Here is a 144,179-nt window from a genome sequence, read left to right on the forward strand (position 1 = left end):
CAGCAATGCATGCTGACTGTGGTGGTACCTGCTACGACTACAGCATTGCATGCTGACTGTGGTGGTAACCTGCTATGACAACAGCAATGCATGCTGACTGTGGTGGTACCTGCTATGACTACAGCAGTGCATTCTGACTGTTGGGGTACTGGCTATGATTACAGCAGTGCATACTGACTGTGGTGGTACCTGCTATGATTACAGCAGTGCATACTGACTGTGCTGGTTCCTGCTTTCACTACAGCAGGGCATACTGACTGTGATGGTTCCTGCTTTCACTACAGCAGTGCATACTGACTTTGGTGGTACCTGCTATGACTACAGCAGTGCATACTTACTGTGGTGGTACCTGCTATGACTACAGCAGTGCATGCTGACTGGTAGTATCCTGCTATGACTACAGCAATGCATGCTGACTGTGGTGGAACCTGCTATGATTACAGCAGTGCATACTCACTGTGGTGATACCTGCTATGATTACATCAGTGCCTAATGACTGTGGTGATACCTGACATGAGAATAGCTGTGACTACTGACTGCGGTGGTACCTGCAATGGTTACAGCAGTGCATACTGACCGTGGTGGTACCTTATTTCACTACAGAAGTGCATACTGACTGGTGGTACTTGGTATGATTACAGAAGTGCATACTGACTGTGGTGGTTCCTGCTATGATTACAGCAGTGCATGCTGACTGTGGTGGTATCCTGCTTTGACTACAGTAGTGCATACGGACTGGTGGTATCCTGCTATGACTACAGCATTGCATGTAAACTGTGGTGGTATCCTGCTATGACTACAGCATTGCATGTGAACTGTCGTGGTATCCTGCTATGACTACAGCATTGCATGCTGACAGTGGTGATTTCCTGCTTTCTCTACAGCATTGCATGCTGACTGGTGGTATCCTGCTATGACTACAGCATTGCATGCTGACGGGTGGTACCTGCTATGACTACGACATTGCATGCTGACTGTGGTCGTATCCTGCTATGACAACAGCATTGCATGCTGCCTGTGGTGGTATCCTGCTTTCACTAAAGCATTGTAAGCTGACTGTGGTGGTATCCTGCTATGACTACAGCAGTGTATGCTGATTGGTGGTATCATGCTATGACTACAGCAATGCATGCTGACTGTGGTGTTATCTGCTACGACTACAGCATTGCATGCTGACTGTGGTGGTATCCTGCTATGACGACAGCATTGCATGCTGACCATGGTTGTGTCCTGCATTCACTACAGCATTTCATGCCGACTAGTGGTATCCTGCTATGATGACAGCAGTGGATACTGACTGTGGTGGTTCCTGCTTTCAGTACAGCATTGCATGCTGACTGTGGTGGTAACTGCTATGACTACAGCATTGCATGCTGACTGTGGTGGTATCCTGCTATGACGACAGCATTGCATGCTGACCATGGTTCCATCCTGCTTTCACTACAGCATTGCATGCCGACTGGTGGTATCCTGCTATGACTACAGCATTGCATGCTGACTGTGGTGGTACCTGCTATGACTACAACATTGCATGCTGACTGTGGTCGTATCCTGCTATGACTACAACATTGCATGCTGCCTGTGGTCGTATCCTGCTATGACTACAGCAGTGCATGCTGACTGGTGGTATCCTGCTATGACTACAACATTGCATGCTGACTGTGGTCGTATCCTGCTATGACTACAGCATTGCATGCTGACCGTGGTTGTATCCTGCTTTCACAACAGCATTGCATGCCTAATGGTGGTATCCTGCTATGACTACAGCATTGCATGCTGACTGTGGTGGTGTCCTGCTTTCACTAAAGCATTGTAAGCTGACTGTGGTGGTATCCTGCTATGACTACAGCAGTGTATGCTGATTGGTGGTATCATGCTATGACTACAGCAGTGCATGCTGACTGTGGTGGTATCTGCTACGACTACAGCATTGCATGCAGACTGTGGTGGTATCCTGCTATGACGACAGCATTGCATGCTGACCATGGTTGTGTCCTGCATTCACTACAGCATTTCATGCCGACTAGTGGTATCCTGCTATGATGACAGCAGTGGATACTGACTGTGGTGGTTCCTGCTTTCAGTACAGCATTGCATGCTGACTGTGGTGGTACCTGCTATGACTACAGCATTGCATGCTGACTGTGGTGGTATCCTGCTATGACGACAGCATTGCATGCTGACCATGGTTGTATCCTGCTTTCACTACAGCATTGCATGCCGACTGGTGGTATCCTGCTATGACTACAGCATTGCATGCTGACTGTGGTGGTACCTGCTATGACTACAACATTGCATGCTGACTGTGGTCGTATCCTGCTATGACTACAACATTGCATGTTGACTGTGGTCGTATCCTGCTATGACTAGAGCATTGCATGCTGACTGTGGTGGTATCCTGCTTTCACTTCAGCATTGCAAGCTGACTGTGGTGGTATCCTGCTATGACTACAGCAGTGCATGCTGACTGGTGGTATCCTGCTATGACAACAGCAATGCATGCTGACTGTGGTGGTACCTGCTACGACTACAGCATTGCATGCTGACTGTGGTGGTATCCTGCTATGACGACAGCATTGCAAGCTGACCGTGGTTGTAACCTGCTTTTACTACAGCATGCAAGCCGACTGGTGGTGTCCTGCTATGACTACAGCATTTCATGCTGACTGTGGTGGTACCTACAATCACTACAGCAGTGCATACTGACTGTGGTGGTGCATGCTATGATTACAGCAGTGCATTCGGACTATGGTGGTACCTGCTATGATTACAGCAGTGCATACTGACTGTGGTGGTTTATGCTTTCACTACAGCAGGGCATACTGATTATGATGGTTTCTGCTTTCACTACAGAGTGCATACTGACTGTGGTGGTACCTGCTATGATTACAGCAGTGCATTCTGACTGTGGTGGTACCTGATATGATAATAGCAGTGCATACTGACTGCGGTGGTACCTGCTGTGATTACAGCAGTGCATACTGACTGTGGTGGTTCCTCCTTTCCCTACAATAGTGCATACTGACTTTGGTGGTACCTGCTATGACTACAGCAGTGCATACTGACTGTGGTGGTACCTGCTATGATAACAACAGTGCATACTGACTGTGGTGGTACCTGCTATGATTACAGCATTGCATACTGACTGTGGTGGTACCTGATATGAGAATAGCTGTGCATACTGACTGCGGTGGTACCTGCAATGATTACAGCAGTGCATACTGACCGTGGTGGTACCTGCTTTCACTACAGCAGTGCATAATGACAGTGGTGGTTCCTACTATGATTACAGCAGTGCATACTGACTGGTGCTACCTGGTATGATTACAGAAGTGCATACTAACTGTGGTGGTTCCGGCTATGATTACAGCAGTGCATGCTGACTGGTATCCTGCTATGACTACAGCATTGCATGCTGACAGTGGTGGTATCCTGCTTTCACTACAGCATTGCCTGCTGACTGGTGGTATCCTGCTATGACTACAGCATTGCATGCTGACTGTGGTGGTACCCGCTATGACTATGACATAGCATGCTGACTGTGGTCGTATCCTGCTATGACAACAGCATTGCATGCTGCCTGTGATGGTAACCTGCTTTCACTAAAGCATTGCAAGCTGACTGTGGTGTTATCCTGCTATGACTACAGCAGTGCATGCTGATTGGTGGTATCATGCTATGACTACAGCAATGCATGCTGCCTGTGGTGGTATCTGCTACGACTACAGTATTGCATGCTGACTGTGGTGGTATCCTGCTATGACGACAGCATTGCATGCTGACCATGGTTGTATCCTGCTTTCACTACATCATTTCATGCTGACTGGTGGCATCCTGCTATGATTACAGCAGTGGATACTGACTTTGGTGGTTCCTGCTTTCAGTACAGCATTGCAAGCTGACTGTGGTGGTATCCTGCTATGACTACAGCAGTGCATGCTGACTGGTGTTATCCTGCTATGACTACAGCAATGCATGCTGACTGTGGTGGTACCTGCTTTGACTACAGCATTGCATGCTGACTGTGGTAGTATCCTGCTATGACAAAGCATTGCATGCTGACCGTGGTTGTATCCTGCTTTCACTACAGCATTGCATGCCGACTGGTTGTATCCTGCTATGACTACAGCATTGCATGCTGACTGTGGTGGTATCCTGCTTTCACGTCAGCATTGCAAGCTGACTGTGGTGGTAACCTGCTATGACTACAGCAGTTCATGCTGACTGGTGGTATGTTGCTATGACAACAGCAATGCATGATGACTGTGGTGGTACCTGCTACGACTACAGCATTGCATGCTGACTGTGGTGGTATCCTGCTATGACGACAGCATTGCAAGCTGTCCGTGGTTGTATCCTGCTTTCACTACAGCATGCATGCCGACTGGTGGTATCCTGCTATGACTACAGCATTTCATGCTGACTGTTGTGGTTCCTGCTTTCACTACAGCAGGGCATACTGACTTTGGTGGTACCTGCTATGACTGCAGCAGTGCATACTGACTGTGGTAGTACCGGCTATGATTACAGCAGTGCATACTGACTGTGGTGGTACCTGCTATGATTACAGCATTGCATACTGACTGTGGTGGTTCCTGCTTTCACTACAGCAGGGCATACTGACTTTGGTGGTACCTGCTATGACTACAGCAGTGCATACTTACTGTGGTGGTACCTGATATGATAATATCAGTGCATACTGACTGCGGTGGTACCTGCTATGACTACAGCAGTGCATGCTGACTGGTGGTATCCTGCTATGACTACAGAAATGCATGCTGACTGTGGTGGTACCTGCTATGATTACAGCCGTGCATACTGACTGTGGTGGTACCTGCTATGATTACAGCAGTGCCTAATGACTGTGGTGGTACCTGCTATGATTACAGCATTGGATACTGACTGTGGTGAAACCTGACATGAGAATAGCTGTGCATACTGACTGCGATGGTACCTGCAATGGTTACAGCAGTGCATACTGACCGTGGTGGTACCTGCTTTCACTACAGCAGTGCATACTGACTGGTGGTACCTGGTATGATTACAGAAGTGCATACTGACTGTGGTGGTTCCTGCTATGATTACAGCAGTGCATGCTGACTGTGGTGGTATCCTGCTTTGACTACAGTAGTGCATACTGACTGCTGGTATCCTGCTATGACTACAGCATTGCATGTAAACTGTGGTGGTATCCTGCTATGACTACAGCATTGCATGCTGTCAGAGGTGGTATGCTGCTTTCACTACAGCATTGCATGCTGACTGTTGGTATCCTGCTATGATTACAGCATTGCATGCTGACTGTGGTGGTACCTGCTATGACTACGACATTGCATGCTGACTGTGGTCGTATCCTGCTATGACAACAGCATTGCATGCTGCCTGTGGTGGTATCCTGCTTTCACTAAAGCATTGCAAGCTGACTGTGGTGGTATCTTCTACGACTACAGCATTGCATGCTGACTGTGGTGGTATCCTGCTATGATGACAGCATTGCATGCTGACCACGGTTGTATCCTGCTTTCACTGCAGCATTTCATGCCGACTGGTGGTATCCTGCTATGATGATAGCAGTGGATACTGGCTGTGGTGGTTCCTGCTTTCAGTACAGCATTGCAAGCTGACTGTGGTGGTATCCTGCTATGACTAAAGCAGTGCATGCTGACTGGTGGTATCCTGCTATGACTACAGCAATGCATGCTGACTGTGGTGGTACCTGCTATGACTACAGCATTGCATGCTGACTGTGGTGGTATCCTGCTATGACGACAGCATTGCATGCTGACTGTGGTGTTACCTGCTATGACTACAACATTGCATGCTGTCTGTGGTCGTATCCTGCTATGACTACAGCATTGCATGCTGACTGTGGTGGTATCCTGCTTTCACTTCAGCATTGCAAGCTGACTGTGGTGGTAACCTGCTATGACTACAGCAGTGCATGCTGACTGGTGGTATCCTGCTATGACAACAGCAATGCATGCTGACTGTGGTGGTACCTGCTACGACTACAGCATTGCATGCTGACTGTGGTGGTATCCTGCTATGACGACAGCATTGCAAGCTGACCGTGGTTGTATCCTGCTTTCACTACAGCATGCATGCCGACTTGTGGTATCCTGCTATGACTACAGCATTTCATGCCGACTGTGGTGGTACCTACAATCACTACAGCAGTGCATACTGACTGTGTTGGTACATGCTATGATTACAGCAGTGCATTCGGACGATGGTGGTACCTGCTATGATTACAGCAGTGCATACTGACTGTGGTTCCTGCTTTCACTACAGCAGGGCATACTGACTGTGATGGTTCCTGCTTTCACTACAGCAGTGCATACTGACTTTGGTGGTACCTGCTATGACTACAGCAGTGCATACTTAATGTGGTGGTACCTGCTATGATTACAGCAGTGCATATTGACTGTGGTGGTACCTGCTATGATTACAGCAGTGCATTCTGACTGTGGTGGTACCTGATGAAAATAGCAGTGCATACTGACTGTGGTGGTACCTGCTATGATTACAGCAGTGCATACTGACTGTGGTGGTTCCTGCTTTCACTACAGCAGTGCATACTGACTTTGGTGGTACCTGCTATGACTACAGCATTGCATGCTGACTGTGGTGGTATCCTGCTATGACGACAGCATTGCATGCTGACTGTGGTGTTACCTGCTATGACTACAACATTGCATGCTGTCTGTGGTCGTATCCTGCTATGACTACAGCATTGCATGCTGACTGTGGTGGTATCCTGCTTTCACTTCAGCATTGCAAGCTGACTGTGGTGGTAACCTGCTATGACTACAGCAGTGCATGCTGACTGGTGGTATCCTGCTATGACAACAGCAATGCATGCTGACTGTGGTGGTACCTGCTACGACTACAGCATTGCATGCTGACTGTGGTGGTATCCTGCTATGACGACAGCATTGCAAGCTGACCGTGGTTGTATCCTGCTTTCACTACAGCATGCATGCCGACTTGTGGTATCCTGCTATGACTACAGCATTTCATGCCGACTGTGGTGGTACCTACAATCACTACAGCAGTGCATACTGACTGTGTTGGTACATGCTATGATTACAGCAGTGCATTCGGACGATGGTGGTACCTGCTATGATTACAGCAGTGCATACTGACTGTGGTTCCTGCTTTCACTACAGCAGGGCATACTGACTGTGATGGTTCCTGCTTTCACTACAGCAGTGCATACTGACTTTGGTGGTACCTGCTATGACTACAGCAGTGCATACTTAATGTGGTGGTACCTGCTATGATTACAGCAGTGCATATTGACTGTGGTGGTACCTGCTATGATTACAGCAGTGCATTCTGACTGTGGTGGTACCTGATGAAAATAGCAGTGCATACTGACTGTGGTGGTACCTGCTATGATTACAGCAGTGCATACTGACTGTGGTGGTTCCTGCTTTCACTACAGCAGTGCATACTGACTTTGGTGGTACCTGCTATGACTACAGTAGTGCATACTTACTGTGGTGGTACCTGCTATGATTACAACAGTGCATACTCACCGTGGTGGTACCTGCTTTCACTACAGCAGTGCATAATGACAGTGTTGGTTCCTACTATGATTACAGCAGTGCATACTGACTGGTGCTACATGGTATGATTACAGCAGTGCATGCTGACTGTGGTGGTATCCTGCTTTGACTACAGTATTGCATACTGACTGGTGGTATCCTGCTATGACTACAGCATTGCATGTGAACTGTGGTGGTATCCTGCTATGACTACAGCATTGCATGCATGACAGTGGTGGTATCCTGCTTTCACTACAGCATTGCATGCTGAATGGTGGTATCCTGCTTTCACTACAGCATTGCAAGCTGACTGTGGTGGTAACATGCTATGACTACAGCAGTGCATGCTGACTGGAGGTATCCTGCTATGACAACAGCAATGCATGCTGACTGTGGTGGTACCTGCTACAACTACAGCATTGCATGCTGACTGTGGTGGTATCCTGCTATGACGACAGCATTGCAAGCTGACCGTGGTTGTATCCTGCTTTCACTACAGCATGCATACCGACTGGTGGTATCCTGCTATGACTACAGCATTGCATGCTGTGGTGGTACCTACAATCACTACAGCAGTGCATACTGACTGTGGTGGTACATGCTATGATTACAGCAGTGCATTCGGACTATGGTGGTACCTGCTATGATTACAGCAGTGCATACTGACTGTGGTGGTTCCTGCTTTCACTACAGCAGGGCATACTGACTGTGATGGTTCCTGCTTTCACTACAGCAGTGCATACTGACTTTGGTGGTACCTGCTATGATTACAGCAGTGCATACTGACTGTGGTGGTACCTGCTATGATTACAGCAGTACATTCTGACTGCGGTGGTACCTGCTACGATTACAGCAGTGCATACTGACTGTGGTGGTTCCTGCTTTCACTACAGCAGGGCATACTGACTGTGATGGTTCCTTTCACTACAGCAGTGCATACTGACTTTGGTGGTACCTGCTATGACTACAGCAGTACATACTGACTGTGGTGGTTCCTGCTTTCACTACAGCAGTGCATACTGACTTTGGTGGTACCTGCTATGACTACAGCAGTGCATACTGACTGTGGTGGTACCTGCTATGATTACAACAGTACATACTGACTTTGGTGGTACCTGCTATGATTACAGCATTAAATACTGACTGTGCTGGTACCTGATATGAGAATAGCTGTGCATACTGACTGCGGTGGTACCTGCAATGATTACAGCAGTGCATACTGACCGTGGTGGTACCTGCTTTCACTACAGCAGTGCATAATGACAGTGGTGGTACCTACTATGATTACAGCAGTGCATACTGACTGTGGTGGTTCCTGCTTTCACTACATCAGGGCATACTGACTGTGATGGTTCCTTTCACTACAGCAGTGCATACTGACTTTGGTGGTACCTGCTATGACTACAGCAGTGCATACTGACCGTGGTGGTTCTTGCTTTCACTACAGCAGTGCATACTGACTTTGGTGGTACCTATGACTACAGCAGTGCATACTGACTGTGGTGGTACCTGCTATGATTACAACAGTGCATACTGACTTTGGTGGTACCTGCTATGATTACAGCATTAAATACTGACTGTGCTGGTACCTGATATGAGAATAGCTGTGCATACTGACTGCGGTGGTACCTGCAATGATTACAGCAGTGCATACTGACCGTGGTGGTACCTGCTTTCACTACAGCAGTGCATAATGACAGTGGTGGTACCTACTATGATTACAGCAGTGCATACTGACTGGTGGTACCTGGTTGAATTACAGAAGTGCATACTGACTGTGGTGGTTCCTGCTATGATTACAGCAGTGCATGCTGACTGTGGTGGTATCCTGCTTTGACTACAGTAGTGCATATTGACTGGTGGTATCCTGCTATGACTACAGCATTGCATGTGAACTGTGGTGGTATCCTATGACTACAGCATTGCATGCTGACAGTGGTGGTATCCTTCTTTCACTACAGCATTGCATGCTGACTGGTGGTATCCTGCTATGACTACGACATTGCATGCTGACTGTGGTCGTATCCTGCTATGACAACAGCAATGCATGCTGCCTGTGGTGGTATCCTGCTTTCACTAAAGCATTGCAAGCTGTGGTTGTATCCGCCATGGACTTCAAGGGGCCCCCAAGCGAGTTGCGGTGCACCAGATACTCGGCCCTCGGTTCCACCTCACCTATCTCATGTTCGTCTAGTTTCATCAGGCGACAGCAAGATTTGTGGCTGTTGCCAGATTTGTGGCTGTCGCCTGATGAAGCTAGTTGTAATTACTGGTGAAACGATGTACTCAGATTGTGAATGTTGTGGCTTGGCTGTCCAACACACCGGTGTGCTGTATTAGTGACGAATTGACATGTTCTGTTTACATGACAACCCTTACTAGTTGGCTGTGTCGGGTGGTGGTGGGTTTTAACGAACATTTATATATTTACGCGATTTAACCCAAAAAAACCCTCTATTATGGATACATACATTTTTACATTTTCTGCACCAGTAGAGATGAAAATCAAACTGTCATTACACAGGCCTAACAAGAGGTCTACTGCAATTTTTTTTATATATTGGCACACGTGACCTGTATCTCAATGGGACCATCACGGTACGGGTTATTTTCCCACTGACTGCCACGCCAAGTCGAAACGCGTTTCTTTCAGTGTTGTTTCCTCGTACTGCTCAAACGGACTTCCCTTCCCACTGTATATTTTTTCCGAAGCTCCAATAATCATCCCACTCATTGAAGTTGTGGATGAATATGCCAACCTCTACAGTGCTGAATGAGCCAATGAGGCGAGTAACGCATTTCTTAATTACAGCACAGAGCTGGAAAGGGACGCCACGGGACAGAGGACACAGGCGCGCTTTTGTGCAGTTGCTTTCACCACGGCATCACCGTTTTTTTACGTTCTATTTGTATATTCCATTTACTTTCCTAGTTCAGTTATCTTGTATGTGTAGGTTTTTATTTATTTAAATATACCACCAGCCTCCCTCCTGTGTATTTGGTTGCCATCTGTGTCTTAGGTTGAGTTCGCATTAGTGTTAGAGGTTAGGCGAGTGGTCACGACAGTTAGGGTTGTTAGGATTGAGTTAGGGTTGGACTAAAGGTCAGGGTTAGGATTGGGGATTAGGTTATGGATTAGGGTTACGTTAGGGGATAGCATTATGGTAGTGGTTAGGTATTGATTAAAACTACCAAGTCTGGTGCATGTACAGCCCTTTCTGTCAATCCACTGCTGGATGAAGGCTTCCCCATAGATGTGCAGGTTGTGGTTTGACCATACTTCCCCACGCTGGTGTGGGTTGGGTAAAGAAAAAGGAGAGCATGGATGTGGGTGGAATCATATGGTATGACAAAATGATGTTTCTATGCTGCCTTCAGCAGCCTATAGCACCAGCTTTATTCACGGTTGGTTGCCCATACAACTCATCCAACAGCCACGGACCCAGGCTCCAGCCTGATGAGCTTCAGAGAAAGAAACGTAATTAAATAATAGAATACGACATTTCAATTGCAACACAAGCAACCATCATCAGGTACAAATGAATGAGAAAACAAACATAGTAAACTTGGAAATATAATGCAATACAACAGAGAGTCGGCCAACAAAACAGTCAACACCCCACCTGGTTGATCACATTCTTCCAAAGATTGCTAAATTTGAGAGACAAAACATCGACACGGAGACACACAGACACAAGCAGAGAGATACTCACACAGAGACAAACAGAGAGAGACACACATAGGCACACAGAAAGACGTCTGTGTCGAGGCCTTAAATAGAGGGGGGGGGCAGAGGGGAAGTTGTGTGGAATTCCTGCCCATAGGGGACGGACGAGCTGGACACTGGACTTCTACAAAAACAAGCACGGAGCGTTGTGTGGACTTACTGCCCATAGCGGCCAGGAGAGAATGGACTTATAAACAAGCACGGTAGAATGTTTTGTCTCGCTCTCAAATTTAGCAATCTTTGTAAGAACGTAATCAACCAGGTGGGGTGTTGACTGTTGTGTTGGCCGACTGTGTTGTATTGCATTATATTTCCAAGTTTACTATGTTTGTTTTCTCATTCATTTGTACCTGATGGTTGCTTGTTTTGCAATCGAAATGTCATATTCCATTATTATTTAATTTCTTTCTACGTGACTTAACCGAAAGAACCAAAGAGTAATTCCTGCAGTCACGAAGCTTCAAATGTAGTTTGAGCTTCAGAGACCTGACTAGGTCGATCGGGCACAAATGGCCTGCGATCCAGCGCTGTGAAAACAGCCGAGGGTTGGTGGAACACGCACATTGTAAAACTCCCTTCCCAGTCGGCGTCGGGGGAGGAGCCCGTACCCTGGATCCCAAGAAGAAGGTGGCACAACAAAGTGTGGCTTAATCTCTATCTGTCCCAACTCCCATTCCCATGGGTGTCGATGAGCTGTCTTAGCACGTCGAAAAGCAGCATAGGTAAGCGTGGACTCTACCACCTGTTCCCTATGTATGGGACAACGTTTTGCCACCTCACACACACGAGTCATTTTTTCTTCGGATGTTCCGGTTTCCTCCCACAAGCAGATATTGGGGGGGGGTAGCAATTGTTGGTAGCACCGGATAATCACCGCGTGGCTGCTGCTGCTGCCTTGCCGCTCATCTGTGGTTCCTCTCCTCCTGGTGCATCTCAATGAACACTGGGGTGGTGATGCAGCGTTATAAGCTGACATCATTATTTCCAAACAAGACCTGCACGGCATGTTAAGGACACTGCACATGCTATAGCCAGACTCCAGGTATATACGTTTTATTGGTTGTGCCAAGGACAATAACAAATCACAGGGGTAAAGATGCTGATACAGTCTCTCCACCCCCTAAGAGGGAGAGAGAGAAAGCTTTAACACAAACAGCACTCGAGAGTAATTAACACGGGTTAGAAGATCCCTACTCCTACACTAATGAAAAGCCACCACCACCTTAATGAGTATCACCGTCATCATTATTATCAGTTATTCATGGCATTCACAAGGTGAATTATATAATGGTGTGCATTGTCGATCTCGTTTGTATTGTTCTGCGTAAACCCATGTGCATGTGTGCCAGTGTGTGTGCCTGTATGTATGTGGAGAGCGGTGGCGTCGTGGTTAGAGCGCTGTACTATAAACCCGACGACCCGAATTCGATTCCCGCTCATGGCCAACACCAATGATAATTATCTTAACTGGTCCTGGGCCTCCCCTAGGTCGACTCAGCCTCAAATAAGTATCTGGTGGTACAGGGTGTAAATATTGTCGCTGGGAGACACGAACAGCACTTGCCTTAACAGTCTGTTCAGGATATTTTGTCTTTTGCGTGTATGCCTGTGTGTGTGCCTGTGTGTGTGCCTGTGTGTGCGCCTGTGTGTGTGCCTGTGTGTGTGTGCCTGTGTGTGTGCCTGTGTGTGTGCCTGTGTGTGTGCCTGTGTGTGTGTGCGCCTGTGTGTGTGTGCGCCTGTGTGTGTGCGCCTGTGTGGTGCATTCTTGGATGCATGCATGTGAACCAATGTGCCCGATGTGTTAGCGGAACTGCAGGGGGCTGATCCTCAGCCCAATCACGTCTTTCCCAATCTCTGTCACCTATAAAACACACACACACACACAATGATCCCCCATGCAGTCTTTCACAGACTGTTGGAGGCAAGTGCTGTTACGAGCAAGCACCTATGAAGGCCGGCATAGCACGCCAATGAGGGGGGTTGGGTGGCCAGCACTGCGCTTGGCCACCTTTGCTCAAATGGAAAGTGACCCAAAGAAAACAAGAGGGACCACAATGCAGTTTTCCAAGAACTGCACAATGCACATGCTTCTTGTCATGTGTCTGTCATGTGAATCTGTGCTTACGCCAATGCCTATTCCATCCGTAATAGGATAAAGTGGATTTGAGGAACCAATGTTCACGCCAATGCCCATTTGTCAGTCGGGCAATGGATAGGAGGACCCTGTGTATTGCTGTGAATAGGAATGGTGCTCACCTTGGTTATGCGGCAGGTTTCACCCTTAAACTCCGGGCTGTAGCAGGCGCCACTCAGGGGACACTTCTCCACTGGCTTCCCTCTGTGTGGGGGGGGGGGGCATAGGGAACGAGATGGATGCAAGAAAAAAGACATGGGAGCAATGGGAGGAGACATGGGAGACACGGGGGGGGGGGAATTATAAACATTGAGAGTTGCAGAGAGACGCAGTCACAGGGAGAGACATGGGACACAGGGAAGAGGGGGTAAGGAGGAGGGGGTGGGAGGCACAGGCAGCGGTGGGCACAGAAGACATGTCACACGGTGGCAATCGGCAGTGGGAGAGAATCAAAGACAAAGGTCCCCCGTGTAGCCTTTAACAGGCTGTCGGGACAAGTGCTGTTCGTGAGTGGCACCTATAAAGCCACACGACGGCATGGGCGTGGCCAGGACCACGCCCGGCCACCTTTGTCTCACCAGTGGTGATGAATTTCGATTTAAAGCTTTCGTGATTGCAAGGATTCATCTTCTTTGGTTCTTTCGGTAAAGTCACATAGAATGAGAATAAAATAATAAATTTATAAAATAAAATAACACAATAATATTCTCACGACGTTTCGGCCACAATACAAGCGGCCTTCATCAGGTGAAGGGACGAGACTGTCTGGTAGGACAGCGCTGGAGTGAAAAAGCCACGCTCAGATCACGACCTTTAAGCTGTGTGAGAAGCTGTGTGAGAAGAGCAGACTTGAAACACGGTAGAACGAACTCCTCTGCCATGGCAGATCACTGTTATAATTCAGTGGGCTCACATTACATTGACTTCTCCAAGACGGAGGTTCTTTGCAAACCAACCGGCTACCATGAGAGATTCGTTCATGAGGCCATTCACATATATAAGCACGGAGACAATTTCAACCGAGAAGATGGATTCTGGCTTAGTAGCCATTGGAAAGATGTTTTAAACCATTTCCGTTCTTAATTAATTGTATTTTACGATGACCTTCAGACCGCAGCTCTTTCGCCAGCATTGACTCGTAATACCTCTCACACCACGGTTAATGGTATGGTTTACAACATGGAGTATAATAGCGCCTCGCAGCTGTCTCTCTCCCCCTCCTCTGTTCCGACCATGGATGAACTCGTCCGTCTGAACGGGGCCCGTAGCTATCCGTGTTGCTAAAGTTGAGGGTAAGAATCCACCCATTTTTTCACCATATAGCATTGTGATATATAACGACTTATTGTTGGTAGCTTAGCTGATTGGAGAATATAGAGTTTATTGATAACATTAAGGTAATTTATATTTTAGTTTTTTATTGGTTCACTATATAGTATTCATTATATATTGTATACCCAGTTACTGTGAATAGCTCAGATGTGTAGGCCTTGACTTCAACATAGCCATTTCTGTGACCAGTCACTAGCTAATCACTCAGTTATTTCAATGCTAAATTCGCCTAGTTATTTCAATGCTAAATTCTCCTGTTTGATTTGTACTAGGTGCCTCGGTGAATGTGTATGCTCTGACTTTAACATAGCTATTTCTGTGACCAGTTACAAGCTAATCACTCAGCTATTTCAATGCTAAATTCTATGCTAATTCCTTTGTCAAGGGGTGCCTCTGCGGATGTGTATGCTTTAACTTAGCTATTTCAATGCTAAATTCTATGCTAATTCCTTTGTCAAGGGGTGCCTCTGCAGATGTGTATGCTTTAACTTTAACATAGCCATTTCTGTGACCAGTCACAAGCTAATCACTCAGCCATTTCAATGCTAAATTATATGCTAATTCCTTTGTCAAGGCGCTTTGTTTCTTCTCACACAGCTTAAAGGTCGTGATCTGAGCGTGGCTTTTTCACTCCAGCGCTGTCCTACCAGACAGTCTCGTCCCTTCACCTGATGAAGGCCGCCTGTGTTGTGGCCGAAACGTCGTGAGAATATTATTGTGTTATTTTATTTTATCAATTTATTATTGTATTCTCATTCTACGTGACTTTACCGAAAGAACCAAAGAACAGTGGTGATGAATTACTACACACTGCACCAGGTGCTCATTAGAGGCTGAGTCCACCTAGGGGAGACCCAGGACCGGTTCACATAATTAATGGTCGCCGGTGTTGGCGATGCGCGGGAATCGAACTCGCGTCGCCGGATTCGGAGCGCAGAGCGTTAACCGCTAAACTAACGCTCCCCACATCCACACATACATGCCTACACCCGCACAAAAACATGCACATATGGCAAGTAACATCGAACACTCCAGCTCATTGACCCAACCTCCTTTCTCCCCTGCGGCCCCGCACCCACCGTCCAAAGCCCCCCCCAGCTCTGGCTAACCCTCTCCTCATCCAATCGAGCCATCGATCTCTGCACAGATCAGAGCGGACGTGGAGAGTACATCTCTCCCCCTCTTCTCTCTCCAATAACCTCTCTCTACTTCGGCCATTCCTATCTTCGCTGGAAGTAGCCAATCAATTACTTCCACACTCGAATTTCCTCCCTTTCCACTCATCCCCGCCTACTCTTTTCTACCCTTAATAACCATCTCCACCAACCACACCAACTACTCCCCGCCATTTCCAATGGCCTCTCTAATTACTTTGTCCTCTTCTTCACTTACAAACGAATGCCATTCGCTCCTCTTTCTAAGCTTCCCCGTACCCCACCCTACACCTTCCATCTTCAGCCCCTCACCAACTCCCTACTCCGCCTGCCCTCACTGATGTCCTCCTGTGACTCTGGAGGAACTCTCCTTTACCATCTCCAAAGTCCATCTCACCCCTTGACCCTATCCCTGCTTTCCTTCTTCTCTCCGTCCTTCCCTCTATCCTTCCTACTTACTCTCCCTTTTTAATTCTTCTATATCCTCCAGTGCCTTTTCTGCTAATTACAAATCGGCCATCATCACCCCAACTCATTCAAAAACCCTCCCTTTGATGCCAACTGCATCTCCAACTACTGTCCCATTTCCCTGCTTCCCTTCCTCTCTAAAGTTCGAGCGTCTCGTCCTCTCTCACCCAAAAACTTCACCTGCACCCACTCCACCAGTCTGGTTTTCGCCCGCTCCACTTCACAGAAACCACCCTTATTACCATTCAGAACCATTGACCAACTCGGCTCACGCATGTCTCTCCTCAGTCCTCATTTTCTTCGACCTCTCCTCGGCATTTGACAATGTCCATCATCCTACTCTTCTCTGTACTCTCTGTAATATGGGCATTTCCGGCACTGCTTTATCCTAGCTTCAATCATAAATCTATCTTCACGCTCATCCTCAGTCTCCTTCACTCACTCCTGCACCCCTCTTTCACCCGTTACAGCAAGTGTTCCCCGCAAGGCTCTATCCTGGGACCCCTTCTCTTCTCTCTCTACATCTCCCCTCTCAAAACACTTTTTTATTTTATTTTATTGTTTCCATTCTACGTGACTTTCCCGAAAGAACCAAGAATATACTTATCTCCTCCTTTAACTTCTCCCACCACTTCTTCGCCGACGACATCCAAGTATTCTTCTCTTTCTCCACTTTCACTCCGGACCGCTATTCTCGAATTTCAGGCTGCCCAACTGCCTTTCAGTCTTGGATGTCGCTTCACTTCCTTGCCATCAACTCCTCTAAAACCCAGGTTCTTTTTCCCCGCTGCTCTTTCCCCTTACACCCACCCCCACCATCACCTTCCCATCCTTCTCACTCACCCCTGTCCCCTCTTCCCACAACCTTGGTATCCTCTTCGACTCCTTTCTTTCCGTCGCCTCTCACATCTCTGCCATCACCTGCAGCTGTCGTTTCCACTTTGTAAGCATTCGCAAAATACGCCCTCTCATCACCCAGTCGGCCGCCAAACTACTAACACTCTCACTCATCTTCCCTCGGTTAGACTACTATAATTCTCTCTGACTCGGTCTCCCAGCCTATGCATTCATTCCACTACAACAGATGCAAAATAAGTCTGCACGTTTCATTTACAACCTACCACACTGCTCCCACACCTCCGCCCTTCTTATAGAAATGCACTGGCTCCCCATTTACTACCAGTGTATGTTCAAGCTCCTTACGCTAGCATATTAATCTCGTCATGGCCTTGCCCTACCGTACCTCGCTTGCCTTGTCTCGTTTTACGTTCTCTCCCACCCTTTCCGCTCTCAATCTCTCCTCCTAACTGCTCCCCCCTCTCCTGGTGCACAATCCAATTTCCGCTACTTTTCCCTATTTGCCTCCTTGCACTGGAACAAACATCCCCTCCACATTAAGCAAGCACCCTCCCTGTCTCGTTTCCGCTCCTTCCTCAAGATCCACCTCTTCTCCTTGGCCCATCCTACCCTACATCCCTAAGTTCCCCCATAATTCCTGTACCTACTAGCCTCCCTCCCCACACCCCATCCCTATACCTACTATAATCACCCAGGAATGTCTGTTCTTAACGCTTGTGACATCACTCCACATCGACCAGCCCCCCTCATTAATAATCATGAGCGGGTGACGCCACTCAATATGAGGTACTCTCCCCCCCCTCACTAATAATCATGCACAACTGACGTCAGTCCACATCGAACAACGCCCCTCATTAATAATCTTCTCCTCCCTCCTCTGCGTCAACTCATTACCCTCACTACAAAGGCAGAACCCTCACGTCACGCGATCTCCGTAACGCTATTGATACATCAAAGTAAAAAGGCAGTCATGATGAACAAGGAATTATAACCTTAAAATGAAATGTTTGTGTCACCGTGCCCTTACAAATTGCACACGCATTAGTGCAATAAATATCACACCGCAGTCTGTTTTTCGCTTGCAAGTTTCAGATTTACTGCAATACACCCGTCCTTGGACGGGCAAAAGGCTAGTTCACTATATCACTTTTAGAATCCCTCATTGTACCACTCATAACCCTTGTAAAGCACCTTGGATAATGGCTCTATATAAATATAAGATAAGAAGGGGGGGGGGGGGGGGTCACCTGTAGATGGGCTTGTAGGTGGCAGCGCAGATATCAAAGGGGTTGTGCATGTCATAGTTGAGCTGGTGGGAGTCTGTGGGCGTCTTCTCACATGCAGAGAGGATCTTGCGTGTCTGGATGGGGGCAGGATCGATATTCATCGCCATCGTCAATTACCATCATCACTGCCATCGCCACCATCATCATTGTTGCAATGATCATCACTGCTATTGGTCATCAACACCATCACCACCATGATCATCACCACCGTGACCATCATCATCATTATAAATATCATCATCATTATAAATATCATCATCACCGCCACCAAAACACCCATAATCATCAATACTATCACTCCCACAACCATCATCATTATAAACATCACCAACATCACCAACGCTCCTCCCATGACCATCAATATCACCATCATCACCATGATCATTACCAACAACATCAAAGACCGATTATACTGGTAGGAACCTCCTGGTTACACCATCCCACAGTGGATTATTGTGTCTGTCCGTCGTGCATCCAAAAATGGGAGGGGTGGGGCTCCTCCCATGACCATCAATATCACCATCATCACCATGATCATTACCAACAACAACATCAAAGACCGATTATACTGGTAGGAACCTCCTGGTTACACCAGCCCACAGGGGATTATTGTGTCTGTCCGTCGTGCATCCAAAAATGGGAGGGGTGGGGCTGGGTGGAGAGGGGAGGGTGGGGAGGGGCTGGGTGGGGAGGGAGGGGCTGGGTGGGGAGGGGCTGGGTGGGGAAGGTGGGGCTGGGTGGGGAGGGGCTGGTCACCTCGTGGTGCCCTTATAAAACTCAACGTTTAACCTACTCACGCCGGCTTGTGCCCGCCCTCACAGTCGGGCATATTTGCGGAATACACCATGCTGCCGTTGACCCTGGCCATTGACCGAGCAACCCAACGTTCCTACCAGCTCCCTCCGCAGGAACGTGTTTATAAACATCACCAACATCACCAATGCTCCCATGACCATCAATATCACCACAATCATCACCATAATCATCACCATAATCATCACCAACACCACCAAAAAAGGCAACCATACCTCATATAGCCTTAATAGACTGTTGGGGCAAATGCTGTTAGCGGGTACCTATGAAGGCCGTCACGGCACAAGGGGGGGTTGGGTGGCCAGCACCATACCCGGCCGCCTTTGTCTCTCAAATAGTGATGTTTACACACCATACCAGGTACTTATTTCAGGCTGAGTCGATGAAGGAGAGGCCCAGGACCAGTTCAGATAACAGTCACTGGTGTTGGCCCTGAGCGGGAATTTAACTTGGATCGCCAGGTTCGTAAGCAGCGTGCCGACCGCTCCCCACAAAATAGACTCACACATACACACACAAATGCACTTGCGCATACTCTCTATCAAACGTGCATACACATTCGCCAAACCCCTGGCGCTCGCACCTGCTGGCCCACGTCAGGTTTCGGTCCAAGCTCTATGAGGCGGCGGGCGAAGGTGGCGGCCGTCTTGAAGTTCTTAAGCTTGAAGAAGAGGTTGAGTGCCGTGCGCAGCACCAGCATCATATGCACAGGCTGCAGGCTGCAGTGCGTGAAGTACGCAGCCATCTGCACACACACACACAGCATGTGTATACACGCTTACGCATGCATACGTGTACACAACATCAACACAAGCGCCATTCGCCACTCAATGGCAGTAACGTCACCACGACGCTTGTGCCAGGCTATGCGCACGTTGAGGCCACGTGAAGTGTCGAACGCCCGCTGGAAGGTCAATGGGCAGACTCAGGTGCCACGGGTCGACTGACTAAGATGACTGGCTGATGCACCACCTGTGCCCCCTACTGTGCCAATTGGCTCTGCTTTAGCCACCCGGCGCTCCGCTCTTTGTTGTGAGCGTCGCTCCTCCCAACTGCCCAGTAGCGTCCTTCACGAGCCTCCTCCACAGAGGCCGATCTTAACACCGCTGGTACCAGTAATTGGCAAGTCAACTCAGCTCCACATCCTCCTGTACCACACCACTCCATCTCTTCTCTAGCCCGTGCTACGCCCGTTTAGCTCCCTCGATCCAGCCGAACAAAAGCTGTTTAGGCATGCGGTGGCTGGACATGCGGGCTACATGACCCAGCCAATGCCGCCTTTCCTGCCGGAGGAGCTCACCGATGGGACTTTGTCCAGATCTTTCAAGGATGTGAGCTCATTACACAATCCAGCCTGGTTAAACCCAGGATGGATCGTAGACAGGCCAGCCTAAATGTTTCTAACCGGTGAAGACGTTCCATTAGGGGGGGTCCACGTTTCGCACGCGTAGAGAAGGGAGGGAATGACTCTGGCCGAGAAGACCTGAAGCTCCGTGCCGAGCGACAGACCAGGTAGCTTCCACACAGCATTATGCAACCGATGAAAAGATAATGTCGCTCGACTGATTCGGAGTGACACCTCTGCTGTCAAACCGGAGCTAGTCATGAGTACACTGCCCAGGTATGGGAAACTCTCCACTCTCTCCACAACTGCCCTTACACCAATTGGGAGTTGTGGGGGTGGAGTATCCGATGGTACAAAATACCCAGGCAGGTGCTTAGTTTTTGTGGGGCTGATGGTAAGGCCCCACTTCTTACTGGCAAGCTCCAGGTTCAGCAGCAGTGCCTCCAACTCCTCCTCTGAGTGAGCGGTAATTACCAGATCGGCATACATAACATGGTTGAGAAAGAGGGAGCCATCCCTTGACCGCACCCGGGCATCGATAGCCTCCCATTGTATCTGTACCAGATGGAAATTCCTCCGGTACAGCTATTGAAGGCTTCACAAACTAGGTGGTCGAAATAGATGTTAATGTGGGAGCCAGAGGACATCCCTGTCGCGCATCAAGCTGAACAGGGAATGGCTACGACTCAAGGCCACGTAGTTTTACCCGGGCCCGCTCACCATCATGAAGGTCATTGATTATCATGAGCAGAGTCAGGGACTTCGAAAGCATGAAGAACAACCCAGAGCCCAGGCCTACTGATGGTATCATAGGCCTTGACCAGGTCAATAAAGCAGAGATGTAGGTCTTGTTGGAATTTCCCACACCTCTGCTGTAGCAGACGGACAGAAAATGGCATCTGTGCAGGACTGCCCTTTCCTGAAACCGCATTGGGGCTCCACAAGCCTCTCATCAGTGTGCCTGGGAAGGCGATGTTGAATAATCCTTGCCAAGACCTTTCCCAGCACACTGAGGAGCGAGATGCCCCTGTAGTTGTTACAGTCTGTGCGGTCCCCCTTTCAATCCTGCGGAACCCGTCCAGTGGTCCAGACTGTTGTTATGATGTCATATAGGGCAGTCTGTACACAAATGCTACCCTCCCTCAGCCTTTCGCTTGGGAGATCATCTCTGCCCGGTGCCTTTCCTGGTCTCAAACACTCTCGATAGCCTTCAGTACTTCCTCAATAGATTGCACCTCAGCCAGCCACTGACAGGGGGCAACATCTTCCATATTTCGATTTAAAGCTTTCGTGACTGCAAGGATTCATCTTCTTTGGTTCTTTCGGTAAAGTCACGTAGAATGAGAATAAAATAATAAAATAAAACAATAAAATTCTCACGACGTTTCGGCCACAACACAAGTGGCCTTCTTCAGGTGAAAGGAACAAACCTGTCGGGATGACAGAGCTACAATGAACGCTGCTAAGATTCGCAGCGTCTTTTAAGCTGGTTGAGAGAAGTGAGGCACCTTGACAAAGGGGTTTACATATCAAACAGAAGAATTTAGCATTGAAACAGTTGAGGGATTAGCTTGTGACTGGTCACAGAAATAGCTATGTTAAAGTCAAAGCCTACACATCCACAGAGGCACCTCGTACATGGACGCCAAAGGGGCTGCAACAACTCAACTATCATACAGTAAACCGATGTGAAAAAAACCTAAGTAAAAATTACATCAATATAATAAATGAACTCAATATATTCTTCAATAAGCAGAGCTATTAACAGCAACCGGGTATACACTACACTATATAATGAATACCATATAGTAAACAGGTCTAAAACTAAAATATAAACTACCTCAATGTTATCAATAAACTCTATATATTCTCCAATCAGCTGAGCTACCAACAGTAAGTCGTTATATATCACAATGCTATATGGCGAAAAAATGGGTGGATTCTTACCCTCCCACATCAGCACCACGGACCGCTACGAGCCCCGTTCAGATGGACGAGTCCATCATGGTCGGAACAGAGGAGAGAAACAGCTGCGAGGCGCTGTTATAATCATGTTATAAACCATACCATTAATCGTGGTGTGAGAAGTATTAAGAGTCAATGTCAGCGAAAGAGCTGCGGTCTGAAGGTCACCATTAAATAATTAAGAACACGAACTCCTCTGCCGTGGCAGATCACTGTTATAATTCAGTGGGCTCACATGACATTGACTTCTCCAAGACGAAGGTTTTTTGCAAGCCAACCAGCTACCATGAGAGATTCGATCATGAGGCTATCCACATATACAAGCACAGAGACAATTTCAACCGAGAAGATGGATTCTGGCTTAGTAACCATTGGAAAGATGTTTTAAACCATTTCGGTTCTTAATTATTTTATGGTGACCTTCAGACCGCAGCTCTTTCACTGACATTGACTCTTAAATACTTCTCACACCACAGTTAATGGTATGGTTTATAACATGATTATAACAGCGGCTCGCAGCTGTTTCTCTCCTCTGTTCCGACCATGATGGACTCGTCCGTCTGAACGGGGCTCGTAGCGGTCAGTGGTGCTGATGTGGAGGGTAAGAATCCACCCATTTTTTCGCCATATAGCATCGTGATATATAACGACTTATTGTTGGTAGCTCAGCTGATTGGAGAATATATAGTTTATTGATAACAATGAGGTAGTTTATATTTTAGTTTTTTATCTGTTTACTACATGGTATTCATTATATAGTGTAGTGTATTCGCAGTTGCTGTTAAGAGCTCTGCTAAATTGAAGAATATATTGAGTACATTTATTATATTGATGTAATTTAGACTTAGGTTTTTTCACATCGGTTTACTGTATGATAGTTGAGTTGTTGCAGCCCCTTTGGCGTCCATGTACGAGGTGCCTCTGTGGATGTGTAGGCTTCGACTTTAACATAGCTATTTCTGTGACCAGTCACAAGCTAATCCCTCAACTGTTTCAATGCTAAATTCTCCTGTTTGATATGTAAACCCCTTTGTCAAGGTGCCTCACTTCTCTCAACCAGCTTAAAAGACGCTGCGAAGATTAGCAGTGTTCATTGTAGCTCTGTCGTCCCGACAGGTTTGTTCCTTTCACCTGAAGGTCGCTTGTGTTGTGGCCGAAACGTCGTGAGAATTGTATTGTTTTATTTTATTATTTTATTCTCATTCTACGTGACTTTACCGAAAGAACCAAAGAAGATCTTCCAATATTTGAGGCACCACAGCCACAGCAGGGTCATCCCCACTTTGTTCCACGATGTTTTCCATGCTGAGGGATTTCCCCTCCCCCAGGACCTCACAGAAATGCTCAGCAAATCTGCAAACCTGTTCCTGGGGGTTGGAGATTGAATCACCGTTCTTTCCCCTAATGATGGCAATAGGTGTGGTGCTGCAGGTAACTTTGTTGATGGAGTTAAAGAGCGATCTGTGATCGCGGGCCATTGAGGCAGACTCCATCTCCTCAACAATCAGCAACCACCACCCATCCTTGCAGTGCCTCACGGCTCTCCGAACCTCTGAACGAAGGCTGCGGTCAGCCTCCTCATTCTCTGATGTAGGATGCTGTAGACGATGAGAGTGGGCCTTTCGCTTTTTCTTAGCCGCCTGAACACCTCCTGTGTCAGCCAGGGTCTCTGGGGAGGTCTTGACCATGTACCCAAAGCAGCCATTGCAGCTACATGAGCCACAGTCCTAAACCTCGCCCATTTCCCCTCGATATCAGGGAGAGTGGGGGATGATGCCAAAACCAGCCACAAGCGATGATTAAATTCTCGCTTGCAACTTTCATCAGCTAGCTGAGACCATACCACTATGGGTTTGAATGGGGTCCTGGGTGTATACCCACCACCGGAGTGGAAGAAAGGCAGGTGCATCTTACAGAAGACAAGTAGATGGTCACTGGGCAAAGCAGCTCAATGGTAGGTCCTGGTGTCAAGGACATGGGCCCGCATCCGCTGTTCCGCCACTATGTATTCCAGCAGATGTTCTTGCTTGGACCCGGCATGCATCCATGATGTTGTGTGGATGCGCCGATGCCGGAACAGCGTTTGGGAATTACAAGCCCATGGGCTGCACAAAAATCTAGCAGCCTCCTACCGTTGTTATTGAGCTGATCTGGCCCATGCCTTCCAATCACTCCAGAGCAGGTGCCAGCATCATGACCAACTCGGGCATTGAAATCACCCAACAAGATGACAATCTAGATTCAAAGCTTTCGTGACTAGAATAATTATTCTTTGGTTCTTTCGGTAAAGTCACGTAGAAAGAAATTTTATTAAATAATAGAATACGACGTTTCGATTGCAACACAAGCAACCGTCATCAGGTAGAACTAAATTTGTGCCTTGTTCAGTCTGCCATTTTAGCTGCTTCCTTGATACCCGCGGCAGTCAGTTGCGGTTTGAGCTAGTCCTTGACGCGTCTTCGAGGTCCACTCCTGCCTAGCTTCCCATTACACAGCTCGCTGAACAGGACTCTTTTGGGCATCCTATTGTCCTCCATGCGCGAGACGTGACCACAAAAATCTAGCAGCCTCCTACCGTTGTTATTGAGCTGATCTGGCCCATGCCTTCCAATCACTCCAGAGCAGGTGCCAGCATCATGACCAACTCGGGCATTGAAATCACCCAACAAGATGACAATCTAGATTCAAAGCTTTCGTGACTAGAATAATTATTCTTTGATTCTTTCGGTAAAGTCACGTAGAAAGAAATTTTATTAAATAATAGAATACGACGTTTCGATTGCAACACAAGCAACCGTCATCAGGTAGAACTAAATTTGTGCCTTGTTCAGTCTGCCATTTTAGCTGCTTCCTTGATACCCGCGGCAGTCAGTTGCGGTTTGAGCTAGTCCTTGACGCGTCTTCGAGGTCCACTCCTGCCTAGCTTCCCATTACACAGCTCGCTGAACAGGACTCTTTTGGGCATCCTATTGTCCTCCATGCGCGAGACGTGACCAGCCCAGCGTAGCTGACGAAGCAGCAGGATGGATTCAATGCTGGGTGTCTGAGCTCTCTCCAGGACTATGTTGTTTGTGACCAAGTCCTGCCATCTGATGTTCATGATAGAATGCAGGCAGCGCTGGTGAAAACGGTCCAGAAGTCTAAGCTGTTTCCTGTACAGCCAGGATTCTGAGCCGTATAGAAGGGTGGTTACTACAACTGCCTGTATACCTGTATTTTTGTGGTGAGGCGAAGTGAGTAGCTCTGCCAGATGTGCTTGTGGATCCTGCCAAAGGAGCTTTTTGCCTTGGCAAGTCTGTTGTCAATGTCCTTGGTAACGGATGAGTTGTTGGATATTATGCTGCTCAGGTAATGTGAACTCGTCCACTGTGTTGAGATGGGTGTTGTCGATGGTGATTTATGGTGCAGTGTACACTCCACGAGGTGGGGGCTGGTATAACACCTCTGTTTTATCCTCCTCAGCGAAATAGTTCACAACGAGCTGTAGGGCCTTTTCCGTGTGTGCAAGAAGTGCGCAGTCATCTGCAAAGAGCAGTTCCAGAACATGTTGCTCTGTGGTCTTGGTCTTGGCAAAGAGAAGTCGAAGATTGAAAAGACTGCCATCGGTCCGCAATCGGATGTAGAGGCCTTCTGCCAGCTCCTCCTTTGCCTCCTGGAACATCAGGCTGAAGAATATGGAAAAAAGTGTAGGTGCCAGCACGCAACCTGTCCGAGAGGCTTCCATTGTGTTTTACCCAGCCTTTCTGTCCGACGTGGAATTGCTGCACGATGATACGGAACTTGGGACGGCAGCCCAGTTGGGACAGTATTCTCCAGAGACCATCACGACTGACTGTGTCAAAAGCCTTATTCAGGCAATGAATGCAGCATAGAGGCCCATGTTCTGTTCCCTGCACTTTTCTTGTAACTGCCTCAGGAGAAAAAACATGTCTACTGTTCCCCTCCCTGACCTGAAGCCGCACTGGCTTTCAGGGAGGACTTCTTCAGCAATGGTGGGCACTAATCTGTCTAGTAGGACCCTGGCCAGAATTTTGCCTGCGATAGAGATACGCAGTCATATTTCACCCCATTGTTCTTGTATAGGGAGACAATCACTATATCCCGGAGATCTTGGGGTAATGCTCCCTTCTCCCAGCAAGATGAAAAAAGGTCTGTGAGGCTGTCCAGAAGTGCATCTCCTCCCTCCGTGTACACCTAGGCTGGGGATCCCATCGATACCAGGTGCCTTGTGCGATTTAAGTTTCTTGATGACAGATGCAATCTCAGCCTGTGTTGGTGGTGTGTCCAGTTTAGTCCTCACTTCACGCTGTTGGATCTTGGCTTTGGATGCTTCTTGGACTGTCCGCTTTTCTGCGAAGAGACTGCTAAAGTGTTATGCCATCTGATGATCTTAAAGGGGCCTGTGTCCCCCATGTCTGCATACAGCTGTGTCCTTTCTGCAAGGTCTGTCCACCAGTTGTTTTTGAGGATTCTCAGATTTGTTTTGCAAGGTTTTGCACGCAGCGGTGTTATGCAGCTTTTGTGACTTGGTCATTGGGACAGGCAAGTAGTCTGGAATGACAGGGCAGTATAGTCTGGAGGAGTGATTCGATTTCCGGGTCATTCTCATCGAACAAATCGTTGTTTCCCTGTTGAGAAGCCAACCACCTCCGCAGCTGTGTCCTGAACAGCTGTTTTTAGACGTTTCCACTGCTCTTCAGGGTCTGCATCCGTGCCCGAGTCTTGATATTCACGGAGTCTGGTCTTGAGCTTCTTCTGGAATTCCTCCCTTAACAGGGGGAGCTTCTCTACTTGGAACTTTTGGGGTGAAGACCTTTCTTTTTGGGTGGTGGTTTGATCCTGAGAGTGATCAATCTGTGGTCTGTATAGCAGTCACCGCTGGGCATGATTGCGTCTTTTTCACGTGCAGGGATGTAATCCAGTAGTTGCCAATGCTTGGAGCGCGGATGTCTCCACGTAATCTTATATCTGGCTTTTTGTTTGAACAATGTATATGTTATGCAGAGGTTGTGTTCTGTGCATAGCTCTAGTACCATACGATCATTGTTGTTGCAGTTTCCAATTCCATGCTTTCCAAGGGCTCCCCTCCAGAGGTCATGGTTCTGACCGACTCTTGCGTTGAAGTCTCCCATCACAAGAAGCTTATCTTTGCGGTCAACCCCCCCAGAGAAGAGTTCCGAGGACATGATAAAATTACTTCCTTGCGTCTTGATCAGCCTGTAAGGTTGGTGAATATACACTGATTATGTTGGCAAATTGGTTACCCTGGATGGGTAGTCGTAGAGACATCAGGCGGTCTCTGAATGGCCAATTGGAAGGCTCAGGGGATTGCCAGCGATGATGTTCATGAGGCCAATGCCTGATAGGCGTCTCTCCTCTTTGGCTTTCCCTGAACAGAAACAGTTGTAGCCCGCCCCGTGTTCAGTAAAGGATCCCTGCTCTGCAAAGTGAACTTCGCCGAGTGCTGCGATGTCAATGTCGAGTTTGGCAAGCTCCCTTGCCACGAGAGCCGAGCGTCTTTGTGGTCGGTTCTATTCATCCGAGTCCTTCATTGTGCAAATGTTTGGTTTCTATATTTCATTCTGAACCTTGTAAAGAGATGCCCGTTGACCGCGGTAAGCCAACCGGGTGAGTTGAGGCAAGCTTCGTTTAGGCCACTTTTTTAGGCCTCTCTCCACCAGCAGCAACCAGTGCTGTCCCTAGAAAAGGCTGGATGATGTTGTTGCCTCTAGTCAACAAATGACCAAAACGGCCGAGCCGCCTACAGGCAGGTTTAAAGCTGCGGCTGCCAGTGTCATCTTGAACCTACCGTTTTTGCCTCTCCCATCGCTGTAGGACTTTCCTTGTCCTCCCGCCTGCGCTAGAGTTTGTTTCAAGTGCAGATCAGCTCGCGCACACCAATTCCAATCTTTAGGCTCGTGGTTACTCCACAGTGGCTCAGCGAGCTAAGATGACGATGGAAACCACAGAGCTGTAGGTTTACATTTGGAGTGGCCATCTCCTAGGTGAGTTGCCGCATCAAGCTATAAAGGCCCCACTTGCCCAGGGGGGTACTAGGAATTATTCGATTGTACTTAGGCTGGGACCTCCCCCTCGACCTTACCACCATAGGTGACCCAACCAGGAGCATAACTCCCGACGGCTTCACTCTCAGAATCATTGGAACACTCATGCCTTTCAAGGTGACAATCCTTGGAAACGCATGTATGTACACACAGCATGTGTATACAACATTAGAATCGTGTGCAGAGGTTGTGATGTGTGAAGTGTGCAGCCTCCTGAATACAAAAACAAAGATCCCCGTGAAGCCGTGAACAGACTGTTGGGGCAAGTAATGTTCACGAGCACCTGTGAAGGCCCGGCACGGCACACGAGGGTGGGGGTGGGCAGCACCACATTCGAGCACCTTTGTCTACCTTGTAGCAACGTTTACGCATCTCACTAGGTACTCATTTGAGGCAGATTTGACCTAGGGAGGCCCAGGACTGGTTAAAATATTTGCCACTTACTGTATGTGCCCAGATGTGTTTGCGTGTGTCTGTGTACCAAGGTGTATGCAGGTGGGTGCGTGTTTAGGTGTTTACATGTGTAGCGCCATGGATGGGCTGCACGTGCAGGCAATGACAGGCAGCCCTGAAGCAGTTGGGGGGCTGTGAGGGATTCTACGATCCCTCGCAAACACTCCCAAAGGCTGGGGGGCTGCGGCTGCACTGACCTGCAACGGCAGACATGCGGACCTCAGTGGGGGACACTGGGGTCACCCACATCCCTCACTGAGGTCCGCACATCCGCTGAGAAACGGATATAAGGCGAACCTCTGGAGAGGTCCAGGCAGTTTAAAAACCGAAGCAATTGGAGATGGAAGCAGTTGGAAACCGGAGCAGTTGAAGATAACCAGTTGAAGAAAGAAGACCTGCTAGAGTAGGACTCTGAACCCACTTCGCCGTCCTTTTAAGGACCGAAGCTCTGTGAGGTCAGTGTTGGACCTGTACCTTGGCTGGGTCAGGTCAGGTAGTCTCACATAGTATATTATAGCCAGAGGACCTGGAGCGTAGTCGGGTTAGGCACGCTACACAGGAGGCGTATAATATACCAAGTGGAAGAGCTCCTCAAGATAAACTGTATGAAGAATTGATGTATAGTAGTTAGGGTATGTGTGGATAATAAAGACGTGCCCCCCCCCACGAAGTGTCTCCGGAGCAACACTACACATGCGTATAGGTGTATGCCCAGGTTTGTGTATGTGTGTCTATCTGTGTGTAACTAGGTGCATCTCTGTTTTGTGTGCGTCACCTCGCAAGTGCGTTTCTGCTGCTCAAGGGTGTCCTTGGGTAGCCGCTTGCGTTCCACCTCCATGGAGAGCCCTACCATGTACTCACGGCAGATTCCCACCAGCTGCTGGGCCTGAGTAGCACAACAGTGACACCCACAAACGTGAATTTACATACACAAGCAACTCACACAGAGACAAAGATCCCTCGTGTAGCCTTTAACAGGGTGTTTGGGGCAAGTGTCCTCCTTTACCGGAGCACATAGTATTCCCGTCTTTGCTCTACTAACTGTTGGTCACCTAATATACAAACCTATAGCCCATATTTTCAACCTGTCCATCAAAGAAGCATCAGTTCCTCTAGAGTGGAAACATTCCTATGTCCATCCACTTCACAAAGGGGGCCCTAAAGATGATCCAAATAACTACCGACCTATCTCAATTTTGTCCCCGTTAATGAAAATTTTTGAAAAATCATTGAACTACCAAATTAGCAGTTTCCTGTCCACCAACAATTTACTACATCTAAAACAATCTGGGTTCCGAAAAAAATAGAGCACATCTGCTGCATTAGACTCTATGAATCACATTTACAGTAGCCTTGATAATAAGCAGTACTGTGCCTGTCTTTTTCTAGACCTGTCCAAAGCTTTTGATACAGTAGACCACGACACCCTGGTTAGTAAACTAAGTTGCCTCGGTTTTTCCGAAAACGCAGTAAAATGGTTACAAAATTACCTCTTTTCTCGCACCCAAACTGTATTCACAGATGGTTGGAGGTCAAACAGTGTAAAGATAACAAAAGGGGTTCCACAGGGTTCCATCCTCGGCCCCCTTTTGTTCTCTCTTCATGTCAATGACTTGGGCACTGACCTGGATCATTCCAGGGTAAATCTTTTTGCAGACGACACGATGCTGATTACTGCTGGCCGCTCTCCGGATGACGTGATTGCTAAGCTACAGGGTGATTTAAACAAACTACAACATCAGCTAGTTGCTCCTAAACTAGTCCTGAATACCTCCAAAACCAAGGTGCTATGCTTCTCACCAGGACTAAAGCAGGAAGTAATTTTTCCCCAATTACATTCCTTAAATAATTATCAAATAGAGCAAGTCAAGATCTATAAGTATCTTGGGGTCATCCTGGATTAAAAACTGAATTTTGAAGATCACATTGATTATATTGGTAAAAAGACAAAAATAGAAATTGGTTTTCTGTATCGACACAAGCACTGCTTCCCCCCAATGTTCCGTTTGGAATTGATATAAGCTACCATACTGCCTTTACTTGACTACTGTGACATCGTGTATAAATCAGCCCCAAGTACTGTACTGAAGAAGCTTGATTCTATCTATCACTCGGCCTTAAGATTTACATTGAACTGCCCATATAGGACTCACCACTGTGATCTCTACATTGGGTCAAACTTAACATCTCTTAATGTTCGACGGCTTGTGCACCAGCTTATTTATTCACGATGTACTTGCAAATTCCCTATTGCCGTACAAAAACTGGAGGAAGGGCCTTTGCTATGGATGCCCCCAGAGTCTGGAATGCTATTGCAAATAAACTGCAACTTGAATCACTACCAATGAAATCTTCTCTCAAAACTGCTCTAGAGGAGTTGTACACCCCTAGCTGCCACTGCTATTCATTGGCGTAAAATACAATAAAATGTTTCGCTCCGGATGACGCTGCAAAGTATGATCTGTATTTTGATTTAGCATGCTGATCTTAAAGGTGCTACTCCGACTGATGCTTCTGTTGTTGTGGAATAACTCATGCAGCCAGCAATGGCTCTAGGATTTGGTGTTACATGTTATTTATGTAGTTTATTGTAAAAATTCGGTCACAGTCCCTGTGATCACTGTTACGTTGCAATTATGGCTTTATTTTTTGGTGATTTGGAAAAGTTTTTTGGTTTGGACATGTTTGTTTTGTTGTAGTATGGTGTTAGACTGATGGCCTTAATCTAAGTTTTCTTGTGGTTGTTGTTGTTTGACTTGCATCCCACTGCGATTTTTTGGACACAGCATTGGTGTACGGTGCTTTTTTCAGGAATACTTTGCTGTTGTTTTTCAATGATTTTCTGTTTGCAGTCACATAGTCACTTTCAGATGTTTTTTCTTGTCCGTGTTTTTGTTTTTTTGTTTGTTGTGGTTGCACCCGATTCAAGAGCCGAATGGCTCACAGGGCTATACCAAAATAAATAAACTGAAAACTAAAAACAATATTTTAATTTACCAAGTAAGGCCCACTGAGCTATGTAGCTTTTTTTCAGAAGTGACCTGGCGACAAATGATAGCTTAAAGAAGTGGCTTTTCAAGTGGACATTTATAGCAGCCAAAAAATCTAAACGCATGTTTCTTAATGTGGAGGGAAAAACCGGAAGACCCAGAAAAAATTCAACATTAGGATTTGTTCAATCCGACAACCTGCTGCATACCAGGTGAGGTAGTTATCTCGCCAACGTGGCGAGATGTTAACTAGGTGCTACTATAAGAGAGTAGCATCTATGAAGGGCATTACGGTACACCTATGAGGGGGAGGTGTGGGCAGTACCGCCACATAATGTTTTTACACGGTGCAAAAGGTACCCAATTAAGGCTGAATCGACCTCAGGGAGGCCCAGGACCAGATCAGATATTCACCACCGATGTTGTCAGTGAGCAGGAATCGAACTCAGGTTGCCGAGTTCGAAAAGACAAAGATCCCCCATGTATCCTCAACAGACTGTTTAGGACAAGTGCTGTTAGCAAGCACCTCCAGAGGGGGTGGGTGGCCAGCACCATGCCTGATATCCATTGTCTCCCCAGTGGCGATGTTTACACACTGCACCAGTTACTCATTTGAGGCTGAGTCGACTGAGAGGAGGCCCAGGACCGATTAAAATAATCATCACTGGTGTTGGCCGTGAGCGGGAATTGGACTCGGGTCACCGGGTCCATAGCGCAGCATGCTAACCGTTAACCTCGCACACTCACAGTCACACACACTCTCATGCAAAAGTCTCACGCTAGGTAACAAACACTCACAGCCTACCCCACCCGCATGGCCTCTCCATCTCTCCGCACACGCAAACGCACCTCGGCGATCTCCTGCTTATTGTCCACCACGAGGAGTGGCACGGACAGCAGCACTGAGCGGAATCGCTCCAGGGCTTCCTCGAACTTGCCGGCCGTGGTGAGCTGGTAGCAGGCCTGCAGGCGTGCAATCAGCTCTGCCAGGCGCACCCCCACTGCCGGCAGGCCCCCACGTGCACCCGCGTCCTTCCTGCAGCAGCGGCGGTAGTGGCATCATCATCATCACCACCGCCACCACTGCGATTAGTGGTAGAGGCAGCAGCATTATCACCATCACCATTGCGATCAGCGGCAGCGGCATAGGCAGCAGCAGCATTAGCAACGGCATAGTCGTCATAAATATCAGTAGCGGCATCATCACCACCAGTGCAATCAACAGCAGCAGCACCAGTTGCAGCAGCAGTATCATTATCAGTACAAATGGCAGCAGCATCAATGTCATCAGCAGCATCATCATTAATACTAAGTGTCGTCAGCACTAACAGCAGCATAAACATCAATACCAGTAGTAATAACATCGTCATCATCTTCTTAGCTCTTTCGGTAAAGTCACGTTGAAGGGAAACAATAAAATAATAAAATATATATAAAACAATAAAAATTCTCACGACGTTTCGACCATAACACAAACGGTCGTCATCAGGTGTGTCGGTTTGCATTACTTTATTTTTAAATGGCGTATTTATTTATAAAAACGTCAGCACCACGCGCAGCGATTTGGCAGTTTATTTAGAAGGACGAGTCCATCTATGTTCTGAAAAAAGGAGGGGGGAGACGAAAAATTTATGTATGCTGTCTGAAAGCCACTGTAAGCGTGAACAATCAATTAAGACCTGAAATTGTTTATCAAATCTTTCCAATGATTGCTAAGCCAGAATCCATCTTCTCGGTTGAAATTGTCTCTGTGCTTGTATATGTGGATAGCCTCATGAACGAATCTCTCATGGTAGCCAGATGGCTTACAAAGAACCTCTGTCTTGGAAAAGTCAATGTCATGTGAGCCTACTGAATTATAACAATGATCTGCCACGGCCGAGGTGTTGGTCCTACCGTGTTTAAGGTCTGCTTTGTGTTCACGAATGCGGTCCGAGACATGGGTTTGGTTTCTCTAATGTAACTCCTACCACAGAGGCAACTTAGTTTGTAGTTTGTCCGGAAACACATCTTTTACAGACGGAACCAGATCACGGATTTTGTGTAATGTGTTGAAACGGACCTGGATCTTGTGTTTATTCAAGATTTTGGAGATCTTCATTGTGATCCCCGCAATGTAGGGTAAAGTGATGGTTTTGAAAGGCTCCTCAAGAGGGTCCTTCTTCATGGTTTGAGTGATAGCTTTGCGGATTGTATAGTCGGAGTAACCATTTGACTTAAGAGCTTGGTGTACGTGCTTGAGTTCACTGCCTATGTGTTCCTGGTCGGATATGCATTGGGCTCTATGATACAGAGTCTTGATGAGAAAATTCTTCTGTGATGGATGGTGGTGGGAATCTGGTTTCAGATAAGCATCCGTATGGGTAGCTTTCCTGTAGACAGAGTGGCTCATTGAACCATCAGGTCTCTCTTTAATTAAGACATCCAAAAAAGGTAGCTTGCCATCTTTTTTGACTTCCATGGTAAATCTGATGGCTGGGTATATGGAATTGATGTGGTCGAAGAATTGGTCTAGAGCAGGCCGGCCATGTGGCCAGATGACAAAAGTGTCATCCACGTACCTCTTCCATAAGGTTGGGCGCAGAGTGGCAGTCTGGATGGCGTCAGTCTCAAATTTCTCCATGAAAATGTTGGCTACAACCGGAGATAGGGGGGAGCCCATTGGGGTGCCCTCAGTTTGTTTGTAGAAAGTTCCATTCCAAGTGAAGTATGTAATGGTTAAACAGTGTCTCACCAGGGGGGGGGGTACCTCAGTGTTTAGTCCTTGATGAACCAAGTCTTCAATGATTGCGATGGTGTCAGGTACAGGAACCTTGGTGAATAAGGAAACTACATCAAAACTGAGAAGCAGGTCGTCTGGGGACAGGGAAATACCCTTGATTGTCGATACCAGGTGAGTAGAATTTTGTACCGCAGAGGTGGTTTTTCCAGTGAAAGGATGCAGGATTTCAGACAAAAAACGAACCAGTTTGTAGGTGGGGGAGTTGATAGTAGAGACGATGGGACGAAGGGGTGTATCTACTTTACGTATTTTTGGTAAGCCGTATAATCTTGGTGGCCTGGCAGCAGAAGGTTTCAACAAAAACTGTTTAGATTGATCAATTAATGCGGTTGAATCAGAAATTATTTTGTTGGTTTGTGTGACGAGGCTGTTGGTGGGATCTCTTTTTATTTTTGTATAACTACCATCGTCGAGTAATTCTTTAATTTTGTTGTATTGTATTTTATCCATGATGACAGTAGCATCATACTTCACTTGGAATGGAACTTTCTACAAACAAACTGAGGGCACCCCAATGGGCTCCCTCCTATCTCCGGTTATAGCTAACATTTTCATGGAGAAATTTGAGACTGACGTCATCTAGACTGCCACTCTGCACCCAACCTTGTGGAAGAGGTACGTGGATGACACTTTTGTCATCTGGCCACATGGCCGGCCTGCTCTAGACCAATTATTCGACCACATCAATTCCATACACCCAGCCATCAGATTTACCATGGAAGTCGAAAAAGATGGCAAGCTACCTTTTTTGGATGTCTTAATTAAAAAGAGACCTGATGGTTCAATGAGCCACTCTGTCTACAGGAAAGCTACCCATACGGATGCTTATCTGAAACCAGATTCCCACCACCATCCATCACAGAAGAATTCTCTCATCAAGACTCTGTATCATAGAGCCTAATGCATATCCGACCAGGAACACATAGGCAGTGAACTCAAGCACGTACACCAAGCTCTTAAGGCTAATGGTTACTCCGACTATACAATCCGCAAAGCTATCACTCAAACCATGAAGAAGGACCCTCTTGAGGAGCCTTTCAAAACCATCACTTTACCCTACATTGCGGGGATCACAAAAAAGATCTCCAAAATCTTGAATAAACACAAGATCCAGGTCCGTTTCAACACATTACATAAAATCCGTGATCTGGTTCCGTCTGTAAAAGATGTGATTCCGGACAAACTACAAACTAAGTTGCCTCTGTGGTAGGAGTTACATTGGAGAAACCAAACGCCATGTCTCGGACCGCATTCGTGAACACAAAGCAGACCTTAAACACGGTAGGACTAACACCTCGGCCGTGGCAGATCATTGTTATAATTCAGTAGGCTCACATGACATTGACTTTTCCAAGACAGAGGTTCTTTGTAAGCCATCTGGCTGCCATGAGAGATTCGTTCATGAGGCTATCCACATATACAAGCACAGAGACAATTTCAACCGAGAAGATGGATTCTGGCTTAGCAATCATTGGAAAGATTTGATAAACCATTTCAGGTCTTAATTGATTGTTCACGCTTACAGTGGCTTTCAGACAGCATACATAAATTTTTCGTCTCCCCCCTCCTCTTTTCAGAACATAGATGGACTCGTCCTTCTAAATAAACTGGAAAATTGCTGCGCGTTGCGCTGACGTTTTTATAAATACGCCGTTTAAAAATAAATAAAGTAATGCAAACCGACACACCTGATGACGACCGTTTGTGTTATGGTCGAAACGTCGTGAGAATTTTTATTGTTTTATATATATTTTATTATTTTATTGTTTCCCTTCAACGTGACTTTACCGAAAGAGCTAAGAATATGAATTACTGCAGTCACGAAAGCTTTAAATCAAAATCGTCATCATCATCGTGAACAGCAGCAGCAAAAGCAGCAGCAGGAGCAGCTTCTGCATTGCTTTGGCGTCGCGTTCCCACCATGTTGGCAGCTCCCCCCTCACCCGCCGTACCAGTTGCGGTGCGGATGGCCCTGCAGGGGCGGCAGCGAGGGTAAGCCCTGGTGCGCAGTGCGCGCACGTGACAGCGTCTGCATGAACAGAGGCTTGTACGGCCCGAAAGCCACCACCCCAACCTGGTCGTGCAATAGCTGCGGCACGCGAGAGAGCACAAACAGAGAGGCAGACAAGGATCCTCCATATAGCCTCAACAGACTGTTGGGGGCAAGTTCTGTTAGCAAGCAGTGCATATGAACGAGGGGGCGGGTTGCCAGCACCATGCCCGGCCGCCTTCGTCTCCCCAGTGACAACGTATTTACACCTAAAAGCAAACGTACTCATTTAAGGCTGAATCAACCTAGGGGAGGCCCAGGACCAGTTCAGATAATTGTTGTCACCGGTGTTGGCCGTGAGCGGGAATCTAACTCGGGTCCGCCAGGTCCATAGCGCAGCACGCGAACTGCTACGCCACCGTTCCCCACGCGTGGTCACAAACGCGGCACACACAGTCCATGCCGCTTGCACTTGCTATCAAGAAGGGCTATTGCCTAAAACTTCACCTATTTTATATATCTACTAGCAGGAAGTACCCGGCTTTGCCCGCGGGGAAAATATATTTAAAAACTAGCCTTCTCTTAAAAAAACATAACATGTACATACACAAATACTAAGCTATTATGAGAGCCCGGCGTTCCATTTGTCCGTCAACAAAATTACGAGAGCCTTTCAGAAGTCCTGAATAAAAAAGTTATAGAAAGTGGGGGTAAAAAGCTGACTTAAAAGGTTCCAAATGTTTTCGACCCCCATCCCACCCAATTTATTTTTATTTTATAGGCATATATACCTACACAGCCAACATACAATAGAATAAGTTGTATCTAGTGACCCTACAGTAGTATCTAGTGACTCCACAGCAGTATCTACTGACTCTAGTAGTATCTACTGAATCTACAGGAGTATTTACTGACTCAATAGTAGTATTTACTGACCCTATAGTAGTATCTACTGACTCTAGTAGTATCTACTGAATCTACAGGAGTATTTACCGACTCAATAGTAGTATTTACTGACTCTACAGTAGTATCTACTGACTCTACAGTAGTATCTACTGACTCTACAGTAGTATCTACTGACTCTACAGTAGTAACTACTGGCTCTACAATAGTATTTACTACTCTACAGTAGTGTCTACTGACAATATAGTAGTAACTGCACACATTGAGGTGGGGGGGGAGGACATCACACTGTTCAGGATTTTCCTCAGCCTGTGCTTCTGCTGCAGTAACTGTGCAGTCTCTGGCTTGTTTTGTTTGACGCACGCTGTTCTGTGGTCCTCAGCCCATGCTGCTGCGGTGCCTTGGTCGTTTGTTTGCTGTTGAGACAGCCGCTGCACCTCCACTGTTTGTTTTGCACACCACAGTGCCGCCATTCTCTTTGTTTTGGAGAGGCATTTCATCTTGTAAACAAAATGACCAACAAGTTTTTAATGCGAAAGAACATCCCTCCCGTCCCTGCTCAGCAATCTTTTTCATGTTGCTAGGGGCAACCGCGAGTCACATTCCATGCATGTGCAGATGCACGCTTTAGCGTGCCCTCACAGTTATCATTACGAACAGAGTACATTGTTAGAAAGTGTGATTTTCCTCGTTTAGGCTTAGTTTTTTGTATCTGTGTACGTTGAAACGCAAACAAAAAGTCTGTCAGTTAAAAGCTTTACAAGGAAGGCACATATAGAGAGACAGATAGTCAGAAATGACTTTTATAGGTAACTAGCGGTAAGTACCCGGCATTGCCCGGGTAAAAAATATATTTCAAAACTTCTCCTAAAAACCTTACATATACATACACAGATACTGGGCCGTTTGTCCATTTCTCCACCAACAAAATTATAAGATGCTTGCACAAGTCCAAACAAATAGAAAGTGGGGGGTAAACAGTTGATCTCAAAGATTTCCGAAAATTGTCGACACCCCCCCCCCTCTCAAAAAATATATTGACCCTCACATAGGTATATATAGCTACACACCCTACATACAACAGAGTAAGTAGTATCTATTGACTCTGTAGTTGCATATACTGACTGTACAGTAGTATCTAATGAGCCAGTAGTAGCTACTGACTGTTTAGTAGTATTTACTGACTGCAGTAACTACTGGCCGTAGTAGTATCTCCTGGCCCTACTGTAGTATCTAGCGACTCTATAATAGTAACAACTAACTTTATCAAAGTATATGCTGACTCTATAGTAGTATCCACTGACTATAGTAGTATCTACTAACTCTATAGCAGTATCTACTCTATAGTAGTATCTACTGACTCTAGTAGCTAATGACCGTAGTAGTATCTACTGACTGTATAGTAGTATCTACTTACTGTAGCAGTATTTACTGACTGTAGTGGTATATGATTGTTTTAGTATCTACTAACTCTATAAAACAGTATCTACTATTACTACAGCAGTGCATACCGACTGTGGTGGTAACTGCTATCACTACAGCAGTGCATACCGACTGTGGTAGTACCTGCTATGATTACAGCAGTGGATACTGACTGTGGTGGTACCTGATATGATAACAGCAGTGCATAATGACTGTGGTGGTACCTACTATGATTACAGCAGTGCATACTGACTGTGGTGGTACCTGCTATGATTACAGCAGTGCATACTGACTGTGGTCGGACCTGCTATGATTACAGCAGTGCATACTGACTGTGGTGGTACCTGCTCTTCACTACAGTAGTGGAAACTGCTGTGGTGGCACGTGCCATCATTACAGCAGTGCATACTGACTGGTGATACCTGCTATGATTACAGCAGTGGATACTGTGGTGGAACCTGCTATCATTACAGCAGTGCATACTGACTGGTGATACCTGCTATGATTACAGCAGTGCATATTGCTGTGGTGGTACCTGCTTTCACTACAGCAGTGCAAACCGACTGTGGTGGAACCTGCTATTACAGCAGCGCATACTGACTGGTGGTACCTGCTATGATTACAGCCATACATATTGTGGTGGTACCTGCTTTCACTACAGCATTGCATACTGCTGTGGTGGTACCTGCTATGACTACAGCATTGCATGCTGACTGTGGTGGTATCCTGCTGTGACTACAGCAGTGCATGCTGACTGTGGTGGTATCCTGCTATGACTACCGCAATTGCATGCTGACTTTGGTGGTATGCTGCTTTCACTACAGTATTGCATGCTGACTGTGGTGTTATCCTGCTATCACTACAGCAGTGCATACCTACTTTTGGTGGGACATGTTTTTCCTAGACCAGTGCATACTCACTGTGGTGGTACCTGCTATCACTACAGCAGTGCATACTAATTGTGGTGGTACCTGCTATGATTACAGCAGTGCATATTGACTGTGGTGGTACCTGCTATCGCTAAAGCAGTGCATACTAATTGTGGTGGTACCTGCTATGATTACAGCAGTGCATATTGACTGTGATGGTACCTGCTATCGCTAAAGCAGTGCATACTGATTGTAGCGGTACCTGCTATGATTACAGCAGTGCATACTGACTGTGGTGGTACCTGCTTTCACGACAGCAGTGGAAACTGCTGTGGTGGTACGTGATATCATTACAGCAGTGCATACTGACTGGTGCTACCTGCTATGATTACAGCAGAGGATACTGACTTTGGTGGTATCCTATGACTACAGCTGTGCATACTGTGTTGGTACCTGCTATTACAGCAGTGCATACTGACTGTGGTGGTACCTGCTATCGCTAAAGCAGTGCATACTGATTGTGGTGATACCTGCTATTATTACAGCAGTGCATACTGACTGTGTTGGTACCTGCTTTCACTACAGCAGTGGAAACTGCTGTGGTGGTACGTGCTATCATTACAGCAGTGCATACTGACTGATGCTACCTGCTATGATTACAGCAGTGGATACTGACTTTGGTGGTATCCTATGACTACAGCTGTGCATACTGTGTTGGCACCTGCGATTACAGCAGTGCATACTGACTGTGGTGGTACCTGCTATGATTACAGCAGTGCATACTGCTGTGGTGGTACCTGCTTCCACTACAGCAGTGCAAACCGACTGTGGTGGAACCTGCTATTACAGCAGTGCATACTGACTGTGGTGGTACCTGCTATGATTACAGCAGTACATATTGTGGTGGTACCTGCTTTCACTACAGCATTGTATACTGCTGTGTTGGTACCTGCTTTGATAACAGCAGTGCATATTGTGGTGGTACCTGTTATCACAGCATTGCATGCTGTGGTGGTACCTGCTTTGACTACAGCATTGCATGCTGACTGTGGTGGTATCCTGCTATGACTACAACTGTGCATACTGTGTTGGTACCTGCTATTACAGCAGTGCATACTGACTGTGGTGGTACCTGCTATGATCACAGCAGTGCATACTGCTGTGGTGGTACCTGCTTCCACTACAGCAGTGCAAACCGACTGTGATGGAACCTGCTATTACAGCAGTGCATACAGTGGTGGTACCTGCTATGATTACAGCAGTACATATTGTGGTGGTACTTGCTTTCACTACAGCATTGTATACTGCTGTGGCGGTACCTGCTTTGATAACAGCAGTGCATATTGTGGTGGTACCTGTTATCACGACAGCATTGCATGCTGTGGTGGTACCTGCTTTGACTACAGCATTGCATGCTGACTGTGGTGGTATCCCGCTATGACTGCAGCATTGCATGCTGACTGTGGTGGTATCCTGCAATGACTACAGCAGTGCATACCGACATGGTGGTTCCTGCTATGATTACAGCTTTCACTACAGTAGTACATGCTGACTCTATCTATGTTATATATGAAAGGAAAATTTGTGAATGTGTTCAAAATGTTTAGCATACTTGCCGACATGCAACGAACTTATATTATCATACACTCACACAACCACCGACCCATTCACTCATCATGCACTCACTCATCATACACTGACTCACTCATCATACGCTGACTCACTCAAACATCATACACTGAGAGTGTCATGCTGCCAGCAATGGCTGCTAGTTTGGTCTTACATGTTATTTATATCGTTTGTTAAATGAGACTCACAGTTCCTATGATAACCGTTGTTACATTGTTTTTTAAGCTTTTCTTTGGTGATTTAGAAAACATATGGTTATTCTATCTTATAGTTGGTATTGTTTGACTTGCATCACACTGGGATTTGAGCACACAGCGTTGTAAAGTAATCTACAACCTTCGATTCCTTTGCGCGATTGAAAGAATCGATTCTTGGCTCGCTTGGGTTTTATTTTAAATTAATGAGTTATCTTTTCATTTGTATGTTATGTTTTTAAGTTTTCAGACATTTTAAAATATTTATTTCCCCGCTAGTAGCAGTATATATATGGACTCTATAGCACAAAGTACTCACCTGACAGATTGCGTGACGAGGCCGAGTCCCGTGCAAAGCCTCCGGCCTCGCTTAGATTGCCCGGCCGGCCGAGGCTGTGGGCTGGGCCGCTACCCACCCCCCCCCCCCGCGCTACAATAATCCTATTTAATCGCTATAATTTTAGTATCTACCGACCCTATAATAGTAAGTGCACACATTGGGGTGGAGGGGGAGAGAAGAGGACGTGATGCTTTGATGAATTTACCTCAGCGTTGCGTGTAAATTTGTTGAATTTTGAAGAAAAAATGGCGTCCCCCCTGCAGCGACGGCGTCTGTGCGTTGCCAGGGGCAACTCGCGTCGGCGTTTCGCGCATGCGCAGCAGCGGGCCGGTCGGTAAAAGTAAATAAATAAAGATAAATCGCACTAAAACGTTAACTTAACTACTGTAAAGGTGACGGATGGCAAAACGGAATAGCCTATGCCAAGCAGGGGGCTTGGGGCGTGCCGCCCGGCAATTTTTTTTCTACGCGAACCCCGCGGTCCGAGAGCCAAATCTCTCGCAAGCGAGCGTACACAGACGGACAGACAGACGGACAGACAGACGGACAGACAGACAGACAAAAAATGAGTTTTATATGTTAGATATATTCCTTCTAAGGCCACACTCCCGTGATCACACATGGTGTTGTTGTAGTTTGTTGTTGTTACTGATGCGGAAGGTGTTGGGGTTCATTTTGTAGTTGATGATTGTGAGGGGTGGGTACAGGTGGGCTGTATTCACCCGCATGGCCGTCTCAAAGGAACCGGCGAGGATGTGGTCCACGGGCAGCTGTGAGTTTGTGCACCAGACCTGGAAGGCAACACAAGATATACACACACACATACACAGAACAGAGACACACAGATGGACGCAGATAGACACCACAGATGCACATACATGCACACAGACGCATGCACACACAAGACAAAGACACACACAACAGGGAGAGGGTCAGTGTACATGACCCCACAAAGATCCCCCGTGTAGCCTTTAACAAACTGTCGAGGCAAATGTATGTAAATCTGAACTTCTTTTACACGGTACGTAGCAAATGTGCTAATCAAAAGTACTATTAGTGAGTAGCACCTACAGTGAGGGAAAAAAGTATTTGATCCCCTGCTGATTTTGTATGTTTGCCCACTGACAAAGAAATGATCAGTCTATAATTTTAATGGTGGGTTTATTTGAACAGTGAGAGGGAATAACAACAACAAAAATCAAGAAAAACGCATGTCAAAAATGTTATAAATTGATTTGCATTTTAATGAGGGAAATACGTATTTGACCCCTCTGCAAAACATGACTTAGTACTTGGTGGCGAAACCCTTGTTGGCAATCACAGAGGTCAGACGTTTCTTGTAGTTGGCCACCAGGTTTGCACACATCTCAGGAGGGATTTTGTCCCACTCCTCTTTGCAGATCTTCTCCAAGTCATTAAGGTTTCGAGGCTGACGTTTGGCAACTCGAACCTTCAGCTCCCTCCACAGATTTTCTATGGGATTAAGGTCTGGAGACTGGCTCAGCCACTCCAGGACCTTAATGTGCTTCTTCTTGAGCCACTCCTTTGTTGCCTTGGTCATGTGTTTTGGGTCATTGTCATGTTGGAATACCCATCCACGACCCATTTTCAATGCCCTGGCTGAGGGAAGGAGGTTCTCACCCAAGATTTGACGGTACATGGCCCCATCCATCGTCCCTTTGATGCGGTGAAGTTGTCCTGTCACCTTAGCAGAAAAACACCCCAAAAGCATAATGTTTCCACCTCCATGTTTGACGGTGGGGATGGTGTTCTTGGGGTCATAGGCAGCATTCCTCCTCCTCCAAACACGGCGAGTTGAGTTGATGCCAAAGAGCTCAATTTTGGTCTCATCTGACCACAACACTTTCACCCAGTTGTCCTCTGAATCATTCAGATGTTCATTGGCAAACTTCAGATGGGCATGTATATATGCTTTCTTGAGCAGGGGGACCTTGCGGGTGCTGCAGGATTTCAGTCATTCACGGTGTAGTGTATTACCAACTGTTTTCTTGGTGACTATGGTCCCAGTTGCCTTGAGATCATTGACAAGATCCTCCCGTGTAGTTCTCGGCTGATTCCTCACCGTTCTCATGACCATTGCAACTCCACGAGGTGAGATCTTGCATGGAGCCCCAGGCCGAGGGAGATTGACAAATCTTGTGTTTCTTCCATTTGCGAATAATCGCACCAAATGTTGTCACCTTCTCACCAAGCTACTTGTCAATGGTCTTGTAGCCCATTCCAGCCTTGTGTAGGTCTACAAATTTGTCCCTGACATCCTTGGACAGCTCTTTGGTCTTGGCCATGGTGGAGAGTTTGGAATCTGATTGATTGCTTCTGTGGACAGGTGTCTTTTATACAGGTAACAAGCTGAGATTAGGAGCACTACCTTTAAGAGTGTGCTCCTAATCTCAGCTCGTTACCTGTATAAAAGACACCTGGGAGCCAGAAATCTTTCTGATTGAGAGGGGTCAAATACTTATTTCCCTCATTCAAATGCAAATCAATTCATAATATTTTTGACATGCGTTTTTCTGGATTTTTTTGTTGATATTCTGTCTCTCACTGTTCAAATAAACCTACCATTAAAATTATAGACTGATCATTTCTTTGTCAGTGGACAAACGTACAAAATGAACAGGGGATCAAATACTTTTTCCCCTCACTGTATAGAGGCCAGCACAGAACATGTGAGGGTGGGTGGCCAGCACCACGCCCAGCTGCCTGGTGCCCGTGGACCACACCTGGTGCTCATTTGAGGAAGCCCAGGACGGTTCAGAAATTCGTCACCGATGTTGGCTGCGAGCGGGAATCAAACTCTGGTTGCCAGGTTCAGAGTGCAGTACAGGGCTAACCACTGCGCCACCGCTTCCCCACACAGACACATACACAACGTTGCCTGTATAGCCACATATACTGCTGGAACCAGCAATGTCAGGCTGTGCATGTAGCATTGTGTTGGATTGCGCTGCTGGGATCTGTATTTAGTTATTTGTGTGTGTGTAGATATGTGTGTGGGCCACACCTGGCTCTGGCTGGTTCCTTTAGTCGGAGGAACGAAGAATCCCTCTTCTCCGCCGGTGAGAGGTCCAGACGGCACATCCTGTACACAACATCAAGGGGTTATCTGAACTATATAACTCTTTTTTCAGAAGCCATTTCTGGCCAGGTCGATTTTTCAGAAGCGACATGGCCACGAATGAAATTCAAAATGAGCGGCTGATGATGTGAAAATTGAAAGTAGCCAAATGCTCTAAACGCCTGTTCATTCTAAACATGGAGGGAAAATCTGGAGGACCCAGAGAAAATCCACGCGGCCATGGGGAGAACATGCAAACTCCAAATATAGACGCGTCAGGTTTGAACACACCTCCTGCATACCAGGCGAGATAGTTAACATCTTGCCACCGCGGCACCCTATAATCTCCCTTCCTTCTGGCAGACCCTGGCAGACCCTGGCAGCTGTTGCACATTTAATACTACTTAACCCCCAAGGTCTGCTTTCACAGTCCGATCAATGCTAACCGTCTGGCTTTAGGTCTTCCACTTGTTACACAGGTGACACGTCCTTTCAAGGACATCTCGGAATCTCATCATGACCATCACCACCAATCTGGCTTTAGGTTATTTTCCTCCTTCAGGGACCAGTTTCAGAGCCGTATTCTTAAGTCAGGACTCCGCTCAGGCTTGGGCCACCACCGCTCCTCAGCTGATTCCAAAGACGTGCGAGTGAGCGTCTCAGGCTCAGCCGTGGCTCGGGGCTCAGGCTCAGCCTCATGCAAATCCTGAGCATGGCTGGGACCCACCACAGCTCAGAGCTGGCTCGGAAAGTTAAGCGTGTGATGGCTTTGAGCCAACAGCTCAGTTGAGACAGAGTCAAGCCGGAGCCGAGCTGTGATGAAAAATGTGGGCCTAAAGAGTCTCAAAATCAACACCACCACCACTACCACCATGTGGCTTTAGGGTTTTTCTTCCCATTGGTTACCAACCTCTGGGTGGCACTTCAATGCCAGTCTCAGTGACCTGCCCTTATCCTCCACCTTACACGCTGTGTCCCACCCATCTCAACCTCCTTTTCCACCCAACATACCTTGTTCCACTCATCACTACCTCCTCATCCACTCTACACACAGTGTCCCACCCATCGCTACCTCCTCCTCCACTCTACACAACATGCCTCACCCATCTCAACCTCCTCCTCCTGTTCCCAACCTCCAAGTTGCCTACCCCATCCTCCTCCACTCCTACCCACCGTGTCCCACCCATCACTACCTCCTCCTCCTGTTCCCAACCTCCAAGTTGCTTATCCCATCCGCGAATATTACATCAATTTGATCTCTGCCTCTCTGATCCTGCATCACCCACCAGGTCGGGGGGCAGCTCCAGGTCCTCGTCCACGTCCCAGCCGCCGCCCTCCTCAGCCGCCTTTACTGCCGCGTCATCTCCGGTGCCCTCCACTGCGTCCGCAAAGCCCTCTGTGGGAAACAGAGTTGCCCGCTCGCTCTCTTACTTGCTCCCTTGCTCGGCGGTGGTGGTGGCTGTGATTGTGGTGGCAGGTGATGGTTGGTGGTGGTCGTGGTGATGATGTTGGCAGGGGTGGTAGCGAGTGATGATGATGGCGATACTGCTGGTGGTGGCGGTAGAAGTGGTGGTGGTGGTGGTAGTAGTAGTGGTTGGGCAGATGCGCAGAGTAACTGGCAAGTATCCTATGAGCCACAGGGGTTGCACCGTGGGAAGTGTCAATACCGTACCTTCGTCCAGCACGAGCTCCGCGTCATCACCCCAGCCCTCGCCGCCGCCCACCTCCATGTCCAGGTCAGCAGCCATCTGTCCTGCCTTGCCTACTCACAAAGATTCCCCGAAAGCAAGTGCTGTTAGCGAGCATTATGCAGGCCGGCACGGCGCATGAAGGTGTTGGTTTACCAGCACCATGCCCGGCAGCCTTTGTCTCTACAGTGCTGATTGTTTTACACACACTGCACTGGGTATTTATTTAAGGTGAAGTCGACCTAGGAGAGATTCCAGAATTGGTTCAAATATTCGCTGCCATGGATGTTGGCCGTGAGCGGGAATCGAGTTCGCCGCATAGTGCAACACGAACCACTGCACAACCACTCCCTACAGGTACATGCATTTAAAAGACAAAGATCTCCCGTATAGCTTTAACAGACTGTTGGGGCAAGTGTTGTTAGCGAGCACCTAAAGCACATGCAAAGACAAAGATTCCCCGTATAGCCTTAACAGACTGTTGGGGCAAGTGCTGTAAGCGAGCACCTATGAAGGCCGGAACTGTACACGAGGGGGTGGGTGGCTAGCACCACGCCCAACCGCCTGTGTCTCCCTAGTGACTATTTTTACACACCACATCAGGTACTCATTTGAGGCTGAATCGACCTAGGAGAGGCCCATAAACGGTTAAAACAATCGGGACTGGTGTTGGCCGTCAGCGGGAATCGAACTCGGGTCGCCGGGTTCAGTTAAACACCTAAAGCACATGCATACACACACACTCGTGTTTATTTACACCCGTGGACATTCACACATGTATCTCCGTATCCTATGTATTATTGTATCTCAGTGTCTGCCTCAGCGTGTCAAAATCCTGTGTCCCGTTTCTGTCTTAGTATCCTGTATTTCAGTGCCCCTGTTGCAGTGTCTGGTATGTCAGCGTCCCCTTGTCTCAGTATCTCGCATTTCCGTGTCACATCGCGTCCCAGTGTCCTGCGTGTCGGTGTCTCCATCGTGTCTCGGTGTTCCTGTACATATAGGTGCCTCATCGTGTCTCTGTGTCATCTCCGTGCGTCTCTGCATCATACCCTTGGCAGCCATGGCGCCCTCGAAGAATCCCTTGGAAACGGTGAGGAGCGGCCAGTTCGTGTCCAGTGGCATTACGGGGGGCGGCGGCTGCAGCAGCACAGCATCTGCATTCACCTCCGGCAGCTGCACACGGCGCAGGCGGCGTCATTACACACGGCATCACACATATGTAACAAAGATCCCCCGTGTAGCTTTAATAGACTATTGTGGCAAGTGCTGTTAGTGAACACTATGAAGGCCAGCACAGCACACCAGGGAGTGGGTGTCAAGCACCACGCCCAGCCGCCTTTCTCCCCCAGTGGTGCTGTTTTTACACACACCAGGTACTCATTTGAGGCTGAGTCGACCAAAGGGAGGCCCACGACCGGTTCAGATAATCGTCACTGGTATTGGCCGTGAGCGGGAATCGAACTTGGGCTGCCAGGTGAGTCGTACAGCGTGCTAACCGCTACACTACCGCTCCTCATTCGTCACACACATCACACACGGCATCACACATCACATACGGTGTGTGATGTGAACAAAGTTTTCAACTCGGTGAGGTTTCCTGGGTAAACGAATGGAATAATTATAAGAATTTTAATGTATTTATTATATTCCTGGTAATGATGGTAATATGTTCAGAAGCTAAATTCCAATTCTGAGCTCTGCTGCTAGCCACGAGAGCGCTTCAGAGGAGAAAGTTGGTGTAGTTTTGTTGTTACTCCTCCATTACAAAAGTCCAGACAACAGTAGTTACTACGTGGTCCACAGTTTGGGACTTTGTGATGCAAGGCCACAGCCGCACCACTGTGGCTCCGATGATGCATTCGATTGTTACGCCATCAGTGTCTTCTTGGAGGTGGAATGTCAAAGGCAGGAGGGTGTACGATTATGTTTGGGTGTCTGATGATGAGGTGTTTTTATTTTGGGATGTCCACATTGTGTTACTCTGTTTGCAGAGCAACAGCATTCTTCCGGATACGGGTGGTGTGATTCTCGGATGGTGACGGCGTGAATCACAAAAGTGGGCGGCAGAGGTGAGGGGGGATGAATTGGGACTGGAGTCTGTGGTGAGGCACACTCAATGGACACTCTCGCTCTCAAGAGCACTCTCCTGATAAATCCTCACCGTCTCCTTCTCCAGGTCGAACTGGGCCTTCAGGCCATCCGCCTCCTCGTCCAGGCCATGCGTGGCGGCTGTTAGGTACGCCAGGGACTCTGCGTGTGGCACACACAAACAGCAGAGCAAGATCCCCCACATATCCTTCAACAGACTGTTGGGGCAAGTTCTGTTTGGCCGGGTGGTGACTTCGCATGCCCTGTAATCCAGCGCTGAGGTGGTTCGCCACACTGATGCTGTGAAACTCCCTTCCCGTCGGGGTCAAGGAGGAGCCGTACACTGGCCTGCCAGAATGAGGCAGTACAGCAATCATGCGGACTCCACCTGTGCCGTCTGTACGATTTCCTCCCATGTGCAAAACAATCATTAAGTGGCTGATAACACCTTAATACAGGGTCTCCATAAAGTCCCTATCTATTTTTCTGAAATCAAAGCAATTCATGGTAAATTTTGCAATAATAATTAATCAGAGGTATATGTATTAATTACAATTAAGCATTGGATTCTACATGAGCACCACAAATATTTCTGCACAGCTCAAATCTATCAGCTGCACTGCGGAACAGTTTTGGCAGCATCTATGGTGTTATTTTTTGTAACTGCCGCTCCTACACATAATCTCGTAAACCTTGCAGATCTGTAACTCTTGCTCGATACACCTCTAACTTGATAAAGCCCCATGCAAAGACATCTGGAAGATGTTCAATCCAGAGATGGGGCCGTCCAGGGCCTCTTGCCACTGTGTCACACCCAACGATTTGGAAAACATTTGTTAAGGTTGTCCCGACGCGATATTTGCAAAATCACAAGAGACCCCATCTTAATGAAACTTTTACTACCATCGCACGTTCTTGGACCATTTATATTCATAGAGTCCTGCAAATATATATAAATACCATTAGTTCAATAAAATATATAGGGACTTTATGGACACCCTGTATATGAACGTATTGGCGGTACAACGGTGGTGGACGTTATATATAACAAAAAGCACTTTTTTGCAATAATTATTTATTTTCCGAGGATTCGCAACCCCGGTAAAAAAATATTGCGGGGTGTGCATCAAAATCAGTTCTTATGATGTGAAAGCGGTCGGAAGATTAATGTTAAAAGCAGCTGAACACAAAGCTTCAGTATGTTGCCGTATATAGCGGCACCCAGCCTTATGACGATTGGCTGCTCCATGTTCAAAAGGCAGATTTTACTCGTGCCGTAGACTTGGTCAGACAGTTCCTCGATTCAACGGACCCAAATCATGTCAAACTTGGTGACAGGGCTAATTAAAGGCTGATAAACAATTTTAGATTGTAGATTGTTTTATGAGGACCGGTATCTTATGCTGCACCAGTGTACTGCCAATACGTCCATATATAGAACCAGAGCTTGGGCAATTGTTGGTAGCACCGGCTCTTCGCCGCCTGACTGCTGCTGCCTTCCTGCTCATCTGTGGTTCCTCGTCACACCTTCGATAGTGAAGCTAATACTGTGCGGCAGTGGCGCCACGTTACAAGTTGACATTATCATCACGTTAGCCAGCATCTATGAAGGCTGGTATGGCACACGGGGGGTTGTGTGGCCAGCACAATGCCCGGTCGGACCCCCTTCATCTTCCCACTGTTGATGTTTTATACTTGCAGCATCAGGTACTCATTTGATGCTAAGTCGACTTGGGGGTGTCCCTAATCCGGTTCAAATATTCGTCAGTGACGGCGAGCAGAAAATCGTACTCAGGTCGCCAGGTTCGTAGAGCGGTGCCGCTAACCACTGCGCCACTACTCCGTGTGTTACGACAGCCGCCATTTGCCACTAAGTGGCGGCAACGTCAGCACGGTGCTTGGCGCTGGGCTAGGTGCACTTTGAGGGCACGTTAAACTGTTGAAGAGACAGATCCAGGTGACATGGGTGGCACTGACTGATATGACTGACATCTGCACCCCCTGCGCCAACTCGCTGCGTTTTAGCCGCACCGTCGCCTCCGCTCGTTGTTGTGATGCGGAGTGGAGTGGATGTGCCAGAGATCGGTTACCAGGAGGTGTCAAGATCGGCCTCTATGGAGGAGGCTCGTTAAGGATGCTACTGGGCAGTTGGGGAGGCAGTTGCTCTTCAACAATAGTGGAGGACCGAGGTGCTCACAATGACAAAAGCGCATAGGCGCTTCCACACGCACCATTCACTCAAGCCCAGTTTGATTGTGGGTGTAGGGACACTCACTCTGGCCGCAGTTCTTGAGGACCCGCACTCGCTCCGCCACGTCTCCCAAGTAGAGCGCGTTCTGGTAGTGGCCGCTCACGTCCTTGCGGATCTCGGCTGGGGAAGACACAAAGACAAAGATCCCGCCCCCCGTATCGCCGTTAACAAACTGTTGAGGCAAAAGATGTTGTAGCGAGTAGCACCTATGGTAGCTGGCAAGGCACAAGGGGATGGTGTGGCCGACACCATACCCCAGGCTGCCTTTGTCTCCCCGGTGCTGATGTTGAATATGCACTGCGCCAGTTGCTCATTTCTCCCAACCAGCTTAAAAGTCGCTACGAATCTTAACAGCGTTCATTGAAGCTCTGTGGATGTGTAGGCCTTCAGTTTAACATCTATTTCTGTGACCATTCACAAGCTAATCCCTTAGCTATTTCAATGCTAAATTACTAGTTGCCTCTGTGGATGTGTAGGATTTGACTTTAACATAGCCATTTCCGTGACAAGTCACAAGCTAATCCCTCAGCTATTTGCACAAGCTAATCCCTGAGCTATTTCAATGCTAAATTACTAGTTGCCTCTGTGGATGTGTAGGTTTTGACTTTAACATAGCCATTCCTGTGACCAGTCACAAGCTAATCCCTCAGCTATTTGATATGTAAACCCCTTTGTCAAGGTGCCTCCCTTCTCCCAACCAGCTTAAAAGTCGCTACAAATCTTAACATCGTTCATTGAAGCTCTGTCGTCCCGACAGGTCTGTACCTTTCACCTGAAGACGGCCGCTTGCGTTGTGGCCGAAACGTCGTGATAATTTAATTGTGTTATTTTATTATTTTATTCTCATTCTACGTGACCTTACCGAAAGAACCAAAGAAGATGAATCCCTCATACCCTTAACAGACTGTTGGGGCAAGTGCTGTTAGTGAGCACCTTTGAAGGCTGGAACGGCATACGAGTGGGTGGGTGCCAGCACTACACCCGACCACCTTTGTCTCCCCAGGAGCGATGTTTTTTATACTCCACACCAGGTACTCATTTGTGGCTGAGTCGACCTAGGGGAGGCCTAGGACCTGATCAGATAACCATCAATGGTGTTCACTGTAAGCGGGAATCTAACTCGGGTCGCCGGGTTCGTAGCGCAACACGCTAACCCCTACACTACCGCTCCCCTAATACACACATGCTTACAGAGAGATGCACGTACACCCATGTACGTTGACACACACGAAGAAACATACAGACACAAAACAAAGAAAAAGATCTCCCTTATAGACTATAACAGACTTTTGGGGCAAGTGCTGCTAGCGAGCACCTATGAAGGCCAGCACGGCACACGACGGGGTGGGTGGCCAACACCACTCCCGGCCGCCTTTGTCTCCCCAGTGGCGATGTTTGCACACTGCACTCGGTATTAATTTGAGGCCAAGTCTAACCGCTACACAAACAGACACATGGGCGTAGATACACGCACAAGGCCGTACCGATCTTCATCATCTTGCGCAGCTTGTCAAGGTTGCCGGTGATGAGGTAGAGGAAGGAGAGGCGGTCGAAGTTCTTGGTGCGCTGGTAACACATCTCCACCATCTGGTGGTTGCCCTGCAGCAGCGCAACCTCGCCCAGCTTCTCCCAGCATCCCTTGTCGTCCAACGCCTTGGCGGCCTCAAGCGCAATCTGATGTGGGGCACGGGAACGCAGATGAAGGGAAACAGCAGAGGCGCATTGCAAACGATTGGGATGAGGGCGCACGACGTAGACACACTCATGATGTAGATGCAGGCCACACAATGCAGCCGTACGTTCGATGCAGATGCACAATGCAGACACACGATGCAGATGCACGATGCAGACGCATGCACAACGCTGACGCACGATGCAGGCGTGCGATGCGTGGCCCAGAGGTAGCGTGTTCGCCACTTGTTGCAATGGTTCGCAGCAGATGCTTAAGATCCCCGCGACGTTATTCATTGCGTGCCTCCGTCACGAACCCAAACTTTGAAAATGTATTCCTAAAATTACTCAATTGGGTATTAAATGCATAGCAACTAATCGTCGCCCCCCGTAAAGTGAAACTACTGCAGATTGATAATGATTAATAATGACGTTAACTTGTAACACGGTGCCACATACAGGATTTGCTCGCACTTCTAAAAAGAGATAATTATTCAGAAAAATGAGGAACCACAGAGAAGCGGGGAAGGCAGCAGGCACCCGTATGAGCCCGAGCCAACAACTGCCACAAGCTCTGCTAGTCCTATATATATTAAGGTGTTATTGGTCAAATAACGAATGTTTACATGTGGGAGGAAACCTGTACTACCTTCACCTGGCTCTTCCTCGTTGCCCACCCATTGGGAGGGAGTTTCGCAACATCTGTGTGTGATCCACTAACCCCCACTGCTGCCTCCAGTGCATCCTACCAGGTAAGGCCCACTGAGCTATATAGCTATTTTGTCAGAAGTGACCTGGCCACAAATGAAAGCTCAACAAAGCGGCTTATTATCACGTGTAAATTTACAGCAGTAGCCAAATACTCTAAAAGCGCATTTCTAAATAGGAAACGACAGCGCAAAAAAATGCATCTGATCATGATGAAGACAACGACGGTGATTAATCGAGTTATTCTGCTTACCTCGATGTTGCCGCACTCTAGCGCGAGGGCAAAGCGCGTCTTCTCGTCCTTAACGAAATGCAGCGCCACCTCGGGGTAGCCCTTCTTCTGCAGGTACGCGATGATCGATTGCCCCACCAGCTTTGCGTTGCGTACCATGTGCAGCACCTGCAGCAGCGGCCAACCAAAACGAAAGGAAATTGAGTGACGTGTGCAGCGCACGCGCTTGGTGCGCCTGTGCAGTGCATGCGTACACACACAGCACATGTGCAGCACACTCACAGCTGTCACAGCACACATCACGTAGCACACAAACACATGCAGCACACACCCACTGTACCACCGACTTCCCCCCACACTCTCTACTCTGTTTCCCCTTCCTCTCTCTCTCTCTGCTCCTCCCCTTTTCGATCTCTCCGCTCTCTCTCTACCCCCCTGCTCCCCTGTTCTGGGGCGCCGAGGTGACGAGATATTAACTACTTCACCTGGTATAAAGGAGGTCGTGGGTTCAATTTCGACTGACGCCTTATATATTTGGAGTTTGCATGGTCTCCCCGTGGTCGCATGGATTTTTCTCTGGGTCCTCCGGTTTTCATGTCCACATTTAGAAACATGCGTTAATGAGTGTTTGGCTGCTATAAATTTCCACGTTATAAGCCACTTAATTCGGCTATCAATTGCAATAGCCATGTCGCTTCTCAAAAAGAGCTAGGAATGCTCAGTGGGCCTTATCTGAGAATTGTATTGTTTCATATTTTTATTATTTTATTGTTTCCCTTCTACGTGACTTTACCAAAAGAACCAAGAATATATAAATATTTTAAAGTTTAAAGTATCTCTCCCCCCTCCCCCGTTCTCCTTCGTCTGGTCCATCCCACCTCGCTCTGCTCTCTCCTCCACACTCCTCCTCGACACCGGATTCCGGCTCTGCCTCTGCCTCCAATGCTCGGGACTCGGCTTAGGCTTGGGCCACCAATGCTCCTCAACTGCTTCCGCAGATGCGTGAGTGAGCGGCGAAGGCTCAGTTTTAGCTCGTGGCTCGAGCTCAGGCTTGTGGAAATCCTGAGTGTGGGCGGGACCACGGCTCAGAGCTGGCTCAGCAAGTAAAGCGTGCAGTGGCTTTGAGCCCATGGTCTTGCTTGAGACGAAGCCTAAGCCCGAGCCTCTCCACCCTCCCGAGTGCCCCCCCGCACCTCATCGTATTTGCGATTGACGAGGGCGAGTTTGAAGCGGAACTCAGTGGGGTCGATGGTCAGCACGCGGGGGCGGCTGTCGCGGTCGAGGCAGTAGACGCTCGTCCCGCGCACGCGCGTCACGTAGATCGGCAGATCCAGCGTGCGGATTATTCCGTGGTCCCTGCGGAGAGACGTAGGAGACGCGGATGAGATCCGGGAGACACACAGGGAACACAGGGGAGATACGGGGAAGACACAGTGAGGCATTGGTGAGCCAGTGAGACATGGAGAGAGACAGAGACACGGAGACACGCAGTGTAGTGTACTGGCCAGTGCAGGGTTATTGAGGGACTGTGTGTTGTCTTGGTGTGGTCTGGGACTGGTTTTCCTGTCGTTTTACTGCTTTTATGAAGCTTGGGAATTGATAATGCAATTATAACTTACTTTTATGTATTTATTAAAGGGGCACCAAAGTGGTGAGATGTTATTTTCCTCGCCTGGTATGCAGGTCAGGGGTTTGATCCTGACCGTGACTCCTGCATGTTTAGAGTTTGCATGTTCTTCCTGTGGGCACGTGGATTTTTTTCTACAGGTCCTCTGTTTTTTCCCTCCACATTTAGAAACATGCATTGAGATTATTTCTCCTGCTGTATCTGTTCCACCTGATGACGGTCGGTTGTGTTGCGATCGAAACGTCGTGATCTATTATTTTTCTACCTACGTGACTTTACCGAAAGAACCAAAGAGTATTATTTTGATTATTTTGGTGCTATGTCCAAATGATGGCTCACTTTGTTGAGCTATCGTTTGTGGCCAGGTTGCTTCTGAAAAATAAGTGAAAACCTCAGTGGGCTTTGCCTGGCAGGATGGGGATGGTTGTTTTATTTGTATGTGTTGGGGTGATGTTTACCTTTCTTGTACTTGGCACGACTATCATGGTTTTGTACTGATGTTATAATGTTCTTACCAGCCCCTACTGGACATCTGTGAAAAAGAGCTTTATAGCTCATCGGATTCCTCCAGGTTAAATATTCTGATTCTGATAGTAGAGTGGGCAGCATAGTGAGCAGCGTAGTGGGCAACGTACCCGTTGGTGAGCGTGTATTTGATATGGTTGGATGTGGTGTAGATGAAGACTCCGCTTTCGTCCCAGGCTCCGCTCTTCACGCGGATGTTCTCGTGGACACTGCACAGCGACTCCAGCTTACGGTTGCAGATCATGATCACTGCACCATGGGGGCACATGTGGCGTTACACGGAGTCACGCAATATAACCATGCACCCCCCCTCCCCCTCTACACGCCTTTTCTCCCCACTGAACCCCTGCGCCTCCTGTTGCCTCTCTTAAACCACACGGATCTCCCCACGCACCCCCTATCTCTACACATTGCCTCGCCTGTCCCGGCATCTAATTCGCCCCGTGTCTCCCTGCGCATCACCGCGTCTCCCCATTGGTGTCCGATTCTCTGCGTCATCCCGCAAGTCTCTCCCCCCATGTTTCACCCCCCGTGCGTCTCTCCACCACGTCCCCCCACTCCATGCATCTCTACCCCCCGCGTGCCACCCAGGGTGTCTCTCCTTCATGTCCCCTCAGCATGTTTCCCCCCACCGTGTCTCATTCACCCCCCACCGTGTCTCATCCCCCCCCCCCGTGTCTCTCTCCAAGCATCTCCCCAACGTCTCTCTTCATACGTCTATGCACCCCACCATGTCTCCTTCCCCACCTACGTGTCTCTCCATGCATCTCCACACCCCCTCTCCCCACCGCGCATCTCACTGTGCTTGGCGAGCAGGGCCATGTCGCACCCCCCATCTCTACACATCGCCTCGCCTGTCCCTGCATCTCTATCTCCCAGTGTCTCCCTGTGCATCACCACGTCTACCCAATGGTTCCAGATTCTCTGCGTCATCCCGCGAGTCTCTCCCCCATTTCACCCCCCTCGCACGTCTCTCCGCCGCGTCCCCCCCCTCCGTGCATCTCTACCCCACGCGTGCCACCCAAGGTGTCTTTCCCCATATCTCTCCTCCATGTCCCATCAGCATGTTTCCCCCCCCCCCACCATGTCTCCTCCCCCCCTGCGTGTCTCTCTCCATGGGTCTCCCTTGCGTGTCTCTCTCCAAGCATCTCCCCCACGTCTCTCTTCATGCGTCTACGCACCCCACCATGTCTCCTTCCCCATCTATGCGTCTCTCCATGCGTCTCCACACCCCCTCTCCCCCCCGCGAGTCTCACTGTGCTTGGCGAGCAGGGCCACGTGGGACATGTCGGCGCTCCACACCACGTACTTCACCTTGGAGATCTTTACCGACGCTAGAGACCTGAGGGAGAAGCCACAGACAAACCACCACCACCCCCACCCCACGCGGGCATTAACAAGACTGTCAGGGTCAAGTGTTTCAGTTTCAGTTTTCAGTTTAATTTATTTGGTATAGCCCTGTGAGCCATTCGGCTCTTGAATCGGGTGCAACCGCAACAAACAAAAAACAAAAACATGAAAAAGAAAACATCTTAAAGTGACTATGTGCAAACAGAAAATCCAGGAAAAAACAGCAAAAATCTTCCAGAAAAAGCACCGTACACCAACGCTGTGTGCAAATCCCAGTGGGATGCAAGTCAAACAACAACAACCACAAGATAATTTTGATTAAAGCCATCATTCTTACTCCGTACTACAACAAACATGGCCAAACCAAAAAAGTTTTCGACATCACCAAAACAAAGCCATAAAAGCAATACAACAGTGTTCATAGGAACTGTGACCGAAATTTCACAATAAACGACATAAACAACATGTACCATCAAAACCCTGTAGCCATAGCTGGCTGCATGAGTCATTCCACAACAGCAGGAGCATCAGTAGAAGTATCAAACATATTCAATAAACCTTTAAGATCGGCACACTAAATCAAAACACAGATCATACTTTGCAGCAGTCATCCGGAGCGAAACATTTTATTTTAGGCCACTGAACAGCAGTGGCAGCTAGGGGTGTACAACTCCTCTAGAGCAGTTTTGAATGAAGATCTCATAGGTAGTGATTCAAGTTGCAGTTTATTGAGCGACACCTATGGAGGCGCACGGAGGAGGCTGGCCAACACCGCCACGACGACGTGTACAAATTGCACCGGGTACTCATTTCAGACCAAGTTGACGTAGGTGAAGGTGCAGAACCGACATTGCCTGTTGTGAGCAGGAATCAAACTCGAATCAAACTCTGCTTGCCGGGTTCGTAGCATAGTGCAATGTTAGCCCAACACGCCACCGCTCCCACGTGTGGCTCATTGGCACATGCGGAGAGAGGGTGCACTCTACAACACAGATGGCAGTCGCACAGCATCTACACGATTATAACACTACTAATAATAATCCAGTATATGTGGTTTTGGTGCTGTTTTTCTCATGGAGCAGCATGATCATTGCTGAAGGAGGGCACTGCCATTTCACATGGTCTGTGGCAGTTTCACAGTAGGGGGCGACATTACTGCTGCTGTGTGATACCAAATAGGTAATTGGCAGGTACATTTCTCACTTGGCAAATTTGTATTCGCGACGCCGACCGCACCCAATGGCCTCCACCCCCACGGGATCTTCAAGAGGCGAACTGGGTGTGCTAGGGTTTGACCAGCAAGTACGCACCACCGCAGTAATGACCAAGGCGGCCAGCCGGATTAGAACTACAACGAGCGGCAAAACGAACTACTGCTGGGCTGCGTCTCAGCGTCTACACGTATGTATGTTACATGTGTTGAACTTCTTTTGCACCGTACGTAGCCAAATGTGCTAATCGGAAGTGCGGAGGACAACAAACTAAACACAAAAACAAGCAGTTGACCACATCTTGCACATCTCGGTCTCACGGTGTCTACAATAGGGGTTTTTTTTGGGTTAGACCGTGTCAATATAAACGTGTCGTTGAACCCACCACCACCCGACATAGCCAATTAGTAAGGTTTATCACATATACAAAACATGCCAATTGGTTTCTAGTTCAGCACTATCCAGTGTATTGGGAGAGTAAATCCACAACATTTACAATTCGAGTACGATGTTTCGCCGGTGATTACAAGCCTCATCAGGCGACAGCCAGAATTATCTACAAACGACACACAAACTGGGGGTGTCTACACACAACACACAAACTGGGGTGTCTACACACAACACCACACAAACTGGGGTGTCTACACACAACACCACACAAACTGGGGTGTCTACACACAACACCACACAAACTGGGGTGTCTACACACAACACACAAACTGGGGGTGTCTACACACAACACACAAACCAGGGTGTCTACACATAACACAAACTGGGGTGTCTACACACAACACCACACAAACTGGGGTGTCTACACACAACACACAAACTGGGGGTGTCTACACAACACACAAACCAGGGTGTCTACACATAACACACAAACCGGGGTGTCTACACACAACACCACAAACTGGGGTGTCTAAACACGACACACAAACTGAGGTGTTTACAAACGACACACACACTGGGGGTGTCTACACACTACACACAAACTGAGGTGTCTACACAACACACAAACCAGGGTGTCTACACATAACACACAAACCGGGGTGTCTACACACAACACCACACAAACTGGGGTGTCTAAACACGACACACAAACTGAGGTGTTTACAAACGACACACACACTGGGGGTGTCTACACACTACACACAAACTGAGGTGTCTAAACATGACACACAAACTGGGGGTGTCTACACACAACACACAAACTGGGGTGTCTGCACATAACACACAAACTGGGGTGTCTGCATACGACACACAAACTGGGGGTGTCTACACAACACACAAACTGGGGTGTCTACACCTGGTGCAATGTGTGGATTGTGAAAAGAGGTTAATCGTATTGATTCCCGCTCAGTCGATCCAGCACCCAGCTCAAATTTTATCGGGCAGCCTTTTGAAAACGTCAATTAATTGCGATTCATTCGTGGCCATTCCTTGGCAATCGATTACCTGGCAAACGATTCATTGGCAAGAAACACTACAATCGAGTAGTCGTGCGACACCCCCCCCCACCCCCTTTATTTGATTGACTAATATCAGCAAGCATCGGTGATTCCGTCGCAGTTCCGCTTTTATTGTTACCACAGCGCCCCACCGCTCCCCCCCACCACCGTGAGCGTCCGCGTCATCGTACCTCTTCTGCTGCACATCATACAGAGTGATCGAGTCGGCGTCGCGCAGCAGCAGGTTCCCCGTGCCTGCGTAGAAGACGTCCTCACAGCTGGGTACCTGCACCTTCTTAGTGATCTCGTTCTTGAGGTTCTTAATGAGGATCTGCGACATACGTGCAGGCAGACGGCGGGGGTAACAAGGAGGGTGGTTGGGTATAGGTAGGCTATTATTCGTGGCCAGGTTGCTTCTGAAAAAGTGTTATATAGCTCAGGGGGGGTCTTACCGGGTAAATATAAAAATAGTTTAGTTTTCGATTTAAAGCTTTCGTGACTGCAATGATTCATCTTCTTTGAAAATAGTTTAGTTTTTAGTCTAATACTGCAGGTATAATAACCATAATAACTTGGCTACGTGAGAAACTGGTTGTGTTACTGGTTGCAGAGATGTCCACGTATATAGAGATTCAGCTTGCGTGAAACCGAGGCGTCGCTGTTCTCTCACCGAGTGCATGCGGTCCAGCACCGCAAAGCGGTTGCGGGCGACCCACACGGCGGTGAGTCCCGACGACCGCTTCCCTTCCGGAGCTACAGCGACAACAGCAGCAGTAGCATATACAACACAATCAGTTGCACAGAGAGATACAAAGATCCTCCCATTATAGCCTTAACAGACAGCTTGGGCAAGTGCTGTTAGCAAGTAGCACCTATTAAGACCGGAACAGCACACTAGGGGATGGGGTGGCCAGCACCACGCCCGACTGCATTTGTTTCCCCAGAAGTGATGTTTACAAAACACAACCAGGTACTCATTTGAGACCGAGTCAACCTAGGGGAGGCCCAGGATCGGTTCCAGATCATTGTCACTGGTATTGGTCGTGAGCGGGAATCGAACTCGGGATCGCCGGGTTCAAAGCACCGTGCGCTAACTGTTTGTGCCGCCGCACCCCACACCCACCAATAAGTGCCACCACGAAGGCCCCCCCAAACTTGCCACACGCTCACGTAGCACAGCACAGCTGGTAAACGACTGCGGGCAGTGGTGCGCACCCTGCCGCCACGGGGCGCATTCGATTGATCGGTCTCCACTCGTGTCACGAACATTTTGCTCGTTTTACAAACAGATTGGGCGAAATTTAATTGTTCGTCATAGCGAATTCGCGTAAAAAGTACACTCGCTAAGCGAGACATGCCTGTACAGTTACAGGGATACACACATACAGATACAGTTACACAGAGATACCCATACATATACAGAGATATACATGGTTACACAGATAGTCTTCCTCACAGACACAGATCGAGGTTTACCTTGAAGTACATTCATTCGATTCATGACGATTATCATTAGACCTCCTTTGCCAATACAAAAATGTAATAATATGTTTTTTCCCCTTTTTTCTGGCAACAAAACTGAAACCTTTTTACAAGGATTCATGTCTGCATTAACCACAATACCTGCAGTCAAAATGCAAACAAAAAACATAGTATGATAATATATGCATTGTCCTTGAAACGGATTGCTCCACACCAAGGGACGGCTTTCTTTTGAGCCTCGACCCAATTGGTGCTCGACCAGATGACGCCAAAAGGCATACAGCTCAAAGACAATGCACTATCAAAGTAATGAGGGCTCGGGGTGAGCATCTACATCATTAGACCTCCTTTGCCAAAACCAAAATGTAATAATAGGGTTTTTCCCCTTTTTTCTGGCAACAAAACTGAAACCTTTTTACAAGGATTCATGTCTGCATTAACCACAATACCTGCAGTCAAAATGCAAACAAAAAACATACTATGATAATATATGCATTGTCCTTGAAACGGATTGGTCCACACCAAGGGACGGCTTTCTTTTGAGCCTCGACCCAATTGGTGCTCGACCAGATGACGCCAAAAGGCATACAGCTCAAAGACAATGCACTATCAAAGTAATGAGGGCTCGGGGTGAGCATCTACATCATTAGACCTCCTTTGCCAAAACCAAAATGTAATAATAGGATTTTTCCCCTTTTTTCTGGCAACAAAACTGAAACCTTTTTACAAGGATTCATGTCTGCATTAACCACAATACCTGCAGTCAAAATGCAAACAAAAAACATACTATGATAATATATGCATTGTCCTTGAAACGGATTGGTCCACACCAAGGGACGGCTTTCTTTTGAGCCTCGACCCAATTGGTGCTCGACCAGATGACGCCAAAAGGCATACAGCTCAAAGACAATGCACTATCAAAGTAATGAGGGCTCGGGGTGAGCATCTACATCATTAGACCTCCTTTGCCAAAACCAAAATGTAATAATAGGGTTTTTCCCCTTTTTTCTGGCAACAAAACTGAAACCTTTTTACAAGGATTCATGTCTACATTAACCACAATACCTGCAGGTATAATGCAAAAAAACCATACTATGATAATATATGCATTGTCCTCGAAACGGATTGGTCCACACCAAGGGACGGCTTTCTTTGGAGCCTCGACCCAATTGGTTCTCGGCCAGATGATGCCAAAAGGCGTACAGCTCAAAGACAATGCACTATCAAAGTAATGAGGGCTCGGGGTGAGCATCTACATCATTAGACCTCCTTTGCCAATACCAAAATGTAATAATAGGGTTTTTCCCCTTTTTTATGCAGACATGAATCCTTGTCAAAAGGTTTCAGTTTTTAACCTATATGTGAATTTGAATAAGTTATTTCGGTTTACAGTAGTTTTCGTGGAACGAATTAACGTTAACCAAGGGACTACTGGACTGTAATATATTTTTGGTATCCTTTTGTTATTTTTTTCTGCAAATCTTTACCAAAAAATTGCCCCCCCTAGGAACGTATCCTAAATTTATAAAGTTAATTCAATGGTAAAACAAAACCTTTCGATTTACATATCGCTAAACATTGCCTTTTTCCAGGGACGCATGGGACCTTTTGGGGAAATGTTTCGATATATGATTTTTCACATTAAGTTCAGGTTTTCCAGAAAGCAACCTAAATGCATACTGAGGTATGCCCGTACATGTGTGTGCCGTGTCTGCGTATCTGTATGTGTCCACATGTGCATGCCATGTCTGTACGTGTCTAAACGCGAGTAGTGTGCCGTATCTGGGTGTCTATAAGTGTGTCACTTGCCGTGTCTGTGTATCTATGTGTGTGTCGCATTACGTGTCTGTGTGTCTATACGTGTATGTTGCGTGCTGTGTCGTGTGCTGTGTCTGTGTGTCTGTACGTGTCCACATGTGCTTGCCATGTCTGTATGTGTCCGAGCCATGCTCACCGTCGGGGTTCTGGGAGTCGCTGTCCTTAGGGATGCTGTATAGGTCATACGTGCTGTTCTCCAGGTTAGACGCACGCTGTTAAAAACAATGACAAAGATCCCCCGTCACAGCCTTTAACATTGTTGCGGCAAGCGCTGTTAGCGAACAGCACCTATGAAGTCCGGCACAGCACACAAAGGGGTGGTGTGGCCAGTACCATGGCCAGCCCCCTTTGTCTCCCCTGTGCTGATGTTTACACGCCACACCAGGTCCACCGTGTAACAAGGGGAAACTCCAAAGCCAGATGGTGGGGGTGAGTATTATTATTATATTTCTGCTTGTTTTATCCAGGAAAGCCTCTCTGAGTCTCAAGACTTTTTCAGGAGGATCCTGCCTCCTTTTTGCAGAAGGGGGGAGATGTTGTTGCTGTCTGTAGTCCCAATTGAGTCATTTGCAGGTGAAGTTCTTTCAGCCTTTGGGATGTTTTGGCCAATATATTGTCAGTGTTTTTTTCTTAACTATGGGAGGCAACTAGAGAATCCAGAGGAAACCAAATGCAGAACAGGATAATCTACAGACTCCACGCAAAAATAGACTCTTCTTTGGTTCTTTCGGTAAAGTCACGTAGAATGACAATCAAATAATAAATTGATAAAATAAAATAACACAATAATATTCTCACACGACGTTTCGGCCACAACACAAGCGGCCTTCATCAGGTGAAGGGGACGAGACTGTCTGGAGGACAGCGCTGGAGTGAGAAAGCCACGCTGAGATCACGACCTTTAAGCTGTGTGAGAAGAAACAAAGCGCCTTGACAAAGGAATTAGCATATAATTTAGCACTGAAATGGCTGAGTGATTAGCTTGTGACTGGTCACAGAAAAGGCTATGTTAAAGTTAAAGCATACACATCCGCAAAGGCACCCCTTGACAAAGGAATTAGCATAGAATTTAGCATTGAAATAGCTAAGTTAAAGTATACACATCCGCAGAGGCACCCCTTGACAAAAGGAATTCGCATAGAATTTAGCATTGAAATAGCTGAGTGATTAGCTTGTAACTGGTCACAGAAATAGCTATGTTAAAGTCAGAGCATATACATTCACCAAGGCACCTAGTACAAATCAAACAGGAGAAATTAGCATTGAAATAACTAGGCGAATTTAGCATTGAAATAACTGAGTGATTAGTTTGTGACTGGTCACAGAAATGGCTATGTTGAAGTCAAGGCCTACACATCTGAGCTATTCACAGTAACTGGGTATACAATACAATATATAATGAATACTATATAGTGAACCAATAAAAAATAATTTTAAAAATATATAAATTACCTCAATGTTATGAATAAACTCTATATTCTCCAATCAGCTAAGCTACCAACAATAAGTCGTTATATATCACAATGCTATATGTCGAAAAATGGGTGGATTCTTACCCTCAACTTTAGCAACACGGATAGCTGCGGGTCCCGTTCAGACGGACGAGTTCATCCATGGTCGGAACAGAGGAGGTGGAGAGAGACAGCTGCGAGGCGCTGTTATACTCCATGTTGTAAACCATACCATTAACCGTGGTGAGAGGTATTAAGAGTCAATGCCAGCGAAAGAGCTGCGGTCTGAAGGTCATCGTAAAATACAATTAATTAAGAAAGGAAATGGTTAAGAACATCTTTCCAATGGTTACTAAGCCAGAATCCATCTTCTCGGTTGAAATTGTCTCTGTGCTTGTATATGTGAATGGCCTCATGAACGAATCTCTCATGGTAGCCGGTTGGTTTGCAAAGAACCTCCGTCTTGGAGAAGTCAATGTCATGTGAGCCCACTGAATTATAACAGTGATCTCCCATGGCAGAGGAGTTCGTTCTACCGTGTTTCAAGTCTGCTTTATGTTCGCGGATGCGGTCCGAGATATGTCGTTTGGTTTCTCCAATGTAGCTACTACCACAGAGGCACTTTTGTTTGTAAACGCCCGGGTACTGTATGTCTGGAACAGCATCTTTTACAGATGGAACTAGATCACGGATTTTATGTACTGTGTTGAATCGGACCTGGATCTTGTGTTTATTCAGGATTTTGGAGATCTTTTTAGTGACCCCTGCAATGTAGGGTAAGGTGATGGTTTTGAGTGGCTCCACAAGAGGATCCTTCTTCATGACTGGAGTGATGGCTTTGCGGATTGTGTAGTCGGAGTAACCATTAGCCCTGAGAGCCTGGTGTACGTGCTTGAGTTCACTGGTAATGTGTTCCTGGTCGGAAATGCATTGGGCTCTATGTTATAGAGTCTTGATGAGGGAGTTCTTCTGGGATGGATGGTGGTGGGAATCCGGTCTCAAGTAAGCATCTGATTCAACAGCATTAATTCATGAGCCCAATCAGTTCTTGTTGAAACCCTCTGCTGCTAGACCACCAAGATTATATGGCCTTCCAAAGATACACAAAGAAGATACACCCCTTCGTCCCATCGTCTCTACTATCAACTCCCCCACCTATAAACTGGGACATTTTCTTGCTGATATACTGCGACCTTTCACTGGAAAAACCACCTCTGCGGTACTAAATTCTACTCACCTGGTATCGACAATCAAAGGCATTTCCCTGTCCCCAGACGACCTGCTTGTCAGTTTTGATGTGGTGTCCTTGTTCACCAAAGTCCCGGTACCTGACACCATCGCTATCATTGAAGACCTGGTTCATCAATGACTGCACACTGATGTACCCCCCCTGGTGAGACATTGCTTAACCAACATATACTTCACCTGGAATGGAACTTTCTACAAACAAACTGAGCGCACCCCAATGGGCTCCCCCCTATCTCCGGTTGTAGCCAATGTATTCATGGAAAAATAACTGACGCCATCCAGACTGCCACTCTACGCCCGACCTTATGGAAGATGACATCTTTGTCATCTGGCCACATGGCCAGCCTGCTCTAGACCAATTCCGCGACCACATCAATTTCATACACCCAGCCATCAGATTTACCATGGAGGTCGAAAAAGATGGCAAACTACCCTTTTTGGATGTCTTAATTAAAAGGACACATGATGGTTCAATGAGTCACTCTGTCTACAGGAAAGCTACCCATACAGATGCTTACTTGAAACCGGATTCCCACCACCATCCATCCCAGAAGAACTCTCTCATCAAGACTCTATACCATAGAGCCCAATGCATTTCCGACCAGGAACACATTACCAGTGAACTCAAGCACGTACACCAGGCTCTCAGGGCTAATGGTTACTCCGACTACACAATCCGCAAAGCCATCACTCCAGTCATGAAGAAGGATCCTCTTGTGGAGCCACTCAAAACCATCACCTTACCCTACATTGCAGGGGTCACTAAAAAGATCTCCAAAATCCTGAATAAACACAAGATCCAGGTCCGATTCAACACAGTACATAAAATCCGTGATCTAGTTCCATCTGTAAAAGATGCTGTTCCAGACATACAATACCCGGGCGTTTACAAACTAAAGTGCCTCTGTGGTAGTAGCTACATTGGAGAAACTAAACGACATATCTCGGACCGCATCCGCGAACATAAAGCAGACTTGAAACACGGTAGAACGAACTCCTCTGCCGTGGCAGATCACTGTTATAATTCAGTGGGCTCACATGACATTGACTTCTCCAAGACGGAGGTTTTTTGCAAACCAACCGGCTACCATGAGAGATTTGTTCATGAGGCCATTCACATATACAAGCACAGAGACAATTTCAACCGAGAAGATGGATTCTGGCTTAGTAACCATTGGAAAGATGTTTTAAACCATTTCCGTTCTTAATTAATTGTATTTTACAATGACCTTCAGACCGCAGCTCTTTCGCCAGCATTGACTCTTAATACCTCTCACACCACGGTTAATGGTATGGTTTACAACATGGAGTATAACAGCGCCTCGCAGCTGTCTCTCTCCACCTCCTCTGTTCCGACCATGGATGAACTCGTCCGACTGAACGGGACCCGTAGCTATCCATGTTGCTAAAGTTGAGGGTAAGAATCCACCCATTTTTCGACATATAGCATTGTGATATATAACGACTTATTGTTGGTAGCTTAGCTGATTGGAGAATATAGAGTTTATTCATAACATTGAGGTAATTAATATTGTATTTTTATTTTTTATTGGTTCACTATGTAGTATTCATTATATATTGTATTGTATACCCAGTTAATGTGAATAGCTCAGATGTGTAGGCCTTGACTTCAACATAGCCATTTCTGTGACCAGTCACAAACTAATCACTCAGTTATTTCAATGCTAAATTCGCCTAGTTATTTCAATGCTAAATTCTCCTGTTTGATTTGTACTAGGTGCCTCGGTGAATGTATATGCTCTGACTTTAACATAGCTATTTCTGTGACCAGTTACAAGCTAATCACTCAGCTATTTCAATGCCAAATTATATGCTAATTCCTTTGTCAAGGGGTGCCTCTGCAGATGTGTATACTTTAACTTAGCTATTTCAATGCTAAATTCTATGCTAATTCCTTTGTCAAGGGGTGCCTTTGCGGATGTGTATGCTTTAACTTTAACATAGCCTTTTCTGTGACCAGTCACAAGCTAATCACTCAGCCATTTCAATGCTAAATTATATGCTAATTCCTTTGTCAAGGCGCTTTGTTTCTTCTCACACAGCTTAAAGGTCGTGATCTCAGCGTGGCTTTCTCACTCCAGCGCTGTCCTCCAGACAGTCTCGTCCACTTCACCTGATGAAGGCCGCTTGTGTTGTGGCCGAAACGTCGTGAGAATATTATTGTGTTATTTTATTTTATCAATTTATTATTTTATTCTCATTCTACGTGACTTTACCGAAAGAACCAAACAAGATGAATCCTTGCAGTCACGAAAGCTTTAAATCGAAAAATAGACTCAACACAGAAACAGGAATCTTATCCAGGCCCCTTCTTGCTGCAAGACACAAGCGTTAGTACCACAGCGTGAGTACCACTGCAGCGCAAAACCTTGCCGCCCAAGTGGTAACGAGACTGGGACAGCGATCATGGTAAGAATGCTGCGCCAACTGGCGCAACAATCGGGAAGTCCCTTGACCCCAAAACGAAGGTGATGGTGGTGAGGCGGATGGCAAAAACGAAAGGGAACGGTACTATAGCGGTCATTTAGCAGTTAACATGCTGCGCTACGAACCCAACGAGGCGAGTTTGATTCTCACTCACGGCCAACACCAGTGACGATTACCTGAACCGGTCCTTGGCCTCCAGGTCGACTTAGTCTCAAATGAGTACCTGGTACGGTGTGTAAAATCATCGCCACTGGTTGAGTCAAAGGTGGCTGAGCGTGGTGCTGGGCACCCACCCCCTTTTGTATGCTGTGCAGGCCTTCATAGGTGCTACTCGCTAATAGCATTTGCTCCAACAGTCTGTTAAGGCTATATGGGGGATCTTTGTCTTGGGGCGGATGGCACTGCGATAGCAGAGGAGTTTGGATGACGGGTTAGCCCACTGTTAGATCCGACAGAAGGAAAAAAGCGATGGCGAGGTGGGGGCAGCCATTACCCATCCGCGGGATCGAGCTAATGGTGATGTGACCATCACGTGCGGCTGCAAGGGGACTCACGGTGCACAGGAGCACGGCATTCTCTGCTGGGTTGTATGACATGCTGAACACCGGGTTCTTGGAGCCACTGTGGGAATGGTGGGAGGGAGGAACACAGAACCACACCGCGGCCATCACTACAGCAGCTGTGCAGTGTGGTTTAATGTCGTGCGGTTCATGTCGTCTGTTGTTGTTTGTGCTGGAAGTATGCAGTGTGGTTTGCGTCATTATGTATTGCAGTGTGTATTGTGTACATATTGTGCAGTTGCCGTGTCTACTGACGGCACAACCACGCAAGCTGTATAACGGCAATGTTCTGGGAGGAGATGTATATACCGTGCAGTTCGAGTTGTATGCTTCGTGTTGTCTCTGTTGTGTGCATTATATTGTCTGTATCTTGCTCTCTGTATCATGTTGTCTGTATCATGTTGTATCTATCGTGTGTAGTGTGTGGTTCACGCTGTGTCGTGTGCACCTCGCGTACCCGCGCAACTGCATGACAGCGACGTCCTTGGAGGAGCTGAAGTCGAGCTGGCGCAGGAAGCGCTCCTTGACGTAGTAGAGCAGCCCCCCGTGCACCGCGTAAGCAGGCCGCTCGCGCTCCAGCTTGAACACGATCATGCCGCTGTCGTGGCCTGCAACAAGCCACACACATAATAATACACACAACTGCCATTCACCGCTAAGTGGAGGTGATATCACCACAGCGCTTGTGCCAGGCCAGGTGCACTTTAAGGTCACGTGAAGTGTTTAATGCCTGCCGACAAGAGGTCAAGGTACAGACCCAGCTGCAATGGATTGAGTCACTGAAATGACTAGCAGATGCACCACTTCTGCCCCCTACTGTGCCAACTTACTGTATTTTAGCTACCCAGTGCTCTGCTCATTGTTGTGTCGCTCCTCTGCCCTCCGTTGATGTTGGAGGGCGACTGACTCTAAATGCACAATGGCGTCCTTTATGAGATTCGACAACAGAGGCTGATCTTGACACCGCTGGTACCAGTTATCAGCAAATCCACTAAGCTACCCATCCTCCCTCTAACACATCAGGCGACCTCTTCTCTATCCTGTGCCACCCACACACTCACCGAATTGCATCCACACTCTTATTTACAAGACAACAGATCCCTGATATATCCTTAACATACAACATTTGGGGTCAGTGCTGATCACGAGCACCTATAAAGGCTGGCACGGCACACCAAGGCGTGGGTGGCTAGCACCATGCCTGACTGCCTTTGTCTCCCCAGAGGTGATGTTTACACACAGCAGCAGGTACTCATTTGAGGCCGAGTCGACCTAGGGGATGCCCAGGTCCGGTTCAGATAATTGTCACTGGTGTTGGCCTTGAGCGGGAATCGAACTCAGGTCACCAGATTTGTAGTCCAGTGCGCGAACCGCAACACTACGGCTCCCCACAAGACACACACTGGATCGTACCTGCAGCGAAGAGGTTGAGGGAGGGATGGGCGGCGAGGACCCAGAAGCGGTCGTGGTCTCTGCGGAACGTCTGCACTCCCGTGCTGCAAGGGGAAAATCAGAGCAGAGGGGATACAAACAAACAACCACAGCCAATAAAAACACACATTATTCCCTTGTTATTCATGAGGGATACATTCCAGAGATGCTCGATGAGAGCAAATTTTGCAGAAAAAGATATTGGCCTACGAAAACCCATCTTTTTAATGAATCACCTTAAAATAAATAGGTAAATAAGCTATTAAATACGTGCAAATTATCTCATCACTTTCTCGCATCACTTTCTCTCATTACATTCTCTCTCATTACATTCTCTCTCATTACATTCTCTCTCATCACTTTCTCTCTCATCACTTTCTCTCATCACTTTCTCTCTCTCTCGATGCAATCATTTAGAGTTCCAGATGCGATTCGCAGATAGCCAAAGTCATAGATAGCAAGTTCGTGAATATAACGAGGAATACTGTAGAGACAAATTACACATGAATGCAAAATACCAATGCTACTAATATAATAAATACCACAAACGAGAAGACATGAACATGACCCGTGCGTTGTTCATCTGTCCAGGTGGGGGTGTGTGTACCTGCACACCCACTCAGTAGTGGGGAATGGCGGTGCAGTGATTAGGGCACTGCGCTACGAACCTGGCAACCAGTTTTATTCCCACTCATGACCGATAATAATGGGAGCGTACTTAAATAAGTACCTTGAGAGTTGTATACAAGTGTAATGACAGGGTGACACCTACTGGTCTGTAAGGGTCATTACAGTTACAGCTGCATTACATAAAGCCTTATTGTGAAGGGGCGTATCTGGGGTAAAGGTTAAGGGCGGTGTCAGTCAAGAAGCTCTGGGAACCATCCAGAAGGCTCTAGTAGGTTCTATAAAGGGGGCGTGGCCAGAGGTGGAGCTTGGCCACGCCAGGCGAATATAAGGAACACCGAACCAGAGCTTCGGGGCTGTTAGTGTGGGGTCTGGGTCCTGGTTGCGTCGCTGCTCGCTGTAATCTTTGTCTTAACCACGTGGCTGTTCTTCTGCAAGACCCGCTCCGTCTTCGCCGCTACGCTCATCAATCAGAGGGGCTGCGTGTTTAGAGCAGCCTGGGTGTAGCCGCGTTACCAAGTGTATCGCCCTGTGTGCTCTTAATAAATAAGAAGCCTTCTACTAGACGTGTGTCGGGAGTCGCTCATGACACAAGCATTGGCACTTGGGAGTCAAAGGCGGCCGGGCATGGTGGTGGCCACCTACCCCCGTGCCGGCCTTAATAAGTGCCGTTCGCTTACAGCATTTACCCCAACAGACTGTTAAGGGCAAGATGGGGAAACTAAGTTTGAAGGTGTATGTGTTCGTATCGGCCAGTTGATGTTCTGTTGTGATTGATGTTGAAGCAGATGTGAGTGTGCTGTGAGCTCTAGATGGGGCGAGGAGTGGGGACACAGTAATTCTTAGGTGTGGGGATTTAACAATGTCAGACTTTTTCAAGATGGTGCTGCATTGAGTTTTTATTCAAGATGTTTTCAGCCAACTGATGAGTGTCTATACATGTGGGTGGAAACCAGGAGCACCTGTAGAGAACCCACGCACGCGAGGAGGCAACACTCTTGCCATACTGATGGAAACTAGATAGCAATTAGTCCATTTGGTGTACCACCCTTCACCCTTCTCCTGGCGAGCTAGAGCATGGCACCTCGACGCCCATGGGGAGTCTTACTACTTTTGTGCGCGATCCGCCAACCCTCGCTGCCTCCACAGCACTGTTGGATTACAGGCCACGCGCATAGCCACCACTGCCTTGGAACATCGATGATGATGGTCACGATGGTGATAATGGTGATGATACTTATTGACTAAGTGCACTGTACTTTCTATGGGACTGTGTTGAGAAACATCATTGCTTTGTCAAGGCCACTCACTTGCTCTGACGGTCACACCACCAGCGGTTAGCGCTGCACTGTGTTAAGAAATAGGCAACTCGAGTTCGATTCCTGTTCACGGCCAACATCCGTGGCAGCGAATATCAGAATCGGAGCTGGGGCTCCCCTAGGTAGACTAAGCCTTAAATGAGTACCTGGTGCGGTGTGTGTAAAACATCAGCAGCAATGGGGAGACAAAGGATTGCTGGGTAGGTTTGGCGATGATGGCCACACCACACCCCTCATAGGTGTAAGCTGTATCAGCCGTCTTGGGTTTTGCTCGCTAAAAGCACTTGGCCCAAACGCCCTGTTGAGAGGCTTACACAGGGGGATATTTGTCTGTGTACATGTGCGTGTGTGCATGTCCTCACCGCTTGGACATGTCCCACACGCGGATACTCTTGTCCTCGGAGTTGCTGAGGATGAGTTCGTGACGCGGGTGGAAGAGGCAGCAGGAAACGTTATTGTAGTGTCCACGGCAGGTGTCTACTTCCCATGCCTTTGAGTCTGTACACGCGCAAGCATACGCGCCCAAGCACATACAGACAAATACATAAATACGCACACACACACGTCCAATACACACAACGGCATATACCCGCACATGCACACACACGTACAATACACACCAAGACATATTTAATGCACACACACACTAAGTGGCGGTGATGTCATCACGGTGCTTGTGCCAGTCTAGGTGCACCATTTGGCTGTCATGTGAAGTGTTGAAGGCAAACTTCTGGCAGGAGCTCATGGGACAGATCCAGGCGCAATGGGTTGATTGACTGCAGTGACTAAAGGATTCACCACTTGTGCTCCCCACGATGCCAACTCGCTGCCTTGTTGCGAGCATCGTTCCTCTGCCGCTATGCTATTGCTGGAGGACGACTGCCTTCAACTGCTCAGTAGCATCCTTCACGAGCCTAATCCACATAGGCCGATCTTGATACCGCTGGTACTGGCCATTGGCAGGTCCATTCAACCCCAGATCCCCCCGTAACGGCATCAGCCCATCTCTTCTCCAGCCCCAAATAATGAATGACCAAACGAATGAACTAATTAATGAATGAGAGAATGAATGAGCAAATTGATGAATGAATTGGCAAATGAGCGAGCAAATTAATTAACTGAATGACCGACAAAATGAATGACTAAATTAATAAACAAAAGAGCAAATTAACAAGTGAATGAATGACGTGTGAATGAATGAGTGAACCGCCGAGCTTCCACACACCGTTCATCCTCCACAGCTTGACTTGGCGATCGTCAGCCCCGGACACGATGAGGGGCATGGTGGGGTGGAACGCCGCCCAGTTCACTCCGCGGTCGTGGCCCTGCCGACGAACACGCGAAATACACGTTACGATCCCACCAAAAACTTAACATCCAACAACACACACACCGTGCACATTAGGGTGGCCAATGCCACTCGACACGTGCGCCTCATGTAAGGCCCCACGCAGAAGATCCCATGGGCTTCAACCGTCCCCCCCACCGAAGCTCACGGGACCCTGACCCATGAACCGCATTGGCACAAAGCGTGGCTTGCGGCAGTGGCAGCAGACACTCGACGACGAAGCAGAAATGGGAGCTTAAAAAACTCTGTGGGGCAGTGTGCCGAGGACTGTCACACCAAAGGAGAAAATAATGAGAAGAAAACTTAAGACTCAATTTCCCCAATTCAAAAATATGAAAGAGGCGTCAACACAGCGGTGATCACCAACTCCGCTACTCCTGATGCAGTCATCTGGCTCATCAACCCCTTCAATGTAAAATTATAGCCATTGCTCTACATCAAAGTAAACTATGTAACTCTTTTTTTATTTTACCAGGTAAGGCCCACTGAGCTATATAGTTCATTTTCAGAGGCGACCTGGCCACAAATGATCACTCAACCAAGTGACTTATCACGTGGAAATTTAGAGCAGCCTAATACTCTAAACGTATGTTTATAAACGTGGAGAGAAAAACCAGAGGACCTGGAGAAGAATCCACGCGACCACGGAGAGAAAATGCAAACTCAAAATATACAGGCGTCAAGGTCGGAATCAAACCCACGACCTCCTGTATAACAGGCGAGGGGAAGGGGAGCGGCACCTCCAGGACGTGTTTCACCACGGCGTCAGCGGCGCCGAAGAGGTCGACACCGGAGATGGAGCGGAGCTCCGCGTCGCCCGACGATCCGGGATTCAGGTTCTTCTTGCGGAGGCCTGGGCGAGCCCCAGGGGAGAGAGCAGCAGAGCAGCGGCACGAGCCGATGCACACGCGGGTTCACATGGGTGCACACGAGTACATACAAACACGGGTTCCCACGGGTACATACAAACACGGGTTCACACGGGTACGTACAAACGTCGGTTCACATGTGTACATACAAACACGGATTCACAAGGGGACAAACACGGGTTCACACAGGTATACACAAACACGGGTTCCCACGGGTAAAAACAAACACCGGGTCACACGGGTATTTACAAACACGGGTTCAGACGGGTACACACAGGTACATACTAGCACACGGGAGTATATACGGATACATATACTCAGATACACAGAAGTAGATACAAATACCAGCTACACATGGATACATACTAACACAGGGGTACACATGGGGTGCATACAAATACAGTGAAACCTTGGATTGCGAGTAACTTGGTCTGCGAGTGTTTTACAAGATGAGTAAAAAATTTAAATAAATCATAATTTGATAAACGAGCGATGTCTTGCAATACGAGCAGTATGTACAGTATACGCTTTGTCTGCCGAGCATCACGTGATCACAACTGAGCCAATGGTTCTTCTCTCTCTCTCGTTGCGGGATTGTGGGTAATCGTCTCTCATGCTCGGTATCAGTCGGCGTGCCTCACTCGCATTGTCAACATCCGTGCGGCGTATACTGTTTACTACAGTATAGTGTTGTACCACGTGTGTGTGTGTAAAGCATTTTTTTATTTTGTGTCCAAGTGTAGTGACTGTTCTTTAGTAACTGTACCGCAAGTGAAAGTCGTTCTACACAATAACCCTCCTCCTCCTCTCCTCTCTCTCCTCACACCAGCCACGATTAAATCTAATTAATAAATTTGATTACTTTATATTAAATTTAAATAATAAAAATATAAAAATATTTTTTGTATTAATCATTTTTATATGAATACAGTATTTTTGGGTTGTGGAACGAATCATCTGAGTTTCCATTATTTCTTATGGGGAAATTCGCTTTGATATACGAGTGCTTTGGATTACGAGCACGTTTCCGGAACGAATTATGCTCGCAATCCAAGGTTTCACTGTACATGGGTAAACAGGGGTACATACACGAGACAAAGGCAAAGATCCCTGTATAGACTCAACAGACTGTTGAGGCAGCTTCTGTAGGCAGGGACGGCACATGAGGGGGTAGGTGGCCAGCACCATGCCCAACCACCTTTGTCTCCCCAGCGGCGATGTTTAACTACACACTGCACCAGGTACTCATTTGAGGCCGAGTCGAGCTAGGGGAGGCCCAGGACCGATTCAGATAAGTCACTGGTGATGGTAATGAGTGGGAATCGAACTCGGATCGCCAGGTACGTAGCGCAGCGTGCTAACCGCTCCACTACCGCTTTCCATACACACACATAGGTACACAGACAGAAGGATGCACACGGGTACATACAAACATATATGGTGAGATGGAGTAGCGAGAAGGTGAGGTGTTCATTTTGTGAGGTTGTGAGAAGATATGGTGCTGGTGAGGACGACGTGGTGAGTGAGACGTTGCACCGGAAATGTCCCAGACGCGTACGGTCTGATCCAGGCTCGCCGACACCACCAGGTCCTCCATAGGGTGGAACTGGGCACACATCACGTAGTGGTTGTGCCCCGTCAGCACGCTGCACCACACACGTGCACACACACAGATATACATATGTATGCAACACACAGCACAATTAGCCAAAACATACATACACATATAGCCAACAAATAGCATGTTGAATCCCACACACACACAATATGCACAACACACACAAGATGTAGTGGATGTGTCCCGTCAGTACACTGCAACACAGACACAGAACCCCCATGTAGCCTTTAACGGACTGTTGGGGCAAGTGCTGTTAGGATAAGGATACGTGTTAGTCTAGTGTTTTGATGGAAGCGCACACCTTCTCTGGAGGCAACACGTTTATTAGCACAATAACACACCCTATCGAAATGACCTAAGGGGGGGGGTGAGTCCCGGCTAACTATATCTATACCTTTGGTCGGAAACTACGACCATCTCCTGGAGCCCCGAATCCCGCACCCCGGCTCCCAGCTCACTCCCGCTCGCTCCGTCACCAAAAACCCAGAACCTCTTCCGGCGTGGCCCCGCTCCCCCCTTCACCGCGCCCCTGCCCCCGAACACGAGGAGGGGCTCCACACATACAGTACCCCCCCTTACCTGGCACTGCTTCCCTATGACGCTACATTAGTATCAGTGATAAGGGTTAGGATCAGTGTTATGATTAGTGATTGGGGTAGGATAGGTGATAGGGTAGGATAAGTGTTAGGATCAGTGTTAGTGTTAGGATCAGTGTGTGTAAGGATGCATGTATGTTGAACTTCTTTCACACCGTACATAGCCAACCATGCTAATCGGAGGTGACAGTGGTAGACTCAGCGTTAGGATGAGTGAAAGGGTTAAGATTAAGAGTAGGTTCAGGTTTTAAAGCTTTCGTGACTGCAGGAATTCATATTCTTTGGGTCTTTCGGTAAAGTCACATTGATAGGTTCAAAGAAATAACAAAAAACCACGACGTTTCGATCACAACACAAGTGGTCGTCATCAGGTGCTTTCCCCCTATTTTTTTCTTCCTGATGACGATCGCTTGTGTTGTGATCGAAACGTCGTAGTATTTTGTTATTTTTTGGTAATTTTCTTTGAACCTATCTACGTGACTTTACCAAAAGACCCAAAAAATATAATAGGTTTAGGATCAATGTTAGGATTAGTTATAAGGATAAGATTAGTGATAGTATGAGCATTGGGGTTCGTGTAAGGGTATTAGAGGAGTTAGCACATCACGGGCAACAGCACCCACCACACACAGGTGCGGCTCTGCCAGTTCCAGATGCGGATCGTCTGGTCGTCAGAGCAGCTGATGATCCACGGGTACTCCTGCTCACACACAAACACGCCAGTACAGCTCAACGTGGGGTGTGACAAAGACAACAATTTGCCGATAACCATTAAAACAGAATTTATTTTGGCAAATGTTGTTTGCGAGTAGCACCTATGACGGCCGGCATGGCACACCTATTAGAGGGTGTGGTGTAGCCAAATCGATGCCCAGCCACATTTGTCTCCCCAGCACTGATGTTGTTCACCCACTGCACCAAGTATGCCGAGTTAGCCTCGGAGGGACCCAGGACAGGTTCAGATATTTGGCACTAATTGGCCGTGAGTCGGAATCAGAAATTAGGTTGCTGGGTTTGTAGTCGGCTTACCACTACAGAATTATTCCCCATACAATACATATGCACACAAAGACAAAGATCCCCTGTATAGCCTTCACAGCCTGTTGGGGCAAGTGCTGTTAGCGAGCACCTATGAAGGCCAGCACGGCATACGAGGGGGTGGGTGGCCAACACCACGCCCGGCCACCTTTGTCTCCCTAGTGGCGATGTTTACACATCACATTAGGTACTCATTTGAGGCTGAGTCGACCTAGGGGAGGCCAAGGACCGGTTCAAATAATCGCTATCACTGGTGTTGGCCAAGACCGGGTATCGAACTCAGGTTGCCGGGTTCGTAACCCAGCGTGCTAACCGCTACGCCACCACCCTCCGATACAACACATACACGCACACACACACTTACATGGTGGAAGAACGTAGTTCGAATGTAGTCTAGGTGACCGAGAAGGGTGAAGAGGCAGCGACGCAGCTTGTAGTTCCACACCTGGTGAAAGACACACACACCACCATAGCCGTGACAGGTTTTCCATCGGAACACACACACTACCCTGCACACAACAAACACATATGCCATGCCACTCGCGCGTGATATCCCATCTCTCTGTCGTCTCCTTTCCCAAATAAGTTGGCAACCATTGCATTTCTTCCATTTAGCTCCATCCATAATATTACTCAAGAACCTGTTGGTCTACGTGCACTCTTAGTCTAGGTGTAATTTTTATGTACGTACATTGTTAATCCACGTGCAGTGTTAATTCTATGGGCAATGTAAGTCTATGTATAATGTTATTCGATGGGCGATCTTAGTCTATGAGCAATGTAAATATATGGGAAATATAAGTCTATGGGCGTGAAGCCCCGCTCAAAAATCCACGCATGTGACCCCGCTGGGCACCTTGATCTTGTAGTCGTCTCCTCCCGACACGAACAGTGGCTGCTGCTTGTGGAAGTCCACACCCCGAACAGGACCTGCTCACACCAAAAGTATAGCCTTAAACAGACTGTTGAGCCAAGTGCTGTGAGCGAGTAGTAACTATGAAAGTCAGCACAGTATACCAAGGGGGTGGGTGGCCAGCCAAGACAAAGATCCACCGTATAGCATTTACAGACTGTCGGGGCAAGTGCTGTTAGCGAGCACCTATGAAGGCCGGAACGGTACACGAGGGGGTGGGTGGCCAGCACCACGCCCGACCGCCTTTGTCTCCCCAGTGGTGATGTTTACACACCGCACCAGGTACTCATTTCAGGCTAGGTCGACCTAGGGGAGGGCCCAGGACCGATGCAGATAATCGTCACTGGTGTTGGCCGTGAGCGGGAATCGAACCTGCTCCCCCCAGCACCACACCCCCCAACACACGCACACACACATAGAGCAATGAGACAATGCATACATACAACACAGAGGAATCAGACGCATACAAACACACACACATAACCAATACCCGCCATTCGCCACAAAGCGACGGTGACGTCACAACGGCACCTTTGCCAGGCCAGGTGCACTTTGAGGCCATGTGAAGTGTCGAAGGCTCGCTGAAATGAGGTCTCGGGACAGACCTAGGTGCCATGGGTTGGTTGACTGAGATGACCGGTAGATGCACCAGCTGTACCGCCCACTGGGCCAACTTGCTACATTTTAGTCACCCAGTGCTCCTCTCGTTTTTGTGAGCGTCGCTCATTTGCCCTCCGTTGTTGCTGGGGGGTGACTGCCTCTAACTGCCCAGCAGCATCCTTCATGAGCCTCCTCCATAGAGGCCGATCTTGACACCACTGGTACCAGTCGTCGACAAGTCGACTGAGCTCCATAATCCTCAGTCCACCTCTTCTACAGCCCACGTCGTACCCGTTTAGCCCCCCTCTATGTGGCCAAACAGAAGTTGCTTGGCCATGCGGCAGCTGGGCATGCGGGTCTACATGACCCAGCTAATGCAGCCTTGCCTGCCGGAGGAACTCACTGATGGGAATGTGTCCAGGTCTTTCAAGGATTTGTGAGCTCCTCACACAACCCAGGATGGATCATAAGCATGCCAGTCTGAATGTTTCTAACCGGCGCAGATGTTCCATTAGAGGGGTCCATGCTTCACAAGCACAGAGAAGGAAGGGCATGCCTGTGGCCAAGAAAACCCGAAACTTAATGCGGAGCGACAGACCAGGTAGCTTCCCCACAGCATTGCGCAGCCGATTAAAAGATAATGCCGCCTGACTGATTCGGAGTGAGACCTCTGCTGTCAATCCGGAGCTGGTGATAAGCACACTGCCCAGGTATGGGAAACTCTCCACAACTGCTCCATCACCAATGGGAAGCTGAGGGGATGGAGTGTTTGGTGGCACAAAATACCCAGGCAGGTGCTTAGTTTTGTTGGGGCTGACGGCAAGACCCCACCTCTTAGTGGCACATTCCAGATTCAGCAGCAGCATCTCCAAGTCCTCCTCTGAGTGAGCAGCAATCACCAGATCATTCGCATACAAAACATGGCTGACCAATAGGCAGCCATCCCTCGACCGCACCCGGGCATCGCTCAGCCTCCCGTTGTATCTGTACCAGATGGAAATTACTCTCGTACAGCCATGAACAGTTTCTCAAACTACGTGGTCAAAGATAATGTTAAATAATGTGGGAGCCAGAGGACATGCATGTTGCACCCAAAAGTGAACAGGGAATGGCTCCGACTCCTGGTGACGTAGCTTAACCCGGGCCTCCCCACCATCATGAAGTCCCTTAATGATTGTGAGCAAAGTCAGGCACTCCTAAAGCACGAAGAACTGCTCACAGTCCTGGCCTGTTGATGGTATCACAGGCCTTGACAGGGTCAATAAAGCAGAGATGTAGGTCTTCTTGGAATTCCCTACACCTCTGTTGTAGCAGACGGATAGAGAATATGGCATCCGTGCAGGACCGCCCTGGTCTGAAACCACATTGGGGTTCTGCAAGCCTCTCCTCGGCGTGCCTGCAAGGCGATATTGAATAATCCTTGCCAGGACCGGTCCCGGGACACTGAGAAAAGAAATGCCCCTATAGTTGTTACCACCAGGGCATCCTTCCAATCCTGCGGAACCCATCCTGTGGTCAAGACAGTTGTGATGTCATGTAGGGCAGCCTGCAAACAGATGCCACCCTCCCTCAACATTTCGATTGGGAGATCGTCTCTGCCCGGTGCTTTTCCTGGTCTCAGACTTCGGATCGCCCCTCACACTTGCTCCACAGATGGCACCTCAGCCAACCATTCAAGGGGTGGCTACTTATAGGGTCGTCCCACCTTGCCCGATTATGTTGTCTGGGCTGAGGGAATTCCCCTCCAAGACCTCACAAAAATGCCTGCAAACCTGCAGACCTTTTCCTGGGGGTCGGAGATCGGATTACCGCACTTTCCCTTCAGGATGGTGATAGGTGAGGCACTGAAAGTTATTTTTTTGATGGAATTAAATGTTGATTTCTGATTGCGGGATACTGAGGTGGATCCCATATCCTAAGCAACCCGCTCCCACAACTCATCCTTGCAGCACCACATGCACACATACACAGGGGAATGAGACACACAAATCTACATATGCCAACACACGCACAACAACAACCATAAATGACTAAGTGGCGGTGACATCACCAGGCTAGGTGCTAGGTGCACTCTCAGGCCATGTGAAGTGTTGAAGGATTGCTGACATGTTACGGAAAAGATGCTGGTGCCATGAGTTAACACATACACAAACCGCCTTTGTCTTCTCAGTGGTGATGTTTTTACACACCTCACCAGGTACTCATTTTAGGTTGAGTCGACCTAGGGGAGGTCCAGGAACGATTCAAATAATGGTCACTGGTGTTGACAGTGAGCGGAAACTGAACGAGTCGCTGGGTTCGTAGGTTAGTGCGCTAACCGCTACGCCACTGCTCCCCACTCATACAAAACATACATATGCACATCACATACAATACACAAACGGGAATAATACACACGTACAACACACACACATAGGAATGAGGTATACATACATAAAAACACACACATACAACACAAGAGGGAACGGGACACACACACCACAGACAGAACACGTGCACCACACATCCCACATGCATTACGCATGTTGTCACACGCGCACCCGCCCGGTTGGAGTGTGCAGCGTACCATCGTGCTCGTCGTACTTGTCGATGAGCGTGCACATGCGGTAGTCCCACAGCTGGATGACGCCACTGTGTAAGCTCGCCAGCACCCAGGGCCGCTTCGAGTGGAAGCAAAGCCCTGCACAAAAAGGACAAAGAAACCCCACCGTGACCTTTAATGGACTCTTGCGGCAAGTGCCATGAGCACCCATGAAGGCCGGCATAGCACACTAGTTCAAACATTTCCCACCACCGACAGTGATTGCGAGCAGGACCTTCACTCAGGTTGCAAGGTTCTTAGCGTTGTGCAGCATTAACCACTTCATCAACCGCTCGCCCACAAAAAAACACACATACAACAGCCTGACATCACCGCCACCAAGCGGCGGTGATGTCAGCACAGCGCTTGCGCCTTGCTAGGTGCACTCTTGAGGCGATGTGAAGTTGTCAAAGGCTCGCTAATAGGTCATGGAACAGACCCAAGCGCCATGGGTTAACGGAGATGACTGGCACAGATACATATATAGTACTGTCCCGTATTTTCCCGCATATGAGCCAAGGGGTATACCACTTTTTACAAACAAAACAAGACCCTGCGGGGTATATGGAGGTGCGGGCTATCCAAAAAATATTTTACACGTGTGAATGTCATAACTCGTTTAATTTGTTCATGGTAGGACTATCCACTATGCAACACTCACCTTTGACTAAAGCACTGCTGAATAAACCACTCACACTAAAATTGCACATGTTACCACGTTTTAAATTATTCGAATTGTTTGTACAATGAAACGACAATGTTTGAAGTGGGCACACTTTGTTTACCGTAATATTTTCAGTGGCTGTAGGGGGGTGTGAAAGTTTCAGCTGAGGCTATGGATTGCACAATAGGAAGGGCCTTAACAAGCGTCTACCAGACGCGGAATCGTAATTGCTGAGTCCCTTAGGCCGCTGCTATTGTCTGAGCACTATACAATCGTGACCACGAGCTTTGTTTCAAACTTCCAATGGCTTTGTTGCCAGGAGGCAATGGCGTTACCGCAGTGCCGCTATTGTCTGCGCAGTGTGCAATCTACCAGTGCTAAAACTATACAGGGGTAACTACCGGTCCAGTAGCTGTAATATGATGAGGTCGAATGCTGGTAAGCCTAACAGTACGCTTACTTACTTATCTACCAGTTATGTGTTACTTATTTATTGGATAATTACTTTAGTTACTTATTTACTGTTTTAAGTTCACTCGTTTCCGGTTAGTTTGTTTTCTTTGCGCACGTTATTTTTTAATGTTAACAATTGATAGTGGAATGTATTACAAATGTAAACTTTGTATTAATATGATGGAATTAAGCTGCGGTAACGATGTTAAAGATATGAATGCATGCGGGGTATATGGAGCTGCGGGCTATCTAAAATTTGTTTTACACAAAACGCTATTTTTGCGGGGTATATACGTCTGTGCGTTATATGCGTATGCGGGCTATATGCGGGAAAATACGGTATTCACGTACCATGTCCTTAGGCCACTGCCACCAAGACCCTCACCCATGACTTCATGACATCCTCACCCAACCTTCACAAATCTTCCTCACAGCCTGCCCCCCAAATCACCAAACTCCAGACGATACAAAACGCCGCCGCCGATGCCAGACTTCTCACCGGCACCCGTAAGCAAAACAACCCCAGCCAAATACAGGTAGTCCCCGACTTACGATGGAGATGCGTTACGACCCTATCGTAAGTCGAAAATATCGTAAGTCGAAAATGGCCTAGCCTACCCAGGAGTCTTAAAGAATGGTGATAATTTAGCAAAACAGAGCAATTTACAGTACCGTACTGTAGAAACCATATACTGTATATATTTATTAATTACAATACGGTATTGCACAGTAAAATTTAAAGTAAAAAAACAACGTCAATTCTTAGCCTACCTATATGAACTGCAATTTCATAGAAAGTTTTTTCAGGAAACAATCCTATCTGCTATAAAAAAAAAACCTTTTAACATGCATTGAACGTATGTATCGTATCGTGGTAACCCTAAAATGAAATCGCTAAAGCTATGCATTATACATGCATTGAACATATCGTAACGTATCATATTCTACTGTAATCACCAAAATTCTGTCCGTCGTCTGCATACTTGAACGATGTTAGGTTGTTGATGGCTACATTAACTTAGTTGTCGGAAGAGGATGGCGATGATAAAGTACAGTATCGTACCTCGTACACTGCTGCGTTTGCCTGCCGCGCGAAATTACAAATATTTTACAATTTTGTCATATCGCTATCGCCATCGTAAGATCGAAATATCGTAAGTCGGACCATCTCCACACACTATCTCTAATAATTTCACTATACTCTTGACTCCATAATCGTCCTTAAAAATAAGTTCACCAGTTCACTAGCATCACTTCAAACAAGCATGACAGCTGATGAGACACTGAAGGTCTAAACAGGTGCAGTGTTTTCGTTTTGTCTCAAAACAAATGCTACTGAAATTACGTAATTCCAGAACGAAGACCTTGCAGGTTGTCTGATAAATGCTTTATTAGGTTTTGTGAGTAGACGTATCGCCAGTGACCTTTGGGTGGCAGGACAGCGTCATGGCGAGAAGAGGGAGGTGGCATATTAGTCGAGAACACAGTAACGACAGCCAAACAGGAAGGGAGCGACAGTCGCCGTTCATCACCAAGGTGGAAATGACGTCAGCCACAGTCTCTGTGCCAGGCTAGGTACACGTTGAGGTCATCAAAAGTGATGTGGAAAGCTCTCGCTGCTGGAAACTGGTCGCGGTGGCAAGATGTTAACTCCATCGCCTGGTATGCAGGAGACCATGAGTTTGATCCCAACCCGACGCCTGTATACAGTATTTAGAATTTGCGTGTCTCTCTTCCCGTGGTCGCATGGATTTTTTTCAGGGTCCTCCGGTTTTCCCCTCCACATTTAGAAACATGCGTTTAGAGTATATGGTTGCTATAAATTTCCACATGATAAGCCACGTCGTTGAGCTATCATTTGCGGCCAGGTCCCTTCTGAAAAAGAGTTCAGTGGGCCTTACCTGGTAAAATAAAAAGTTTCAAAGAGTGTATATAGATCCAGGTGTTATAGGTCAACTGGCCAAGATGACCGAGATGGCAGACGCACCGCCTGTGCTCCCAACTGTGTCAAGGGAAGCACGCCCGAGACTCCGTCTACCCGCGGAGGTAGCAATGACGAAATGAGCTCATGGCACAGCCGCGAGATGAATCCTGGTACTGCGACGCCCGTGGGGATGGCTTAGCGGCCTTCATCCAGCAGTGGATGACCGAATGCAGCGGTGGCGAGATGTGAATTCCCTCGCCTGGTATGCAGGAGATCATGGATTCGATTCCGACCCTGACGCCTGCTGCATATTTGGATATCTCTCTCCCCGTAGTCGCTTAAAGTAGTTTTATCCGGTCCTCCGGTTTTTCCCTCCATATTTAGAATCAACATCACGCGTTTAGAGTATTTGGCTGCTGTACATTTCCACGTGATAAGGCACTTAATTGGGCGATCATTTGTGTCCAGGTCGCTTTTGAAAAATAGCTATATCGATCGCTCAGTTGGCCTTACCTGGTCAACTAAAAAATAGTGATTTAGTTTGGACTGATGATGCTGATACGAGGCGGGCAAAGTTCAGCACTACCGAGCCCAGCCATGCGCAAATCTCCGAGCTAGTTGGTGGAAATTCCGCGTTCCCATGTCGGGCGCTACGTGGCTGGCAGATGCATAGACCACTGTGCAACGCGATCCATTTGCTGTACTATACTTCTACGTTCACCACCTTCAACTTGCGCTGACCAGCCACGCCCCTCCCCCAAGACTACCCAACCGTACTGGCGCTCATCCGGGAAAGGGGTCAGCAACGAACACATGTCCACATTCGCATGACAGGCCCCCGAAAGCCCGCCCAACTCATACAAAAAAGTCGCGGCACTCACCCTTGACGCGGGCGGACTTGGTCTCGAACTTGGTCAGCATTGTCTCGCAGGCGTCTCCGTGTCTCCTCTCCGCGTCTCCCTGTGTCTCTCCGTGTCTCCTCTCCGTGTCTCCTCTCCGCGTCTCCCTGTGTCTCTCCGTGTCTCCTCGCCGCGTCTCCCTGTCTCACCAGCGTCTCTCTCTCTCAACATGGACGGAGGAGGATCCACGTAGACTCCCCAACCCCAAAAGGAATCGATTCACCACGATTGAATCAAATTATCCGATCCTCGCGCGGCGGTTAGTGAATTGTGTTTGCGGACACCTAAACAAATGTCCACGTTAAACATTACGATAGAAATTACTGTTTTTGAATAAGTCTTCATTCTCTCAGAAATAACAATAAGCGATGGAAACAATGCAGATAATGTTACGTTTTAATCGATTACTTATATTTAATAATACCATTAATCGATTCTGGTGTCGCGTCACCGAAGCTCAACGTGTACCCACAAGGCACCGCGCGAGCCGGGGCCAGAAGCCACGCCCTAGGGCACGTGACTGCGAATAAAGCAAATTCAAAGGTGCCCCTTGTAGCCTCACAAAGCAAGTGAGCGAACGGGGCCTCATCAGAATCTATCAGAATTTTCACAGTATTTATACTGGATGAATATGATGAGCCATATATCTCTTTTCACAGACGTACAGGAGGGGCACGGGTAAAAATGTTTAACCATCAATAAAAAAATAATACGATAGTGTACAGGAAAGGTAAAACAAATCACCCAAATACATACAACTAAACTGTCTTCATCCTTCCAGGGCAAAGTCCGAGGTATTCAATTATTTTTCAGAAGCGACCTGGCCACATGATAGCTCAACAAATTGGTTTATCATTTGTTGGGCAAGTGCTGTTAGCGAGCGGCACCTAACGAATGCCGGCACTGTGGCACACGAGGGATTGGGTGGCCAGCACCACGCCCGACTGCCTTTGTCTCCCTCAGTGGAGATATTTAACTCCACACCGCACCAGGTACTCATTTGAGGCTGAGTCGACCCCTATAACTAGGTCGAGGCCTAGGATCGGTTCAGATAATCGCTATCATTGGGTGTTGGTGGCCGTGAGCGGGGAATAACATTTGGGTCGCCAGGTTCGTAATTGCAGCGCGCGAATCGCTGCACTACCGCGCTCCCCATTCCACGTGGCACGCGCTGCTCAAAGCGGCACCTCCCACCCCCCACAAGACGCGTGTTGACAGCACACGAGGTGCATCGTTCATTCCTTCATTCATTTGATCGAAACTCAACAGACGTTCGTCCCATAATGAACAGTGGGTGGCCTTAGACGTTTCTGGCAACGGCCGTTCTTCACAGCACATAGGGAGTCGAAAAGAAATAATGACCCAACTAATAATAGGTATACTGTATACAGTATTGTAATGTATATGACATTAACCACCCCTCTGGTCTTCGCACCGGATTGGCTCACAATGACCCCCCCCCAACCCTGTTTAATCCGAAGCGGGAATAATTCTCCACAACTCTGGCTGTCGCCTCATGAGACTGATTGTAATTAATGGCGAATCGTCGTACTCGAATTGTAAATGTTGTGGGTTTACTCTCCAACACACCAGTGTGACCAACTAGTAACTAAATGGCATGTTGTGTTTACGTGGCAACCCTTATTAATTGGCTGTGGTGGGTTTAATGACATTTATATTTACGCGATCTAACCTAAACAAACCGCTATTATGGACAATGTATATATCTTCTTTGGTTCTTTCGGTAAAGTCACGTAGAATGAGAATAAAAGAAAATAAAATAACTCATTCTACGTGACTTTACCGAAAGAACCAAAGAAGATGAATCCTTGCAGTCACGAAAGCTTTAAATCGAAATGTATATATCCTCTATATGATGTTCCCTAAACGCCACCTATTTAATACATTTTAATTTTGGTTCATAAAGGGCAGTGCAGCAAATTCCATTACACACATGGTCACCCCACAACGCCTCCAATGCGTGATGGTGAACCATTCAAACACTATGTAGGTGTAGTAGGAAGCAGCACGTTTATTTTGTATCTTTTACAACACTCACTAGGTCCTTAACACGAAGGGGTAATGGTCCCTTCTACCCACAACCTGTGGAGGTACAGCCTCCGGGCTATCTACCCTAGCCACTGTCCTGGCTGCACTATAGCCCTCCGACTGGCTGGACCTAGGGGAGGCTGACCCACCGCTGGCACCGCTGGGTCTCTGACCACTGGCCCGTCCAGACCCGGTCCTGAGAAGGACGTCGGGCTGAGGGAACCTCAGGGTCCTAGCCTCCCGACCACTGGCACCGCACTGAGCCCCGGTCGTCAGAAGGACGTCGGGGCTTGGGGTCCAGGGTCTTGTCTCCAGGTGGCTCCTTGACTTCGGCTTGAGGCGAACTGAGCTCTCCTCTCAGGAGCCCGCCTTTTATACGATTCCCCACCGAGGGGCGGGGTTCTGAGGGATCACAGATCTCCCACAGCCCTCTCCCCTTAGGAGGGGTTCTGGCCATAGGTAGCCCAACAGATCTGTGTTTGTTTATCCCGCTTTCTGCCCAGGGGCAGAGTTCTGCGGGATCCCACACATACACTTCACAGCCTCCACCCCTCAGGCGGGGTCTTGGTCAGGGTTATCAATGACCCCGCTATGATAGGTACTGTTTAGCGTGTGCGTGTTACAGAGTGACCACCACACAGGCTCAGACCTGCTTAGCTTTCTGTGATCTGACTAGATTGGGCACATTCTGGTGGTGATAATCATAATGACTTGCCAAGGAAAGCCTCGCTGAGTCCGAATACTCTATTTCAGGATGATCCTGCTTACAATTGGGATGTTTGGCCAGTTACATTGTATATGCAGGGGTTTTTTTTTATAGGAGAAACCCGGAGAAACCATGCAGAGCAGGGGGAGAACATACAAACTTCACACAATCACTCTCTAAAGAAGAGGGAGAACATACACATTTCACACAATTACTCTCTTAAGAAGAGAGGGAGAACATACAAACTCTACATACTCTCACACTGACTAAACACTTCACACAGAAAGACGCCCGAGTTAGGCTTCCAAGTGCCCATCTGACTGAGGCACTTATTATTACCACTGCAGTGCTGCCCTGCCAACCATGTGATCATACATTTGTTGAATGTATTGAATTTCTGTCAAATGTTGTTTTCCTGATATTACTCATTAAGAACATGCTGCATCATGACATACTCTTGAATTACTGAACAACTACTTATTCTAGATTCTGTAATAATGCTCATAACTCGAGTTTCAACTGTAGAAATGACAAATGTTCCTCGGGAAAGCCTACATATAGACTGTTGGGGCAAGTGCCATTACAAAAAACGTCCACGGGTCAGTAGTGTAAAATGCATATTTTATTGCTAAATATCACTGAAGCTCATAAATTCATAATTTACCGAATAAAACCAAAGAGTACAGTGCATATCATTATCAGAGTTATCTCTTTTTGTTTGCATTTTGACTGCTTGTGTTGTGGTTATTGCAAACATGATCCCTTGTATAAAGGTGTCAGTTTTGGTGCCAGAAAAAAGGGTAAAAACCTATTACTATATTCTGCTTGCTTGTCAAAATTCCTCCAGTTTTTCTGGAACAAAAAATAAATGATTCAATTGGCACATTTGTCCATATAACAACTTGATTTTATTGGCTATGCCAGGTGTTGACATGCCTACGTGGCGATTTAATTGAAAAGAAACCAATTATCAATAATGTTGGTCGTCAAATTCTATGTATACACATTTTTTAAATGTTTTACAATATTTTACCTGGATAAATCCAGACTTGAGAAGGAACATCTGTTTGAATGGGTATCCAGGGTGTTAATTGATACACACAGAGCAAATGTGTGACACATTCATTTTAATCGAATAATCAAATATGATATACTCTATTACATTCGTAATCGCAAAATCGATGAGTACTCATTGTAATTAACCATAAATTAAAATCACATAAGTTGTGTTTCTCCAAACATCCTAAATATTGATATATTCCATGCAAATTACTCAATGGGAGTTACACACAGCAGCAGCAAAATTGCTCCTCCCCCTGACTGCAAAGAAACTTGGCAGGACCCTCTTGAAATGGGAGTCTTGAGACTCGGTGAGGCTTTCCTGGGTAAACAAGCGGAATAATAATGATAACATTACTGTAGGGATAGGGGTAGAGTTAGTGTTAGGTAGAGGTTTGGTTAGCGTGAGGTAGGTGTAGGGTCAGTGTTAGGAGTGGAGTTAGGGTTAGGTAGCGGTGAGGGTATGGGTATGATTGCTATTATTTCCATGAATCGATTGTGAATACATGATCAATCTATCTTAATCTATTACCTCACGGACATTTCCACCAAACGCAAATCCACTGCCCAAATACATTCCAAAATTCCGAATTGTATTTCATCCGAAATTCATGTTACTCATGCAATAAAATAACTTTTGGGTTCGATCGCGAAAATGTGTCGTTAACCCACCACCACCCGACTCAGCCAATCAGAAAGGCTTGTTATGTAAATAAAGCGTGCCAATTCGTTACTACGTCAGCCCACCAGCTGATGAAGCTGGTTCTAATAATTTCCGGCAAAACGTCACTTCTCAAATTGTAAATGTTGTGGGTTTACTCTCCAAAATATAAATGGTGTGCTGAAGTAGCAACTAATTGGCACGTTTTGTTTACGTGACATACCTTATTGATTTTGCTGTGTCTGGTCGTGGTGGGTTTAACAACACGTTTATATTTACGCGATATAACCCCAAAAAAAGGTGTATTATGAATAACATTGGTCGCGAAAGCCCACTACGACTACATGTTAAACCATACTCTTTGGTTCTTTCGGTAAAGTCACGTAGGTATAAAATAAATTAAATCACGACGTTTCGGTGCACAACACAAGCGTCCGTCATCAGGTGGGACCACAGCAAGAAACAATTGCTGAAGTGGGCAAAAGGGCTGCTGTGACAAGAGGCTATATAGGTAAGAGAGGGAGGAGGAGCCAGGGAGGAGAGATAGAGAGGAGAGAGAGAGAGGGGGGTCTGGGGTAGGGGGAGTGGAGCGCTGCTAGAGGGATTGAGAAACGAGCAAGGCGAAAGTGGAGGTAAAACCTCTGCCCTGGCACCCACCCGTGCGTCGCTCGCTCTCACCCCTCGCCGTGCCTGCCTTCGCTGAGGCTCTCTCCCTCTTCTCTGTTCTTCTCTGCTCGTCTCCTCCCGGCCTCTCGCCATGATTAAAGCGATCCTCGTGTTCAATAACCACGGCAAGCCGCGCCTCTCCAAGTTCTACAAGTTTTACGTGAGTTCGCGTTGGGGTTGCAGGGGGTTGCGGGAGCGGGAGGACGCTGGGTGCGGGATCTCCCCGCCGGGGCCGCTCAGAAAAATGCCGTGGCCGCTCAGGCAAATGCCGTGGCTCCGCGTCTGCGACTAGGCCCTCGCGGGGTGTTTAAGGTTTATGGAACAGATTAACATTGAAACAAGTGTACACGATTCTTGATGTGAACTTGACATACGTATTATATGTAAATACAGCATACACATGTATACAATACCGTACCAACATTTAAGTGATTATGACTTTAACACAACCGCGGTGTAAAACGTACAAACGTGGCCAAATAACATTAAGTGATATACCAAGCATGAATTGGCTTACAGTGTACATATACAGTTGTATATACAGTCCCTTTTGGACACTCCACTGCTGGATGAGGGACAGCCCAGGATGCGGTTGAACATACTTCGCCAGTCTGGTCAACTTGTACGGGCTGGTAGTTGAAGTCTGGGAAGAACGTATGACTTTGGGAGCATAGTACAATACAGTAGAATCATATGATTCTGCTGCATTGCATAATTAAACCTAATGTAATGCAATGACACCAGCAATATCCGAAATATATAAAACATTGCCATTCATGAAATCATGAAAATCATATTAATACAACGTAACGAATGTGAGACGGCAACAAACACGAACAGCCACCACGTCTGCATGGGCCAGCTTGGATTGGTTACCATCGAAGGACCTTCATCCAGCAGTCGATTGATCACGGCCGATGTTAGAAGAAGCCCATTACGGTATAAATGCAATACCGACAACGACCACTGGTGCGTGTTTGCGTGCGCGACCGCAGCTGTGCGCATGACTTGCTGTATGTGTGACTGCGTAACTGCGTAACACTGCGTGTGACACAGTATCAGTGCATGCCTGCTTAATTGCTTGATGACGGGTTACTTTGTTCGTGACTATACAATTTGTGTACGTGACATTGGCCTTGCGTGTGTGTAAATGACTGCGTGACACTGTGCATGACTCGGTACGAGTGCGTGTGTGTGACGAGCTGTGTGCCCGATTACTCGTGCGTTTGACTGGGCGCGCGGCTGTGCGGTGGTGTAGCGGGTAGCGCGCTGCACTACGAACCCGGCGACCCGAGTTAGATGCACGCTCACGGCCAACATCAATGACGATTATGTGAACCAGTCCTGGACCTTCCCTAGGTCGACTCGGCCTCAAATTAGTACCTAGTGCTGTGTGTAGTAAACATCACTACTGGGGAGACAAAGGCGGCCGTGCGTGGTGAAGGTAATAGGTGCTCTTCAACAGCACTTGCCGCAGCAGTCTGTTGAGTCTATTCGGGGATCTTTGTCTTTGTGTAGAGCGAGGACATGCAGCAGCAAATCATCCGGGAGACATTCCACCTTGTGTCCAAGCGAGACGACAATGTCTGCAACTTCCTGGAGGGGGGAACGTGAGCGTCGCACCCTCGGCTCACCCCTGCGCCCCCTCCCCCCCCCGGCGGGACTACAGCCCCACCGGGGGGGATCCGAGCATCTCCGTATTCGGTCGGAGCGATCACCAGTCCAGAAACCACGAGGTCAAACCCCCACCAACTGCCTTGTGACGGCAGAAAGCGCGATACGGCATGATGAACCCGGCCACATGAGTTGTATTCCTGGCCAAGGCTAAACAACAGTGGCGAGTTCATATCATAACTGGTCCTGGGCCATCCGACCACGGGGTATGCAGCGAATGCAACACATAGGGGCCCAGTCGACCACTTGGCGGGCCCGAATTAACAGATAAACAAGTAAAAAAATGTTAAGAAAATGTATTTTAAAAAATGAGAATAGAATATATAGTTATAACCTACATATTCTTATATATGGGTTAAAAAATCCGTAGCTTTTTGCAGTAACATTGAGTCAGGAGAAAGTAGGGGGACCCACAGTCGTATCTTGCATAGCCCCCTGTTGAAAAAGGTCGTTGTGCCCTTGCATCCGGCATCCCCGTGCTCCCTGTTACTCTCTTCAACAAGCGTGGTGAAATGTGGTCAAACAACCCCCACGACCCGCACGGCATGGGGAAGCCCTCCTCCAGCAGTGGATTGACATAAGGGCTGTGAGAACAGCGTGGCAATGCTGTGTTAACACGCTCGTGCCTCACAGCAACACAGGCTTGGGTTTGATTTCTGCAGCATCCTCCTGAAAAAAGAGTCGGTGAGGCTTTTCTGGATAAACAAGCGAAATAAGAATAATGTATGGTTACTTTAGGAAAGTGTTATAATCGAAAATCGAGGACTCAACAAACTATGTGGTGCGGTGCAAACCATCTTGCCTATATCACAGATGACTGACAATATCCCAATAGTTTAACACGTAAGCTTTCGCGACCAATTTAATCCATAATAGAGGTTTTTTGGGTTAGGTCGCGTATAAATATATAAATGTGTCGTTAAAAGCCGCCGCCACCCGACACAGCCAACTAGTAAGGGTTGTCACGTAAACAGAACGTGGCCAATTCGCCACTAGTACAGCACACCGGTGTGTTGGAGAGCCGAACCACAACATTTACAATCTGAGTATGACGTTTCGCCAGTAATTACAACTAGCTTCATCAGGTGAGAGCCAGATTTTTGGAGAAGTCTTACTGTTTCTTTCCTTATATAGAGGCCTAGATGTGGTGACCACAATTCTCCGCTCTTGCGCCACGTGGGGGGGATTACTGAGGCAATGTACATTATGCATTATGCGAGCCCTTTGAACTTGTCCTTCCTGTCTATTGTTAATGTTGTAGCTTGGCTCTCCAACACACCGGTGTGCTGTATTAGTGACGAATTGGCATGTTCTGTTTCCGTGACAACCCTTACGAGTTGGCTGTGTCGGGTGGTGGCGGCTTTTAACGACACATTTAATATATTTATACGTGATCCAACCCAAAAATCCTCTATTGTGAATACCCCAATACAATGCGCGTATTTTGGTGGAACGTGTGAACTCCACTTGTCTACTGCCCTGGATGTTTGCTCTTGCAATTTGCCAAGTCACATACAGTACTTGCCCGGCTGATTGAGCAGCGAGCCATGTTGCCGCCGTAGCCTTTTGTGCTGTGTAACCATGGGTGCAGGCTGATAGGTGGCTCGGACTACAAGCTCATCTACAGGCACTACGCGACACTCTACTTCGTGTTCTGCGTGGACTCGTGCGAGAGCGAACTCGGCATCCTCGACCTCATCCAGGCATGGCCACACACACACGCACACCACACACACTGGCAGTCTGCATCACGCATCATTCGTTGGGTGCTGGTGGTGTTTGAGCACTAGTGTAGTAGTGGTTAGCGCCACGCTGCGCTACGAACCCGGCAGAGACTTGAGTTCGATTCCCGCTCACGGCCACCAACACCAGTGACGAATATCTGAACCAGTCCTAGGCCTCCCCTAGGTCCTCTCAGCTTCAAATGAGTACCTGGTGCTGTGTGTAAAAATCATCTCACTGGGGAGACAAAGGCAGTCGGGCATGGTGCTGGCCACCCACACTTCGTGTGTCATGCCGTCCTTCATAGATGCTCGCTAACGGCACTTGCCCCAATATCCAGTTAAGGCGATACGGGGGATTATTATTTATGAGCTTGGGCAGTGCACTTATGACTAGCTCCAGTTTGGCAGCTGAGGTCTCGCTCCAAATCAATAGAGCGGCATGATCTTTTCATCGGCTGCGCAATGCTGTGTGCAAGCTACCTGGTCTGTTGCTCCCGCACGAAGTTTCGGGTTTTCTCGGCCACAGGCATGCCCTCATTTATGCTTTAAAATGTGGACCCCTCTAATGGAACAACTGCGCCTGTTAGAAATATTCAGGATAGCCTGCCTACGATCCATCCTGGGTTAACCCAGACTGGATTGTGTGAGGAGTTCACAGATCCTTGAAAGATCTGGACACAGTCCCATAAGTAAGCTCTGGCAAGCAAGGCTGCATTGGCTGGGTCATGTAGCCGGTATGCCCAGCCACCGAATGCCTAAACAGCTTTTATTTGGTTTAACACGTAGATTGGATAGAGGGGGCTAAACAGGTGCGGCACAGGCTAGAGAAGATGTTGAAATAATGTGGTGCGAGAGGATATGGAGCTGAGTGGGCTTGCCAGTGACATACCAGCGGTATCAAGATCGGCCTCTGTGGAGGAGGCTCATGAAGGATGCTTGCTACTGGACAGTTGGAGGCAGTCACCCTCTAACAACAGCAGAAGGCAGAGGAGCGATGCTCGCAACAATGAGCTGAGCGCCGGGCGGGTAAAACACAGCAAGTTGGCACGATAGGGGGCACAGGTGGTGCATCTTTTAGTCATCTCAGTCATTCAACTGATGGTACCTGGTTCTGTTCCGTGACCTCTTGTAAGCGAGCGTTTGACACTTCACGTGACCTTAAAGTACACATAGCCTAGCTTAAGTGGCGAATGATGGTTATTGCGTTGGTGTTGTCAGTAGTGTTGGTGGAGATTAGTTGATGTTTGTAATGGTGCTTGATGGCTGTGTTTGTTGGTGATGTTAACATGTACAATGAGGGAAAAAAAGTATTTCATCCCCTGCTGATTTTGTACGTTTGCCCACTGACAAAGAAATTATCAGTCTGTAATTTTAGTAGGTTTATTTGAACAGTGATAGACAGAATAACAACAAAATCCAGAAAAACGCATGTCAAAAATGTTATAAATTGATTTGCATTTTAATGAGCGAAATAAGCATTTGATCCCTCTGCAAAACATGACTTAGTACTTGGTGGCAAAACCCTTGTTGGCAATCACAGAGGTCAGACGTTTCTTGTAGTTCGCCACCAGGTTTGCACACATCTCAGGAGGGATTTTGTCCCACTCCTCTTTGCAGATCTTCTCCAAGTTATTAAGGTTTCGAGGCTGACGTTTGGCAACTCGAACCTTCAGCTCCCTCCACAGATTTTCTATGGGATTAAGGTCTGGAGACTGGCTAGGCCACTCCAGGACCTTAATATGCTTCTGCTTGAGCCACTCCTTTGTTGCCTTGGCCGTGTTTTTTGGGTCATTGTCATGCTGGAATACCCATCCACGACCCATTTTCAATGCCCTGGCTGAGGGAAGGAGGTTCTTACCCAAGATTTGACGGTACATGGCCCCGTCCATCGTCCCTTTGATGCGGTGACGTTGTCCTGTCCCCTTAGCAGAAAAACACCACCAAAGCATAATGTTTTCACCTCCATGTTTGACGGTGGGGATGGTGTTCTTGGGGTCATAGGCAGCATTCCTCCTCCTCCAAACACGGCGAGTTGAGTTGATGCCAAAGGGCTCCATTTTGGTCTCATCTGACCACAACACTTTCACCCAGTTGTCCTCTAAATCAGAATCAGAATCAGAAACGGTTTTATTCGTCATGTAAGTTCACACCGACACGGAATTTACTTTGGCAGGATGGTGCATACATTCAACATATAGGAATCTAAAATCTTAAATAAGTTTTAAACAAGTCTTACTATAAGGGTTAAAAGTCTTAACACCAAGGGGCTGAAGTATATAAAATTAAATAAATACGGAATATAAAATAGCTTTAAGATATAATTTAAAAATAAAAAATACAAATAGGGTAACATAGTTAATATCGGCAAGGTGTCGTTATGTAGATCAAATGTTAAAAACAGTGTTAGCCCTTGGCCTTGTTTAACAGGCCAGCAGCAGATGGGAAGAAACTGTTTTTATGGCGTGAGGTTTTGGTCCTGATGGACTGAAGCCTTCTGCCGGAGGGGAGTAGCTGAAACAGAGAGTGTCCAGGGTGGGAGAAATCGGCCATAATCTTCCTCGCTCGCCTCATGGACCTTGTCGTGTGCAGGTCCTCGAGGGTTGGTAGATTGCAGGCAATTACCTTCTCAGCAGTGTGGATGATACGCTGCAGTCTGCTCTTGTCCTTGGCAGTGGCAGCAGCGTACCAGACGGTTATGGAGGAGGTGAGGATGGATTCAATGATCGCTGTATAGAATTGCACCATCATTGTCTTTGGCAGGTTGAATTTCTTCAGCTGCCGTAGAAAGTACATCCTCTGTTGAGCTTTCTTGGTGAGGGAGCTGATGTTCAATTCCCACTTGAGGTCCTGGGAGAGAATAGTGCCCAGGAAGCGGAAGGACTCTACAATTTTGACTGGGGAGTCTAACAGGGTGATGGGGGTGAGTGGTGCTGTATTCTTCCTGAAGTCCACAACCATCTCAACTGTCTTTAGAGCATTTAGCTCTAAGTTGTTCTGGCTACACCAGGTCACCAGGTTGTCAGCTTCCCACCTATAGTCAGACTCATCCCCACCAGAGATCAGCCCAATGAGGGTGGTGTCATCCGCAAACTTCAATAGTTTGACGGACAGATGATTGGAGGTGCAGCTGTTGGTATACAGGGAGAAGAGCAGAGGGGAAAGGATGCAGCCCTGAGGAGTTCCGGTGCTGATGGACCTGGAGTCAGAGACTTGTGTTCCCAGCTTAACGCACTGCTTCCTGTCAGACAGGAAGTCTGTGATCCATTTACAGGTGGTGTATGGCACGTTCAGCTGGAAGAGCTTGTCCTGAAGCAGGGCAGGGATGATGGTGTTGAAGGCAGAGCAGAAGTCCACAAACAGGATCCTGGCGTAGGATGCTGGGGCGTCCAGATGCTGTAGGGTGAAGTGGAGGGCCATGTTAACTGCATCGTCCACAGACCTGTTGGCTCTGTAGGCAAACTGAAGGGGGTCCAGGAGAGGGTCTGTGATGGCTTTGAGGTGTGCCAGGACCAGGCGCTCAAAAGACTTCATTACCACAGATGTAAGGGCGACCGGTCTGTAATCATTTAGTCCTGTTGGCCTTAGCTTTTTGGGCACAGGGATGATGGTGGAGGACTTGAGACAGGCTGGTACATGGCATGTCTCCAGGGAGGTGTTAAAGATGTTGGTGAACACCGGAGACAGCTGGTCAGCGCAGTGCCTGAGGGTGGCTGGAGAGACAGAGTCCGGCCCGGCTGCTTTGCGTGGATTCTGCCTCTTGAAAAGTCTATTAACTTCTCCCTCCTGAAAGGAGATAGTCGTCTCTGTAGTATTGGTGGGGGATGGGGCCTCTTGGGTTGGAAGGGGTGGTTCAGGACAGTCCAATTGTCTTTCAAATCTACAGTAGAACTCGTTCAGGTCGTTGGCTAGGCGGGAGTCGTTAGTGGTGTGGGGGGCTCTGGGTTTGTAGTTGGTGATCTGCCTGAGCCCTCTCCAGACAGAAGCAGCGTCGTTTGTAGAGAACTGGTGTTTTAGTCTCTCTGAGTACAGTCGTTTAGCCTCTCTCACCGCTTTGCTAAACCTGTTCTTCGACTCCTTGAATCTGTCTCTATCTCCACTCCTAAACGCTTCCTCCTTCTCCAACCTCAACCTTCTAAGCTTTGCTGAGAACCAGGGCTTATTGTTGTTAAAGTTCACCCTGGTACGTGTTGGGATACAGCAGTCCTCACAGAAGCTGATGTAGGACGTCACAGCCTCTGTGAGTTCATCCAGACTATTGGTAGCAGTCGTGAACATATCCCAGTCAGTACAGTCTAAGCACGCCCGCAAATCTTCCACAGCCTCACTGGTCCACTGTTTAGATGTCCTCACAGCAGGTTTACAGAGTTTTAGTTTCTGCCTGTATGCAGGAATCAGGTGGACCATGGCATGGTCAGAGTGTCCTAGTGCTGCTCGGGGGACGGCGTGGTAGGCTCTACTGACTGTAGTGTAGCAGTGATCCAGAGTGTTCCCTTCTCTGGTTGGGCATTTAATGAATTGTATGTATTTGGGGAGTTCGTGGCTGAGATTACCTTTGTTAAAGTCGCCAAGTACGATAACCAACGAATCTGGATTTGCTCGCTCCACACTCAGAATCTGATCGGCAAGCATGCGTTGGGCCTCTTTAACCTGAGGTCATTCAGATGGTCATTGGCAAACTTCAGACGGGCATGTATATATGCTTTCTTGAGCAGGGGGACCTTGCGGGCGCTGCAGGATTTCAGTCCTTCACGTCGTAGTGTGTTACCAATTGTTTTCTTGGTGACTATGGTCCCAGCTGCCTTGAGACCATTGACAAGATCCTCCCGTGTAGTTCTGAGCTAATTCTTCACCATTCTCATGACCATTGCAACTCCACGAGGTGCGATCTTGCATGGTACCCCAGGCCGAGGGAGATTAACAGTTCTTTTGTGTTTTTTCCATTTGCGAATAATCGCACCAACTGTTGTCACCTTCTCACCAAGCTGCTTGGCAATGGTCTTGTAGCCCATTCCAGCCTTGTGTAGGTCTACAATCTTGTCCCTGACATCCTTGGAGAGCTCTTTGGTCTTGACCATGGTGGAGAGTTTGGAATCTGATTGATTAATTGCTTCTGTGGACAGGTGTCTTTTATACAGGTAACAAGCTGAGATTAGGAGCACTCCCTTTAAGAGTATGCTCCTAATCTCAGCTCATTACCTGTATAAAAGACACCAGGGAGCCAGAAATCTTTCTGATTGAGAGGGGGTCAAATACTTATTTCCCTCATTAAAATGCAAATCAATTTATAACATTTTTGACATGAGTTTTTCTGGATTTTTTTGTTGTTATTCTGTTTCTCACTGTTGAAATAAACCTACCATTAAAATTATAGACTGATCATTTCTTTGTCAGTGGGCAAACGTACAAAATCAGCAGGGGATAAAAAAATGTTTTCCCTCACTGTATGTTGAACGTATTTCGCATCGTACGTAGTCAACCTTGCTATTCAGAGGTGCGGGGGAAGGAAAACAAACTAAACACAAAAAAGCACTTCTATAGAAGTGAGCGATGATGTTGTTAGGTTCCTGGTGTTGATTGTGGTGTTTGGTGGTGATGATGGTGTTTATAACGACTTTGATTGTCGTGCAGTTTTGAAGGTGTTTGTGTGATGGTGTTGATGATTGCGTTGATGGCGGCGTCCGTGGCGATGTTTGTTATTGTGTTGACGGCAGATCAGCGTTCACGGTGGTGGTGGGGATGTTTGTTATCGTGTTGACGGCGGTTCAGTGTTGACGGCGGTTCAGCGTTGACGGTGGTGGTGGGGATGTTTGTTATTGTGTTGACGGGTTCAGCGTTGACAGTGTTAGTGGTGATGTTTGTTATTGTGTTTAACGGCGTTGGTGGTGATGTTATTGTGTTGATGGCGGTGGTGGTGATGTTTGTTATTGTTTTGATGGCGGTGGTGGTGTTATTATTGTGTTGATGGTGGTGGCGATCATGTTTGTTATTGTGTTTGACGGCGGTTCATCGTTGACAGACGTTGGTGGCGATGGCAATTCATGGTTGTGTTGACATCGTCTTGTTTTGGACCAGGTGTTCGTGGAGACTCTGGACAAGTGCTTTGAGAATGTCTGTGAGCTGGACCTCATCTTCCACGTTGACAAGGTCCGGGCGGTGGGGATGATGGGGCAGTAGCCCTGTGCTTCCTGGGTCATTAATGTCCTGGCAAATCACCAAGATCATCAGCAGGAACCCTTCTAGAATCTCCACATGGACGTATTGGCGCTACACCGGTGCAGCATGACACACTGGTCCTTCATAAAACAGTCTGCAATCAAAAATGTAACTGACATTTGTCTTCCGACCGCTTCACGGGAACTGATTTTAATGCACACCCCGCAAGATTTTTGGACCGGGGGTTGAGAATCGCAGGAAAATAAATAATTTTTGCGCGAAAAATATTTCTTATATTGCGCACCACTGGAGTACCGCCAAAACGTTCATATATATTCTACTTTTCTTCGTGGGTTTTTTATGCTGCAGCATAGCACTTGGCAACAGGTGTGGCACGTTGCAAACATATCCCAGGTGTGCCCGCTGGAGGTATTTTCAGGATTATAGGAAAAGCAAAGAATCCCCAACCACTGTTCGTAAGTTAGGACAGACGAGAAATCTCCATTCCATGGCCGATCCAGCCCCCACCTCTCTCCATTGGCCGTGCGTGCTCCAGCAGTTCAGGAGCAGACGTCAGCCATCAGCCCCTGACCCCGGCCCTCTGGACTCCCTCGGTCGCATGTTCGTGCAGTTGGAGTCTGTTTTTTGGTTCAGTGTGCCACGAAGATCTAGCGACCCCGAGTGTCTGTTTGTGCATGCCGCGGTGGCGGCTGAGCGGCTAAGGCGGTAGAATGGGATGAGCGATCACGTGATTGTGTGTGAGAGTGTGCTGTTTTGTGTGATTGAGTTTTAAAGTGAGTGTATGTGTCAAGGTAGGTGCTTTATGTATCGCGGTGTTTATTAGTCGCATTTCTCGATATTTTTTAATTGTTTAACGTTTTTGTTTTATTGTTTTTTTCGGCAGTTTTGTTTTGCCACACTTTTTTTTCTTTCCAACAGCGTGCGTGTCCAGTACCTGTATTATTTGTATCTGTGTATTATCTGTATCCGCGTGTCTGTGTGTTTGTGTTTCTGTGTGCGTGTGTTGTTGTCTGCGTATGTTTATAAATAGCGTGGGATGTACTGGAGCATGTGGTGTATTGTAGTATGGGATGTACCGTAGTGCGTGGTGTACTGTGGTGTGTGTACTGTAGCGTGTACTGTAGCGTGTACTGTAGCGTGTACTGTAGTGTGTACTGTAGTGTGTACTGTAGCATGTATACTATAGTGTGTGTGTGTACTCTAGTCTATGATGCATTGTGGCTTGTATAGCATCGTGTGTAGTGCACTACATTGTGCATAGTGCGGCGCAGGTGGTGTGCATGTAGTAGAGGCTGTGTGTGTGGTCGTGGGTGGCTAAAGCACAGCAAGTTGGCACAGTAGGGGACACAGGTGGTGCATCAGCCAGTCATCTTAGTCGACCTGTGGCACCTGGGTCTGCCCCGTGACCTCCTGCCAGCGGGCGTTCGACACTTCACGTGGCCTCAAGGTGCACATAGCCTGGCACAAGCGTCGTGGTGACGTCACCACCACTTAGTGGCGAATGGCAGTTGTTGTGTGTGTGGTGCAGGCTGAACGTGTAAGTGTTGGAGGCTATATATGTGTGTGTGGGCCGTATTGGTGTGAGTGGGGGATGTGTATGTAGATAGATCGGTGCGTGTGAGGGCCTGGTAACTCCTCCACCTGGCACTTTTTTCACCATCTGAAAAATCCAGGAACAGGAAAACGCTGAGATTGGCCATGTGGAATGTTCGGACTCTCTTTGCAGAGGAGAGGCTGCCACTCCTTTGTCAAGAGATGGACTGGTACCGCTTGGACCATTGTGGAATACAGGAGGTCCAGTGGACCGCTTCTGGTTCCAGTCATCATGAGGGATGGACAGTACTCCACTCAGGGCATGAAATTACCAAACAGGGGGGAGTGGCACTTATTTTGAACAAAAGAATGAAGGGTGTGTGGGAGTGTGGCAGTGAAGTGTGGGAAGCTGTAAATCTCAGGCTAATGCGGGCTTGCCTCCCCATCAAGTGTGGTGGTGGTTGCTTACTCCGCCACCAAAGATGAACATCAGTGGAGGGATGCAGATTAGGTTGATGAGTCAGATGTCTTCTATAACCTGTCCCAGGTGCTAGCTAAAAGGGTCCATCGGGATAGAGTCATCATGTTAATTGACTTTAATGCTTGAGTGGTTCATGACGCAGACACCTGGGTTGGAGTGATTGGAAGGCATGGGCCAGATCAGCTCAACAATAACAGAAGGAGGCTGCAAGACTTCTGTGTAGCCCATGGGCTTGTAATTACGAACACGCTATTCCGGCATCGACACATCCACAAAACATCATGGATGCACGCCGGGGCCAAGCAAGAACATCTGCTAGACTTTATAATTAAGCACCTTCCTGGGTATTTTGTGCCACCAAACACTCCACCCCATCAGCTCCCCATTGGTGATGGAGCGGTTGTGGAGAGAGTGGAGTTTCCCATACCTGGGCAGTGTGCTTATGACCAGCTCCGGTTTGACAGGAGAGGTCTCACTCTGAATCAGTCAGGTGGCATTGTCTTTTCATCGGCTGCGCAATGCTGTGTGGAATCTACCTGGTCTGTCGCTCCCGCATGAAGTTTCGGGTTTTCTCAGCAAAAGGCATGCCGTCCCTCTTTTTGCTTGTGAAATGTGGACCCCGCTAATGGAACATCTGCATGAGTTAGAAACATTCAGGCTGGTATGCCTGTGATCCATCCTGGGTTTAACCAGGCTAGATTGTGTGAGGAGCTCACAAATCCTTGAAAGATATGGACACATTCCCATCAGTGAGCTCCTCCGGCAGGCAAGGCTGCATTAGCTGGGTCATGTAGACCGCATGCCCAGTCACCGCATGCTCAAACAGCTTCTGTTTGGCCGCAAATAGGGGGCGAAATGGACACGACATAGGCTAGAGAAGAGATGGACTGATGCGGAATAAGAGGATGTGGAGTTGAGTGGACTTGGTACCAGTGGTGTCAAGATCAGCCTCTATGGAGGAGGCTCATGAAGGACACTGTTGGGCAGTTGGAGGCAGTCGTCCTCCAGCAACAACGGAGGGCAGAGGAGCGACGCTCACAACGAGCGGAGCGCTGGGTGGCTAAAATTCAGCAAGTTGGCACAGTGGGGGGTAAATCTGGTGCATCTACCGATCATCTCAGTCAGCCAACCCATGGCACCTGGGTCTGTCCCGAGATCTCCTGTCAGCGAGCCTTCGACACTTCACGTGGCCTCAAAGTGCACGTGGCCTCAAAGTGCACCTGGCCTGGCACTTGCGCGGTGGTGACGTCATCATCACTTAGATGCAAATGGCAGGTATTGGTGTTGCGGTTAGGATTCTACACGAGTTGAATTGCTGCACATGACTACCACCACCAGTGACAATTCTCTGAACCGGTTTTGGGCCTTCCATAGGTCGATTCAGCCTCAAACGTATACCTGGTGTGGTGTGTCGTAAATTTTGCCACTAGGAAGACAAAGGCGGCCGGGAATGGTGCTGGCCACCTACCCCCTTGTGTGCTGTGCCGGCCTTCATAGGTGCTTGCTAACAGCACTGGCCCCAACAGTCTGTTAAGGCTATATGGGGGATCTTTCTCTTTGCAACGCGGAGTGGGAAGCCGTTGAGCATCGGTTAGTGTGCTATGCTACAAACCTGGTGACCCGAGTTCGATTCCCGCTCACGGCCATCACCAGTTACGATTATCTGAACTGGTCGTGGGCCTCCGCTAGGTCGACTCAGCCTCAAATGAGTACGTGGTGTGTAGTATACATTGCCACTGGGGAGACAAAGTCGGTCGGGCGTGGATGTGGCAACCCACCCTTTCGTGCCATGCTGGCTTTCATAGTTCCCCCTCACTAACAACACCTGCCCTAACAGCCTGTGCAGGAAATACGGGGGAGTCTTTGTATTTGGCTTATTCGCACCATGTGCGCTTGGGTATGGCCTTGAGATGGATATAAGGGGGATCTTTGTCGTGCTGTGGAGTTAAGTTTTTTCCACTTTTAAAGGCCGAGCAATTTCAGCCAGAATGACTGTTGGGAATTCATGGGGGGCTGTCTTATCGTGTCTAAGTTAGCAATTGTGTTCTGTGTGAATTTTTACAATAGAATGTTTGTTAAGAAAACAAATAAACTATTGCTTTTGGATATATATATTTTTTGCAGTACTTAAAAACCCAAAAAAATATTTATAGTTGCCTTTCTCAGAAAACCATTATCACAGGGTGTCAGGATAATTTTCCCAAATATTAATATTCTGCACATTGGCGAGTGAATTAACAATGGCGATTGACAATAATCTTTTCCCGTCCAGGTTTATTATTTTAGTTCACTTGTAAGATTTGTTTGCTAACATGTTACTGGATGCATATTTACAATATCCGTTTGAACAATTGGCTGTTACTGGGTGTATCTGATGCAATGTTCTTGAGTCAATATTATGAACAGAGCTAAAATGGAAGAAACGCTACGCTCGTCAACTTCATTTAGAAAGGATGTGGCACATAGGGAGAGATAGAATAACAATTATTTCCTTGCCCATAGACCAACATTTCCCACAGTCTTCCATTGCCCACAGACTAACATTCTACATAGACTAATATTGCCTATAGACTAACAGGTTCCTGAGTAATGTGGACAGAGCTAAATGGAAGCAAGGCCACGATCGCCAACAACTTTGAGAAAGGACACGGCTCAAAGAGCGAGATATTTACCAATAAAAATAATTGAGAGGATCCTTGGGATAAAATATTAGTACACAATAGGGAAGAGCTAAAGTTGGGGGATCTGGCGCTAACAGACATGACCTTTGATGGTGAAAATAGCCACATGTGTATGATCGAATGCTGGTGACATTAAAGTTAATTAAACTGCCATACCTGATATATACACGTTTATACTTTGCCGAACGGATTCCAATTTTCTACCATGTTGCAAAAAATCCAGGACTTAAGGAGAAATGCAATGTCGTAGCTGCTGCTAGACACCGTAAGACCTCCCCTCTATTTATGTTACTTTATTTTATGTTTTATTTACTATACAGTATTTTTTACAGCATTGCATACAAGTGTACAATATTTCTTTCGAGTTTAACAATGCTTCCTTTTGTTGAAATGTCACGCATTTGATAACACTGAACGTATGGATATTTAAATACAGTACATTGTTGTATTCTGACTTACGAACCGTTGCTACTTATGAACGGGGCCTCAGGAACGAATTATGTTCGTAAATCGATGACTGCCCTGGATATCTCTGTGTTAGGTGCACTACATTCTGAATGAGATGGTGATGGGCGGCATGGTGCTGGAGACGAACATGAATGAGATCGTCAATCAGATCGAGGCGCAGAACAAGTTGGAGAAGTCCGAGGTGACGTCCCCCATCCTCTTCCCTCCACATTACCCTGTGTGCAGTTTAAGTATCTCGGCCCTCGTGTAGGAGTGAATTGACGAGCTGACAAGAGCTGACATGATCTGATGGGCACAGGAAGGTGGCCTGGGTTAGATTCCCGCACTCAGGCGCTCCACTCTGTGTGTGGTTTGTTCTCCCTGTGCGATGAGTGAGTTGGTTTTCCCCATGTGAATACAGTTTTTTTTATGTTCTCCCCCTGTTCTGCATTGGTCTCCTCTGTATTCTCCTGTTTCCTCCCATAGCTGAACAAAGACACAGTGTAACTGGTGTTGGCCAAAAACGTCCAACTGCTGAAAAAAATACCTGCAAATTACTCATTTGGGATTACACAAAGCAGCAACATCACCCTCCTAATTGTGAAAACTTAACAGGACCCTCTTGAAAATAAGTTTTGAGACTCAGTCAGGCTTTCTGAGGTTAACGAGCATAGTCACTGACGGTCACTACATCACGCGCTTTCAGATGCACTTCTGCAGCTGTCTGGAATGCTCCTCTGACATTAGTAAGCCAGTTTTAAATCTGGATTTAAAAATTTGGGATTACACAAAATCTGGATTTAAAACTTATTTAAAACTGCTTTCTGTGTTTAGTTTGTTCTTTGCTTGCACCTCCGATTTGCACGGTTGGCTATGTACGGTGCGAAAGAAGTTCAACCTACGTACATACATGCACAGTAATCAAACCCAGGCCTTTGTTGCTGCGAGGCATGAGTGTTAACACTGCACAGCCTCCATTGACCTTAGGTCAATCCACTGCTGGAAGAGGGCTTTCCCATGCCGTGCGGATCGTGGGGCTTTGGCCCTACTTCACCATGCTTAGTGAAGAGGGAGGCAGGGAGTACGGGGGTGTCGAATGCAGGGGCGCAATGACCTATTTCAATGGGTGTAATATCTCCAGGCTATTTCTGATCTACCCAATGTCCTGGTAATTCTGCATCTACCAATGTCTCGGATATCCCGTACGGTTGGCTATGTGGGGTGTGTGAAAGAAGTTCAACATACATACACACATAGTAATCATAACAAAGGGATCCATAGTCCATGGCAGACTACAGGCTTATACCATCTTCCCTCTGGTACAGTGTAAGCTTGATAGTGATGAACTTGCAGCAGTGATGTGATCACATTGCGTGTTTGCTGCTTGTTGCAAGGGTTTGCGGTTCAATCCGTCCCTGGCTGCCAGTAAAGTCTCGGTGTGTCTGTAAAGTTTGGACTGTTTGGACGTCGGCACACAATGGCCTATTTACTACCGGTTTTAGAATAACGTCCAAGCGATTGCTTTAATGTCCACTGCGAGCGAAGCAGACTGTACGTAGTCATAGTATTTCTCGTGTTACCACACACCCCCCTACCGCAGTATTAACCGGGGGGCGGCCTAGCCAATCCGAACAGCGTTAACTCAGCAACAGATGGGCGAGAGAGCGTGCTATTGCCGCAGACTGCATCGACACCACCGCCATAAATGAAGCTTTTGGCGGTACACCGGTGGTGTGCGGTAAAAAGTTAAAAGCTAATTTTTGTGCAATCATTATTGAGTTTCCCACGATGCGTAACCCCAGTCAGAAAATCTTGCGGGGTGGTGCGTCAGAATTAGTTATCATGATGTCGAAGTGGTCAGAACAAGATTGTTATGAGCAGTTGAACACAAAGCTTCACGGTCTGTTGCCATCTAGCAGCACACAGCCGGATGATTGGCTTTCTTGCGTGAAGCAATGCAAGAAAGTTGCAGCTGCTGCTGTTGTTCCAGACGCTCGCCCTCCTGGTCGGGCCAAAAAATTGTATGCCCCGGACCAAAATCAACAATCAATGTTGACCTTTTTTAGAAAGTCTCAAACGGAATAAACCTTCTAAAAACTTGGCGACAGGGTCAATTCGAGACTGATAAAAATAGATTTTCTGATTCAAATTGAGATTTTAGACCGGTGTGTTATAATGCACCAGTGTACCGCAGATATGCACAAATGAAAATCCTGATCCCTCTCCTTGCCCGTGGCCTGCCACCTCCCTCCCTCCATCTCTCCATCCCTCCCTCCATTCATCCCCAGGCCGGCCTCGCGGCGGCACCGGCGCGAGCCGTGTCGGCCGTGAAGAACATGAACCTGCCAGACATGCCGCGCAACATCAACATCGGGGACATCAACATCAAGGTGCCCAACCTTGCCTCCTTCAAGTGACAGGTGACGTGTGCCCCTTGGAGGAGAAGGAAGAGGAGGAAGAGAAGGAGCAGGAGTAGGACTACGGGGCACATGGTGGGGGAGGGGTGGGGGCAGAACATGAGGGAGAGTGGCAGGATTGTGGAGTTTGGTATCATTGTGTCTATGTCAAGGCGGTCACGACCAATGTAAGGTCTGTTAAACCAGTTTAACGTAATTCATCATTGATTTTTCGGATTTGGATCACCACGTGAGTAAAATTTTAAGTCGTATAGTGCTCCTCCAGCCAAAACAGGCAATTCATAAAGTTGTCACAGTGGTGTGTATCAAGCACTACACTAATGCCGGAGTGCAATCCACACATTTAACAATTGGGTAGTCTAACATTTTGCTGTTAGTTACAATTGGCATCATGAGGCAGTTTCCAGAATTTTTTTAATCTCCGTTTTTGAGCAGTAAATAGGTTGGAGATGTTGTGTCATCAATGTGTAAGTAGCAAGAAGTGATGCCGAGGTTAATACATTTGCATAAATCATAACGCTGGTTGTGTTTATCAGTAAAAAAAATGTCCGTCTGTAATTATTGAATGTGGTGTGGATTGCTGTCCTCCATGCTCGGCGTGTGCTGCAGCAGCAGCAATAAATTGGCCACTTTTTGTTCTCATCGTGTGACAACTTCATTCATTGGCAATTTGGGCTAAAAAGTCAATTATGAATCGTAATATTGTATTATTGTTTGTGAAAGCCCACGGTTTTAGGTGAGATGAAATGACGAACACTTCGCCGTCTCGGTCCGCAGACACTGCCTATATAACTGAAGCGTGAAGCCGGCTATGCTTTGGGCGCCGTCGGCCCTGCTCTGTAAGCGGAGAGCCTGTAGAAGCATATTATGAGCCCGGCGTGGCTAGAAAAACCGCCCGTGTTAATGATGTACGAGAGGTACACCTTTTAAACACCGGATGATTTCGAAGGATGCATGCAAATCCCGTGTTCATTAATGTTGGTGGTGCTGGAATTAGCGGATGTTAAAGCAGTGAAGCGACCTTCACCTGGTCAAAAATGTTTTATGCACTGGTGCACACGGAGCTCCTTTTTGTCAGTCCATTGCTGGATGAACGAGGGCCAGTCCCCCCGCGCCATAGTCATTGGACCATACTTTCAACATGCCGGTTAAGAGTCGGTTGGTGATGGTGCAAAATGTAAATGGATTACATGGTCTTATCTAAAATGAATAAATTTTTATCCTGTGATGGGTTTACGTCGACCCCCCCCTCCCCAGACTGGCAATTCAAACTTGCACAACCTTTGGATTGTGAGTGGTGATGTGGGTGCGGGTCACTGACCGGCTGGTTCTACTATTAGAAGGCAGTGCTGATGACCGTGGCGCTGATGGTGGTGGCGATGAGGTGTTGCCTAGTCTGTGCCCAATCACCACTTGCTCCCTCCTGCAGTATCTCCCTTCATTTTTCCGTCCGGTTCATTTTCCCCCCCATCGGACTCTGCTGAAAGGAATTCCAGCGAGAATGATCTTGCGTCTTGTGATGTGTTTTTTTTGTATTGTTTTCCTCAAACGGACATCATCGACTTGGATGTTAATAGGTGAGAGATCGTTAATTTCGTGTGTGGGTGTCTCACAAATGGGGTGGGGGTTGGGGGACATAATGTCTGTTGGAGACACCGAGGAAGGCGGTTCGGGGACCAAATGTAGGTGATGTGAACCCTCCATTACAGATTCTCTTTGCATGAGTCGAGGTGGATTGTTCCACCCTCTGCGCACAGTTGGGCTGCCGGCGACGCGCGGTCTGGCAAGATCAACCCTTGAAGAATGTTGCCGGAATGCGTGGCACAAAGTGAGTTTGCTGTCATATGTTGGGTACAAAGGGGCAGCTATGTAGGAGAATGTAGGAATATCTATCTTCCTCACCGTGGGAAACCTCTATACACTGTTCCCCCCTGGTATATCCATTCTCTTTACAAAACCCCCTGTTATTTCCGTGAAGACCAATTTATGCCATTTACAGCTTAAAATGTAAATTATATTGCTTTTTATTGTCTCCGAATATATATGTAAAAAAGCAAATATGAAATGTATGAAGTGAAAAATAAACCCATCACCGAAAGCAGCAAGCCAGTTTTGGAACGCATCACCACAACGCCACAGTAATTGCACAATGCCGAAACTGGGGCTGGCTGGCGCACAACATTTTCTGCGCAACGTGGCGATGGTGGCTGACGGCAAGTCGGCACATTTGCTTTGTGTGATGTGAAGCTTCTAAATGTTGGTAAAGTGTAACTTTTCTATTTCCCCGATTAATAAAAAAAACACATCTGGACTATCCAGGACATTGGTCTATCCGGAATATACGGTCAACAGCGAAATAATTTTCACTCAACCGAATTTCATCAGCAGGGCGCCTCGTTGCCTAGCTGGTGAAGTTGAAACCGGGGACAAGGTTGCCCTTGTTTAATAAGGAAATGCAGCTGGTGTGAGACACGAATCGAGAAGCAGATTCCCTACCCCCACCCCACACAGGTTGATGCATTACACTTAATTTTATTTCAGTGATATATGTACCCACTTGTGCACAATTTATATTCTAACTCGTCCAGTAATGAATTCACATGCAGTCATACCTGAAAACAATACTTACACTGCACATGACTTTATTTATTTGTTGATGAGATGTAAAGTGCTGTTGAGACACCTCAAGCATAAGAGGCGCTCTGTCAACAAATAATTATTACTCGTTGGCCTGTGGCCGCATCTGTGGCACTAAAGGTATGATGCTACCCACTGCATGTATTTAGATGTTATGTTTTTATTACCTTAAATCAACAAGGAAATCCAACCTCTGTAGGCCTATCCCTTTCCTGTATTAGGCCACACCCCTTATTGATTAGACCGCACCCATTCCTGTTTTTGGCCCCATCACTTCCTGTATTAGGGCCCCATGTCTCGTCTTCTGGCTAAGCGCCTTCTTAGACCATGCCCTTTCTTTATGCCCTGCCTCTTTCCAGATACACGGTGGGGCCCTTGGTTTGGTAGATTAAGTTAGAATGTGAATTGTAACGAAGCCTGTCTAAATCTCGAATACATGTATTTTGTATATATTTTCATCACAACGTTTCTCTTGTTGGTGTGGAGCGGGACATTCCTGTGAAAGGGGGATGTACGCGTGCATGTCTAGGGGCTGTCCGCTGTAAATTTTTAAGTAAAACGATTGTGACGTTGAGAATGCATTAAGTGCACACTGCGGTGAGTTGTGTGTGTGGCCAGTTCCCAGCCTCAACAATAACTTATTAGTGGCTGTGGGCCATTGCTGCTGAAACTAGCTAGGTAACTGGCTAAATCCCAAGTTAATAATTAGCAAGAATTTTTTTCAGGATTGGGATACTTGGCCAATATCAGTTACATTATGGTTGGTTTTAGCGTGAGAACATACAAACTCCACTCACTGTACAGAACAGGGGGACATCATACAAACTCCACTCACACTGCAGAACAGGGGAAGGACATACAAACTCCACTCGCACAGAAGAACAGGGGGAGGATATACAACTCCAATCACTCTACAGAACACGGGGACATCATTCAAATTCCACTCACTCTACAGAACAGGGGAGATCATACAAACTCCACTCACTTTATAGAACTGAACATTTTCAAACTGCACTCACAATCTGCAGAACAGGAGGAGAACAAACTCCCCTCACTCCCACTGCAGAACAGGGGGAGAACATATAAACCCCATTCACTCCTAACTTTATTTTTCAAGAAAAAGTGTACTCCATTGTGTTTAGCCTCAGTATGCTACATATTCCATGAAAAGTGGGAAATTTCTCGATGACATTTTCACGCCATTAAAAGGAAATAGGAATACTATGCCGTTTATGGCCAAAACTGGACGAATTTTCACGACCTATATTTTTCAACAAAAAGTGCACTCCATTGTGTTTTGCCTAGTATCCAATATGTTACATTAAAACTGGGAAATTTCACGCTGACAATTTCACGTCACGAAAAGAAAATCGGCAAGCTATGCCTTTTTAACACGTAGGCTTTCGCGACCAATATTATTCATAATAAAGGTTTTTGGGTTAGATCGCGTTTATTTATAAATGTGTCGTAACCCTCCACCACCCGACACGGCCAATCAGCAAAAAAAGTGTCACGTTGACAAAAGACAAATAATTCACTACTTCAGCCCACCGGTGTGTTGAAGAGTTAATCCACATTTACAGTTTGAGTACGACGTTTCGCTGGTAAATACTTCCAGCATCATCGGGCAATTCACCAGAATGGTAAAGCCCTCGCTTGCTCCCGGTTTTATATAGAGCAGCAGGGTGACGTCATCACTTAACTCATCAGGTGCAGTGATTAGAGGCGGAGGGGGGGGGGGGGGTAATGTAATTATATAATCGATTAGTAATCAGTCATTGGTTATGATTAGTAATGAGTTGTAGATTAGTAATTCTTTAAATCAAAATGTAATGTGTATTATTTAATAATACGCTTCCAGGCCGCACTAAGCCGGTAGCTGTCAGAGCGATTAAAGTTATTCTTGTTCCTCTCAATTTCAATGGATTCTCTAATGAGTCTTTGCCAGTAATAATTAGTTTTACACACCACTGCAACATTGTCAAAATCAATTGAGTGTCCTTGTTGACAAGCATGTTCTGCCACTGCCGACAGTTGTGTTTGAGATAATTTAATATTTCTCTGATGTTCTTTTAGTCTTACGCTGATGTTACGTCCCGTCTGCCCAATGTAGCAGCTGCCACATGAACAATTAATCCGATATACACCTTCTGTTGATAGTTTAGGTAATGCGTCTTTAGTGCAAGATACTAGTTTTTGAATTTTGTGTACTGTACCAAATCTTACTGTGATGTTTTGCTTTTGCAAAATGCAGGCTAATTTGTCAGTTACTCCTGAGATATATGGAATTTTTATTGTTTTAACAATCTGGTCGCTTTCAGTAGTATTTCTTTGCGATCGTGATTTGGCATTCAGTGCTCTGTTAATTTGAGCATTATTGTAGCCATTCTGTCGTAGTGCGTCTTTAACGTGTTTAATCTCTCTCACTAGACTCTCACCATCTGACACTGTTTTCGCCCGATGTACGAGCATCTTGATAAGAGAGGATTTTTGAGCTGGATGATGATGTGATTCTGCATTCAGATAGGCATCAGTGTGCGTTTGCTTTCTGTAAACGCTGTGTGTTATTTTACCGTTTAGGCCATGTCCAAGCAAAATATCTAGGAATGGGAGTGTGTTATTCACCTCCATTTCCATGGTGAACTGGATGGCCGGGTTTTGTGCATTGAGATGATTTAGAAAATCATTAAGTGTATCTTTACCATGTGGCCAGACAACCAAAGTGTCATCCACATACCTAAACCAAAAGGATGGTTTTAATGTGCTCGAGGCAAGTGCTCTTATTTCAAAGTTTTCCATGTACAAATTTGCTATAGCAGGGGATAAAGGAGAACCCATTGCTGCTCCTTCCTTTTGTTTAAAGAAATCCCCTCTCCATAAGAAGTAAGTGTTATTTAAACAATGGCCAGCAAGTTTCGGAATATCTTTTTGTAAACCGGTATTCTTTACTAGTGTATCAAGTAATTTAAGCGATTCGTCCACTGGAACCTTAGTGAATAGAGAAATCACATCAAAACTTACCAGAATATCATCAGGAGTAAGTTTAATATCTTTAATCACATTCACAAGATGTTCTGAATTTTTTATGAATGAAGATGTCTTACCGATGTAGGGCTGTATTTGTTTGGTTATATATTTTGCTAATTGATATGTGGCAGAGCCAATTGTACTGACTATGGGTCGTAATGGGATGCCGATTTTACGAATCTTTGGTAGCCCATAGAGTCTAGGTGGTTTTGAGGCCCTTGGCTTAATTAGGTATTGCTCATTTTTAGGGATTAATGAATTTGCAATTATTGCAGTGGTCTTACGTTCTAAAGTATTAGTTGGATCTCGTTTAATTTTAATGTAGGTACTTTCCTCTAGTAAATTTCTAATTTTATTATCATAATCGGCTCGTGACATCACTACAGTAGTGCGGCCTTTATCAGCTGCTAGGATTTGGATATCCTTATTTACACGCAGCTCTCTTAAGGCTTTTGCCTCGTTAGAGCTAATATTTACTTTTGGAACTTTGCTATTCTCAATTATTTTAGCAACCTCATGTCTAGTCATCTCTGCCTCATTATGTGGAAGGAGTCTAACTGCTGATTCTACCTCAGCAATTATCTCATCCACTGGAATTGTGCGTGGGGTAACGGCAAAGTTAAGGCCTTTAGAAAGGATAGAGACCATGTCACCGGTTAATACAGTGTTGGTCAAGTTCAGTACAGTTTTGTTTTTACATTTTTGGTTTTCAGTAGGGATTTGTTTATTATGTAGTCTAGAAAATTTATTAATTTGGTTAGTTTTTGTTAGTTTAAACACATTATCAGCCGATTATTGTGTTATGTTATCGATTATATTCCAATAATGCATAGATACACTATTGCTTATATCTAAGTGTAACTGCTTTAGCGATTCCGAAATGTAAGATAATTCACTCCTATTGTGCTGTATTCTCTCTATTAATAATAATTCGCTAGCTTTGTGTAGTATTTGGTTAGCTTTAGAAGACTTTATGTGATGTGTTATTTTAACTGCGTTTGGTATTCTGAATGCAGAATCACATCATCATCCAGCTCAAAAATCCTCTCTTATCAAGACGCTCGTACATCGGGCGAAAACAGTGTCAGATGGTGAGAGTCTAGTGAGAGAGATTAAACACGTTAAAGACGCACTACGACAGAATGGCTACAATAATGCTCAAATTAACAGAGCACTGAATGCCAAATCACGATCGCAAAGCAATACTACTGAAAGCGACCAGATTGTTAAAACAATAAAAATTCCATATATCTCAGGAGTAACTGACAAATTAGCCTGCATTTTGCAAAAGCAAAACATCACAGTAAGATTTGGTACAGTACACAAAATTCAAAAACTAGTATCTTGCACTAAAGACGCATTACCTAAACTATCAACAGAAGGTGTATATCGGATTAATTGTTCATGTGGCAGCTGCTACATTGGGCAGACGGGACGTAACATCAGCGTAAGACTAAAAGAACATCAGAGAAATATTAAATTATCTCAAACACAACTGTCGGCAGTGGCAGAACATGCTTGTCAACAAGGACACTCAATTGATTTTGACAATGTTGCAGTGGTGTGTAAAACTAATTATTACTGGCAAAGACTCATTAGAGAATCCATTGAAATTGAGAGGAACAAGAATAACTTTAATCGCTCTGACAGCTACCGGCTTAGTGCGGCCTGGAAGCGTATTATTAAATAATACACATTACATTTTGATTTAAAGAATTACTAATCTACAACTCATTACTAATCATAACCAATGACTGATTACTAATCGATTATATAATTACATTACCCCCCCCCCCCCCTCCGCCTCTAATCACTGCACCTGATGAGTTAAGTGATGACGTCACCCTGCTGCTCTATATAAAACCGGGAGCAAGCGAGGGCTTTACCATTCTGGTGAATTGCCCGATGATGCTGGAAGTATTTACCAGCGAAACGTCGTACTCAAACTGTAAATGTGGATTAACTCTTCAACACACCGGTGGGCTGAAGTAGTGAATTATTTGTCTTTTGTCAACGTGACACTTTTTTTGCTGATTGGCCGTGTCGGGTGGTGGAGGGTTACGACACATTTATAAATAAACGCGATCTAACCCAAAAACCTTTATTATGAAGCTATGCCTTTTTTGGCCCAAATTGGCCAATTTTCACAACTTTATTTTTCAACAAAAAGTGCACCATTGTATTTAGGCTTAGTATGCCATATATTACATTAAAATTGTGTAATTTCAAGATGAGGTTTTCACGTCACAAAAAGAAAATCGGCAAACTGCTGTTTTTAGCCAAAATTGGCCAACTTTTCAAAACTAATCCATTGTGTTTAGCCTTAGTGTAATAAATCACTTAGACGACGATCTGTAGTTCGTGTCTTTTATTATTTATTCCCCGTCGGCTGGACAGCTCTGCATTCTCTTCACACCGACACTGCTCCACTCTCATTCCGCGCACAGCTCGCTCACAGCTCGCTCACGCCCCCCCCCCCTGCTCCCGGGCGCCGCTGGCAGACGGCGCGCGAGGAGACAGCCTCCGGCTCGCCACTTCGCCGCTGGCGTGCCGGAGGCGCGAGACGTGGTCTTGCCTCTGGACTCCACACACTGACCCCGAGCTTCTTCCTACTTCCCCTTATATCCCTTCACCTGCGTCACTAAGCCCCGCCTATAGCCACGCCCCCTCACAAACCTGGATGGTTACCCACAGCCCTTGAGCTCCGCCCTTGAACTTAATAGACTAGCCGTCCCGGCTAGGAACGAAGCAACGCACAATACGAGAGCCACTGAGAATGAGGAACAACACAACAACAACAATAATAAGGCGCATAACGAACACACCACCCAAGGTAAGTAAGAATAACAATAGCACAGCAACAAGAAGATAATTAAGAACAATTAACAATAGGGAACAGATTTGGAACGTGTACGCGATGCCAGTCCATCCCCAGCAGCAGCATGAGGCCCCGCCGGTTCCAGCGCAACAGGAGGCGGAAGGGTGGAAGGTTCAGTGTCCGCCGCGGCGGGGCAAGGTCCAGCTGGAGCGGGGTTGTTGGCAGCAGCCGGGGCGTTCAGGGCCTGTGAGTCTGTGGGAGGCAAAACAGGCCCCTTTTGGGGATCAACCGGCAACTGAGGTAGCACATCGGACGCATCAGACCCCGGCAGGGTAGGCAATGGGGATGAAGGATGAACACGCGGAGCAAAGAAGGGTTTCAACCGAGACGTGTGGACGTACCAACGGCGCAACCCCGCCCGGATACGTACACATTGAGGATTGCGTATTTCTATCAATTTAACAGGCCCTTGCCATGGCTTTTGCAGTTTGGGAGAAGTACCCACCAGCACCTGGAGACAATGGAGCCAGGCCCGGTCGACCACAGCCCATGGCATGTCGCATCGCAACCAATGAGCGCATCGCTCGTTTCGGGCCTGGGTCTTGGCTGTAGCAATCTTAGCTGCTTCGCGTGCTTCTGTGACACGGCGAACCGATTCGCGGACATGTTCCGGTAGGGTCAGCGCGGGCTCCTTAGCGGGCGCTCCCGGTTGCACGCCAATCGGCGGCACGTTCTCCTGACCGTACATGAAGAAGAACGGTGAGTAACCTGTAGAAGCATGCGGGGCCATACGGTAGGCAGACAGTACGCTGGGAATGTGAAGGTCCCAATCGGCCTGCTTTTTGCTCACCGTGTGACAAAGCATGGCCGACAAGGTACGGTTCAGTCGTTCCACCGTCCCATCCGTCTGTGGATGGTAAGGTGAGGTGCGCATCTTTTTGGTGCCCAAGGCGTCACACACATCCCGCAGCAATTTGGATGAGAAATTTCGGCCCTGGTCCTTGAGTAGCCGTTTCGGAGCACCTTTGTCCATCACATCACTGTACAGGAATGCATCGGTGATGGACGCTGCTGATTGATCAGGCAGGGGCCAAGCCATCGGCCAACGTGAAAAATATTCAACCCCCACCAACAGGAATTTGTTACCCCTGGCGGAAGGAGGAAACGGCCCGAGGACATCGAAAGCCACAAGTTCATTCATTCGCGTCACCTTAATCAATTTTAAGGGTGGAATATATTTCTTGCGTGGAGGTTTCCGCCGAGCGCATTCCGGGCACGCCTAAATAGCCTTGGCAACATCGTGAGCAAGGTTTTCTGCACGCCGAGATGCAGCAATTTTTCGGCGTGCAGTGCCCGAATCAGTTCATGCCGAAGCGCGACGGGAACCACCAGACGCCAACGGCCCAACATTTCATCCCTCCCCACATCAACAACCCGTCTTGGAAGGTAGCCTGTTGGGAGTCGTCCTTGGACGAGGCCACCCGCGATCCGTCAGCCCGACCCCGCAGCGAAACCAGCGAGTCATCCAACAGTTGCTCGCGGCAACCTGGAGAACATGTCCGCATTACCGTGGTGAGCACCTTTACGGTAGCATATGTCAAAAGAGTATTCCTGTAACGTCTCAAGCCATCGCGACAGCTGGCCTGATGGTTGTTCGATCTTTAATGAGTATTGTAGGGCCGCATGGTCAGTGCGTACAATAAATTTCCTGCTGTACAGGTAAGGCCGATATTGGCGAACAAAATGGACGATCGCCGATAGTTCCCTGCACGTAACACAGTAGCGAGTTTCCGCTGGAGAGACAACCTTGCTACCATACGCCACCACCCTTTTGGCACCATTTTTACGCTGGGACAAAACAGCACCGATGCCGGTATCACTGGCGTCAGTGTCCAGGACAAAGGGCAATGAAAAGTCCAGATAATCGAGTGTGGGCGCGGTTGCCAATAGATCCCGGAGGGTTCAGAATGCCGACTCCTCTTCCAATCCCCATTTAAACCTCTGATTCTTCCCCATCAGGATGTGCAGAGGCTTCGCGATGGTAGCGAAATTTGGAACGAAACGACGGTAGTAGGACGCGAACCCGACAAATCGACGCACATCCCCCACAGGTGGGGGTCGGCCAGTCACGGACACAAGAGGTTTTGTCCAGGTCCGTGGCGACACCGTCAGAGCTGACAATGTGACCAAGGTAACGCATGGAACGTTGCAGAAGATAACACTTTTTAGGCTTGAATTTACGATTAGCAGACCGCATCCTGTCGAAAACCACCTTCAACCGTTGAAGGTGTTCCTCGAACGTACGACTGAACACAATAATATCGTCCAAGTATATGAGACACGTTTCCCATTGCAACCCGTCCAAAACCATTTTTATCAAGCGCTGGAACGTGGCGGGAGCGACGTTCAGGTCCATGGGAAGGCAATTAAACTCAAACAGGCCTTGAGGCGTACGGAACGCTGTTTTCGGTTTAGATATATCATCGAGAAGCAGCTGCCAAAACCCCGACGAGAGATCGAGGGTGGAAAATAATTTCGCCCCTGACAAGGCATCGAGGGAATCGTCCATCCGTGGCAGAGGGTACACATCTGCCACGGATACCTTAATTACACTACGGAAATCAACACAAAACCGGAGGCTGCCATCTTTTTTCTTAACGAGCACAACAGAAGTGCCCCAACGGCTATTAGATGGCGAAATTATGTCAGCGGCGAGCATTTCGTCCACCGCGCCGCGCACATGGTCCCTCTCCGCAGGACTCATGCGGTGTGGGTTCATTCGTATTGAGCTCGCCTCACCGGTGTCAATGTAGTGGAATAAGAATGACGTACGTCCCAAATCAAAATCGTTCTTGCTAAAAACGTCCGTGTATTCAGACAGCAGTGCTCGCAGCGCGCCACGCTGCTGAATGGTCAATGACGAATTTTCCTGGCACAATTCGGCAATCCACTGATCGTCGGAATCATCTCTGTAGCCCACTCCCGCGGCCAATGCGTGCAGATGGCCCTCCTCATAGGCCGTGAACGCAGTAGTGGCGTGAGCCAAAACCGTACCGGCCGTGATCACAACACCTTCCGGGCCCCCGTTCAAAACTTGCAAGAACGGGGCCTGACTGACTCGGACAATTGTCTGAGCAGCAACAAGAGAAAAGCTCTTGGCAACGGTGTTAGACGGGGACAGCAGAACCCCTGCCATCGCGTCAACTTCCCCTAAACGTTTCCGATAGCGTAATGGGAGGAGCATTTGTGTGCCAGGGGGAACCTCAACCGTGACGTCTTGCAAGCGCCTGCACAGCAAGGCACTGCGAAGGGCGACCCCACGGGGACAGCAAAAAAAAACCATTTTCTTTCCGGCAATTCCAAGCAGCCCTGATCAACAAGAATTTTTACGGGCATCTTACCAAGAAAGTCGGTGCCCAACAGGCAGGGCACCGCCAATGACTGTGAAATCAAAACCGTCCCCGATGCGGCTACGTTACCAATGGCAACATGGACCTCCACCTGGCCGATGATACCCATACTCCCTCCATTAGCAGCAATACACACGTGGAAAGCCGGCTGCACGTGTGATACAGGAATAGACAGGAGGTGGAAAATGACGTTGGAGATTATAGTCGCCGACGCCCCGCTATCCACCAAAATTCGAACGTCCACCCCTTGTATAGTGCCCGGCACCGTGGAGGACCCCGCCAAAGCCGCGACGACACGGCGTGCCAATTTCCTCCATTGAGTAATTGTACACGGCGAAACCCCGGCGGTATCGCACGAGTCACAGCCCGAAGGAACATTACGCACGTGGAAAGATGCATGAGGTGTTGATGTATGCCGGGTGTCTGACGAGTGCTGACTTGCCTGGCTGGGGTTACGGTTCGTACATGGAGGCGACACCGAAGACGGAGTCACGGAAGGTGGTGGAGGGTGGGGACGACTCCGACAGTCACGCGCAAAGTGGCCCATCCGGCCACATCACCATCCCCGCGCGACATTGAGGCTCCGTCCCGGCGCACCACCGGCCGCCGTCTCGGTGCCCAGCTAGGCGCAGCCACAGCAAGGTCGTCGTCTCCCACATCCGGAATGTGGACAACACGAGATGGTGCCCATCCAATCGGCTCACCATCCTTGGCAGGGTCTCCCATCCAGGCGGCCATCTGCGCCCAATGGCGCAAGTTGTCCTTGGCGTCAAAGCACCTGGCGGCCCACCAGGACGTCAGCGGCTCATGGCACATAGGCAGCGAGACACCCATCTCCTTGGATAACTCCAGCTTCCTCGCTAGAATGAGCGGATCAAGTGTGTTGGGCGTGGAGTCGGGGTAGGCGACCATCGCGATCGCCAACAGCGCGCCGCGATAGGCAAGGGGAGACTCTTTGTCTCCGCGGCAACGATGCATGAACTTCCTCTGAGCGTCAGACGGTGGTTCGTAAATTTCCGCCATCTCGGCGAACGCATCTTTCAACGTTTTCTTCTTCCCCGAGGGGATGGAGCGGAACACCGCCAACGATACATCGTCAAGTAGTGTAGGCAAGGCGTCCAAGGCCTCCTCCTCCATCCACCGCACCGAACAGAAAGCGGATTCGAACCGCCAAGTAAAAGCACTCCAGTCGCCGCCCACGACGAATTCCTTAATGTTGGGAAGACGATGGCTGCGCCTCACGCCCTTATCCTCGGGCGATGCTGCCTCCATCAGCTGTGCGCCACACGGCTCTGCCAAAATGGCGGGCTCAGACTGCGGCTTCGCGCCACGTGGCGGTCGTCGTGGCCGTAATGACAGACGGACCTTCCGAGACCGCCATGGCGGCCGATTTTCGCACGAGGGGACCCTCCGAGACCCCCCGACGGGAGCCCTGCTCATCTCCGCTCGGCAGCGGCTGCTGCGGCCTGCCCGGCGCCGCGGATGAGGCGACCAGCATGACGAGGTTGAGCAGAACTGCGTGGAGAGAATCGATCTGCTTCGCCACCTGCCGCCAGCTGTCCGTGGTTGGAGGCGAAGATGGCTCCGCTTCGACATCCTTGCCCGGCACCTTGGCCGAGGCAGCAGCGGTTGCAGTGACCGGGTCCGCAGCACCCAGAGTCGATACGTCTTGGTTGAGCGAGTCGTCATCGTCGTCCGAGGACAACGCAGGTGGGTTTTTTTTCTTGAGATGCTTGGACATCGTCGCAGCGCCTGCTTTGTCCGATTTCAAGAGTCACTCTGACACCACTTGTAATAAATCACTTTGACGACGATCTGTAGTTCGTGTCTTTATTATTTATTCCCCGTCGGCCGGACAGCTCCGCATTCTCTTCACACCGCCACCGCTCCACTCTCGTTCCGCGCACAGCTCGCTCACACTCCCCCCCCTGTTCCCGCGCGCCGCTGGCAGACGGCGCTCAAGGAGACAGCCTGCGGCTCGCCACGTGGCCGCTGGCGTGCCGTAGGCACGAGACGTGGTCTTGCCTCTAGACTCCACACACTGACCCCGAGCTTCTTCCTGCTTCCCCCTATATCCCTTCACCTACGTCACTCAGCCCTGCCTATAGCCCCGCCCCCTCACGAACCTCCTGGACGGTTACCCACAAGAGCCCCTTAGCTCCGCCCTTGAACTTGGCGCATCCATCTAATTGGCTGATGGCTGAAGCAGCGAAGCCTATCTCACCGATCAGCGACTGTCGGTGAACCCTCGTATTACATTAGTATCCTATATGTTACATTAATGGTGGGAAATTTCACCATGAAATTTCACATCACGAAAAGAAAATCGGCATATGCTGTTTTTGTCCAAATTTGGCCTATTGTTAATAACTTTATTTTTCAAAAGAAGTGCACTCCATTGTGTTTAGCCTTAGTTGCTCCATGTTACATTAAAAGTGGGAATTTCAAGAAGAAATGTTCACCTCACAAAAAGAAAATTGGCATTCAATGCCATTTTTGACAAACATTGGCCTAATGATCAGAACTTTATTTTTCAACAAAAAGTGCACTAATCCATTGTGTTTAGCCTTAGTATGCTACATGTTACATTCAAAGTGGGAAATATCACGATAAAATTTTCAGGCCACGAAACGAAAATCGGCATACTCTGCGGTTTTTGGTAAAAATTGGCCCATTTTTAACCATTTAATTTTTTTACAAAAAGGGCACTCCTTCATTATGTTTATCCTTCGTATGCTATATTTTACATGTGGAAAATTTCACGATGAAATGTTCATGTGAAATTGGCCAAAATTGGCCAATTTTTCATAACTTAATTTTTCAACAAAAAGTGCACTCCTCCATTGTATACTTTGGTTCGTTCGGTAAAGTCACGTAGATAGAAAAAATAAAAATAAAGTAAAAAATTATCAGGATGACGACCACTTGTGTTGCGATCAAAATGTCGTGATATGTTTATTCACTTTTTTTATCTCTGTGCCTTTACTGAAAGAACCAAAGAATATGAATTCCTGCAGTCACGAAAGTTTTAAGTCAAAATTCCTCCATTGTATTTAGGCTTAGTGTGCTATATATTACATTAAAAGTGGGAAATTTCAAGATTAAATGTTCTCATCATAAAAAGGAAATCGGCATACTATGCCGTTTTTGGCCAAATTTTCATAACTTTATTTTTCAAGAAAGAGTGCACTCCTTCATTGTGTTTAGCCTTAATCTTACTTATAAAAGTCATTTTTTCTTTGTGTCTGTCTGTGTCTGTCTGTCTGTGGACGAAACTTGCAACAGATTTGACTCGCGAACCGTGGGGTTTATGTTTAAAAAAAGGTACCTGGGTATCACGCGATAAGCTAACTTTAAAGTAGTTAAAGTAACAATTTATTCCCTTTTCCTATTATATTACTCCGTTGAGCGCGCGCCAAAGCACGCATCTGCGCATGCGTGGCAAAGCCGAGCCGTGGTTGCCCCAAGCAATGCATACATGCGATTGGTAGAGAGGCATCCGCATCTTCGCTATGGATGCTGTAGTATATGTCGGTTGTGAATTTTTTGATTAAAATAATAAAAATTAAATGAAATTTGCGTAATTATCTGAAATTATTTTAATTGATGTAATTATGCGCATAAATTATGCTAATTCACGAGAATCCTATTATCTTCTTTGGTTCTTTCGGTAAAGTCACGTAGAATGAGAATTAAATAATAAATTGATTAAATAAAATAACACAATAATATTCTCACGACGTTATTCTCATTCTACGTGACTTTACTGAAAGAACCAAAGAAGATGAATCCTTGCAGTCACGAAAGCTTTAAATCGAAAGAATCCTATTAATTTATGCGAGTGGGTGTGATTATGCTAATGAAAGCCGTTATGATAATTAGGCCCCGCCTCGCTGACTAGGGTCGGATTATCAATCGGGATCATGCAATTAATCGTAGGAAGTTATGCCAGTGTGATGCAAGCATGCCAGAGTAACTCGCTCATTGTCTAGGTTCGTATTAACGCTCGGTAATACAATTATTCTCGTTTTAACATTTACTGATTATGTATTAGTGTGTTTATGTTAGGTCTCCAAATTCAATCTCAACGCAGAATACATTTCTTATAAATAAGATTATTATGCATGAAATCAGGAAAGAAACACACAGACACTTCTGCAAAATCAATTTTATTCTAAACAAAACCTTAACTTTATAATTTGCAAACTCTCAGGTTCGGAATTATCAACACAGTACCAACACAGTAACCATCAACGATTGCGTTGTTTCACTTTGGCAACTGCACATATGATTAATTCCACCGCGTAACGCGAGCTCAGTTGGTGCAAGGGAGAGTCGTTAAAACATGCATGCAAATTATTCTAAACAAAACCTTAACACTCTAATATGCAAATTCTTTTACTTGAAATTGCCCACACAGTACTGCAGGAGAAGTTCCACTCATTGATCCATCTCTTCAACTCTCAATAATCACGTTGTTAACTGGGTAACGGAACAATTGATTACTTACTCTGGGTACCACGAGCATATGGAAAATACGAATAAAAAGTCCTTAAAAGTTCATCCGACGATATTCATGCGAAAAGCCAGTCAAAACAATTATTATTTCCCTAAGGCAAAAGTATACGTCAATGGATTCATCGGCAAGATTATGCCGTTAAAAAAGAAACGAACAACTCAAATACTTCTAAGTGAACGTATTCACGTAACTCAATGGCAGCAATGTTCTTCACGATCAGTTGATATTTTAATGCGCTTTATAATTAGTCTTAATATTGTGTGGGTGCGGTGGATTGTCTCTTTGGTAATTTCTTGTGTGAGCAGACGACGTAAGCGTCATGGGTTTGTGAAGGTGGGGGAGGGGTATACGAACAATGGCTGGTTGCCTCTATCGCTCGGCGTTGGACGTTGACTGAAGGTTCTCTCCGCCGCTGGATGATGAGCTGCGCCGCACGCGCTCTCTCCGTGGAGATGCGCACGATCACGCTTGCTGCTGGATGATGAGCTGCGCCGCACGCGCTCTCTCCGTGGAAATGCGCACGATCACACTCGCCGCTAGTTCACTGGCAGCAGCAGGCTCTTTCCACTGCTGTAGTAGCTGCGCCGCACGCGCTCTCTCTGTGGAGATGCGCACGATCACGCTCTTCGCTGGTTCGCCGACTCTTTTGCTCACGGGCGGCTGGTCAGGCTCTTTCCCCTGCTGGATGAGCCAAGTCGGCACACGCTTGGCCGCTGGTTCTGGCACTCTTGCTTGATGGTGCTGGTTGCGCTGCAGCTGGGAGCTGCGCTCGATGTAGAAATAAAAGTCTTTGAGCGATAATAAAGTATTAAAGCTTTCGTGACTGCATAAAATTACTCATTGTTTTTTTCGGTAAAGTCACGTATGTAGAAATACAATAAAATTATATTAAAACAAAAAACAATCACGACGTTTCGATCACAACGCAAGCGATCTTCATCAGGTGCCAAGAACAAATTACAGAGGTAAATGCAACAAAAAGATGAGAGACGAGAATTCAACAAATCTGAAAAAACATGTGAAGCACATCCAGTCAGGCCAACAACACAGTTAGACACTTCCTGGCGGACCATGAATTTCAGAAGAGTGTTAAATTTCGTGTTCAACCTTTGGATTGCACATACCAGCATAGCTTCTGTTCATCCCTCCGCCCCCCCCCCTCTCTCTGCCTCCCTGTCCGTCTTTCCTCCCTCACCTCTTGGTGGACTTGTATATGTATTTCTACCGACCGTGTACCTCGTATTTTTCGGCGGCCGGTGGTGGCGCACCACCGGCCGCCGTCTCGGTGCCCAGCTAGGCGCAGCCACAGCAAGGTCGTCGTCTCCCACATCCGGAATGTGGACAACACGAGATGGTGCCCATCCAATCGGCTCACCATCCTTGGCAGGGTCTCCCATCCAGGCGGCCATCTGCGCCCAATGGCGCAAGTTGTCCTTGGCGTCAAAGCACCTGGCGGCCCACCAGGACGTCAGCGGCTCATGGCACATAGGCAGCGAGACACCCATCTCCTTGGATAACTCCAGCTTCCTCGCTAGAATGAGCGGATCAAGTGTGTTGGGCGTGGAGTCGGGGTAGGCGACCATCGCGATCGCCAACAGCGCGCCGCGATAGGCAAGGGGAGACTCTTTGTCTCCGCGGCAACGATGCATGAACTTCCTCTGAGCGTCAGACGGTGGTTCGTAAATTTCCGCCATCTCGGCGAACGCATCTTTCAACGTTTTCTTCTTCCCCGAGGGGATGGAGCGGAACACCGCCAACGATACATCGTCAAGTAGTGTAGGCAAGGCGTCCAAGGCCTCCTCCTCCATCCACCGCACCGAACAGAAAGCGGATTCGAACCGCCAAGTAAAAGCACTCCAGTCGCCGCCCACGACGAATTCCTTAATGTTGGGAAGACGATGGCTGCGCCTCACGCCCTTATCCTCGGGCGATGCTGCCTCCATCAGCTGTGCGCCACACGGCTCTGCCAAAATGGCGGGCTCAGACTGCGGCTTCGCGCCACGTGGCGGTCGTCGTGGCCGTAATGACAGACGGACCTTCCGAGACCGCCATGGCGGCCGATTTTCGCACGAGGGGACCCTCCGAGACCCCCCGACGGGAGCCCTGCTCATCTCCGCTCGGCAGCGGCTGCTGCGGCCTGCCCGGCGCCGCGGATGAGGCGACCAGCATGACGAGGTTGAGCAGAACTGCGTGGAGAGAATCGATCTGCTTCGCCACCTGCCGCCAGCTGTCCGTGGTTGGAGGCGAAGATGGCTCCGCTTCGACATCCTTGCCCGGCACCTTGGCCGAGGCAGCAGCGGTTGCAGTGACCGGGTCCGCAGCACCCAGAGTCGATACGTCTTGGTTGAGCGAGTCGTCATCGTCGTCCGAGGACAACGCAGGTGGGTTTTTTTTCTTGAGATGCTTGGACATCGTCGCAGCGCCTGCTTTGTCCGATTTCAAGAGTCACTCTGACACCACTTGTAATAAATCACTTTGACGACGATCTGTAGTTCGTGTCTTTATTATTTATTCCCCGTCGGCCGGACAGCTCCGCATTCTCTTCACACCGCCACCGCTCCACTCTCGTTCCGCGCACAGCTCGCTCACACTCCCCCCCCTGTTCCCGCGCGCCGCTGGCAGACGGCGCTCAAGGAGACAGCCTGCGGCTCGCCACGTGGCCGCTGGCGTGCCGTAGGCACGAGACGTGGTCTTGCCTCTAGACTCCACACACTGACCCCGAGCTTCTTCCTGCTTCCCCCTATATCCCTTCACCTACGTCACTCAGCCCTGCCTATAGCCCCGCCCCCTCACGAACCTCCTGGACGGTTACCCACAAGAGCCCCTTAGCTCCGCCCTTGAACTTGGCGCATCCATCTAATTGGCTGATGGCTGAAGCAGCGAAGCCTATCTCACCGATCAGCGACTGTCGGTGAACCCTCGTATTACATTAGTATCCTATATGTTACATTAATGGTGGGAAATTTCACCATGAAATTTCACATCACGAAAAGAAAATCGGCATATGCTGTTTTTGTCCAAATTTGGCCTATTGTTAATAACTTTATTTTTCAAAAGAAGTGCACTCCATTGTGTTTAGCCTTAGTTGCTCCATGTTACATTAAAAGTGGGAATTTCAAGAAGAAATGTTCACCTCACAAAAAGAAAATTGGCATTCAATGCCATTTTTGACAAACATTGGCCTAATGATCAGAACTTTATTTTTCAACAAAAAGTGCACTAATCCATTGTGTTTAGCCTTAGTATGCTACATGTTACATTCAAAGTGGGAAATATCACGATAAAATTTTCAGGCCACGAAACGAAAATCGGCATACTCTGCGGTTTTTGGTAAAAATTGGCCCATTTTTAACCATTTAATTTTTTTACAAAAAGGGCACTCCTTCATTATGTTTATCCTTCGTATGCTATATTTTACATGTGGAAAATTTCACGATGAAATGTTCATGTGAAATTGGCCAAAATTGGCCAATTTTTCATAACTTAATTTTTCAACAAAAAGTGCACTCCTCCATTGTATACTTTGGTTCGTTCGGTAAAGTCACGTAGATAGAAAAAATAAAAATAAAGTAAAAAATTATCAGGATGACGACCACTTGTGTTGCGATCAAAATGTCGTGATATGTTTATTCACTTTTTTTATCTCTGTGCCTTTACTGAAAGAACCAAAGAATATGAATTCCTGCAGTCACGAAAGTTTTAAGTCAAAATTCCTCCATTGTATTTAGGCTTAGTGTGCTATATATTACATTAAAAGTGGGAAATTTCAAGATTAAATGTTCTCATCATAAAAAGGAAATCGGCATACTATGCCGTTTTTGGCCAAATTTTCATAACTTTATTTTTCAAGAAAGAGTGCACTCCTTCATTGTGTTTAGCCTTAATCTTACTTATAAAAGTCATTTTTTCTTTGTGTCTGTCTGTGTCTGTCTGTCTGTGGACGAAACTTGCAACAGATTTGACTCGCGAACCGTGGGGTTTATGTTTAAAAAAAGGTACCTGGGTATCACGCGATAAGCTAACTTTAAAGTAGTTAAAGTAACAATTTATTCCCTTTTCCTATTATATTACTCCGTTGAGCGCGCGCCAAAGCACGCATCTGCGCATGCGTGGCAAAGCCGAGCCGTGGTTGCCCCAAGCAATGCATACATGCGATTGGTAGAGAGGCATCCGCATCTTCGCTATGGATGCTGTAGTATATGTCGGTTGTGAATTTTTTGATTAAAATAATAAAAATTAAATGAAATTTGCGTAATTATCTGAAATTATTTTAATTGATGTAATTATGCGCATAAATTATGCTAATTCACGAGAATCCTATTATCTTCTTTGGTTCTTTCGGTAAAGTCACGTAGAATGAGAATTAAATAATAAATTGATTAAATAAAATAACACAATAATATTCTCACGACGTTATTCTCATTCTACGTGACTTTACTGAAAGAACCAAAGAAGATGAATCCTTGCAGTCACGAAAGCTTTAAATCGAAAGAATCCTATTAATTTATGCGAGTGGGTGTGATTATGCTAATGAAAGCCGTTATGATAATTAGGCCCCGCCTCGCTGACTAGGGTCGGATTATCAATCGGGATCATGCAATTAATCGTAGGAAGTTATGCCAGTGTGATGCAAGCATGCCAGAGTAACTCGCTCATTGTCTAGGTTCGTATTAACGCTCGGTAATACAATTATTCTCGTTTTAACATTTACTGATTATGTATTAGTGTGTTTATGTTAGGTCTCCAAATTCAATCTCAACGCAGAATACATTTCTTATAAATAAGATTATTATGCATGAAATCAGGAAAGAAACACACAGACACTTCTGCAAAATCAATTTTATTCTAAACAAAACCTTAACTTTATAATTTGCAAACTCTCAGGTTCGGAATTATCAACACAGTACCAACACAGTAACCATCAACGATTGCGTTGTTTCACTTTGGCAACTGCACATATGATTAATTCCACCGCGTAACGCGAGCTCAGTTGGTGCAAGGGAGAGTCGTTAAAACATGCATGCAAATTATTCTAAACAAAACCTTAACACTCTAATATGCAAATTCTTTTACTTGAAATTGCCCACACAGTACTGCAGGAGAAGTTCCACTCATTGATCCATCTCTTCAACTCTCAATAATCACGTTGTTAACTGGGTAACGGAACAATTGATTACTTACTCTGGGTACCACGAGCATATGGAAAATACGAATAAAAAGTCCTTAAAAGTTCATCCGACGATATTCATGCGAAAAGCCAGTCAAAACAATTATTATTTCCCTAAGGCAAAAGTATACGTCAATGGATTCATCGGCAAGATTATGCCGTTAAAAAAGAAACGAACAACTCAAATACTTCTAAGTGAACGTATTCACGTAACTCAATGGCAGCAATGTTCTTCACGATCAGTTGATATTTTAATGCGCTTTATAATTAGTCTTAATATTGTGTGGGTGCGGTGGATTGTCTCTTTGGTAATTTCTTGTGTGAGCAGACGACGTAAGCGTCATGGGTTTGTGAAGGTGGGGGAGGGGTATACGAACAATGGCTGGTTGCCTCTATCGCTCGGCGTTGGACGTTGACTGAAGGTTCTCTCCGCCGCTGGATGATGAGCTGCGCCGCACGCGCTCTCTCCGTGGAGATGCGCACGATCACGCTTGCTGCTGGATGATGAGCTGCGCCGCACGCGCTCTCTCCGTGGAAATGCGCACGATCACACTCGCCGCTAGTTCACTGGCAGCAGCAGGCTCTTTCCACTGCTGTAGTAGCTGCGCCGCACGCGCTCTCTCTGTGGAGATGCGCACGATCACGCTCTTCGCTGGTTCGCCGACTCTTTTGCTCACGGGCGGCTGGTCAGGCTCTTTCCCCTGCTGGATGAGCCAAGTCGGCACACGCTTGGCCGCTGGTTCTGGCACTCTTGCTTGATGGTGCTGGTTGCGCTGCAGCTGGGAGCTGCGCTCGATGTAGAAATAAAAGTCTTTGAGCGATAATAAAGTATTAAAGCTTTCGTGACTGCATAAAATTACTCATTGTTTTTTTCGGTAAAGTCACGTATGTAGAAATACAATAAAATTATATTAAAACAAAAAACAATCACGACGTTTCGATCACAACGCAAGCGATCTTCATCAGGTGCCAAGAACAAATTACAGAGGTAAATGCAACAAAAAGATGAGAGACGAGAATTCAACAAATCTGAAAAAACATGTGAAGCACATCCAGTCAGGCCAACAACACAGTTAGACACTTCCTGGCGGACCATGAATTTCAGAAGAGTGTTAAATTTCGTGTTCAACCTTTGGATTGCACATACCAGCATAGCTTCTGTTCATCCCTCCGCCCCCCCCCCTCTCTCTGCCTCCCTGTCCGTCTTTCCTCCCTCACCTCTTGGTGGACTTGTATATGTATTTCTACCGACCGTGTACCTCGTATTTTTCATTCTATGCATGCTGGTATGTGCAATCCAAAGGTTGAACACGAAATTTAACACTCTCCTGAAATTCGTGGTCCGCCAGGAAGTGTCTAACTGTGTTGTTGGCCTGACTGGATGTGCTTCACATAATGTTTTTTCAGGTTTGTTGAATTCTCGTCTCTCATCTTTTTGTTGAATTTACCTCCGTGATTTGTTCTTGACACCTGATGAAAATCGCTTGCATTGTGATCGAAACGTCGTGATTGTTTTTTGTTTTAATATAATTTTATTGTATTTCTACATACGTGACTTTACCAAAAAAAACAATTAGTAAATTTATGCAGTCACAAAAGCTTTAATACTTTATTATCACACTTCTACGGGGAAGTTAACGTTGTAATTATGTGTAAGATGTGCCCTTTTTGAGCTGCCGTTTTGTATTTACAAGAAGTGGCCATTTTTTGAGCTGCCGTTTTGCAAGAGGTGGTCCTTTTTTGAGCTGCCGTTTTGTATGTGTAAGATGTGCGTGTTTGAGCTGCTGCTCTCGCTCTGGCCCCTCCCCCCCTCCAACCGTATTTCCTATTTAAGCTTCTGTTCATCCCTCCGGCCCCCCCCCCTCTCTCTCTGCCTCCCTGTCTGTCTTTCCTCCCTCCTTACCTCTTGGTGGACTTGTATATGTATTTCTACCGACCGTGTACCTCGTATTTTTCATTCTATGTATGCTGGTATGTGCAATCCAAAGGTTGAACACGAAATTTAATACTCTTCTGAAATTCGTGGTCCGCCAGGAAGTGTCTAACTATGTTGTTGGCCTGACTGGATGTGCTTCACAATGTTTTTTCAGGTTTGTTGAATTCTCGTCTCTCATCTTTTTGCTGTATTTACCTCCGTGATTTGTTCTTGACACCTGATGAAGATCGCTTGCGTTGTGATGGAAACATCGTGATTGTTTTTTGTTTTAATATAATTCTTCGAGCGATACTTCGTCTTTCAGCTCTGAACTCACACTCGGTGGCACATCGCTACTCTACCAGCCTCGCCATCCTCGGATGATCGCGGGGCCCACTTCAGGGCCTGCCACTCACCGCCCTCTTCTGGCGCTCACCGAGCTGTTCCTTGTTGAACTGTCGAGAGCTTAATTGTCGCTCACTCTCAAAACTTGAAAATTGTATTTGCACACCTCTTACACAACTCTGATAGCTTAGTACGATACAGCTTATCGCAATCCTCGATTCTGCAAGCGACTCAAAACATCAGGATGAATGTAGAATAACTTTCAGTGATACACTGTCGGTCCATGCCGAACTCAGCACCTAATATCCCCTTGCCCCTCTTCTCTGTGGGACACAGCACCCATTGCTAATGTCTCGAGGCCATGCCTCGGAGCTGGCTTGATGTCTTCTCTCGATCTGCCGTCTCACTGTTCCTTGCCGAGCTTAAATGTGAAATTCTCTCTCTTCTCTCCGCATCTCTTGAGAGAGAAAAAAAAACAGATGCTCACTCTGCGTTGTGGGGGGAGGGGGGGTGTAGTCCGTGTGTTCGTGTGTGTCCGTGTGTGTGTGTGTCATTTTATTGAGCCATCTGTTCCCCCTTCCTGTGATCACCGTCGCCCTCCTCAAGGTGTTACATTTCTGGCTCTCCCACGCTGCGGGAAGACAAAGGTGGCCGGGAGGCTCTCTCTGGCTGGCCCTCGGTTTAACCCTGTATCATCATTTTGGGTTTTTGTTTCCCGAGATTATTCCTATAATGTCAGCTTTTTCTTGTTGTCAAGTTTCCCTTGGACTTTCTGTTAATTATAAGAAATCGAATCCTGTCTGTCCGGTTTTTCGCCATCCTGGAAGCTGCTCGGCAAGAGAAATTCCTTCCTGCCCCTTTCCTCCTTTTGATCTAGATGTTACATTCTGGCTCTCCCGCGCTGCGTTAAGACAAAGATGGCCGGGAGGCTCCTTCCTATGGAACACAGTCTATCTTGGCTGTGTAAGCCTGTCCCATTCCGCCTCATTCCTTCTCGATAACCCTTGATGTAACACTGCATTTTCTGTCCCCAAAATTTGTGATTTAACAGTTCATCATTAGATGTTACCTCCGATATTCCAAGGGTCTTATACTTTTGCTCCCTGTCCGCATACATACACGATGTCGACCTATTTACTAAGTTCTAAACTTTAACCGTCGTAATAGCAAAGGAGGGGGTAATATGTTTAAATCTCTTTCTGTATGGCGTCACTCTGTCTGCGGGCTGACGAAGGGGGGGGGGGGGGGGGGGTGTCCCTGGAGCCTGGAATTCCCCCTTCTCTTTTGGTGACCCCGGGCGGCTGGTGTTACATCAAATAGGTTTGTTTGTGAATTGTCCTTAGGCAATCTGGAGATTTTGCAGATAGTCGCTAACCCTCCTTTGCCCCGGCGTTTATTATCTATTTATTTATTTACAGCCTTTTTACGATCTCCAGCTGCTGCTTGCTGGTCCTTGTCGTAGCGGGTGTTATTTATTTATAATAAAAATTATCGGCAAGTATTATTATTAATATCAATTTTGGAAAAGGCCTATAGATACAACAATGCCTTTCCGATAACGCAATGGCCACCAGCATCTGGGAACCAGGTGGAATTTCAACTATAATGTCCGCGAGTGCCTGCACGGCGGCGCACGGCGGTGAACGCAAGAGCGGAGATGGTAGAAAAAACAGTTTGCCACCGGAGGGAATTTCCAGACAACCATGATCGACAAGAATCTTAACAGGCATCCTACCAAGAAAATCGGTGCCCAATAAGCAGGGCACAGTCAAGGACCTCGAAATCAAGACCGGCCCTGACGCAGCGACATCCCCAATTGCAATGTGGGCATCCACCTGGCCGATGATGCCCATGCTACCCCCATTAGCAGCAACGCAAGCATCAAAGGCCAGTCGAACATGTGAAATGGGGATAGACAGAAACTGAAAAATTACATCAGAAATTATTGTAGTGGAAGCCCCCATATCCACTAAGACACGCACATCAACGCCCTGAATGGAGCCAGGTACCATCGAGGATCCCGCTGCTGCTGCAACCACACGACGTACCAGATTTTTCCATTGCGTTAACGAGACAGGCCAACCCCTAGTGACACTACCCGAATACGAGATGCCTGAGGTGACGAATTAGGCCGGGTGTCCGACGTGTGCCGACTCGCCTGCATGGGAAGATGTTGGCCGTCGGAGAAGAATTCGGAGCCGGAGCAACAGGCGGGGTTGGAGAACAAGGGCGACTCTGGCTATCCCGCGCAAAGTGGCCCAACCGGCCACACCTGAAGCAGGTGATGGCCCGCTGGCCAGCTGCCCAGTCGTCACCTCGACGTGGGCCGTAGAACCCCCGGCGACATTGAACGTCGCCCCAACGTCGATCCCAACAAGGAACAGCCGCCGCAAGATCACCTTCCGAAGGCACATCATCCAGATTGTGGACGACTTTAGTTGGCGACCAACCCGTTGGCTCACCGTCGCGAGCAAGATCACCAGTCTATGCAGCCATCTGCTTCCAACGCCGTAGGTTCTCATGCGCGTTCAGGCACATGGCGGCCCATCGAGACGTCTGCGGCTCATGACCGCAAGCAGGTAGAACCACCCTCATGTCCCTTTCCAAAGGTAGCATTCTTTCCATAATCAGCGAGTCGAGGACTTCTTGCTTGACATCGGGGTAGGCGGCCACAGCCAACGCCATCAAAGTGCTACGGTAGGCAAGGGGGGATTCGGAACTCCCCTGCCTACGCTGCATGAACTTTCGTTGAGTATCAGAAGGCGGCTCGTAGACCTCAGCCATTTCTGCGCACACATCCTTCAACGTTTTCTTCTTCTCAGGAGGAATAGATCGAAATACCGCCAGTGCGTCGTCATCCAAAACGGTCGGCAGAGCGACCAACGCCTCTTCCTCAGACCAGTGTACTGAGCGGAACGCCGCCTCGAAGCGCTAAATGAAGGCGCGCTCCAATCGTCGCCTGCAGCGACAAATTCCTTGACTTAAGGAAGATGGCGGCTATGCCCGGCTCCATTGCATCCAACAGCAGCAGCCCCCACCAGCTGCTCACCACCCGGCTCCTCAGAAATGGCGGACTCCAACCCAACCTCAACAGCGCCGCCCAAGATGGCGGCGTCCCGCCGCGTGGTTTCCGTAGCGTGTGTAATGGCGGACAGCTCTCCCGCGCCCACAATGGCGGCCGTCGACTCCACAAGGGGAACCCTCCGAGGCTCCATCCTGAAGCCTCTGCTCATCACCCCTCGGCAAAACCTCCTGTGGGCGCCCTGTCACCGTAGACGACGCGACAAGGGACATCAGCTGGAGAAGCACTATCCACAGCGAGTCCAGCTGCTCCTCCACCCGTTTCTATCCGTCCTCCGCCCGTTGTGGTGAAGATACCGCAGTTACGACGTCCGACCTCACCAGTCGTGATTCCTGTAACTGAGGCCACAGATCCCGGGGTCGGCAGGTCCTGGGTCCGCTCCTCGTCATCCTCGGAAGAAGCCACAGGTAGGTTCTTATTCTTGAGATGCTTGGACATTTCGCTTTTCGTTACACTTTCTTGTCTCTAGAAGAACCACTTCTAACTCCAGTTGTAATAAAGTACTTCCACGACAGCTGTTGACTGGTGTCTCTCTTTATTATATGACTGCACAGCTCCACTCTCTCTCCGGATGGCTCCACTCTCTCTCTCTCTGCCGTGACACGCGCCTCTCTGCTCCACCGTCGTCGCACGTCTCTCCCTCTCGCTCCTTGTCCACCGCTGGCTAACGGCGTGCCGGGAGGAGAGACGGCTTCGCTGGAAGGACCGCCATGTGGCCGGTGGCGATTAGAGGGTGGCGATGACGCAGTCCGGACTCCAGGCTTCCCACACCGACCAAGCGTCCTTTCACTGCCTCCCCTTATATTCCCCTCGGCGGAGCAAGCTCCGCCTCTGGACACGCCCCCTCGTAGAACCTTCTCGACCGTTCTCGCATGTAATCTCTAGCTCCGCCCATCACCTTTGGCCAAGATGGATCCCACACTTCCCATTGGGTATTAGTTACCCGGTGGTGGCTTATGTAGATACCCCTCGTCATCTCCTAGATTGCGCTCTCTCATTACACAATCACTTGGAGATACATGGACACACACACAGAGACCCATGCACTCACACAGAGACCCATAGACATACACAGAGACCTATAAACTCACACAGAGACAATATACTTGCACAATGACCCATAGAATCTCACACACACATACAGCCTCTCACAGACACCCATTGACTCACACGTAGACCCATGGACTAGCACAAAGACAATATACTTGCACAAAGACCCATACAATCACTTGGAGACACATATACACACAGAGACCCATGCACTCACACAGAGACTCATTGACTCAAACAGATACCCATAGACATACGCAGAGACCCATAAACTCACACAGAAACAAATACCCATATAATCTCACACAAACAGCCTCACAGAGACATCCATTGACTCACACTTAGACCCATAGCCTCACACAGAAACAATATACATTCACAAAAACCCATATAATAAATGATTGCAATGGTGTCGGGCACAGGAACTTTGGTGAACAAAAAAACTACATCGAAACTAACGAGCAAATCACCTGGAGATAGTGAGATGTCCTTAATTAAGGATACCAAGTGAGCTGAGTTAAGTACAGATGAGGTGGTCTTACCAGTGAATGTTTTCAAGGTCTCAGACAGAAACCCGGCCTGTTTGTAGGTGGGTGAGTCAATGTTGGAGACGATGAGACTAAGGGGTGGTCCTTCTTTATGGATTTTTGATAAGCCATACAATCTGGGAGGTCTAGCATCAGAGGGTTTTAAGGAAAATCGTTTGTTTGTTCAATTAATGAAGCCGAATCAGTGATGATGCTGTTGTTTTTTTTACGAGGCTGTTGGTGGGATCTCTTTTAATTTGTGTGTAGCTACCATCAGTAAGTAGGTCCTGAATTTTGTTATTGTGTGTGGTTTTGTCCATGATGACCGTGGCATTGTCCTTGTTGGCTGAGGGGATGACAGTGTCATCCCTCTTTTTTAATTGAGATAGCTCAAAACGTTCATCCTTACTGATGTTGCTGATTGGTGTCTTGGCGTTTTTTAGGATTGCAGCGATTTCCGATTTTGCTACGTCTGCAACGATGTGTCCCAAACCCTTAAGAGCTACATCGACATTGGCAATGATATCCTCCACTGGGATGTGTTTAGGGGTGACTGCAAAGTTCAACCCTTTAGCTAAAACCGATTTTAGGCCGTCGGAAATTGTACTATTACTCAGATTAATAACAACCTTGTCAACGTCTAACTTTTTAACGTGTTGATCTGGCTTCTTCTTGGAAAGGAGGTTGAACTTGGAAATCAGGTTATCTTTACATTTTGCTGATATTGTAGCGGTTGATGAGGCTGTCATGTTATCTACATGTTCCCAATCTGATGCAGACATTTTTTCTATCAATGTTAAGTGTGATTTCAAGAGTTTCTTATCCACATGATCCAGTTCACTTCAGAGCAATCTAATTCTCTCTGAGATCAGGGCCAAGCCTGCCCTAAACAAGATTCTTTACCATTAGGAGATGTGACAACAGCAGATGTCAGTGTACATGAGATCGGTATTACCTTAGAGTCGCGGCACCTTTTCAGAAATATGAAGATCTAGTCCAACAAGGATTGAATGCTGATATACCGGCCCTGGCTAGACACTGCCTCACCAATACATACGTCACCTGGAATGGAACATTTTATAAACAAGTTGAAGGCACCCCAATGGGTTCTCCCTTATCTCTGGTTGTAGGCAATGTTTTCATGGAAAATGTTGAGACAGATGACATCCAGACATCCACTCTTTGTCTGTCCTTGTGGAAGAGGTACGTAGATGACACGTTCGTCATCTGGCCACATGGCCGACCAGCTCTGAACCAATTCCTCAACCACATTCATTCCATACACCCAAGGCATCAAATTCACCATGGAGGTGGAAAAGGATGGCAAGCTACCATTTTTGGATGTTGAAATCGAAAAAAGAACAGATGACTCAATGAGACACTATGTCTACAGGAAAGCAACTCATACGGATGCCTACCTAAAACCTGTTTCCCACCACCATCCATCCCAGAATAATTTCCTCATCAAAACTTTACACCGTAGGGCTCGATGTATCTCCGACCATCATCACCTAGCCAGTGAACTGACACACGTGCACCAAGCTCCCAAGATGAATGGATATTCGGACCACATAATCCGTAAAGCTATCACCCAAACCGTTAGGAAAGAACCATCTGAGGACCCAATCAAAACCATCACCTTTCCATTCATAGCAGGGGTCACCAAAACTATTTCCAAAATCTTGAGCAAACGACAGGATCCAGCCTCGATTTAACACAGTGCATAAAATTTGTGATCTGATCCAATCTATGAAGGATAGGATCCCTGATATGCAATACCCTGGCGTCTACAAACTAAGCTGTGTCTGCGGCAGTAGTTACATTGGGGAAACTAAGCGACATGTCTCGGACCGTGTTTGTGAGCATAAGGCAGATTTGAAACACGGTAGGACCAACACGTCGGCCGTGGCTGATCATTGTTTTAATGCGGTTGGCTCACACGAAATGTATTTCTCGAAGACGAAGGTACTTTGTAAGCCCACTGGCTATCAACAATAATTAATAATAAAGATTTTTGGGTTAGATTGCATTATTTATAAATGTGTCGCAACCCTCCAGAATATTCTGCCAAATCACCCGATGATGCTGGATGTAATTACTAGCGAAACGTCGTACTCAAAAATTGTAAATGTTGTGGATTCACTCTGCAACACACCGGTGGGCTAAAGTAGTGAACTATTTGTCTTTTGTCAACGTGACACATCTTTTTCTGATTGGCCGTGTCGGGTGGTGGAGGGTTGCGACACATTTATAAATAACGCGATCTAACCCAAAAAACTTTATTATGAATAATATTACTGGTGAAAACCTACATGTTAAACAAAGTTTCGTTCATGAAGCCATCCACATATGCAGACACAGACACAATTTCAACCAAGAGGATGGGTACAAACTCAGCAATCATTGGAAGGACGCCATCAACCAGTTTCAGTCATAACTGGCTGTGATATTCCCATCCTGCCACCTTCTGATGTTAGTTTTTATTTTCTTCGTGGCTTCGGCTCTCCGATTTTACATTAACAGGTTAAAATTTGTTCACACCAACATAGCCACCTCTGCGCACCGACTTCGACATGGCGGCGGCTCTGCGATCTTACATGCTAATCTTTTACATTAGCATCACTAGCCCCGCCCACTTCTTTTATGACCCTTGGGCTACACACATTTTAACCTTTAAACAGTCTGCCTCAGTAGCTTTCCCCCTCTTTTTTCCTCTTGATGACAATTGCTTGTGTTGTGACCGAAACGTCATGGTTTAAGTTTATTTTATTTTTATTAATTTGAACCTATCTACGTGACTTGACCGAAATACCCAAAGAATATGAATTCATGCAGTCACGAAAGCTTTAAGTCAAGATTTGGTGTTTCATTAGTAGCTGATCTGTAAGAAGAGACATAGGAGTGAAAACGTGGTAGAATGATGGCTTCAGCAACTTTCAGGCCTAATCAAATGGGAAAACAATGTTTCTGTATTAAACCCATATTTATTTTATTTTATTGTCTTTGACATGTAATCAATATGGGGTTGTAATGTAAGTGTGTCGTAAACCCTCCACCAACTGACACGGCCAATCAGCAAAAAAGTGTCACGTTGACAAAAAACAAATAGTTCACTACTTTAGGGAATCCACAACATTTACAGTTTGAGTACGACGTTTCGCTGGTAATTACATCCAGCATCATCGGGCAATTCGCCAGAATGGTAAAGCCCTCACTTGCTCCCGGTCTTAAATAGAGCAGCAAGGGGACGTCATTTAGCTCATTCAAGTGCAGTGATTTGAGGTGGAGATGGAGGGTATTGTAATTATTTAATCGATTCGTAATTAGTCAATGGTTATGATTAGCAATGAGTTGTAGATTACTAATTAGTTGTAATGTGTGTTATTGTGATTATATGCTACGTTAGTAATCAGTTAATTAGTATGTGTTTACGCTATAAGGAATTGTAATATGTATTATTTAATAATACGCTTCCAGGCCGCACTAAGCCTGTAGCTGTCAGAGCGATTAAACTTATTTCTATTTCTCTCAATTTTAATGGATTCTCTAAATAGTCTTTGCCAGTAATAATTCGTTTTACACTACACTTCAACGTTATCAAAATCAATTGAGTGTCCTTGTTGACAAGCATGTTCTGCCATTGCCGACAGTTGTGTTTGAGATAATTTAATATTGGTGTTCTTTTAGTCTTGTGCTGATGTTATGTTCCGTCTGTCCAAAATAACATCTGCCACATATTCTAGATTTAAAGCTTTCGTGACTGCAAGGATCCATACTCTTTGGTTCTATTCGGAAAAAGTCACGTAGGTAAAAAATAAAACAACAAAAATTACGACGTTTTGGCCACAACACAAGCGGCCTTCATCAGGTGAAGGGACCAGGCTGTCTCGAGGACAGAGCTGGAGTGAAACACAGCCACACTCAGACCACGACCTTTTAAGCTGTGTGCGAGGAAAGAAGATGCCTTGACAAAGGAATTAGCATAAACATTAGCATTTGATTGGCCCACTTAGCATGATGAACGGTGTAGAGGTGGTGTACATGCGAGTGCACATGCCGGTTGGCGCGGGGGGGGGGGGGGAGTTTACCTATTGATGGTGTGAAAAGGTAATTTTTAAGAGCTGCGAAAGTTTGGGGTACCACTACTTGAAAAATATACTGTACCATTGAAAATTAGTTTAATGTTTGGTTCTGTATGGAGGGAGAAACAGCTTGGCGGATGGTACGGTCAGAGTATCCATTCCTTTTGAGGGCCAGGTGTACGTGTTTTAATTCACTGGTCAGGTGGTGTTGGTCCGTAATGCATTGAGCCCTATGGTATAAAGTTTTGATGAGATAATTATTTTGGGCTGGGTGGTGGTGGGAATCAGGTTTCAAGTAGGAATCTGTGTGGGTGGGTTTCCTGTAGACAGAATGCCCCAATGAGCCATCAGGTCTCCTCTCAAACAGAACATCTAAGAATGGTAGCTTGCCATCTTTCTCCACTTCCATGGTGAATTTGATGGTGGGATGTCTGGAATTGATTTGGTGTAGGAAAAGGTTCAGAGCTGGGAGGCCATGTGGCCAAATGACAAAAGTGTCATCCACATATCTCTTCCACAGGGAAAGTCTGAGGGTGGAAGTCTGGTTGGCGTCTGATTCAAATTTCTCCATGAAAATATTGGCTATCACTGGTGACAAGGGGGATCGCATGGGGGTACCCTCATTTTATTTGTAGAAGGAGCCATTCCAAGTAAAGTAGGTATTGTTGAGGCAGTGCCTAACCAGTGCAGGAGTATCGGGGTCTAGTCCATGTTGTACCACATTTTCAATTATTTCAATGGTATCAGGTACTGGGACCTTGGTGAACAAAGAGACCACATCGAAGCTGACAAGGATATTGTCAGGGGACAGTTTAACGTCTTTGACCATAGAGACCAATTGGGCTGAGTTAAGTACTGCTGAGGCGGTCTTGCCAGTGAAAGGCAGCAAGGTATCTGACAGAAAACGGACTAGTCTATAGATAGGGGAGTTGATCGTGGATACGTTCGATCGTAGTGGGGTGCCTTCTTAATCTTGGGAAGACCAGAGAATCTAGGGGGTCTTGCAGCAGAAGGTTTTAGGGAGGGACGTTTAGTTGGTCAATTAGGGAGGTTTTATTTTTGAGTAACTTCCATCATTGAGCAGATTCTGGATTTTGTTGTTGTATGAATCTTTATCTAAATTACAGTAGCGTTGCCTTTATCGGCTGAGAGGATCACTATATCACTTCTGTTTTTTTAAATTCGCGAGTTCAAAGCGTTCAATTTTGCTGATGTTACTAATGGGTTTCTTAGCATTCTTAAGAATAGTGGCTATTTCAGCTCTCGCAACATCTGCTTGGATGTGTCCTACGCCTTTGAGGGCTACATCGACCTGAGAGATGATATCATCTACTGGTATGTGTTTTGGAGTGACAGGAAAATTCAGTCCCCTAGCCAGTACTGTTTTCAGATTGTCCGAAATCGGGGTGCTACTTTGATTAATGACGATTTTGTTGACGTCTAGTTTTGTAATACGTGGAACTGGGTTCTTCTTTGATAGGTGGTTGAATTTAGAAATCCGGTTAGCTTTATATTTGAATGACAGTGAATCTGCAGAAGAAGCAGTCATGTTATCTACGTGATTCCAATCAGAAGGTGACATTTTTTGTGTTAACATTAAATGAGCTTGTAGGAGAGTCCTGTCTAAAGTATCGAGTTCAAATCAGAGTAGCCTTATCCTCTCTGAGATTAAAGATAGGTTGGCCTTAAACAGAATCTGTTTAGAATTCGGAGAAGATACAGCAGCAGAAGTGAGTGTGAAAGCAATGGGTATTACCTTGTGATCGCGGCATCTTTTGAGGAAGGTCAGCGTCCCGCGTGTACACCACCTCTACACCGTTCAATCAAATGCTAATTTTTATGCTAATTCCTTTGTCAAGGCACCTTGTTTCCTCGCACACAGCTTAAAGGTCGCGTCTGAGCGTGGCTTTGTTTCACTCCAGCCCTATCCTCGAGACAGCCTGGTCCCTTCACCTGATGAAGGCCGCTTGTGTTGTGGTCGAAGCGTCGTGATTTTTGTTGTTTTACTTACGTGACTTCACCGAATAGAACCAACGAGTATGGATCCTTGCAGTCATGAAAGCTTTAAATCTAGAATTGATACCCTCTACGGGGAGGGCTTTCACCTATCTGTTAGAGCTTTTAACAGACAACGGGACAAGCAGTCACAGCTCATCGAGACGCTGACCTTCCTCAAAAGATGCCGCGATCACAAGATAATACCCATCGCTTTCACACTCACTTCTGCTGCTGTATCTTCTCCGAATTCTAAACAGATTCTGTTTAAGGCCAGCCTATCTTTAATCTCAGAGAGGATAAGACTACTCCGATTTGATCTCGATACTTTAGACAGGACTCTCCTACAAGCTCATTTAATGTTAACACAAAAATTGGTCACCTTCTGATTGGACTCACGTAGACAACATGACTGCTTCTTCTGCTGATTCACTGTCAGTCAAATGTAAGGCCAACCTGATTTCTAAATTCAACCACCTATCAAAGACGAACCCAGTTCCACATATAACAAAGCTAGACGTCAACAAAATCGTCATTAATCAGAGTAGCACCCCGATTTCGGACAATCTGAAAGTACTGGCTAGAGGACTGAATTTTGCTGTCACCCCAAAACACATACTAGTAGATGATATCATCTCTCAGGTCGCTGTAGCCCTCAAGGGCGTAGGACACATCCAAGCAGACGTTGCGAGAGCTGAAATAGCCACTATTCTTAAGAAGGCTAAGAAACCCATTAGTAACATCAGCAAAAATGAACGCTCTGAACTCGCGATTTAAAAAAAAACAGAAGTGATATAGTCATCCTCTCAGCCGATAAAGGCAACGCTACTGTAATTATGGATAAAGATTCATACAACAACATAATCCAGAATCTGCTCAACGATGGAAGTTACTCAAAAATTTTAAATGAAAATACCAATAGCCTAGCAATAAAAAAGTTCGACCTCCCTAATCGACCCAACTAAACGTCCCTCCCTAAAACCTTCTGCTGCAAGACCCCTAGATTCTATGGTCTTCCCAAGATTCATAAAGAAGGCACCCCACTACGACCCATCGTATCCACGATCAACTCCCCTATCTATAGACTAGCCCGTTTTCTGTCACATACCTTGCTGCCTTTCACTGGCAAGACAGCCTCAGCAGTACTTTACTCAGCCCAATTGGTCTCTATGGTCAAAGACGTTGTACTGTCCCCTGACGATATCCTTTTCAGCTTCGATGTGGTCTCTTTGTTCACCAAGGTCCCAGTACCTGATACCATTGAAATAATTTAAAATTTGGTCCAACATAAACTAGACC

General features: G+C 47.2%; 2 protein-coding genes across 3 annotated transcripts; one reads left to right on the forward strand and one right to left on the reverse strand.

Moving 5' to 3' along the window:
- Positions 1 to 12,314: 12,314 nt before the first annotated feature.
- On the reverse strand, positions 12,315 to 86,329 carry COPA (coat protein complex I subunit alpha). The gene is made up of 34 exons (XM_032977304.2): positions 86,017 to 86,329; positions 82,080 to 82,193; positions 78,857 to 78,930; positions 78,365 to 78,445; positions 77,586 to 77,662; positions 76,285 to 76,394; positions 74,620 to 74,732; positions 73,757 to 73,856; positions 72,894 to 73,029; positions 70,568 to 70,650; positions 69,612 to 69,762; positions 69,149 to 69,215; positions 63,584 to 63,659; positions 60,818 to 60,900; positions 60,339 to 60,478; positions 57,395 to 57,480; positions 56,249 to 56,387; positions 55,180 to 55,342; positions 54,008 to 54,154; positions 52,860 to 53,049; positions 51,400 to 51,495; positions 49,198 to 49,286; positions 48,086 to 48,209; positions 47,021 to 47,110; positions 46,635 to 46,744; positions 45,295 to 45,372; positions 42,992 to 43,060; positions 36,875 to 37,011; positions 32,990 to 33,176; positions 29,926 to 30,036; positions 19,906 to 20,067; positions 18,471 to 18,583; positions 13,534 to 13,615; positions 12,315 to 13,138 (listed from the first exon to the last, which is right to left on the reverse strand). Exons 1-34 carry the CDS (start codon positions 86,054 to 86,056, stop codon positions 13,079 to 13,081), a joined length of 3,678 nt encoding a protein of 1,225 aa, XP_032833195.1. The 5' UTR covers positions 86,057 to 86,329; the 3' UTR covers positions 12,315 to 13,078.
- A 4,818-nt stretch (positions 86,330 to 91,147) lies between these two features.
- On the forward strand, positions 91,148 to 108,946 carry LOC116955961 (AP-3 complex subunit sigma-1). 2 transcript variants are annotated; one of them, XM_032977326.2, is made up of 6 exons: positions 91,148 to 91,335; positions 92,694 to 92,785; positions 94,441 to 94,552; positions 100,646 to 100,717; positions 105,984 to 106,091; positions 108,178 to 108,946. In XM_032977326.2, the coding sequence occupies exons 1-6, from the start codon at positions 91,267 to 91,269 to the stop codon at positions 108,304 to 108,306; spliced, it is 582 nt and encodes a 193-aa protein (XP_032833217.1). In that variant the 5' UTR covers positions 91,148 to 91,266; the 3' UTR covers positions 108,307 to 108,946. The 2 variants fall into 2 exon arrangements, with proteins under 2 accessions (XP_032833217.1, XP_032833218.1); XM_032977327.2 differs by lacking the exon at positions 100,646 to 100,717.
- Positions 108,947 to 144,179: the final 35,233 nt, after the last annotated feature.

Source organism: Petromyzon marinus, chromosome 62 (genome assembly GCF_048934315.1).
Source record: "Petromyzon marinus isolate PM22_M1 ecotype Great Lakes invasive population chromosome 62, UKy_Petmar_22M1.pri1.0, whole genome shotgun sequence".
Taxonomy (NCBI): Eukaryota; Metazoa; Chordata; class Hyperoartia; order Petromyzontiformes; family Petromyzontidae; genus Petromyzon; species Petromyzon marinus.

Coding starts and splice junctions, on each gene's coding strand:
- LOC116955961 (XM_032977326.2), top strand. CDS start 91,267: ATGATTAAAGCGATCCTCGTGTTCAATAACCACGGCAAGCCGCGCCTC. Junction 100,718..105,983: donor TCATCTTCCACGTTGACAAG/GTCCGGGCGGTG, acceptor TCTCTGTGTTAG/GTGCACTACATTCTGAATGA. Junction 106,092..108,177: donor ACAAGTTGGAGAAGTCCGAG/GTGACGTCCCCC, acceptor ATTCATCCCCAG/GCCGGCCTCGCGGCGGCACC.
- COPA (XM_032977304.2), bottom strand. CDS start 86,056: ATGCTGACCAAGTTCGAGACCAAGTCCGCCCGCGTCAAGG. Junction 48,210..49,197: donor TCGACCTGGAGAAGGAGACG/GTGAGGATTTAT, acceptor CGCCGTGTGCAG/CTGCCGGAGGTGAATGCAGA. Junction 30,037..32,989: donor ATAAGCAGGAGATCGCCGAG/GTGCGTTTGCGT, acceptor TGTGCTACTCAG/GCCCAGCAGCTGGTGGGAAT.